Below are 144,179 nucleotides of genomic sequence, written 5' to 3' on the forward strand. Positions count from 1 at the left end.
GCATAAAGCTTTCCCTAGTGATACTAGTTTCTCACTTTCACAAGTATTAAAAGTTACCTCCGTAACAGAAAAAGTCAACAATACTGCTAAGTTCAAGTAATAAGCCGTAGGCTGTATTACCATTTCCACAGAACCCCTCCATGCTAGGAATCCCATTCCCCTTTAAGGGGGATTCCTGAGATAGTGGCAAGTAGGAAAGCCTGTCAATACTTTTCCACTGGAGCTGTGCTGATAGGGGAGTGGGAGAAAGTGAAGGAATACTAGGCCTACATAAGGATGGCTCTGAATCTGTGTCAGATCCACCCATATCCACAGTGATTTCAGAGGATTTCAGATTCTGGGGTCTGCCCATACCATTGGAGGGGTAGGACACCCCCAACCCGTAATGGAATATTTTGATGTGAACTCATGAGAGGAATTTCATGGAGTTTTCGTCCTCCTTCTCATCAGCTGCATTTTCCCCCCATGGGGGTAGTGATCTACCTTGAGTTCTTCCTCAGTCCTCACTAAGGCATTAGTTCCATTAGGAGTCTGCATGGTAAGGAGCTCAAGATTTGACCTGCGAACATAGTTGCTTATTGCTGATCGTAGTTGTGTGTATGCAAATGCAGTAATTTTAGCTTTTCTGATCATTAAATGTCCATCTCCAATTTGATATATTTGACATATATACAATTTTCGTATATTATTTGTATTGTTACATGGTGTGATGGGGTGTATCTATCCCGCACTGGCCCCACAGGGGTTAACTGTGCATTGCAGGAGGAAGAAGCCATGGCCATCCATCCTTGCTGGGCATGCTCAGACTGGAGAGAAGGTATAAAGGGAAGCAGCCCAGCTCAGTTGGGCCAGACCGCTGAGGAGGGTGGATGCATATTGTTAGCGCCCTCCCCACCCCCCGCCCAAGCTGCGGGAGCCCCAGTTCCAAGAGGCCAGTCACGCTGAACTCCATATGGACACCGCCGGCGGAGACCTGGGAAGGGACTGAGCCACGGTGGACTTCGCCTCCAGATGACCCCCGAAACCCCATAGACTGCTGTACTGGGAGACTGGGTAGGAAGTAGCCCAGGGGAAGGGGAAATAGATGCTAGTCTGGTTGTAGGACCAGGAGACTTGTCAGCATGTTTCAGTGGGATTCCTACTGACCCAGTGATGGGACCCACCTGGACTGGGCCCTGGTGGAGCGGGTGGGCCTGGGCCCCTCTTCCCCTGCTGCCAACCCCACACCAGCGTGGCAGGGTCTCCCTACCTTAGGCCTAGAGGCTTGTGGTTATTTACGATTCACCCGAGTCAGAATGCTAGACTATTGAGACTGTGAGTTTGCTGCTCTGCCCTATCTGTGGGCCTGAGCAACCCAGACTGTTTGCTGCTTCTCTGCCCTGTCTGAAGGCCTGAGCACCCCAGACTGTTTGTTTGCTTCTTTGCCCTGCCTGAGGGCTGGGACACCGCAGACTGTTGATTTATTGCTGTACCCTGCTTGAGGGCCTGAGATCCTGAGTGGCAGCCAAACCTACCCTGCGTGCGAGGTCAAACTGCCCTGGGAGCCAAGGTAGCCCAAAGGACTCTGACAAAACCTCTTTTGTGGGTTAGATGTCAGAGGCTACGTCTTCACTACCCGCCGTATCGGCGGGTAGCAATCGATTTCTCAGGGATCGATATATCGCGTCTCATCTAGACGCGATATATCGATCCCTGAATGAGCTCCTGTCGACTCCGGAACTCCACCAACCCGAATGGTGGTAGCGGAGTCGACATGGGGAGCCGCGGACGTCGATCCCGCGCTGTGAGGACGGTAGGTAATTCGATCTAAGATACTTCGACTTCAGCTATGATTTCCCCCCGTAGTGTAGACCGGCCCAGAGAGACTGTAGCAGTTGGGGTGTAAGCTCCCTGCTGACTGTATGTGACTGGACATCTGTTGACAGTTATCTACCCTGCCACAAATTGATCAAAATTTGATTAATCCAATCCTTACAAATATCAAAAGTTTACAGCCTTCATTTTCTATATGACATGATTCTGTCATGAAACTGGAAAATAAGGCATTTTTAGGATGAATGGGTTCCACAAAAGATTTCAGAAGCTAGGCGGAAGTTCTGTGATGAGACTTCAGCATCTTTTGAACTGCTTCAATGGACGACCCCAAGGAAAAAAATCTGAGAGATGTGTAGCTGAGGAATTCAGTATCACAAACTAACATGTCTGACCACTAAAGAAAAAAGCCAAAGCCAACCAATAAAAGCCCACTAGTTTTGTAATATACAACTACATTGTGTCAGGAAAAAAAATGTATAACACCTATAATTTATAATTACTTGCTCAGATACCAGGCCTGGATTTAAAGCTAAGAGTGATTCTGCCAAAATCATAGCAGGGTGTTGGGGTTTAGAGTCAAGCATGATAATTAGGATTTTCTTTTTGTAATAGAAATTTTCAGAAAAAAAATATCATCAGCCATGTTAAATGTTAATAAAATTCCACATAAAAAAAAGTCTCATCTGTGTTGCTCACACCAAATTTTCTATCCCACCTGTGGCATGTACTTCTTCCTGGTCCTCCATTCCTCCTGATCAGGTCCTTATGCACTGACCCAGCTAGGCTAGGCTATGCTAACTGTGAGGAAAGACAGAGGCAAACCAAGACAAAAAGAATAATTTTAATTTTTTTAAACTTTATAAGGGAAAACCTCAATTGTAACAGGTGCATAAATAATATAATATGTTACCAAGTGCTTATTACTTATAATAATAAACTATAGGGTAACCTTTACAAACTTGTACATGCTACTCTTCCCCACTCTGTGCAGTTAATACCAAATGCATTGTTATAAACAAGAACAAAAGAGATTACTCAACAATATATTGTGTCACTTCAGAGAAGAATCAACATTTCCTTTCCTTGGCTGTAAGTCCTGCTCCACTCTTGGTGTCCTGTTCTTTGCTTCTCTTTGGCTTGAAGTGCTCCTTAGCTTCGATGTTCCTGTGGCTCACATCTTTGCACCAAGTTTATCCACAAGTGGGGTTTCTTCTCCTAGTGGGCCCTCACGTGTCTATTAGATACCTTTGAACTGTATTTCTTCAATAGATGTTCAAACAGTCATTCTCTTGGTCCATGTACTTTAGGTCCTTTGTGGGCAGGTATCTAGTTACTGTTTTCAGGATCTGTTTTCATCTAACACAGCTTTTTGATCAATTGCCTTTTTCGCTGATTATATTTCCTTTTATTTTTTTCCCTTGATACTCTCTCTCCAGCACATCTGTAGATTTTATTTCTCACTACTACTTCTCTTCTCTAATAGTGCCTGCTCACATACCCAGGTCTGTTTTTTTCCTGCTTCTCCTGACCTGAAATCTTTCCTATTTTCCTTCTTTCCTCCTCCTCACTTCCCAATCCCCTACTTTCATTCTCCTGTTCTTCTTTTATTTTAACCCCTTGCCTCTTACCCCAGCTTTGGTTCATCCACTAGCTCAACATCCAGCCTCTTCTCTTTCCCTCCTTTTCTCACAGCTTTCTCCAAGTGCCCCCTTTGGGCAGATTCCATGCCCCCCTCCTTAGCTCAAGCTGCCCTTTTATTGGCTGCATCTCTCCCCTGGGCAGCATTCTATGCCGCTGCACCACGTGTTAGTGCCAGGGCCAGGGTTACTGAACTTATTCATCCCTCCTTTCCAAATGAGGCGTGTGGAGACCAGAATAGTGGTAATTCTTCACCCCATTCCTCGCAGGATGCATCCAGGGCTACTGACCAGGGGCAGCCTGGGGCGGCAAGCCGGGGGGGCGGCATGCCAGTCGTCATGAGGGCAGCAGTCCGGGAGCCTTTGGCAGCGTTTCTGCGGGAGGTCCGCCGGTCCTGCGGCTTCAGCGGAACTTTGGCGGCAGAGGCTCCCTGACTGCCGTGCTTGGGGCGGCAAAAAACATAGAGTCGCCCCTGCTACTGACAGTTCTTCACTGTATTCTATCATCTCCTCATAATACTGGTAGTGCAATGGCTGTGTAGACAAACATGGTTAGGCATTGTATGCACAACCATAGTTAAAACACATTCAGCCTTAGACATTAGATTCTGTTTAATCAATGGGCTGCAATGTTGTCTAGTGGAGTACTACTATGTAATTCTAGGGTAACATTTTTATATGTGTCAAAGTGAGTTGGGAGCCTTAGTCCCATTTTCAGAAGTGACTTAGGCACTTAGAAATTTTACTTCATTGACTTTCAATGAGATTTTGGCTCCAAAGTGCTTTTGTCACTTTTGAAAATGGGATTTAGGCTCCAAAATTAGGTGCTCTTGAAAATTTTACCTATCATCTCTTTTTCAAAACACGCATGGGATCTTTAATTTCCACTGGGGTAGCCACTTGAGAAAAGATAAGAGACACTTGGTTTAACATCTCAACTGAATGAGAACCCTGTAACAGTGAAGTTCTCCTTTAAATATTAGATGGGAAATGGGTTTCCCATCATGTGAGAAAGTTTTGAGATTTCAAAAAACATTTCCTTTCCTGAATCAGAACAAGAAAGCCAAAAACTTTTCACACACCAATAATCTGGAAAACCATTCAGATTGGTCAATTGAAACATTTCATGTTGATCATTTCAAAACATTTAATTTAAATTTCAGCCTTTTTTTTAAATTGCCCTTTTTAGTATAAATTAACTAAAATTTCAAATGAAAAAAATGACACTTTTCATTTAGAAAATGTCAAAATGGGACATACTGATTTTTTTAAAATCAGGATTGTTATTGAAACTGACCCTTTCCTGTGAACAGTTTCGGTTTCAACAAATCAGCATTTTCTGACAGAAAAAATGACTTCATTGGAAAATTCCTGACCAACTCTATTTAATATCGTACTAAAGTATGCTTTCCAACCAGATATATATTAAATGACTAGCGTATGGTATGATCTCTTCTACAATTTATAGTCTATGGTCTTATTTCAAGGAGCCCATGTTTTAGCAGAGGGTGTATCATCTGGGACTTAGTGCTGATAGAGGCATTTGGATATTTTAGATTGCTGAGGTGAAACCATGCTATGGCAGGTCAGCTATTGCTCAAAGGTATAAATCTATCAGTTTCCTCATCCCTGATTAAATGACTCATGAAAGCATGCTAGCACACTGTACCCTGCTCAAATTAAGCTAGTTATCTGAAAACAATACAGCTTTGAAACCAAAGTTTTGACTGATCTTGTAAAAAAAAATCCAATTGTTTTCTTAATTTTTCAATTATTATTATTTAAAGGGGCATTGTCAACAGATTTAGGCTCAAAATTTGAGCTGCCTTCCCTAAATGGAAAATACTCAGGCTTCTCAATATCTCTGTTGTCTAAAATCTCTCATTCCATCACTGAGAAATACGTAAATAAAATGAACTAACTTTTGGGAAAACTGCTCAAGCATGTTTTGTGCTCCCTCTGCTGGCTCAACAGAAGCTGTTGCGTGATAACGATTGATGCTGTGTCTGACTGAATATACAAAGATATGTGTGGAACGTGCTGGCCAACGCTTCCCGCAGCTCCTGTTGGCTGGGAACGGTGAACCGCAGCCACTGGAAGCTGTGGGGGGTTGTGCCTGGCGACATCAACGTAAACAAAATGTCTCGAGGCCTACCAGCAGATTACCCTGATGGGCTGCATGTTGAAGGTTGCCAACCCCTGAACAATGGTCTTGGCTTATGGTGCCCACCTGACTTTTTTTAACTCTTACTGTTAAAATGCCATTCTTTTCTTAACTGCTTGAACTTGGCTTACTTGGTAATTTCCCTCTTTAAACAAAACAAAGCATTGATTTGCCTGTTGAATAGAATTTCTAAAGGAGGAATGTACCAGGTTCTCTCTTCTCTTTCCATCTAAGCAGCAAATGTAATATGTCTAGAGAGAGAATGAGAACAAACCACACATGATAGATATTAGTCCTGCCGTTTAATGCACTCCTGGAAGGAGCTCAGATACAATGGTGATGAGCATGGTATAAGAACCCACATAAAGTAGAGTATTAGCTTGCACGAAAATTATCTGAAGGGCTGTGAATGAAACATACTATAAAGGGGATGTGTCAAGATGGGGGAGGTGCTAGGTATGGAGTCACAGGGGATGGTAAGTGGCTCAGCCTTAGTTAACATTGTTGTTAGTATTTTGGAAGAAAAGCTAAACCGCATGTTTATTCCAGTCGCCATTATATTAGGAAGTGAGCCAAATACCAGTGGAGACAGAGAATAATACAGAGGGGCCTATTGTCAAATCTCAGAACAATTATGTCACCCAACTAGTCAGGCTGTTATCTGGGGGTATCCACAATGACTGGCTATGGGGGAAGGAATCCTCCCTCCCAAGCCACAGAGCTAGCCTCTGTGTTTTGTGTGCTCCCCTGTCTAGGAGAGAATGACTGGCAGAGACACATACATCCCACATGTGCTTTCCAAATCCTGACTCCCATTCTGCACTGGCTACAGAGGAGGGGGCAGAATTTGGCACCCACAGTGGTTAGAAATGTCTAACAGAAATAACAGGATTAGCCTGCATCTGAAAAATGGAAGCTAGAACACTTGGGGAATAGTCATATGAAATAGATATTTGATGAAAGGGAGACACTGGGAAATCAGTAGCGCCAAGATAACCCTTGGAATGTAAGTGAACAGCAGGTAACTAGGAGCTTGACATCAGATACAGAGGCAACAATACCCAATAGGTTAACTTGTGCCTCATTAGCCACTGCTCAAGGTAGAGGTTTATGGAGATGCACTGCTCCAGTAGGATCTCTTGAGGCATTATGCCTTACTCAGGCTGAATATCAGAGAACATTTCCTAATAAAGAACTCTATAATCTGTGTAATAACCTTCCAAATTAATGGCAGAAGTGCCAGCAGCTGGGACACTTGAAGAACTGGACAAAGCATGGGAAAATATTATTATTAAATATTTGCATTGTATTAGCACCCACAGGCCCCAGTCAGGAATCACAGCCTCTTTGTGGTTGGGACTCTTCATGAATTAAAAGGGTGGTCCCTGCCCCAAAGAAAATGTAGGAAATAATCCTGCATTACCAAGGTCCTTATCCAAATGCCACTGAAATCTTTCTATTAACTTCAATATGCTTTTGGATTGGACTCTCGGGGTGAAATCAAGGAGAGTTTTTTCATTGATTTTGATGGGGTAAGGATTTCACTAATGTCCTGTTAGGTATTTTCCATCTTTATATTATTCTATAAGGATAAAATCCATCCCTGAGCAGAGAGCCAGCACAAAGCCTACCCACCACTTACACATCACTATAGCCTTCAAACTAGGGAGTAAGCAGGACACAAGTGGTGCTTGGGCCTTTTCTGGCCTTCTGACAAGTGGTGAATTTCACTTTGGCTATGTCAGAGGGAATAAGTGGGGCATCTGTATCATGATTTTCAAGCAAACAAAAATGGACCAAACTTTATCCACTCTATCCACAAATATATTTATTGTAGTGGCTTCTCTTTCACTACATATACATTGTTAAAGATGTAGTATCCCTTTCTCTCCGTGACTTTCATAAATCTGATTATAAAGCAGTAGATTCTTCCAGTAAAAAGGAAGAAGAAAATCCCCACGACTGTGAAAGACACATATTTCCATGGTCTATTTTCTGTTCTTTATTAACTCAGCATTGTCTCCTACAAATATGATTTGTCATTCACTGGAAGATTTGAAACGTAGATTTAAGTTACACATAGTTATAAAAAGCATAGAACAGCACGCACTGTACCACTGTTTAGACCAGAAAACATTGTGTTGTCCCATAGCTAAGAATGCTATACGAGCAAAGCGCCACCACTTCTCCTTTAGGAACTTCGGTCTCTGAAGTTGCAGTTGCTTCCACTTCTTTTCCTTCTTTAACTTTCAACACCCTGCAGATATTCCCCCTGGTATTTCTCACATGAGTCTGGAACAAGTACTGGGGAACCCCAGGGTAATCCAGTTCAGATCCACCACAGGGTGCAAAACCTTAGATTCCTACTGGCTCTTGAAAAATGGTTTCCCTCCTGCCCCTCTCTGAATATTTATGTACGATATATGATGGGATACTTTGTCTCTGATTTAGACATCTCTCTTGTCTCATACTTTGCTTAAACAATAGCTTGACAAATATTTTACAGAGGAAGCAGGTTGTTCATCCAGATGTCATTCATTATATTGCTATATTTTATACCCTATTAATAAGTATATACAAAATTTCTTAATTGCCTTTTACAGATGCATGGCAGCATATAATGTAACAGTTTTAAAGTATCCCTTTTTTAGATTTTTTTTTTTAATTCTTGGCTCATGTCAGTCTCTTTAATAAACTATGATTGCTTGGAGAATATAGGAACTATTTGGAATGTTGTTTAAGGTTTAACAATCACTGATAGCATTGTCCATTTGTGGTTTGAATGGCTTGAGCATCTGTCACGGGGATCTGGTTGAGATAGCAGCATCATAAGTCTAAAACAATCAGGTAAGGCCATTAGTGAACAGTGCTGATGGGTACTGGGTTCTGTTGTTTATCTTGGGCTTTTCTTTTCTTCGGCTGCATTTTGTTTTTGTTTTCCCGCTGTTCTCGGTTTTGTCTTCGGGATTCTCGGCCTTTATTTTCCTGCCTTGTCTCCCTACTTTCTTCTTTGTTTGGCCTTTTCCCTTTCTCATCTCTATTTTTTTTCCCTGAAATAAAAATACATGGCACATTATAAGCAATACTCAGACCATCCCAGTCCTTGAATTCCGTCAGTTTGCCAACAGCCTGAAAAATCACCCTTTATTACAAGCTCATGATGCTGAGGGTTAAAACCAAACATTAACCCAGTTGTCTGGAAAGCAATCATAGGTATCCATCTGTGAATCAAGTCATCGGGTAAAGTCCTGACCTAGGGCCAGATTCTCTATCCCTGAGTCGAGCAAAGTGTCTGGAGTCTGGCCATAACCAGACAGCTGAGAATTCCACTTGTGTGGGGGAAGTTCTTAGCTGGTACAAAGCCGGCATAGTTGGTTTCTATGCCAACTGCCCCCCAACAGAGGTGATTGTGAGCATGGCAGAATGACCTGCACTCCCACAGTTCTCATTTGGTGTGTGCTCCAGCTGATGTAAGTTAAAGCACTCCCTAGGATGCTATAACTTATGCCTGAGCCGGGAACCTGAGCAAATGTGGCTAGTAAATCATGGAGCTGTAACTGGCTCCCTGCTTATTCCCCATCTCTGAGCTCTGCTCAGCACAGGAGAAGATCTGGGATCCACAGTCTTAAAATTCTCCCTCTCCTGCAAAGGATTTCCTTCCCTGCAGGGAGAACTCCCTTGAATAATATTGACTCCAGCACTGGTATGTGACCATAATAAGACAAAATATTAACATCTTAAGTGCTGAACCTTTTACCCATTGATACAAACCGGATGAATTCAATCACTTTGCTTTATTTCCTTAAATATCTCTGAGGGTAGAACTCTGAGGCTTTTGTTACCATCAAGGGTCTCATGAGTAAAGTTTTTGTTCCCTTAAAGAATATTTAAAGATTGCTATTGCTCTGGATTAGATGTGCAATGCATTTATTCTTCTATTTCTTACATTTACTGACAGCTAAAATTGGTTTTACACACTAACTTAAAGCTGAGTGTTTTTTTTGTATGAGAGAATTGATCCATATACTGAGCCCTGTGAGTGAAATTTACCCATATGCAGAAGAATCCCACGTATGCTTCAAAACAGTATTTTAACTGAGGTGTAAGTAGCATACGGGCCTTGTGCTAGCTGCTTACACAAGGGAGAATGTCACTGTTTGTGCAGTATTGAGAAACACCTAGTTAACTCTGTTTTATGGCATCATGGCAAATATTGTATGCTGAAAACAACAATCACTGCTTATTACAGCAAAAAATACTTTAGTCCAGGTCTCATAATTGTATATCATTAGAAATACCCTGGGTTTCCTGACATCTGTATCTGGAAAACAGAGTCAACCAAACCCAGTTACTAGGTAATAGATCTGTGTGTTGTCTGCAGTGGAGAGGGTGACCAATATAGGGAACTAAGTCCAGCCCAGACATGAAAATAAAGGTGAGTCTCTGGTAACTTGTGGGGGATTGAAAGGAGGGAAGGAGTAGTTTCAGTCTAAGGAAAGATGAGAGAACAAAGTCAGCAGTGTCAGACTAAGGGAGAAGGAGACAGAAAAGCATGAAAGGTTTCTTGGCGATTAGGGAGAGAGGCAACGAGTAAGGCTAGAGAATGAAGGAGGAGGGGTATGTTGTAGCCCATGCTTGATACAAAGCCTTAACATAGTTAAGGCTACAATTTAGCCAGGGGCAGTGGCGGATTAACAAATTTGCTGTCCCTAGGCCCTCAAAAAATTGCCGCCCCCCACCCCGTGCCAGCTCACCTCTTCTCCCCCATGGCAAGCCTGGGAGGGAGCGGGGAGAAGGAAAGTTGTGGTGCGCTCGCGGGATGGAGGTGGTGTTGAGGTGAGCTGGGGCAGGAGCACTTCCCTGCCTCCCCCCCAAGAGTTACTCCCCGCGCCTGCCGGTCCCAGCTCACCTCCGCTATCCCCTGAGTGTGCCGCTATCGTTTCTCCTCCCTCCCTCCCAGTGCTTTTGCGCGGCAAGCCTGGGAGGGAGAAGGGGAGTTGCGGCGTGCTCGGGGGATGTCGGCGGTGGAGTGGAGGTGAGCTGGGAGCAGTTCCCACCCCCCCCCACCGGGTTACTCCCCGTGCCCGGGGGGCCCAGCTCACCTCTGCTCCGCCTCCTCCAAGCACGCTGCTACTTGCTTCTCCCTCCCTCCCAGCGCTTTCGCGTGGCAACCCTGGGAGGGAGGTGGAAGGAGAGAAGCGTGGTGCGCCTGGGGGAGGAGGCGGGCCAGGGATTTGGGGAAGGGGCAGAGTTGGGGAGGGGGTGCGAGCAAATTTGCTGCCCCTGCAAATCTGCCGCCCTAGGCCTAGGCCTTGTTGGCCTAGGTGATAATACCCCGCTGGTCAGGGGTATTTTTAGTAAAAGTCATGGAGAGGTCACAGGCAATAAACAAAAATTAATGGCCTGTGACCTGTCCATGATCTTTACTATAAATACCATGACTAAGTCTTATCTGGGTGGCCTTGGGGCGCCAATGCTTGGGGGGCTCCCAGGGGGGTGCTGCTCTAGAAGCCATCTGGGGTGCTGCTGCTCTGAGGATGCCTGGGGCCAGCCCCCACTGGCCACTGCTGAGGTGGTCCCCGGGGATAGCCCCACTGGCCACTGCTCAGGCAGTCCATGGGGCCAGCTGCCTGGGGTCACTCAAGTAGCAGCTGGTACGGCTGGCCACGGGCTGCTCCAGCAGCGGCCGGTCTGGCTGGCTGCGGGGCCACTACAGAAGTCACGGAGGTCATGGAAAGTCGCGCAGCCTTATGCATAGTTTCCTGGCTTGTTTCCCAACCAGTCCATTCGTGACAGGTTCTAGCTGATAAAAGATTCAGCTGAAAGTTAAGATATTTACACTTCCTAACTTAAATATGGATGAATAACTGAGTCTCTCTTCTATTACTTCAGAAACTTGAAATATCCAAAATTACTCCAAATGATTTCAGATAGCCAGACAAAACAAATATACAACCGTTAGCAGCACCGGTGCTCCCTGAATGGCAGATCAGCACACAGTGTGAAGGACAGCAGAAATGAAATGGTGACTTGTGGCTTGTGCGCCTAGTTCTCAGAGAGAGAAGTCTGAAAGCGTTGGGTTACATACCATTTCCATGCTGAGTTCCTTTCTGGAGGTAAACATGCATCAAGCCCAGTTCTAATATTATATATCTATATGTCAGTGACCATTTTGAATTCAGTTCCAAACCTCTGTGAAGACTAGTGACCCCAAATGGTGGAAATCATCCAGACGTTCAATGTTTGACATTGTTCACTTGGTGATGGTCCAATATCATACAGCTGTGACCTCCTAACTGCAATGCTTTGGACGCATTGGAAAGGCACTCCCTCCCCTCCTCCTCAGTCGCTGATTGATTTGGATTTTTTTTAGCTGCTCATGGCAACTCACTGATTTAGCCCTGGGATTTTTTTTTTTTAAAAGTGAACTGATGTAATTATTACTTAAGACAGGCAGAGATATTTTTGGAAAGAGCTTGAAACTCAGTAATATTCCTGTTACCCAAAGAATGAGGATTTGGTCTGAGAAGTGCTCTAAAGTAACAGCATGAGTTTACTGTGCAACATATTAGTCCTGCACAACATAGCATTAAACAAAAATCAAGGGGGTGGGGAGTGTCCCTTGTGACTGGCCCTGTAGGATGCACAAGAGGAGTAAGGGGCACATGGAGCGTCTTCCCTTTTGTACTGCTGTGGAAGGGCTTGGCACAATCCCAGTGGAGAGTATCAGAGGGGTAGCCGTGTTAGTCTGGATCTGTAAAAGCAGCAAAGAGTCTTGTGGCACCTTATAGACTAACAGACGTTTGGGAGCATGAGCTTTCGTGGGTGAATACCCACTTCGTCGGATGCACTTTGTCTCCCAGTGGAGAGTGCTTCACTACCCTACGGGCTGGTCTACACTAGAAAATTAGGTTGATACAGCTATGTTGCTCAGGAGTGTGAAAAAAAATCACATGCCTGGGAGATGTAGTTAAGCTGACCTAAGCCCTAGTATAGACCGTGCTAGGTTAATGGAAGAATTCTTCCCTTGACCTAGCTATCGCCTCTCAAGGGGATGGATTTACTACAGCAGCAGTAGCATTTCTAGTGTAGATAGAGCCTAAAGCTGGCTGGATGTGGAGGGGAATCTACTGAAAGGGTGGTAGAGCTGCTGCATCAACATGCACTCTGCAGGAGCACTAGGAGAAAAATCAGGCTGAGCCAGCCAGTTATACCTGGAGGGTCCTTCTGCAGCCCAGCCACTCCGCTCACCCCTCCAGAGAGGGAAATTGCTTAAAAGCTACAATCCAACGCTTAATGCGTTACACCAAAGCCAGTGTTGGCAATGACTGAGAACAACCTGCATTGGTGCCCCTTAGCACACAGTGGGGCAGATTGCTGGGCCCAGCCACCCTGCACTTGGTGTAGGACCCAGGGTAAGGGCGAAGGTGGATCTAAGATAACTTCCTGTTCCCCAGTCATTGGCCTGACTAGGAGCTGCAGCAATTCCCAGTGTAATGTAAGAGTTGATCTAAATCAAGCTGGCTAGAGCAATCCTTTAGGAACTAAGCCATCATTCCTGGGTAGAGCTTGTCAGAGAAATTTCAATGGAAACATAATACATCAGAATTCACAATTCCATCAAAATCATAACACTTTGTGAAACTGAGTCATTTTCATTGGAATTTCTTTTCAGAAGAAAATTTGAAAAAAAGTTCCACCAATGTCGAACCAGTCTCTTTGAACATATTTGGAACAAAATGTTTTGATTTTTTGCTTTAAAATTATTTTCTTTTGAATGTTTTTTATTTATTTTGCATTCTATTATATATTTTAAAATACAAAATCAAAAGTCAAAATCAAAATGAAATGATTTTGTCAAAACAAAAAACATTGAAATCAACCCAAACCAAATTTTTTTTTGGAATTTTCATTGATGGCAATTTTGAAGTTTTCAGGTTTCACCCCGATTCAGAACAGAGGCAAATTTGGAAATCCTTCACAAAATGAAATTTCTATCCTTCGCACAGCAAGAGATTCCTGGACTCTGTATAGGGTGACCAGACAGCAAGTATAAAAAATCAGGACAGGGAGGGGAGGGTATAAGAAAAAGCCCCCAAAATCGGGACTGTCCCTATAAAATTGGGACATCTGGTCACCCTAACTCTGTAGGACCTTTAAACTTGTTTTGCACTACAAATGGCTTCCTCTGCATAGTTCTTCACGTGAAGCTCTTAACACAGCCTACCACATATGCTCACATATTGCCATCTTTTGTGAAGGAGCCTCTGCACTAGAATGTTGCATTCTGCTGCTCTAGAAAAACAATTCAACCAAAAAGACTAATCTTTGCGGTTTTTGTAAAGCAGGCACTAATCTTTCATCATGAAGTGCTGGTTCATTAGCTCCTTTAACTACTCTTTTTATAAACATGTATATAATTGTGTTACTTTGTTTCCATCCTCTCTGGGGTATAGATTCTTGTGGCAATTAAAGGTTAGGGGGAGAAGGGGAAAGTTACTCCTCCCTTAGTTTTTCACTAGCAATTGGGAGGAGTTTGAGATGAATTCTACTGTGAATGCCTCTTGCTGCTTGTTGCCCTTCTCTTTGCCTCCCTAACCCTTCCACTCCCTCCCTAATCCCCCCCCCCACCTAGTCACATGGGAAACAGCTGGTATTGATATTTGGACACTTATTTAGTAAAACACAAGTTGATGCTTTTTGCTGCATTCTCACACTGACAAGGAACAAGAACAATAGCTTCTCTGTTCTGTGTGAACATCCTGTGACACTTTTGGTGAAAACAAAGCTTTTATGTCCAAGAAAAAAAATTCCTCCCCAGATACTATGTAGTGTACTATGCACTGTCCTCCAGCCCAGAAGTGGTGGCATTGCGTTAGAGCTTTGTATCTATAGCTGCAAAGTGCTTAAGGGTTTCTATGAAATGAAAGGTGCTACATGAAATATATTGTCTTTATAGATGGCATGCACAGCTTTTTGTATTATGGCACCTATTTGCATCTAAAGAAAACCAAAAGGCAGGGGAAAAAAAAAGTTAATGTTGAATAATGATGTACATTAGAATGAATAAGAAAACCCATAAGAAAATGTTCAATTTCTGGTATGCAGATTATTTCATTGTACAGAAACTCCCTTGATGCATTAACAAAGAGTGGTCTAGAGGACAGGACATTACACTAATAATCAGTAGAATTCAGTTCTTTTCCTGGCTCTCCTCTAAACTTACTGTGGGGCCTTAGATGAATCATTTAACCTTTTTGTGCCTTTCTTTTCCTGTTTATAAGATGGGGATAATAATGCCTACCACCTTTGTAAAGCACTTAAGATCCAGGGATAAGTAGTAGTATACATATGCTAAATAATATTATCTCTTTAGGAAGTTACACTGGTTCCCGCAAGGAGCTGGTGTATCATCTGACAGATTGATTGCTCCAGTAAGCAGAAATTTCCTGATGAACGGCATGCCTGTATCTGCCTATTGGCTCATTTTGCATTAGTAACTTAAATAGAAACTCTCCCTCTAAAAAAGTTTTCACAGCTCTTTCAAAATTACATACGCATGTTTGCATATATATACAAATTGTGGAAGGAAGATAGAGTGAAATAAAAGGAGCATCCACCACAAACTGCTAGGGCTCAAATGTGTGTGTGTGTGTGTGTGTGTGTGTGTGTGTGTGTGAGAGAGAGAGAGAGAGAGAGAGAGAGAGAGAGAGAGAATAATATTTTTCAGTTCAATAGAGAACTGCTTTGATTAATCAAGTAGTTGTGTTACACTTTCTTTGGTGAACTACAAGTAAAATTCCACTTGGGGGCACTTTTGAGCTTTCCTAGGTCATTCTTTTGGCTGCTGAAAGGAAGAGTTTTTAGGTTGTAAAAAGAGGAATTTACATTGTAAAAAGGAGAATAATCCTGTTACTCCTAGAGGAGGGTCCCTCCAGGCCAGGGTTGAAAGAAGTAGGCATGGTAGTATAGAGGAAGCTTCTTTGCCTAAGCTATATCTACTCTTGGATTAAATTGAAGACTTCAGTTTCAAATGCTTCCAATCCAGAACCCTTCCCCAGCATTATATTCACTATTATATTTCCTTTTCTATTTAGTACTGTATGTATATTGGGACAGTTTTACAACTCCAGCAGGAGGATATGAGGCGGTGGTGTATTGTGCTGGGACATACTGATATCACCACTTCCCAGCTAGTTGCAGCATGCTGCTGTAGCGAGGCCTTAACACAACATAGCTTAGTATGTCTTATTGGTTAATAAATCCATGTGATGAAAACAAGAAGAATAAATAATTGTAATTAGAGCTGGTTGAAATTTTCTAAAGACATTTTTCCATCTGAAAATGCCAGTTCACCAAAATCTAAAAAAGTTCTGCAGAGTAGCTATTATGGACTAAAAGGAGTTTTAGTCCAGAATAGTTTATTTCAGAATAGCTACTCTGGTCCATTTCCCTGTGTAGATTGTTATTACTAATAATAAATGACTTTGTATAGTGAAGTAAGTAAGTCTACAAATAAGCTACCAATTTGAGAAATACTTCAGATCGAATTCTGATGATGAAATTTAGCGTATACTAGTGTATCTGCTTACACAACAGATCTTACTGCTTGAAGGTGCTATGTTTTTGTAAATCTCATTTGTAATCCATATTTTAAGAAATCCCTAAACATATTTTTATATAATCCACATTTGAAAACATCTTTAAATGTGTAGCCACCTCATAGATTGTTCCAGAGAAGCATTTACATTATTACATCCACTGTTGTGCTTTTGGTTGATAAATATTTTCATTTCCTGAGGGGGAAGTGAGTAGAACTGGTATTTTAAACACTATTTAAGAAAATGCCCCACACCAAAAACATCAAGGCTGACACAAGCAAACTAAGCAATGCAGGTTCCAAAGATGGAAACTTGACTATCCTATCTATTTCAGTCCTGTTGTACTCACCTGTAATTACTGCAGGTGACTCAGAGCACTTGTCTGTTTACATATTCCTAAGTATGGGCTGAAATACCTAAACACAACAGGAAGCATTAGGAATAGAGTTTCATCCTTTGAACTGCCTTGCTTTGGTGATTGCATCACAGATCTAGATCTCCACTATCAGGGTTATTCCTCTGTAAGGTTATGGAAACTCCAGGGGCTGGATCCTCAGCTGGAGGACCTGGACCTATGAATTTCAACTGACTGAGTTTCTATGGAATGTCCTCTGTCTTGGGGATAAAGTTCTATCCTTTAATGATGAGACTTGGATTGTCCATCCTCTATGCCTGTAGATCCCCTGCAACCTGTGCAAACCTGGGGGGATTCATCACAGGCAAGGATATCTGAGCACAGGCATTTACTTCTGCACTGATGCCCCATCCCCCTTTTCCTAGCTTCCTGTAGGTCCTGGTCTGTACAGTTTCTGCAAGAACTGCTGCTAGGAGTTCCCTGACTGTGGCTGCCCTTGAAGACCTCCTCACAGGATATTTCATGTCACAGAGGGGGAATTCATGCAAGATACAGCAAAGCACTGTTCAATGGAGCACTGAAGCACATTGGTAACTTTAAGCAAGTGAATAAATAACCTCATTTACTTCAGTGGGCCTGCTCATGGGCGTAAAGTTACACACATACCTAAGTAATTGGCTGGATCAGAGGTAGAACTGTTTCAAGGTGCTGTTGCTTGATATCTCCAAAGTTACTGGAGTGCAGGATCTCAGTCATTTGAATGACACTTTAATTTGTGGCACATTTGCCAATTAATCACAGCACAAACCATTCTTTTATGTTTGTCCATGAGCACAGTTGTTAAACTTGTAACTCCGTTTTAACTTATGTTGAATCCTTCTACCTTCATAGAAGGAGTTAAAAAAATTAATCATGAAAAACATCATCAGGATAGGAGAAAGAATGTGTGCTGTGAATTCGATCAGGAATTCCCAGTGGAGAAAGTTGAGACTGGAAGAGCCAACCTCTCAAAAATCTTTGCTGCCAATTATTGCTTGTTCCTGGGTCAGTTTCAAGTCACCTACAATCCATTAATGCAATATTATGTAAATTCCTAGGACCCTTCTCATTTCCAAGAAGCATGACCCATTTTCTGTAACAGTGAAACTTTAAAATATACACCCACTGAACTTCACAAATGTCTGCCAAAAAAACAATATTAAGGACTCCTGTCCAAATGATCCTGTGCAATGCAAAAGAGATCATCCTTTCATTCACAACCCATTAGCAAATGACTCATCTATTCAGCGCCTTCAAAGTTTAAACAGCTCAACTTTCTCTTCAGTGATCATTTTATTCCAAGTTATGGGTTATTACTTGTCAAATAATGGGACTGTTAATTCACCACATTCATAACTATTGATTATCACAGGTTCTTCCCAGATTGGCTACACAGAAGTTTCTTGCTCATTGTTGGATTGATGTGATTTGTGACAGAGCTGTATGCTCTCAATAAGGTTGTTACATAAAAACAAAATAAGTCTACTTATTATAATATTCCACCAAAAAAAGTAAAAAACAAAGCAATTGCTCTTGAGATTGTTAGCATAATATACTCACACAAGATTAATGAGAAAACAAAGATAGAAATAACAGTCAATGGAGCACCTCTGAAGGCCATGAATCAGTTGACATCATTTCAGGAGCCCAATGTACCCCAAATTTAGGGAACTAAATCAGATCTTATATATATATATATATATAAATATATATATATATATGTAATTATTCAGAAACATAACCATATGTGCCGATGTTCTGTGACAATAATAAGGTTTGAACCGGCCCATTATCCATAAGTGACATTCCAGGTATCCATAATCATGCTTCTGATCACTAACCTAAGCATTTGCATCCATCAGTTTCTTAATGCATCATATATGAGAACATGGTCTAACTGCCTTGTTACAATATTGCAAAATCCTCTGCCCCCAACTGTCTCCCTATTTCAAGATAACCTTTTGCAAGCTTGTGGTGTACCTGTCCTTCTGCAGTCACTTGCTTGTTACACAGAATGAGAAGGCACACTTCATATACTAGGGATAAGCTCTTGGACCTTGCTTGGTTCACTTAAAATAAATCCTTAGCATGAGCATATCACACTAGGCCTCAGACTAATAAAATAGGCCTTTGTCATAGCAAAGCCTAACAACCCAATGAGTTGTGTTTGCCTGCTTCCTCCCAGCTAGGGTGACCAGATAGCAAGTATGAAAAATCGGGAAACTTTTTTTTTCAGGAGGGGGAGGGGCATAGTTGCGTATATAAAACAAAGCCCATAATATCGAGACAGTCACGATAATATTGTGGTGTCTGGTCACCCTACCCCCAGCATGTTTCAAGCAATTCAAACCTATCAATATTATGTCCCTATAGTGTTATTACCAAAGGTGTGACAGGGTCACAGGTCAACATAACCACTAGAAATGTTGATGGGCAGAGAACGCATGAATGTCACAGTTTACGAATTACCCAAATGTTAAATGGTTCAGCATGTTGTGCGTTTCTCACACTTATTTAAATCGCTCTTAAAGCTGCACTTATTGCTGAAGTGGCTCTTGGGCAAAAATTTAAAAGTGCCTATGTGACTTAGAAGCCTAAGTCACATTGACTTTCAATGAGACTTAGGCTCCTAAATTACTTAGGCATTTGTGAAAATGGGACTTAGGCTTCTAAGTCTCTTATTTGCGTTTGAATATTTTGCCCCTTGTCTTCCTTGTCTAGCTTTTGGGCTAAATCATCCCTCTGACTGCATGGCCATGCAGGGATATTAGGAAGAATAAAGACATTGGGAGTGAGCAGGCAGGAATCATCAGACACTGCACCCCAACTACTCACTACCTCAAGCAGGTTTCAGAGTAGCAGCCGTGTTAGTCTGTATCCGCAAAAAGAACAGGAGTACTTGTGGAAAAGCTTATGCTCAAATAAATGTGTTAGTCTTTAAGGTGCCACAAGTACTCCTGTTCTTTTTACCTCTAGCAGGTGGGTAGAAAGGGGTAGGGAGTGGGGGAAACCTTGGCTTAGCTGAGTCATTGCATGGGGTGTCAATTTGCTGCAGCTATAAGCAAGCAGCAAGTTTCTATAGTGCTCGAGTGACTGGGATGCAGGGAGGGAATTGTGTTTTTCTCAGGCATAATTCCTTCCCTATGCTGTTTGTGGGCTGGCGCAGCTATACACCCTCTTCTTGGACAGGGTTCGCTGCAAAGTCACAATCTAATCCTAATGTAGACTGTCTGGATATTTCTGTCTTGTGAAGTCGCACACACACACACTGTCAGAGTTTAAAAAATAATAAATAGTAACTTCTTGTCAAGTACTCAATTAGTAGTGGCAGATTTCTCTGTCTATTTGTGTTTTCCTCGATCTACATTTTATTGCCATATGTTGATCTGCACACTAGAGCATTTGGGGGCCTATTTTATTATGCTGAGACAAGTGAATGTGTTAGCCCCCCTTTTTTGGCTCATGACCAATGGTATGACGACAATAGCAATTTTATATTTATGTACAAAGTGGCATAAATTAGACATAAGTTCATTTAGGGTTGATCCACTGCATAACCATTTTTAAGACTAATGGAATTATATGAAAACACAACTTTTTTTTAAAATGGAGATATGTGTTATTGGCACAAAACCTCTCACCCTAATGTGGTTTCAAAGTATTAGCAGGAATCCGTAATAGCTTATCCTATTGTTTCAGGCAAGAATAATCCAAGCCTCCCATTAGCCTTGCTTGAGGTCATGGATATTGCCCTTTTCAGAGACTTAGTTCAGCTGGTGCAGGCATTTGAGCAAACCAGAAATGAAAATGTGATGCTGCATTATGTCAGAACTGCATGTTTAGTCTGCCTTTCTAGAAATAATCAGGAAAAGTTATACATGATAAGAGACAGATGCTACTGCCTCAGCAGATATTTGAACTCTTTCTAGTACAATACTAAAAAAGAGAAACGACCAAAGAAACTTTTGTTCATTTAGATTTATCAAATTTGTAATCAAATAATTTTTAAGTGAGGGATGAACAATGGCAGCTTTTAAAAAAAAACTTTGACTTAAAATAATTGCAATAAACCAGTGTGTAAATTCTTGGAATATCCATACAGCCAAAAATTTCCAATGCATCTGTAAACATGGAGTGCTATAGCACCAACTGTATGCTATTTCCCTAATTGACTATGGGTCTGGCGCGGGCATGTGTCAAGTACCCTTAGTTGGTGGAGGACCTGATCTTGAAGGCAGGTCGCTAGTGCAGACCCTTAAGCTTGTTCCAATCCCAGAGAAGTCATCAGATCCTGTTGCACGAGTGGGGGCTTAATTTAGGACTGATGGTATATATGCTTGTGATGATTAAACTTTGATAAAATTTGTATATCAAATTGTCAGGTGTGCCAGAGTTGGTGCAAAGGCAGGAGCGGGGAGGGAAGGTGGCTTTCCACCAACTTTCTGCCCCTAGTGCAAATTTAGAGCAGCTTAAAGTCTGTTCTACGTTGTACCTGTATGAAATGCTCCTTTGAGGCTGCTACACAGGGGAGCAGAAAGACTCTCCAGAATGAAAAACACTCCAGCCACACCCCTTTCTGCTCCCAACATGCCCCCTACACCAAGGAGGCTGGGAATGTGTAGTGTGGAGCTGGCTACACTGACTTTATGACACTTGGAGACTTTGGGCTTGGCTACACTGGGAACTAGCCTCAGCATAACTACATTGCTCAGGATGTGAAAAATCCACACCCCGAGCAACATAGTTAAGCCGACCTAACCCTGGTGTAGACAGCACTAGGTCAACAGAAGAATTCTTCTGTCAACTAGGTACCGCGTCCTGGGGAGGTGGACTACTTACACTGATGGGAGAACCCCTCTTGTCGGCAGAGGTAGTGTCTACACTGAAGTGCTACAGCAGCACAGCTTTTGCCACAGTAGGGTTTCAAGTGTAGACAAGCCCTTTGTGCCATTTTCCTTATCCAAAGGGGAACCTCTGTTGCCCATGTTAGAGTGCCACAGAGCAGATTGATCAGGATAAGTCTCTGGCTGTCTCATTGTGGTTCATTCATTTGGTCTTCTAAGCTAATTTGTTTGCTCTCTCACATCAAATGTAGCACGTGCTGATTGGTGGCTGGCTGACTTCCAGTATACCAATACAATCTGACTGATTTCTCACTAATCACTCAGTCGTCAGTGCCTAATAGATTCTGGGAAAGCTGTCCTCTGATGGACATCTTCATCAAAATAATCAGTTCAGGACTCACCTGGGTTTTGTTAAATAGTAGACTATTTAAAGCCACAAGGAGCCAAATGCTGCCCTCTGTTACACTTGTGCAAACCCAATGAAGTCACTGGTGTAAACACATGAGGAATTTTCCTGGTGGTTCTTTTCAGAAATGGGTTGAAGTGGGACAGTTTCTCTCTCTCTCTCTCCTCCACCAAAATGAGTAAAATATTAGACCTGGCTGGAAACAGGCATTTCTGTTCTGAGGGAGATTCCAAAATAAAACAAAAGCATTCCAAAATGGAATGAAAGTTGAAATTTCCCCTGGAACAGGAATTCTGAGATTTCATTTAGAAAGTCAAAGTGGCATTTCTACATTTTCAAAAATATTTATGAGGCTCTCTTGGCTGTTTGGAGCCCCAGCAGGAAGCCGAGCAGCACAGGGAACCAGGGAGCCTGGCAGCATGGGGAGCCAGGGAGCCAGAGCTCCCAGACTGCTGATCAGGAGCCTGGAAGTGCTGGATCCTTGACAGTCCACCTGGTAGGCTGGGACTTTGGGAGTCCTGGCTGATGAGGAGCTGTGACTGGGGTTCCCAGGCTCTTGGCTCCCCGTCCGCTCACCAGGCCGGTTGCTGAGGAACCAGGAGAGCTGGCAGGAAACCAGGCAGACTTCTGATGGAAACTTACCTGGCAAGGAGGTTTAGAAATTTGCCTGGTTTCTGCTGGAATTTCATCAAAATCAACACGTTCTTGTGGAATGTTTCGATTTTGATTAATTGGCATTTTCCAGTGGAAAACTGCACCATGGGGAAATTTCTAACCAGCTCTATAAAATAGAGAGACTAGCATTTTAACAGTAAGGATCATACGCCATATTTTTTTTCTTGTTTTTGGGCAGATTTTTCTGCCTTCCCTGAAACCTGGATTAGAGTGACCAGCTAACAAGGGTGAAAAATCGGGACAGGGAGTGGGGGAGTAATAGGCATCTATATAAGACAAAGCCCCAAATATTGGGACTGTCCCTATAAAATCGGGACATCTGGTCACCCTGACCTGGACTGACTTTTCTGAAACCAGGGGTTTCTGTCTATGCCCCCAAAAAGGTGATATTTCTTATGTAATAAATAGTTTTTGTCTTTCTTTTCTCAAGTCTCTAGATCTCTAGTTTTCTCTTCCTCTCCTTTTTCGCTCTGCCTTCGTCTTCTCACCCCATTCTACTTTACTTCCCCTTTCTGCTACTATCTCTCCTTTCATACTATCCTCTTTTACACATTTACTCCTCTTTTCTTCTCCCAACTGTTACTTCCTGCATTCAACATTAGTAGATGTCCTAGGGCCAAAATTCTTCATTGACTTATGGGGTAAAATTTTAAAAAACACCTAAAAGACTTACGAGCCTAAGTGTCAGAGTCATTTTACCCACCCCCTCTAATGGAACAGTATTCCATGCTATCCTGAGGGATATTATTCATGAGACTTTGGATCAGGATTTTTTGCACTAGGGTGGAAGTCTGCAACCTAAAATGAACCCAAGATACTAAGTGGATTTCCTAAATGTAGGTTTTATCCAGGATTTTTCAAGTTTATTCTATTTAAATTCCCAAAAGCACAAGCACTGGGTCTAAAGTTGTTTGTAATAACAGCATTTGTACACTGTAATTAACAGCAAGCTTTTATGAATAGACCATAGTGGAATGTAAAGAATGAATACTTTCATTAATCCATATATTAACATAAAAATCCAGTCCAGTTTATTTAATATTGTACTAGACATTTAAAATCATGTCCCTTAGACCTGTTTGGAGCAGGCTGAGCTGAAACACGGCTGGCGGCTGTGTTTCAGCTCACTCGCACTGCCACCAGTGGGTGGTAGAATGGAGGATGGCAGTGCAAAGGTCGGAGGTTCCCTCCAAAGTCTAGTATAGGTCAGGCCTAAGAGTTTGTCCACTACCTAGCAGTAGGGCACCATGATCCTGATTGAGGCTTCAGGGTATTATTGCAATACAAGTGAATTATTGCTATTATTTTATGTCCTTATCCTTAGAAGCACAATGAAGGAGTATATGGGGCAAGAAATGTGAGAATGTTCACAGCAACATAAGAATGGCTATACCGGATCAGACCCTGGTACAGCTTGCCCCATTAAATGGCTCATACCAGAGCTTCAGGGAGAGTGTGCAGAACAGGGTAGTTGGAGTGATCCACCCATCTTCCACTTCTGACTTCTGGTAGTCAGAGGTATAGGGTTACCCCGAGCATAAGGTTGCATCCCTGACTATTAGCCAAGATGGATCTATCCATGAACTTATCCAGTCCTTTTTTGAACCCAGTTATATTTTTGGCCACCACAACATCCCATCACAATCAGTTCCACAGATTAGTTGTGCGCTTTATGTGTTCCTTGTTTGTATTAAGCCTGCTGCCTATTAATTTCATTAGGTCACCCATGTTTTTGTACTGCTGAATTCTTCTTGCAGCCCATGTACACCTGTCCAAAAACTGTTACCTGAACCAGTTTAAAACCAAGCCAAGCTAACTCAATTTTAAGCAAAGTTTGCTCACTGTCCATCTATAAACAAAAGCATTTTCAAACCAGGTTTGAAACTGCTATGTGTAGCCCATAGGGCTAGCTTGGCTTTATTATATTCACTGTTTTGCATTATATTCAGCAGTAGTGCAAGGAACCTACAGGCCTGTATCCTGTAAGACATTAGCTTCAGCAAGTTAACGTAAGGCTGAGGCCTATGAACTTAGAATAGATAAATGGCCCAACGGGAAACCCCAAGTATTGGGGAGCTGAAAACAGAGTGTTTAAGGGGAATTTCTGATCACAAGAACAACCAACCACAAAAGTGTCCAAGAGTCCAGCCATAAAAATGTCATAGCAACAAATTGACGAACAAAACAGCTACATCTGCAGATTTCTAACCACAAGAGGGCCATGGTAACGAATGGATGTCTATGATAATAAGTTGAAATCATTGATATACTAATGGAGAAGGAGAAGGACACTGCAACATTAGTAAGGTGAGGATACACAAATAGGGAAAAGGAAAAATACTCCTACTGAATATGCATCAAACATAGTGGTGTCAACGTATCATGTTATAAAAGTTGCATTCCAGCCTAGGGGCAGTAGGAGAAAGAGATGTAGTCTTTGCAAGGGGCCAGAATGATGGCTACTGGTGATGGGAAGAAGGTGACGGTGATGAGGACGATGCTGGCTAGCATATCAGGTTGTTCTGCAAGGAATGGTGTGGGTATATGGACGTGCAGATGTACATTCTGTAGCATCTCTATCTACCTAATTGAGTTGGGGTGTTTGTGTGCTAAACTTATTAATAAACTGTAAATACAGAGGAGTTCCTATAGTGTGAGTTTTGCAACTGTGCACATCGGTGTTCTTAACTATGTAATAATTTGAATAATACTGGGCCTCGTCTTTGGACAAGAACCTGTTAACCCTGGGAATTCTTAAGTAATCAATATAATATATATGTAATCTATAGACTGGGCTACAGATGGGTAATTTGTTTCCCATCCCACTCTCGAATGTGCCTTAGGCCTAGTAAAAAAGAGAAACCACTAACAATTCCCCCAAATGTGAGTGTATTAGCCTGTTACCTGGTATCTCTGTTACTACCTGGTCAGTTTGTGTGGCCTCAGAGGCACAAATACATACCCCATTGTTACCCTTTCACCACCTGTGCATTTATTCTTTCCTTACAAAGCTTACCACAAAAGGAGGTGTCCCCACAGCCTTCACTACTCAGCCCAAGCTCCCACGCTCCCACTTATATCCTTCCAATACCGACCATTGTATTGTCACTCAAGTGTCAGTAATTCCCAACAACAATTGATTAATTGGCTTCAATAAAGCCTGCACTTTTCCCAGTGCTACAGCACCCTCAGCTACTGCTCAGGAACTCAGGGTGCTACTAATAATGCCCTGTCACACACCTCCTCCTCCCCTTATTTCACCTGTGGTCTTTTCTTGCCTCTAAAAGAGGTCTTCTTTGCTGCCAGAACCTGCCCTCTTTACGGAGTTTGGATTCTAGGGGAGGTTCTCCTGCCCTTTGGGGCTTGCATTCTATTGACCATTGGTGAGGGGCTCCTGGATTCCACCTGAAAAAGGTACACCTAGAGGGTGGAGGTTTCTCCACATCTCCATCTTGGCCCATTGGTCATCACACCAATCATATCCCACAGGTCTTTCCTCTGGCTTATCTCTACTCTTGTGAATAGTCCCTCTAGAGCCACAGTCTAGGGATCCTCTCTTTCCCTGACTTATCTTGCCCCTCGTTCAGGACTGTTGGGGTAGGTTTGCCCACCAAGGCTTCTTTGTCAGGACCCCTCTCTCTCTTTGGCTTGTTTTTGATCCTATGCCTTGTCCAGGGCTTGTTCTTCCTGGCAGTCGGCCAAGCTGCTACCTTCCTTTTCCTCTAGGTGTCCCTGATCTAGCATTCCCTGCTTCACCACCGCCTCCTCCTTGCATTTTTCTCCTCCCCACAAATTTTCCAATGTGTCGCATCTTTCTGAGCTTGTTGCCATATATTTACAGTTATCACACACTTCACCTGGAGGACTACCTGGAGGGTCTACACTCATGAGTTTTTTATGTGGACCCATTGATTGGGGTCCTTCCCCCATCAGCTCTCCTTTTCCCATAAGGGGGATAGGAGTCCAGTCAGTTCCTAGAATTACTGAGGAAGGCAGCAACTTTACTATGCCTACTCTCTGCCCCTTAAATTTTCCTTCTACTTCCAAGAGGATGACAGCCAGGGGGCGTAAGTGCTCTTTCCCCTTGTATACAATAAATCATTATCATCGCTCCCTCCTGTGGCCACTGAAGTTTAACCAGGATGCTTCGTACAAGGGAACATGCTTCCACTGAATACACAATACCCCTTGTCATTCTTCAGGCAACTTTGACAGGAATTGTCCTAATCCCAGGTTGCCTCTTTTACATCTGTCCACTTACAGAACTCTGCAAACCCTCAGTCCATGCAGGGGCAGTATCTCTTTATGTGCCCTTTGTCCTCACACTGGTAGCAATTGGGGCAGCCTTGTTCATCCTATGAATCCCCTTCCCAAGCTTTATTGCATGAGGTTCTTCAACCTTCTTTCCCCCTGTTCTTGAGCATAGGAGTACAGAGCTCTTTCCATGGGAAATCTGCCTCCACATATTCCTCTGTTAATTTTATTGCTGCCCCTAATGGTTCTGATGGATGTCTCCAGACCCAGAGCCATGTAGTCTCAGGGAGGCTCTCTGTAAACTCTAGAATAATGGAGTCCACTAGGGACTCAATGTCCTGGCTATCTGGCTGTAACCATAGAGTAGCCCAGTCTGACGATTTCTGTGCAAAGGGATATATCCTGAAGTTCCTTCTTGCCACCCTGAATTTTTGGTGGTATTTCTCTGCTGACAAGCCCACCCTATGTAAAATAGCAGCCTTCAATTATCATAATCTTTGGCCTGGTGCTCACTCAGGGCCACAAAGGACCCCTGAGCCTCGCTGGCCAGATAAGGGGCTAGCCGAAGTTCCCACACACTTTATCCCATCTGGTGGTAATAGCCACCCACTCAAAAGTTAGTAAAAAGGCATTGGGGTCATCCTCTGGGGCCATTTTACATAATCCTAGGCTCACCACTTGATTTCCAGTCCCTGGGCTGTTGCTGTACCTGGGCTTATTCTTTGGTGAACTCTTGTAATGTTTGCTGCTGTTCCGCCTGTCAACCCAGAAGTGCTTTCCTCTCTACCTGCTTGGTTTTCTGCATCTCTTTTTGTTGTTCCACTAGCCAGCGCAACATCTTGCCCATTGTGTGCAGATCCCTGGCCTTCGCGCAGGTCATCCCTCAAGTCTCCTTCTCTAAGCTGAGAGGGTTAATGCTCCCAGATGAGCTCCTGCATCTCACAGGGTGCCATAGGGACCGACTCTGTGGGTGCTCCAGGGCTGGAGCATCCACGGGGAAAAATTAGTGGGTGCTTTTCACCCACTGGCAGCCAAGCTCCTCCCTCCTCGCCTCCTCCCCCCGACCGAGCTTGCCATATGCCCACTCCTCCCCCTCCCTCACAGCGCTTCTCCCCCCCCCCGCTGCCTAACAGCTGTTTGGTGTAATGTAATGTAATAATTGGAGATAAACCAATCTCCTAGAACTGGAAGGGACCTCGAAAGGTCATCGAGTCCAGCCCCCTGCCTTCACTAGCAGGACCAATTTTTGCCCCAGATCCCTAAGTGGCCTCCCTCAAGGATTGAACTCACAACCTTGGGTTTAGCAGGCCAATGCTCAAACCACTTGGCCTTGTCTACACTAAGCTTTTAACAAAAAAAAAAAAAAATAACCACCATACTGGGGAAGGACAAGTCCTGTCCCTCCCCAGGCCTGCTGAACTAGCAGATTTCAGGGAGATCAGGTTTTACAGGGAAGGTCTTATTTCACTGTCCGTGATACATTTTTCACAGCTGTGAAATTGGTTGGGCCCTAGAGTTAATGACACTTAAGTTCACACTGTATTCTTCTCTTGAGCAGAGAAGAGTGTCTCCCCTTGCTGGAGAGTGAGAGGCATTAAGTATGAACGCTGAATTTAGGTCTCAAACCGTGCCACCTCTTTGTTATTAGGGTATAAAGCCCCTCCCAATACCATTTTTTTTAAAACTGCAGCCATATACTGTACAAATGGCATTTTTAAAAAACCACATACACAGTAACTGGTCTCTCTCCCCATAGACTTGTGTCATGTTCTTAAGCAACTTGCTCACCCTACTGCTTTCTTTAAGCAAACCACCTCTCACTCTACAGCTAAAGCTTGCCTTTAATTTCCCATCCACACCAACAATATAAAGCTTTAAAACTTGTTTAAACAGGATTTAAACTTTGTGATGGCCAAAATGGGTTAATACTGACTTATACTATTTAATACAACAAAACTGTGTTCAAAAATGTGGTGGTGCTTAGAACTTTCCAGGAGGGAGGGGGTGGAGCGGGGACGCAGAGCGCTCAGGGGAGGAGGTGGAGAAGAGGCAGGGCAGGGGCAGGGACTTGGGGGAAGGGAGTGGAATGGGGGTGGGACAGGGGTGTGGGCAGGGCCGGGGAGGGTTCGAGCACCCACCAGGCAGAGGTGAAGTCAGCACCTATGCAGGGTGCCTCTGTCTGCTACCCAGTGTACTGAACCCAAGTGTCAGTATTTCCCCAACAGTAATTGATTAATTGGCTTCAAGTATGCCTGCACTCTACCCAGTGCTGCAGCAACCTTAGTGACCAGAGTGCCACCAATAATGCCCTGTCACACAGCTGCTTTTGCTAGGGGCAGGCACTACACTTACATTATTCCTTTATTCACCAGTCTAACTCTTTTAGTCACCAGTGGCTGATAATAATGAATGATAATATTTTTCATATGTATTTCACTCCATAGTGCTTTGTAAGCTGTATGCATACATCCCTTCTGATATGTAGGCACCCTTGGGTAGGAATACACCAACCATCTAATGCACAGCACACTTCATGATAGTAAGAGGAATGGGACATTTTGGCCAAGAATTCCATACTCTTCAGCAAGTGCTATGGGAGTCTTTAATGTGCAGGCAGAGCAGACAGAGAATAACATTTTCAAAAGCTCCTAAGTCAGTTAGAAACCACAATCAGTGGGAGTTAGGCATCTAAATACCTTCAAAAGTCTAGCCCGAAGTACCTAAGTGACTTTGGAAAATGGAACTTAGGCTCCTATGACACTTATGCACTTTTGAAATTTTACCTAGGACTTTCATTTCCTAGGTGTCTTTCTAGAGAAACCCCCCATAAACACAGTAAATGGACTGTATCTATCTTGAAAAGGTGAAGGGTTCAGTTAAACCTGATGGGATGAGAGTGATTTTCAGTGAGAAAATGTAGGCACCCTAGGGCCATAATCCTGCAAAGTGCTTCATATAGGTAGGCCCCTATACTCATGTGAAGGCCCATTTAAGTCAATGGAAAGCCATATAGGCACAGGGGGACTCCATTGACACACAGTGCACCTTGCAGGGCTGAGCCAACCATCTGAGCCAATGTCAGGTTTTGCTGAGTCTTATGCTTGATGGTTTTAGTTTGGTTTAAGACCATTAAAAAGTAACAAAAATATGTATTGCATTAGGGAGTATGGCCTTGGCCATGTGTGAACCATGTTAAAATACAGTATCCACGTCACATCTCTGCCTTGGTTCCCCATCTCTAACACAGAGACATTAATACTTCCCTACCTTTGTAAAGTGCTTTGAGATCTACAGATGACTGGGTGTGATTCAAAGCCCATTGAAGTCAATGAAAAGACTCTCACTGACTTCAATTAATGTTGTATCAGGCCCCACAAGAAGACAAGTATCATTATTAAGTGGAGTAGGAAACTCATGGTGCTCTTTTCCTGAGGGTCATTGCTTGCTCATGCTTGAAGGTAGCAGTGGCTGGATTACCCATTGGCATACTCCCCATGCATCCACACACCAAACTATTGAAGAAATAAAGTCAGTTCCTCTGTGTTTAAACAAAATCCTTCTGGTTTAGCAATCCACATTTCTACTTAGGCAATAAACATCTGCCATTCATTAATATTAATTATAAATGGTCACTATTGCATGGGATCCAAGTCCAGCAGCTGAGATTTTTCCAAATCTGACCTCATTAGAGTTTGTATAAAAAGTGTTCGGAAGGATCCTTCTAAGCTTGAAGCCAACAATAAGTGCAGTTTGCAGTGCACAGCATTTAGATTATGCACTTAGAACAAGAGCAACCCGAAAGGGTGATGGGAAATGGGGGAAGGGAAAGGGAAAGAAAATGAAGCCTGGGAGGGTATTCCTTCAAATGTTTAAACATTTTAGACCTTTATGTAGGCTAATAACAAGGAGAGGCATTGTCCATAATGACACTATGCCATCCCTTGAACATAACTGTAAATGAAAGGTTGCATGAATTAAAGGTTATGCATCTCATGTTTCAGGAATGTAGCTGTGTTTCATGTCTGAAGCCTGTTTTCCTTTTAAACAGAGTTCTTCAGATGACAAATGGGGGGTGAGAATTTCAGAAAGCAAATGGGTAAAAGTAAATACAAGCTTAAGAACAAAGTAGAGACATGAATGTAGCTGTAAATCTTCCTACTGGGGCTACTGTTTGCCACAGATATTGGCTGAAATGTCACTAATGGCTGATTTCACTCTTTACCCAAAAAACCAATGGGACAAAAAACCTTATATAGTTAATAATTAAAATCTACAGAGAGGGGGAATTAAAATCATGGATGGTATGTTTCACTTGTAGACAACTGTCATTCTCTATTGCAAGGAACTAATGGTATGATTATTAACACTGATTTTTTGGAATATATTATGAATCATGATTTCTGCAGTCACTGAATTTTTAATCAATAATTAGTTCTTAGGGTTGTTTTTTATTAAGTTCCCGCTAGTGCAAAAAATTATGTTAACAAATTAAAAAAAATACTGAGAATTAAACATTAATATTATTTGTTGCAATTAATTTAAAAAGTAATTAAATTCTCCATGGCCTTAACATATATTAATATGCAAACGCAGTGGGTCAGACCCTCAGCTACTGTAAACTGACCATGGAGCTACGCCAATTTATACCATCTGGGGATCTGGCCCACCAGCCTCATTGAAACTTTTTGTGAAATACAGGCACACAGCCAAGTCCTGCATGCATCCTACCATAGCGATCCTGGGTTCTGAAGAGCTGTAGAAAACTGAGCCACACATAACTTGCTTCTCTATTTGCATGGACAAAGTGGAATGAGGGGATGGGATACAGAGAGCTGGTTGTAGGTCCCTGATTCAGGGCTGTCTGGCCCAAGAGCAAGTTTGGCTGCACTGGGAGAACAGGAGTTTTGATATTGACCTTAATGGGCAGAGGATCAGGCTCTACATTTATTTGTGGATCAAGCATGCCCTTACGGAGAAGTTCTATAGAATTTACTAGGGATGAAAACAGTAGAGTTCTATGGAAATTTAATAGAGCTCTGTAGAAATTATTATAATTGCTTATAGTATTTCATAGGAATGTGTGTGTGTATGCATATTATACACACACATCTATTTAACTATACTGATATTGACATATATATATATATATATATATATATATATATATATATATATAATATTTATAGAAATCAATCTATAGCATCTACTGTGCCCCTACTGTTGTATATAATTCCATAGATTGGCTTAACAAATCTGTAGAAATATTTTTCACTCTCTATTAAATTCTAAGGAACTGTAAGGGTGTAATATAAAATTCCTGATTGTCAAATGAACTGTGCTAAACCTCTCTCTCTCTCTCTCACTCACTCACTCACTCACACACACACACACACACACACATACGCCAAATTTAAACTGCTACTCAGCTGTGACTTTCAGTAGGTTAAATACCAAGGTATGTAGTGGATTCTCCATTGTTTGGAATCTTTATATCAAGCGAGGATGGCTTTCTAAAAGGTATTCTCAAACTCAATCACAAGTTGTTTGGCAAGCTTCAGGAATCACTGCATGCAGGGGCGGCTTCAGGCCCCAGCACGCCAAGCGCGTGCTTGGGGTGGCAAGCCACTGGGGGCGCTCTGCCGGTCACCGCGAGGGAAGCAGGCAGGTTGCCTTCGGTGGCTTGCTTGCGTATAGTCTGCTGGTCCCGTGGCTTCGGCAGACCCTCCACAGGCAAGCCGCCGAAGGCAGCCTGCCTGCCGTGCTTGGGGCGGCAAAGTGCTTAGAGCTGCCCCTGACTGCATGACATTGATAGCCTGTGCTATGAAGCAAGACAGACTAAATGACCATAATGTTTCCTTCTGGCTGCAAGACCTATGAATCTATAGTAATATTTTTTGATGTTGACACCTAATGGGGAGCATTCTAAAGCTTCTCTTAGAGCTTTGTAAAAAAATGGTAGCTGAAGGTATTTTCTTTTTAAAAGCTGTGGGGAAGGTTCTTGGAAGTGAGGGATGGGGTGTTGGCTTGAGCAAAGCAGATGGAAGTCCTGGTGATGTAGCTGGGGAAGTTCATTGAGAAGATACAGGACCAGAGATGCAGAGAGCTGAGGGTGAAGGAGTAGGAGGAACTGCCTGGGTGGGGATGAATAGACAATGATTCAGCAGGATGAGTAGGAACAGCAGCTGGAAAGTCTTTCTTTGTTTTCATTTTATAATAAAGGAATTTTGAAAATAACCCTTTAGAGCCTCTTCCAAATCCCACTGACTTCTATGAGCTTTGGATCAGGCCCATCACAAATATGGCAAATTATACAGCAGTGAGTGAGTACTATAGCTTTCCCTGGTTTACAATGCCATAACAGCATTGCTATACATGGAAGTATTCCATGGACCAGGATTTAACTCTGATTAAACAGTGCTGTATGCGTCACCATTAAACTTCAAAACATCCACTGCCTCTTTTACTCTGTGGCCAACATTTTCCAAATGTTTTTCATTCTTTGACCCTGTTTGTTAGATGTCCTAATGAATTTATTTTCTCTCTCTCATGCTTCTTTCCAAGACCCAAAGATCAAAATGGGGAAGGGCCCAGGTCTGGAGAAAGAATGTGCTAGTTAACCTTCCTGCCAGCTTAGCCAGTTCCCTTCATCACCACTATGTGGCAGTACTACCCAGGCACTATTGACCTGTCTGCAGCGCTCTGCTAGTGAGTGGAGAGTGGGTAAATTGGCAAGTTGCCCCTTTCTATTTTTGTGGCAGGGAGGAGGAGTTCAGAAGTGTTGGTGATTATGGGATGGCAGACAAGGTGAAGGGAGCTTATGGTGGGCAGAGGGGTAGGGGCTTGTGGTACAGCAGGTTGTTGTATTTTTCACCCGCTGTTTTCTCTTGCAGAGATGAGGCATCTAGGATAAAGTCCTCCGGGAACATAAGGGGGCACAATAAAGACTCATTAATGGTAAGAAAAGCAGTTTAATTAGTTCATTTATTTAGCTTAGCGATGTGGGGAGGGTGGCTAGAGTGCAGTCAGCATTTCAACATGCAAACACTAACAGCTTTCTCTGAATTGTTCCCTTCACAGGAGCAGCTGACCACACACTTCATGTTTTTAAGTTTCAAAATGGTTTATGTCCTCGTTAACCAAGTATCAAGGTTGTTTACTCGCAGTGAGTCCAGCACAATTTAGAGCATGTTCCAGAAGAGCTAAGGGCAGCCGAGTGACCCCGGCAACTGCTCTCTGTCCTGCCAGAACAGAGAAGAGAGGAAGAAGGCAAAGGAGAGGAGTTGGAAGAGGTGAGTGTCTCCAAAAGAGGCACAGAGGCAGTGGCCAGCCAAGCAGCCATTTTCAGCTTGCCTAGGTGCATAGCATGTGTTATCTTGTGCATACAGAATAGCTCAGCTGCATATGCAAAGGGTCTTTGATAGTGTGGGCCTTTGTATGTAATATAGTTGCCCAACCCTGGCCTGTGTCTCCTTTCCTCTTGGAGTTATTAGGCATAATGCGGAATTAATGCTCACATAAGAAAATAAGAGATAGCATAAAGGTCTAGTTGTTATAAGAAATAGTTTTAATCTTTATTGGGCTCTTAGGGTTAGATTTTTAGGTGCATAAAGATGCAGGTAGCACCTAGTTGCCATTTTGAAAATCCTACTAGGCATCTATCTGCATCTTTGGGTGCCTAAATGCTTTTAAAAACCTGGGGCTGAATGATGAAAAGGAGCTCGGTGTAGTGACATAGCACCTAACTTTTAGGCACCTGGAAAATCACAGGAACTACCCTGCAATCCATAAAGCTTGAGTTTGGTAACTAGGATCCATATACTATGAGACTGTGATTCTCAGACACCAGCATGTTACGTGAGAAGCTGCCTAAGCTAGCCAATGGGAGATACCCACAAGCAGGCTATATACGAAGGCCCTTCTCTCTCTCGGGGATGGGCAACTAACTTCAGACTGCAGGCTGGTGTCTATCTCTTCATAGCAATTCACAGGTTCATGGTGGTAGGCACTTTATAACTTTTAGAGCAGTTGCATAGGATGTTGGGCACTCAGGTTCAGTTACCACTCAGACAGAGGGGGAGAAAGGATTTGAACAGGCGTCTCTTACCTCACAGGTGTGGGCTCTAACTACGGAGCTATGGGATATTCTGCTACAGGGCTTCCTTAATCTCTCTTGCTAAAGCTGTTCTACTGTGGCTAAATAATAAAACTAAACAACAATTAGAGTAGAGGGCCCACCAGGCTACCAAGTCATTCTGTCTTTTGCTTGCTCTCTTTCTCTGGCCCAATGATTATTTAAATATTTAAGCCATAGTGGAACAGCTTCAACAGGACAGATGTCAGAAAATCCCATAGGTCAGTGGCGGGAGACCTGGGTTCAAATCCTTTCTCCCTCTTTGCCTAAGCAGAGGAATTGAACTTGTATTTCCTACTTCCTAGGCAACTCCTGCAACCAGTGGGCTAACACTTATAAGGCACGCTGTTGCTCCTCCTCCTCCAGCTGAGTTCTGAATGGAACCTGATCCTATAGGTGGCTGGTGGGTTGGGCCATGTATGTGTCTTAAATGTCTGAATGCCTGTCTGCCTGAATTGCTCTGGACCTTAGGTGGGACATAGGTGTCCAGACGTTTTGGGTATGTCTACACTGCAATAAAAGACCCCTGGATGGCCCGTGTCAGCTGATTTCGGCTTGCGGGGACCAAGCTACAGGGCTATAAAATTGCAATATAGGCGTTCGGGCTAGGTGACCACCCATCCAGAAATGAGTGGGACAGTCTGAAAATGCAGAATTCAAGTCCTGATCTAGGCTGAATGACTCCAAGACAGCATTTGTCCCTGATTCCCTGTGGCACCACTCTGCACCTGCCTGAGGCTCAAGGGTGGCGCCAGCCTCTTCTTGGTAGAAGGGGCTGGTTGAGGTGGGCCTTAGCCCTCCCCCTTGCCATGTGGCCCAGCCCCCTGACCCTTCTCTTCCCCTGAGGCCCAGTCCCTGCCTCTGCTCTTCTCCCAAGTCCCCAGCCCCCTGCTCCTCCTCCTTCCCCGGGGCCCCACCCCGGCTCTTCCTCTTCCCCCTGAGTATTACTTCCCCAAGCAGTAATAAGAGCTGCCCAGGGAGCCTGGACTGGTGTGGGGAGTCCTGGCCACACCACTTGCCCTGGGTGGCACACCACAAGGAGCAGGGACATGGGCCGGGGGCGGCTCTTGAGCACCCTGGCCACCGTCCAGGGCAGGTGAAGGTTCCAGGGCTCCCCACAGCAGCCCAGGCTCCCTGGCAGCTCTTACCACGGTCCGGCTCTGGCTTCTGGCCTGGCCAGGGGGGTCCTCAGGGGAGAAGGAGGGGCAGGGGGCAGGGCCACAGAGCGGGTGAGGTCCTGCATGTGTCCTGCTTTTGCCTTTTGAAAAGGTGGTCATCTTCTGATTTTGGCTGCTGGGCTCTGGGACCTCATGAGTGGGGAAGATCTTGGGCCAATCATGGGTGTTTTATTACAGTGCAGACACCCTTAGAGTGAAGCAGCAGTGTGCATACCCAGAGGCAGAAATTTAGGTACGGAGGGAACTTTTACCCTGAAATTTTGACCGTTTGGGCACCTACCAGGGTTAGGCAAGAGTTTTGTGCATCTAAGTGGAACCAAAATGGGGACTAAAACCCCTAAATTAGGATTTAGATGTTTAACTCCTTCTGAGCATTCAACCCCTGGCTTTAAGGGGCAGATTCCATACTACACCTTTCAGGTTTGGCAGGTCACAGGTGATTTTGTGCTAGCTTTGCACCTCTGAGATTCTGGGCTGGTCCAGGGACCAGTGCAGCTCTGGTTGTAAGCTACAGCAGTGCAAGCCACTGCTCTAACTTACACCAGCTCCACTTAGCCATCTGTAGGCTGCTCTGCAGTCTAGAAAAGCCAGAATGCAAAGTACTCAGGCCAGTCCTTCCCCGCCTAACTTTGTATGTGCCCGGGGCTATGAGTGGGGAGTGACATAATGCAGTCTACACCAGCTCTCTGCTTGAGAAAACCGCAGGAGGCCTTTTAAACTGGTTTTGCAATCCCTGAGCTGCTGTAAAAGGGACACAGAACTGGACCCTTAGTCTCAGCAATGCTACTAATGAAGGATAGAAATGTGTTAAAGTTAAAGAGTCAAAACCCCAGCCAGGAAAGGAAACAAAGGGCTTTCTTGGCAGAAACAAACAGAAAATAAACAATCAAACTCTTCACAAGACAGATTCCTCAATTATAGTAGCTTGGACTCGCAAGAGGCCAAAGCTATGACCCAGTGGCATATACACAATGTAAACACAAGGATGCAGTAATTAGCTTCACGTTAATTTTGAAGCTTCAGAAGCCTGGTGACTAATCATGCAGCAAGGTCATTAACCATAGCCACACTAGTTTCTTTCACACAGAATGCGCTTCATTACTGTCGCACCAGAGAAATGTATTACCGTGATGTCTCAGCTTTGAGCATTTTGGTCCTTGTTTTAAATGTCACTAGCCTATGTATGTCTGGGGGACAGTGGGAGGGGTTTAACGTTATCTTCGATTGGACTATCACACCTTCCCATGTACCTTTAGGTAAAACGTTGTAAGTAAAAAAGTAACCTTGCTGAGCAGTCAGTACCAAACGTGGCCAGAGTTCCTGGACTGTTCTTTTTTTAGATGAGGAGCAGTTATTTGAGAATTATGGGCCTGACCCGGAACCCACTAACATCAATGAAAAGCCTCCCATTGATTTTAATAGTCTTTGGATCAGGCCTTTCATTTTTAACATGTGGAATGGACGGGGACAGCCAACCTATTTAATTTCCCATTCCTCATGGGTAAGGCTACATTTTAGTCAGGGGTATTTTTAGTAAAAGTCATAGACAGGTCATGGGCAATAAACAAAAATTCGCGGCCCACGACCTATTTATGACTTTTACTAAAAATGCCTGTAATTAAATTGTGGGGGGTGGTCGCTGGAGTGACATGGGGGTGGGGAGGCTGCTGCTGAAGGGGGGCACCTGTGACCAGCAGCACCAGCTGCTCAGGCCGTGGACTGTGGCTGCTCTGGCCGGCTTCCCGGGGACCACTGCCAGGGTCGCCGGGGCAGTGGCTAGTGTGCCTATCCCTGGGGCTACCCAGCAGCGACTGGTGTGGCTGTTCTGGGGGCCACCTGAGCAGCTGGCCCTAGAGCCAGCTGCTTGGGCAGCCCTGGAGTTAGCTACACTGGTGCCTGCAGAAGTCATGGAGGTCCCGGAAAGTCACAGAATCTGTGACTTCCACAACCTTTGTGACAGACACGGAGCCCTACTCATGGGTTGCTTCCACTTTGGACTAAGCAGGTGTTCCTCTACTGCAGGATGTCCATTACAATAACAAATACAATAGCACTAATACATAATACTGTTTTGTCAAGACTTAAGGAGAACAGAATCTACTATTTCTTTCCCTGTCCTGTCAATTTTTGTTGGACTGCCTGTGACTCTCCTGAAAGAAGCTACAGTATTGCCAGGGAGGCCAGCCTGACAGTTTAGGCAATACTGGCCTAGATACTAGCAGAAGGGTTCATTACTAGCCAGGTGCTCTTGCTAAGCCTACAGAAAGACCCAGCCAGAAATTCCAATATACCCATTTTATAGAGCTAACTTCTCAAACAGCAAACCTCCCCTTAAAACGTATTTGCGTGTTTCTTTATTTTGCATTAATAAGAAAGAAGATTATGTGTAATCAATGCAACCTAGGATATTCTGACATTAAGGGCCAAAATTTCAACATCCTGTTCCACAAGTGAGGCCCTCACAATGCAGGCCCAACACTACATTTGTACATGCAAACTGACACTGATAGGATCAAATGACTGGGGGGACTCGTGTTGACCTTAATGGATTTTGCATCGGGCCCCTCATCAGTGCTCCCTTTGGTTACTAAACAATAAGGATGAATTCCTGGCCCCAATGATGTCAGAGAATTTGCCATTAACTCCAAGAGAGCTGTATTTTCAATACACAATATAATTCTTTTTATTTCCTGTTTTGTTTATCTTTTGTTACAAACTTCATGTGATTTTTCTGTCAGTTCTGCTTGGAACAGTTTAATTGAATGCTAATGAAAGCCAGGCTTATAAACAAAAGAAAGTGATCAGAGATCAGCTACACAACTTTTTCTTCAAGAGAAATACTAAATGAGCAGCTTACTTTATTTAGCAGCCCTTTGTGTTCCATTGATGTGTGTGACTCTGTGGCGTGTGAGTGAGTGTAAGGAAGGGGAATTTATCACTTAATATTTTAAGCCTGTTGGTATTATGTTACATTGTCTTCAGCTAAAGTAACAGCTACTCTAACCTTGATGAATGGCTTTGGGAATTTTAGCTGAGTAGTGTTTTTGGAAATCTAATGAAAGCCTGATAGGACTCCAACTATATCTATGGGAGCCAACTGCATATTTATCAGATCCGGTCTGGAAATATGTTGGACACACACTAATTAGGGATGGATGAACTAGTTTAATAAAACAACAGAACTGTCCTGAATCTTGGCCTTCCTGGCTATTCAAACCAAACATGAACCTTTAGATTCAGATATATGAAGTGGAGAATAGGAACATTTTCCATCTATCTAGCTCCATCAACTTATTTCAATACAATCCCATCTTCATTAAAACTACTCCTGTCCAAAGCCTTCTCTTCCCCCCCTTATTCCTTTGTCTCTTCCATTCTTCACCTAGAGATCACTCCCTGCCCAAGGAGATTTCTCCCTCCCCATTTCTGGTGTGTATTGAAGAATCACAAAGCACCCACTTGGTTTTCCATAGCAAAGTGTTACCTATCAAATCCACTGGGCTAACCTGCTTCCAAGGAGCGCTCTCTCTTCCCCCTGGTCAAAAGCAATTCTCAGCACAGTCGTGCCATGCTTCCAGGCTGCCCTGAGTTGATGGTCACTAAACTGCAGTTAGAAATAATTGAACCCATCTGTCTGTGTGTATCTGCTCTTGTCTATTAGTTTATACTTAGATTGTAAGCATGTTGGAGCAAGGACTGTCCTTTTTTTTCCTGTGTTTTTACAGAACCGAGCACAACGGGTTCCTGGTCCATGACTGGGGCTCCTAGCCACTACAGTAATACAAATAAATAATAATAATTAATACATTAATTAATGTTCCACAACAAATACATATATTTGATACATTTAGCCTGCATATTTTCTTGCATAATAAACTCTGTTTCCCATGATATATTCCTTATTCATAATTATTAGACCATTTTTGGTGACTATTTTAATCTTGGCAGATTGATGATGAAATGTTCTTTGACAGCATTCAATACTAGCGAGGCCAAGTGTATTGTTTAGTTGTGATTAGTCAGATAAATCACATGGTATAGTTTTTCCACATTTGGATGAGCTGTTCTGGCAGAAATACAGGTACTCATGTATGAAAACTTAAAATTCATTTTCCACAAATATTTGTGCATGCAACTTTGACGTTTGGTTTCCTGCCAGTAAAAGCCAATCTCATGTACCTTTGCAGAAAGCAACCACTGAAAGGTCACGAGTATGGCCAAAAGCACATTTATGAAAAAACTGTAAGCAAATCTTTCTGGATAATACACAGTATTTGCTCAATTCTTTTTCCATTGTGTCCCATAATGCATTTTGCACCTCTGGAAATCACAGCAGTACTTGGTATCATCATCTGTCTCATGACAGTGATCGCAGCAAACTAGTGCACCAGTTGACTCTCATGCAGTGGGATTTTCATTCAAAGGTCAAAATCAAAGAAGCATCTCAACATGGGTAGGGAAAAGAAGCACCTTATTAAACTGGAGGGTGCTTGTGTTTTGGAGAATGGATTATAAGACAGAAAACACAGATGAGGGAGAGAAAGGAAAGGGATCAGTTGGGAAGCAGGATCAGTTGCTAGGCAAAGGATCAAGTATATTGCAGATTGGATCAATTTGGACATCATGGCTTGGAACGGGTAGAAAATACCAAAATAAACCCTCAGAAGGTTTAACTGAGGATAGAAGTGTTAGAGTGTCCTACCTGGGACACAAGAGCATAGGAATTGCCATGTTGGATTAGACAGTGGTCCATCTAGGCTAATGTGGGCAGCTGTAGCCTGCTAAATCAAGGCTGGAAGAACTATTTATGGTTTGCTTGCATCCTGCCTCAGAACCTAGCACCTTCTCCCATTAAGACCTCTCAGTCTGCTTCAGTGAGGAGAAAGCAGAAACAGAATTACAACCCATCTTGACAGACCAAAGGACACAATAGACAAATGAAACAAAAGAATCTTTCCATGCACTTTATCTGAATCTGCCTACTCACCACAGGCAAATGCCTATGAGAGATACCAGCAATTTAGCTGACTAACACCCTGTCTCTAATCTCACCTTCCTGAGCCAAGTCACAGAGACAATTGTGGCAAACAAACTCATCATCACTTGTCCTTTGCCAATGCTCTAAATCCCTAACAGTCAGAATATAGACTTAGATTCAGCATGGAAACAGCACTTGCTGAACTAGCTAATGATCTGCTTATGACCATGGAGGAATGACCAACATCAGTGCTGATACTACTAGATCTATCAGTGGCCTTTAATATAATAGATGTAACAACATATGCATTGCAAAATAGCTTTCAGTGTTACTTAAGTGTGGTTTTCATTTTTTCTTAACAGTGAACCTTGTTTTCTCTTTTCTTTTCTAGAACTTTCTTTCCCCCTGCTTCCTACTGTGTAGCTTGCTGAATGAATTTAGCCTGTGGAGCTTGTATTGTATATTTCAGGTGTCACTCACGAAGGAACAAAACTTTCTTTTTGTGGAAGAGGGGGAGGTCAGAGTGAGGAGGCAGAAGTGGCCTGGAGATTAACGTGAAAAGCTTCATTTCCCCTTTTCCAGTAGAAAAGTAAGTATAGACTTTTAGCCTTAAGTCTCAGTTTCCTGGCTTGTGTCACCATAATCCAGTCCTTAATGTTATTTTAACCTAGTTGGCTTTTTGTGTGAATTTCCTTGGTTTTATTAAAGATTTTCTTTAAAAAATAATCCATCTCCTTTATGGAGGTATATAAAAGCGGAGATGACAGAGAATCATGGCTACTTTTACAGGGGTTAGGTGTAGCCGTGGATTTAAAAACTTTTAAAAGAGCAAAGGGCTCCATTTTGCCTTCAGACATACACACACACACACAAATCCCACTGGGAAAGATGCTGTTGTAATTTATACTTCATCCAACCACACTAGTTTCAAAGGGGTTGAGCACTGGGTGTAAAACAGGGCAGACTATGGTCCATTACTTGCTCAAAAGAAACAACTTTATGCACTTTGCAAAAATAGATTTATTACCTTAAAGGACTTTTTGTGGCATACAATATTTTGCAAATATGGTTTGGCACAAGTCCCATAAAGCACAAAGTAAGAATTGACAGTAAAATATGTGAGGAGTTTCTTTTAAAGTACTTACTACACATGAACAGCAGACATTTTTCAAAATGAAATGTCTTGACCAATATGAAGATGCTGCCAAAATACCATATGCATGCACAATATCATCATCACCCAGAGAAAAATGTTATTTACAGTTTCAGCATTAATGTTCAGTTCTGTGTTGTTTGCTCAAGCTTTGGCAGCAAAAAACAAAACAAAACAATTCCCCTACCCCTCCTTGCAAAAAAAAAAAAAAAACCCAAACCAAAAAACTGGTTATGACCCTTAGTTACTGAAGGTTAGCTAGATTGTCTCTCGAGCTGTGCAACTGCGTAGCAGCATTCAGAGGAAGTAAGAACCTATTTATGTCTCTGGATGCAAGTCAACTGCATGCTGCAGAACAGCTGTGGAGTGGAGGCGGGTCCGAGGGCTGAGCACCTCTCTTGGAGCTAGCATCAGCACTGCTGTGAGAGGGGCAGGATCGTTCCCCCCCCGAGCCAGCAGGGCTGCATGTAGAATTCACACCGGCCTTCCAGACGCACCCGCCGGTTGGCAGGGGCTGCTTTGCTCTGGCTTTTCCTGTGCTTTCCTCTGCTGCTGATTTTCACGGTTCCAGGCGGTCCGCGAGTCATGGCTGGGGCCACTGGACCCGCTAATCAACTTCACACTGCGGAACAGCTGTGGAGTGTGGGCGGGTCCTGGTGCTGAGTGTGGAGCTGATCAGCAGGACCGGTGGCCCCGGCCATGACTCGTGGACTGCCTGGAGCTGTGAAAATCAGCAGCAGAGGGAAAACACGGGAAGAGCCGGCCAGTGTGTCTGAAAACACAATGTGAATTCTGCATGCAGGCTCGGGTGGGACGATCCTGCTCCTCTTGCAGCAGTGCAGACGCTAGCTCCAAGAGAAGTGCTCAGCCCCAGGACCCGCCCCTACTCCACAGGTATTCCGCGGTATGCAGTTGATTCGCAGATCTCCTGGAGTGCCCTCGCGGACCCCCAGGGGTGCGTGGACCCCAGTTTGCGAATTGCTGGTATATAGGAATAAATGAATGCTGTACTCTTGCTGTTTGCTGTCCCCAGATAAGATGGATAGGGTGTGGATGGGGAATGCATGGAGCCTTGGCTCCACTGCCTTCAGTACACTGCCCAGCAAAGCTAAGCTAGTATGGGGTGGGGGAAAGTACAATCTGCTGCTCCCATAGGCCAGCCCTGATCACTACCTCCCGCAGCAAAGAGGATGCAGGAAGGAAATTGTAGTGCCCTGAGTCATCACTCCTTCCCTGTCATACTCCTGCGTGGGGCAGGAACACCCCATCTTTTATTGTTGCCTGTGGCCTTATGAAACAATCCAGCCCTAAAAATATTAATAGTAGCAAAAAGTTTGTCCATTTCTATGAGTAACTTGCAACAAACCATTGGTAACTGATAACAACCTACACAGGATTCTGAGAATGTCACTCTGTGTGTCACTCTGAAGCCTAGAATGTCTGTAGAGTTAATGTGAGTGATGAAAGCAGCTACAAGCATGGCTGAGAGCTCTCTTTGTTCAGAGTATCACCAGGTTGATTCATCACTGGATTTCACAGTCTATTACCATCCAATTTTTAAGCTCTCAGCCATTTTAATTTTACGAATTACACCCATGTGGTGTACAGCGACAGTAAGCATGTGTCTATGTCATACTAAGAGTCCTAGAGCATTGTGATATCAGAGGTAATTCAGCCAATCACTACCCTTACTCTACAGCTAATTTGCATGCAACAAGTTCATTGGTTATATGAGGGAAACTGCCCAGTTGGTGGAGTACTCATGTGACCAACTGGCACCTGCACAACTCACTGCAAATCTCACAGCACACACAATAACTGGCTCCCCAGACACAAATCAACCACACAACTAGCGCACACAATCACCCCAAACATCATTCTGAAGCTTACAGTGTCTGTTGAGTTAGTGTGAAGCGATGGAAACAGCTACAAGCCTGATGAGGGCTCTTCTTGTTCAGAAAATCACCAGGTTCAATCTTCCATGGACTTTGCAGTCTGTTAATGTCCAATTTTTCATTTCACAGCCATTTTGGGCTTTTTTACACACATGACTACAAATTATACCTGTGGGACAGCACAGGTTTTCAGCTACTAGTTAAATACTAATTAACTAATTTGGACTCAAAGCATGGCCCGTTTTGTGTGTCCAGGCAGGGAGTGAGGGGTGTAAGGCCCTCTCTGAATCCCAGTGCTCTACCCATACGATGAGTAGCAGTGCAGAAGGGGGAGCAGTCTCTATGGGGCTGTGACCCTTTCTTTGCATGTGGTTGCGGAGTGGGCAGGAAGGAGCAGGAACTAGGAGAAGCGTGGGTTCCCATCCCCTCCTGTGTGACAGCCAGAGTAGCTGTGGCAATGCATTGGGGGAAGAATGCTGTGCCAGGTATGGGGTTGGTGCAGTGCACTTCCCCACCAAATTCACAGCTTAGAGTATGGGGCTAACATTTTTGGCCTCAGCTTATTTATCTGTATGGGTTTCCTTTAACTACGCACCCAGGTCTTGCACTAATGCCAATGGCAGTTCTGCCTGCAGAACCTATTGAGAGGAGATACTTCTAGAGTTTGATCAGACAGAAGGCAGATTTCGTAAGGAGTCGGCGCAGTTTTTACTCTGTGCGAGGACACGATTCCACATCTCCTCACTCAGGCCAAACAAACACTAATGCCAGTGGGAGTTTTGGTGGCTTAAGAAATGCAGGCCCAGGAGTTCAGAAGTGAATTATTAAACAAACCCAATGTCAAGCTCATATGATGGTGATAACATGGTACCTTTTCCTTCCTTCTGACATCTCTTTCTTTGTACAATACATTTTCTGTTTTCACTTGTAGCTGGGCACGGATTGCCCTGTGCTGAAGGATGCTGTACAATTTCTCTGACCCTTGTTTCATTTCCTCTCTTGAAGCCACATGTTTTTCCTTTCTTTGTGCAGGAGCTCCATGGACTCCACTCACTAGCTTCACAATGCACTGTAACAAACATACGACATGCTGAGCCAGACCGGAAGCTTTAGGAGCACACAATGCATACAGGATATTCATTTTATTATGCATCAACCAAAATGTAAGAAAAATGAATTCATCTTCAAACTGAAAAGCAGGCTGGCCTTGAGCAAATAAATCTTCTTTCTAAGGCCAGTCTCAGATGAGAAACTGGGCCAAATAGTGCTCTCAATTTCCCTGGTCCAAATTGGGAGTAACTCTGTTTACCTAAATGGAGTTACTCTGGATCTACAGAGGTATAACTGAGAGGAGAATTTGGCCTGTCCAGGATGCTCTCAACTGTAAAATAATGCTAATCAGTTATGTACAAGTAGGATTATTTCACACTAGCTGCACTGCTTTTGCCAATTCCATTCAAGAATTATAGCAAAAAAAAAAAAAAGGTTTTGGCAAAATGAGACATTAGGCCTGATTCTGATCTCACACTGCTTTTTACAGAAGCATAATTCCTCAGACTTCAGTGGAATCAAACTTGATTCACACCTGGGTGAGAGGAGAATCAGGCCCATGCTCTTCACTCTCTTGGTATTGAACAACTTAGTCAAGAGCCATGAAAGGGATGCTATTTGTAACACATACCAGGTAAAGGTGGGGAAAACTGGGAGAGGCGTTGGGTTTGGAGGACTTCATTGGTAGGGTTTTGCTTTTGCAAAGCCCAGACCAGGGACATTTGGATCCAGCTCTCTTATTATTGTAAATTCTTTAGCAAAGAGTGCCTTCCTAGACTTGTACATCACCTAGTGCATTTTGTGTGCTTCTGTAATGCTTATGTAGATAATTCTCAATGTTTAGGAGTGTGCTTTTGAATAATTGTCCTAGTTTGGCCTATCTCCTAATTTTTCTTCTGCAGATTAAATGTAGTGTACGTTTAATACCATATACATCCTCTGTCTAGAGCAGGGGTGGCCAACCTGTGGCTCCGGAGCCACATGCGTCTCTTCAGAAGTTAACATGCGGCTCCTTGTATAGGCACCGACTCCAGGGCTGGAGCTACAGGCGCCAACTTTCCAATGTGCCAGGGGGTGCTCACTGCTCAACCCTTGGCTCTTCTACAGGCCCTGTACCCACTCTACCTCTTCCTGCCCTCTCCCCTGAGCCCGCCATGTCCTCACTCCTCCCCCCGAGAGCCTCCTGCACACCACGAAACAGCTGATCGGGAGGTGCAGGGAGGGAGGGAGAGGCACTGACTGGCAGGGCTGCCAGTGGGTGGGAGGCGCTGGGAGCGGGGTGGGGAGCTGATGAGAGGCGGCTGACATATTACCAGCGGCGGCTCCAGGCACCAGCGCTCCAAGCACATGCCTGGGGCAGCAAGCCACAGGAGGCACCCTGCCGGTCGCTGTGAGGGCAGCAGTCAGGCTGCCTTTGGCGGCATGCCTGCGGAAGGTCCGCTGGTCCCATGGATTTGGCGGCAATTCGGCAGTGGATACGCTGAAGTTGTGGGACCGGTGGACCTCCCGCAGGCATGCCGCCGAATATGTGGGACCGTGGACCTCCCACAGGTGCGCCGCCAAAGGCAGCCTGCCTGCTGTGCTTGGGGCGGCAAAGAAGCTAGAGCCGCCCCTGCATATTACTGTGGCTCTTTGGCAATGTACATTGGTAAATTCTGGCTCCTTCTCAAGCTCAGGTTGGCCACCCGTGGTGTAGAGGAATACACCCTGCAACAATATGAGGATGATGGATTTAATGGCCTAATAGATTTTTCCATCTCTGCAATTTATTTCCAAATTTTACAAACCCTAGAAGACAGCTGATCTCAAAAAATCTCCACTTAATTGTTATGTGGCTCACTTTGCTTTTCATATTACATGTGAGGCTCTCCTGTTAAAATAATAGGTCTTTACATGCACAGCAAAGGTCTGTTTTTTCTCTGCAGCTTTTAATGATTTCTCCTAGTCAAGACTGACTCATTGTTAGAGCAGCTAGGTCCTAGGCAGCTTGAAACACACACCAAAGAAGCAGAAATGATTCTTCAGGTTTCTTAGCTGTGATGAAAGTCCTTGCTTGGAAATCAAACTATGAAAACCATCACCACCACCTGAGGTAAATATATATTTGGGAAGAGAGCTGCAAAACTATTGTATATTATTTTTATTCCTTTCAAATCTGCTCAAGCTTTGCTTCCCTCTCAAAATATGCACACAATTTCCACTGGGACTGTGAGATTTACATCCACATTCATGGAGTGAGCAGATTTCTACCAGTGCCAGGTGGTAGCACAGAGCTCTGTGGCTGCACAACATAGGCAGCACAAGAAGCATAAGGACTGTTCCCCTCTGTGCACTTTCTGAGTGACAGGATCAGTGTTGCCTATTCCCATGAATTTATCTTGATTTGCAACAATATTTGAAGTTTCAATTAAAGCCTCAGCTCCTGGAGTCAAGTGATTACATCAGAATCTCAGCTTCCATTAGTTTTTAAGTGAGTTTCTACTCCTCACGGCTGTGGACAAAAGCTTTAAAAATGTGTCCTAAAGGCACCTTAAAGGCTCATAAACCAGAAGACAAATAAAAAACCCAACATCTGTATAAAAATCTCATGATTGAGGGGGAGTGAAGAGGGGCTGTCTCATGATTTTTTAACATTTGAAGTTGTCAATACTGCAAGACACCTCAACGGGTTGGGGAAGGAGCCATGGCTCTGCCCTCTATCCCCAAGCACCAGTTAGCAGAGCTGGCCCAGTGTGGAAGAGGAAGCATGTTGCATTTCCTGAAGGGATGTAATACAACCGATATTCACCAGCATGCTGAAGATTTTGGGGAGGAATCCCTGAGGTAGAATTCCTGAGGTGTTCCATATCATCCCAAACATTGGCTTAACTGGCACAAGAGAATCCCTAATAATTGGAAGTTGCTCATCAGAGGGCAATGGATTGTTCTGAAGGAGCCAGAGGGTAGATTCAGGAAACACCTTGAGGTTATGGCACCGGAGAACACTTCTTGTGATTGAACCTTTCTTTAAAATAATTCAGATGCAGTGGTGGGTTTCCTGTTCCTAACTCTAAACCTATTCCTGCAAGTCCTCCCCTGCGCTGACTCCATGTGGTCAATATGAGTGCCACACTTGCAGGGCTTGCTGGGTTGGGGCTTAGGCTGGAGACTCTGCTTACCAATACTGGTGCACTCCATCGTGTGATTGTTGGGTTCCAGACCCTCAGGGCAGTTTTCAAGGCACTTTCCGTTGTGTAAGTAAAACCCACTTTTACATTTTGTGCAGAAATTTTTGGTGAAGCAGGTATCACAGTCAGCTTTACATTCTGTAATACAAAATGGGAAGAATTACATCCTGTGTCACTTTCACTCACCCCAGTTAGACACTAAGTCCCTGATTTACATGTATGCCGAGGTTTAGGTTTATATTTTATGCCACTCTGGCAATGTATAAGGGCCTTCCAGTCAGAGTACATTTTATTCATATCCATGTGAAGTCCCCTTTACACTGTGGGAAATGAGAATTCGGTGGCAGCTTCTATGTTTAGCTGTCCGCGGCGGCTTCAGCTAAACATAGAAGCCCCCCTCCCCCCGCCGAATTGCCACTGCCGCGGAAACGGGCCTGCCACCCTAAGGGCACACGGACTGCCCCCGCCGTCCACGGTGGCAATTCGGTGCGCTGCTTGGGGCGGTGAAAACTGTAGAGCCGGCCCTGGCTAAAATGCCAGTCAGTGGAGAATCAGGTCCATCAAGTATATCGCCATTCGTTCCGGAAGAATTAAAAACGTATTTCAGAATTTAGAATTATTATTTTTTCTTTTCATATTGATTGATTGATTTCTGCTCCATTACTATTTGTTGCAGTCTCACAGCATTTTCCATAATTACTATGTTTATATCATTCATACAGGACAGAAGCCAGCTACCAGACATGGATTTTTAACAATATGATAGAACTTGTATATATACTATTGTGCAAGTGATATACAAAGGACATGGTTACATTTACTTTATAGATACTGTTAGAGAAAAGTGCACAGTTAGCTGAAGTTGTTTAGTGGCTCAGAGGTTATATGAATATAGGATTATGCTCCAGCATCCACTCGTCAAGAAGTAAGAATTACTTAGCTATAATTCCTATGTTTTATTTAGTCACGTAGGTGACTAGTAAATAAAGTTGGTCAAAAAAGGGTTTTTCTCCAGGTTTTAGTTTCAGATTTCAAAATGTCAAATTTTGTCAAAATTCAAAAAGTATTGATGGGTCGGAGGAAGGAAGAGATGCAAGTTAGGCATCTAACCCCACTGAAAGTCAATGACAGTTCAGCATTTCCCCACAGATTGACAGTTGACCAGAATATAGTAACACGCCGAAATTGCAAAAGCACCATTGTGGTTATGCCATGCATAGTATATAGTTACAGAGAGGTCATGCAAAGTAGCTCTGGAAACCTCGATGTGGAGCAGTACTCCTCAGTATCAATCTCTATCTCACGGGGGAAACAGAGGTCAGGCTGAGGGATTGACAAGAGCATTGTCAATGAGTTTATAAACGGCATGGATCTCGTGGTCACAGGTTCCACTCTGTGTAGTTGCAGTGGCCCCTGTCTGCTGCTACAGCCATTGAGCTGTAGCTGTGGCATTGGTGGACTATACTGGTATCCTTTACCTTTGAATAAGAATGTAGGAGAGGAGTCCATCCCCAGTGCCTGGATAGGTCATCCATACAAAGATATTTTACTTAAGCTTTGCTACTCTAAAATTCCACTCAGTTGAATATTAATTGTACCAGCATAAAAAGGCTGAACAAACTAAAGAATCTATCTATCTAATACTTAATTTCCTTGATTCATAGGGATACACAATATGAGGTTTAGTCTCATATCAGAAATAGAAAATATATAGGTACAGCATTGCTTTCCCCAGCACTTACTTGTACACTTATTTATTTCTGGATACCGCGTTCCAAAGTATCCACTTGGACATGAAGAAAGACATACTCCGATCTGTTTCATGCCAATCCTCTCCAGAACAAAAAAGAGTCTGGGTTTGCATGACAAGCATCCATTGTAGTCGGAACATGTGGCACACCCTCCTTGGCAACCCTGGCTCACATTGGGATGCACTGAAAAGACAAGTTATTTTAAAAAGGAGAAAAGAAGAGATTAGACAAGCCAGTGGTATGATGATGCTTCTGTACTCTGAGTGCTGTGTTAAAATCTTATGTGACAGCCTTCAAGGGCTGGTTCATTTTTGCTTCCGTCTCTTATGACCTGACATTTTGTTTCAATGATATTCTTAGTTGCCTTCATACACATTAAAATGGGAAGCTCAGATGATATGTTCATATCTTGCAAGAATAACTAACAGTAAATTACATCTGAAATTGATTTTGTGGTACAGCAGCAACTTGGGGAATAATCAGGATTTTCCTTCAGTAATAATGGCTTTACTGATTGTGCTTGTGTAGGCCTTGTATGTGTTTGGACAGCAGAGCAAAAATAAATAGTTTTTGTGCATTAATTTACTTGTGCTTTTTATTTCATAGTTAGATGATAAAAAAAACCCACTCTAGTCTGTAATTTCCTTTATTGTTTAAGTATCTTTTTTAATTTAATTCTGCTGTGCAGGAATGTGGCAGTGTTAGATCTGATGCAAAATTGCCTTGATAAGCAGACACAAAGAACCATCCTGCTCACTTTCATTTTTACATTGGAATGTTCACTCTGGCATGTTTACTCTCTAGCAATTACAACCTGATGTTTGGGCTTAACTGTGACATTTAGACTACCCCCATCCCAGCATGGAACAGAGGTAGGCGTTCTACTCCTCTTTCAATTGTATCATTCTATTTCTTCAGGAAAAAGAGAGAAAAACTGTATTGCCTCACACTATAGAGACATACACGTGTTTACTCTGCTTAAAAATATTTGGTTCTTGTGGTACTTACATGCACCAGTTGTTTTTAAAATAGACAATAGGAAGATATTGTAACATACCTTTTCAGTAGTAGAGAGATGTCAGTGAAATATTTCTCAGTGTGATACAGGGTAACAGTGCTGGGGGTGGGGGTGGGGAGGAGAACACGGCACTGTGCATCCTTCAACAGTTTAGAACAAGGGTTGGCAACCTTCGGCACGCGGCCCATCAGGTAATCCGCTGGCGGGCTGCGAGACATTTTGTTTACATTGACTGTCCGCAGGCATGGCCCCCTGCAGCTTGCCGCAGGGATGTGCTGGCCACCGCTTCTCGCAGCTTCCATTGGCCGGGAACGGCGAACCGTGGCCACTGGGAGCTGCGGGGGGCCGTGCCTGCAGATGGTCAACATAAACAAAATGTCTTGTGGCCCGCCAGCGGATTACCCTGATGGGCCACGTGCCGAAGGTTGCCAACCCCTGCTTTAGAAGTACTTACATGTTTTCAATTTTTTTCTGAGGCACATATTTAAAATGAGATTCTACTCTGAAAAGTGACTATGCATAAAGAGTCCATTTTCAAAGGCAGGAACAGTCAAGTGATTAAGAAACTGAAATTGTTTTAAAAACTATCCATGATTTTCCTTCACTGAACCCAACAAAGAGAAGAAAATGAAGCTGAGATATGAAATATTTGTCATCAAAGCTAATGTCTAAAATACATGAGCACTTCTGACAGGAAATATGTGTGAGCACTACTGACAGGTAGATCTTTATGAATAAGTTCTCTTGACAGAGAAAGCCTTATGTGCAGCTCCACTCTGGGAAACCTATATGTGTGAACCCTTGTGACAGGGAAAAAGTTTTATTATGCAGAGATAATAATTTATCCATAATTAAGATAAGATCCATTAAAAAGCAATTTTTCAGTCCCCCACTAACTCCAAATATGAAAAATATGCATCGCCACTTCCTCATTTTCTTTCTCTTTCTCATATGTATCAGCTACACACGCAGCATGATAAAAGCATGCACAAGTAATCATATTGTTGTTAGCATGAAGAGACCCCAATAGTTTTCCCAAGGGTTGGTCTACACTGAAAAGTTACATCGGCATGGCTACAACCCTCAGGGTTGTGGAAACTCCCCACCCCTCAGAGACATAGTTAAGCCAATCTAATCCCCAGGGTAGACAGTGCTATGTCAAGAAAAGAATTCCATCAACCTAGCTACTGCCTCTCATGGAGGTGGATTACATATAGCGATGGGAGATCCCTTCCTGGTGCTGTAGTAAGGGTCTACAGCAGCTGCAGCTGTGCCTCTGTGGCATTTAAGTGTGGACAGAGCCTAAGGCTGTAACACAGGCTGCTTTATAATGTCGATTTTGAACCGTGATATAACTGTACACAACAGAAAAACAAAGAAACCTCTCCTGCTTTCAAATATACAGTGTTAAATCCATTGAAAAGAAGATGCTTGGAAGTTTTTGAATAAACTAAGTCTTTTTTTTTAGCTTAAACACCTTAAAATGGATCCTTTTTTAATTTTATTGTCTTCCCTATAGCTACCTAATGAAATTGCATTACATCTCAAAATTAGAACCAGAGGTAGATGGTTATAATGGCTTATGTAAGAGGCAGTATTTAAGAGCAGGTTCAGTAAAATGTTTCAGAAATTAATATTACTTGAAAACTCAACACTATGCTCCGCCATGGAACCAGATGGAGAAAAGAAATGTAGGAGGGAGGCTATTTTTGTCATTGATCTCCAAACCAGTCTGGAATACTTTTCAAAACTAAATTGACACTATCAAAGCAACTCTTCATTATGGGTAAGAGCTGAGATTACTCAATTCGGACAGCTGTTCCTGGGTCCTGACTTGAAATCACACCAAGAGATACATAATACCGTAAATAATACAAAGATTGTGTAATTAAAATCCTTATAAGTCAAAAATAGCTGGATACAACATGTCTGTATCTAGATCTTTAACAATATTTGAGGAATTGACACAGGAACAAACTGGAACAAAAGGTTTAATTTCTCGATATACACAATTTTGATTGAAAAAGATGTTGATAAGAACACAACCCAGATGAGAAGCTGGGAGAGGGATTTGAACAAAGAAATTGATCTGCATGAGTGGGTGTCTATATGGGAAAGGAGATTTACATCTTCAATTTGTGTTGCTCATATCGATAATTTGTATAAATTACTGTATAGATGACATCTGACTCCAGTTATATTTTTGCTACTAGGGAGGTGCTCTCTTGGAAGGGTTGTGAGGAAAGAGGCACATACTTGCACATGTGGTGGTTGTGTCCAGGAATTAGACAGTTTTGGGAGGAAATTATTAGAGTCATCTTATGAAAAAATGAGATCCCCTGACCTGCTGACTTAATGCTCCAGTAAAGGATCTATCTTTTAAACAGAATGACAAATTCATGTATTTGTTATTGTTAGGGGCTAAACTTTGTATCGCACGTTATTGGAAAAATGTGACTCCTCTTCCTGTGGAGCTGTGGTAGGGTAAAATATGGACTGTCTTTGTGATGAAAAGCTTTCACGCCAAGTACGTACACAAGAGAAATGCCAAAAAAGAGGCTCGGTATTTAGAAATGTGGTCACCCCGTTTAGCGTACTCAGAGGAGGAGAGTTCCCCAGCCAGCAAGCCAGAATCTTTATCCGGGTTCTTTGAATATTAACTGATCCTGAATGAGTAACAAGTTATGTTGGATGTTAACATTTAATTGTAGCTTTGCCTTAATAAAAAGGTTTTTTTAAAACTAAACTAAACGGACACTCTGAGTCCAGAATGCGGTAAAGCTTGGTCTCCTCCTCTCCATTCACCTTACTCCTCTGCATGTGCTACCCTGGTCAATGGCCTACGTGCAAAGGAGAAGCACACTGGGGTGGGAAGTGAGTAGACAGGAAGCTGTCAAAGCTTAGGCTCTGATATACCCCTTTTCCTCCAAAGCACTGACCAGTATAGCCGAGCTGGCATGGGAGCGGGGAAATAATCTACACTAGGTATAAAACTGGCAGAAATTACTTTTCCCCTGGAGCAACAGGATAATTAGGGACTAGACCCTTTAGTCACACTCTAGTTCCTGGTCTGCTCCTGGGACTGTGAAGCTAAGCGCTGCCCCTTACTCTGCCTCTGTGGTAAAGCTGCAGTTGAATGCTTAGTGAGACCTCACACCATTATTTTTACGGGGACAGGGTATCTCTTGTCCAGACAGGGTATCTGCAGCACAGCAGAGTGACTTGCCACAGCAAAGCTGGGAACAGAATCCTAATGTGGAACAAGCTGATCACAATGCCATTGACACAAACATTGCTTCAAATCTCGTGTCTGTAGTTAGGTCAGCTGTAAAAATGAGCAAATAATGTATATGTGCCTTGGGAAGTGCTTCGAGATCTACAGGTGAAAAAGTGCTAGGTGAGGGCAAAGCATTCTTAGGAGCCACAATGTTGAGCTGTGGTGACTAAGGCACAGAGAGGTCCAGTGTCTTGGCTGAGAGGTGCTGTGGCCTAGTTGGTTAGGCCCTGGCTGCAGAGTTAAGAGATTTGGGTTTTAGCCTTGTGGACCAGTCCAAGAAATGTTCTCTTGTGAAACCACATGGCATCTGGTGCAATCTAATTCATTCCAAAGGCAAAACAGACAACAACAACAAAAAAGAAAGAAAGAAAACCCACACTCCTCAGAGTTATCTTTACGAGCCAGAATAAAAGTAATCCAGGGCAGAGACAGGGGTGTATCCACTAGAGGTAGGAGCACGCTCTCATCTCCCCTTCAGTCTGAACACGGGTTAGTTTGACCCTTTACTAAAATCCTGCACCCTCAAGGAAGGAACACAGGATGAAATATCCACCATAGAGATTCAAATTCTGCCCCAAGCCCACCAGCTTGTGTATTGAGGCAGAATCTGGCCTTCTGTTTTTAATTTTGTGAAACTTCAACCACAACAAACCAGAGAAGAAACTGAACTGCTTGTGAACTATTCAGCTTCTCTTCTTAGTTTAGAGCCTTTTTGCCTTGGAGGGCTTTTTTAGTGCAAGATGTTTGTTCAGATGATCATTTTTGAGTATCATTAGCAAATAAAATCACTAGGATTTCCCTTTTTCATAGTATTTTCCAAAGCTGTACTCTGGAAACAGTGAGTTGAAATCTGCCTATTAAAAATAGAGAGTTAAGAACAAGAAATTATTTAATCCTAATTTTAAATTATATGTGGAGATTTCAACAATATGCAGCAACTAAAACTTGAGAAACAAAAAAGATTTTTAAACTAGACAGACAACATTTGCAAATAAAATTTTACATCTTGCCCATAATTGGATTTGCCATTTTATAGATATATGGAATCTAGCAAAAAACCACAATTAGATAGATAGATAGATAGATAGATAGATAGATAGATAGAATTTGGGTGGGAGTGCGGCCTAGTGATTAGAACAAAAGGCCAGAAGTTAGAATTTCTGTATTCTTTTCCTGTTCTCTGAGTTGATTTGGAATGTAGCCTGGGACAAATCAGTTAGTCTCTCTGCCCTTCAGTTTACTGAGCCTATCACCTTCAACTCCAAGATGTAAACGTAGAGGCCAGCTCCTAAAATGGACATGCTATTGAAGTGAGTCCTAATCCTCACTAGGGAGACATGGTTACTCATGGCTTCCTGGACCAATAATCTCTCATGTGAGGCAAATGTTAAATTTGATCAGCTACAAGTGATCCAAAATGGACCAGATCCCCCATCAAGCTAGAGGATTCTGGAATCTGGAATCCTCTATGTAGCTCTTCTCTGGAGAAGCTATGAGCTCCATATAAACCAAACCTCATACTTGACCACTTCTGGGGAAACCCTAGTAACTCTTACTTGGAAAGGAAATGTAGTCACAAAAATAGAATGTCTGGAGGTCCCCTTGTTCAAGATAAACTCTCTCCTTCCTCTCCACAATCCACAATCAATTGAAGATTTCCTCCAAAGAGGATGGTATAGGAGGGGTCTGTTCCTCAGAGTCAAAGGATTCAGAGTAGTTAGTCTGTATCCGCAAAAAGAACAAGAGTATTTGTAGCACCTTAGAGACTAACAAATTTATTTGAGCATAAGCTTTCTTGGGCTACAGCCCACTTCATCGGATGCATAGAATAGAACATATAGTGAGGAGATATATATACATACAGAGAACATGAAAATGTGGGAGTTGCCCAACCAACTCTAAGAAGCTTTGGTCTTCAGAACACTGCTGCCTTTCATGGTGCAAAGCATAGGGTGAACAGTCTTAAGACTACTAAAATAGTTTCACAAAGAGATCCCAAAAGGATGGAAAAAAATCTACTCAGATACCTGTCTGGCTTGACAGAGCATTTCCTCCCCTGAGAGGTACTCTGCATCTGAAGGCAAAGAAACCAACCGCTTTTGCACATCAAGTGTCAGCCGGCCCAAAGAGCAACAGAAACGTAAGTATGGGATTGGACCGCAGCCTCAGAAAGTATCCATGACCATTTTATAGCGGTATCAACCAACAAGCAGGCCTTCATCACACATGGCCAAGAATTCACCGGGGAATGCCTCAGCATTATTAAACATGTCTGGCACAACGAGCCTGATCATTAGATACTCTAGCTGCCAGAAACATTTCCCCTCAGTTTGGTTAGAAACAGGATCAACAGACTGTAAAACCTCACCAGGGGGGAGCAGAGAGTTTAATTCTATTGACTAGCATCTTCAGCACAGCAGAAATAACCCCCGAATCAGCCACAGGAACCACAAACGGCTCACTCTCATTCCAGGGAGTTTTGTAAATAAACTGAAAAATTCTTTGCATGGAGATGGAATGAAAGTTGTTGTTTTCCCATACACGCTACATATCTTCATCAAAATTCAGGGATATGGGAAATTCAGGCAGTGCAGGGGCTGAAGTAGATCTACAAGGTAAAGCTACATTACTAGATTAAGTAAAAGGTTGTTCTGACAACAGAAAACCCAGGTCAAAAACCATCTTCCCTACATAAAGCAGTAATATTAGAAAAGTCCTTCAAAGCACTCACAGATATCACTGTCATAGGTAGCTGTATTTGTTTCCAAATCCCTATCTGACCTTATCCCTCAAGAGAAGAGGTCCATAAATCTTTCCTGAGCATAACAGACTGCAGCTGGTCTATTACCTCCCCTTATTTCTAGACAAGATGGTCTATAATAGAAAAGACGGTGTGGAATTTATAAGCTATTATAATAAGGAAGACAAATGTCACCACCAGCCAAAATCCAGCCAGTTCATGTCTCTCAGCTACTAGTAGGGAAAGTGTTCATGCTAAGCGAGGTAAAAAAGAGGAAGGGAAAATTTTATGCAATGTGTTTGTAGCCGTGTTGGTCCTAGGATACTAGAGAAACATGGTGGATGAAATAATATCTTTTATTGGACCAATTTTTGTTGGTGAGAGAAACAAGCTTCCGAGCTTACACAGAGCCCTTCATCAGATCGGGGAAAAATGTAAGTCTTGGAAGGTGGTCATTTTGGTGCCTGTCTATCTGATGAAGTGGGCTGTAGCCCACGAAAACTTATGCTCAAATAAATTTGTTAATCTCTAAGGTGCCACAAGTACTCCTGTTCTTTTTGTGGATACAGACTAACACAGCTGCTACTCTGAAACCTGTCTAGTCTGAGGGTTTCCCTTTAATGGCCTAATCCTGCAAGATGAAGATACCCAATCACCTTACACAGTTCAAAGGTGCTAGGGTGACCAGATGTCCCAATTTTATAGGGGCAGTCCCAATTTTGGGGTCTTTTTCTTATATAGGCTCCTATTATCCCCCATCCCTGTCCCGATTTTTCACACTTGCTGTCTGGTCACCCTAAAAGGTGCACATATAAAACTCAAAATGGACCACAGAATGCCATTTGGAGATGTGTCCCCCATCAACCCGCCTTCTTTCCCGGACAAAAGAGAAGGTTTATTTACCTCCTCTATGCCTAAACATACTGTATATATACTCAAGACTGAATGTTTTTCTAAAAAACATGTGCTATTTCAAACTGGAATTCATACAGGGAAATCCTATGGCCTGTGTTATACAGGAGCTGATCACAATGGTTCCTTCTGGCCTTAGAACCTCTGAATCATAAATACACTGTCGGATTCTCTATGTGCCACTAACATTATGCCCGGTATTAAAGACTGCAATTCTGAGAAATATCAGATGGGTAGCCATGTTAGTCTGGATCTGTAAAAGCGGCAAAGAGTTCTGTGGCACCTTATAAACTAACAAACGTATTGGAGCATGAGCATGAGCTTTCGTGGGTGAATACCCACTTCGTCGGGTACCTACTGTTTGTTAGTCTATAAGGTGCCACAGAACTCTTTGCCAATTCTGAGAAAGTACCTTTAAGTCAGTGGGGTTGCACAGGAAGAAATGAAAGCAGAGCCTGGCCCCAGAGCTCTGTTTCCTTGTCTGTGACTTTACCCCACTAGAGACTTTTATTGTTGAGTATTGAAGAGATGCTCATTTACTTGCAAGCTGTACAAGGATCACTCGGCTCAGACTGTCAACATTACACAATTACAGTAGCATTTGAAAGTTTCCCACACGGTCTTTTGAGACCAGAGCTTTTCTCTCTCCGTTTGTTTCAGAAACCACAGAAAGAACAGCAGGAAATAACAGATTTTTCTTGACATGCTGGGGAATAGTGAGAAGGGCATAAACAGCAAGAACTCATAGCCCCATATAAAAATTATGATTTTCTACCACCCTGCTTGCAATGTTAAAAAAATTAATGAGTCATGTAGCCAGCCAGCCTACTGTTTTGGCTTTACTCAACGGATGTGTTTTCTATCAATACCCTCTTCCCAATCCTGTGTGTAAATTCTGATCGGTGGCATGGATCAAATGTTTAAAGTGAATGGAATAGTGTTTTCTTGTGCAATAATATCCTTACAGGAGTAACATCCTTATAGGATATAGGTAAAAACATCTGTCTATTTCCATACATTATCTAATTGTATAATATATTGTATAATAACTATCAGGAGTATGGCTCAGTTAGTAGCACTCTCATCTCTGAAATAGAAGATTATGATTATGGGTTAAATCCATATCTCACTCACATCAATGTAAATCAAAATCTATTGTTTCTTCAATGGAGTTATCCTGGATTTACCACAGTATATATTAAATCAGAATCTACCCCATGAGTACATCAGCCTTTGAACTTCTATGTCACGGGTGCGAGATGGCCAAACTTATTGGCCATCTGAGTCACATACGACAATCTTCAGAAGTTCAGGAGCTGAGGCACATCTGCTGGGGGCAGGGGCTCGGGGCTTCAGCATTGTAGTAGGTGCCTGATGAGGCTTGAAGCTTCAGCCATGCTCCTGCTGAAGCTGCAAGCCCTGAGCCTCACCTCCCCACAGGGCTGAAGCCCTGAGCCTCCCCTCCCCGCTGGGCAGAAGCCCCTACCCCACTACCCTGCTGCAAAGCAGAGATCCCAAGGTCCCCCACACACCCTCCTTTGGTAGATGAAGAAAGGGTGGGGGCATGGAGGTAACGGTAAAAGAGCCACATGTGGCTCACGAGCTATAGTTTGGCCACCCCTGTTCTATGCAATGCTGGTAGTGTAATTCTAAGAGATACTGTATTATTAGAGATACTGTTAAACTGAGTTCCTTTCTGTCTCGGGGGCAATTAAGATCTCATCAAACTTTTCTAAAAGACACGGGGAACATTCTAAATGTTGAGTCAACATTCCATTTTCCAGTGAATAAGTTCTAGTGACCAAGATTCCTCATTTCAACTACAGTACAACCTTGATTTTACAAACACCAATCTTACAAACAACCAGTTATAAAAATCAAGTTTTTTGGGGCTGGGGGAAAAAATCACATAAGAAAAATGATGTTGATGAAGAACAAGTTGAAATCCCTTCACAGTCTAATGTTTTCAATGCACTTCACATTGTTGTGCAGTGCTTTGTAAGGCAAGAAAGCAGTGCAGTGCACCAAACTGCAATTTATGCACTTTATCTACTATAAATTTGAGATGTTCAATTTTATGAACTTTATGATAATATGAATGCCTCATTCCCCAATTAGTTCGTAAAAGGGGTGTTCTACTATGTTGTTGGACATAAGCATTGTAATGGCTGCTTCACTTTTTACACAGTCACATCTCTACCAGTCACTACACATACAATATCTCATATTGGCTCCTCACATTCCACATCTAGATTAAGCTCCAGGCCCTCACCTTCAAGGGTCTGAGCAAATCTATCCCAGCATACAACTCTGATTTCATCTCTTCATACTCTGCCATTTTGCTCTGCCTACTACTCATCTGAAATACCTACTCTCTTTGTATCAAAGACTGGATGTTCTTCCAAAAGAAATATTCTCTAGTTCAGACAGGAAATAATTTAGGGAAATCCTATGCCCAGTATTATACAGGAGGTCAGACTGGATTAATGCAGTGGGTCCCTTCTTGCCTTAGAACCTATGAATCTCATAGTCTCTTCTCTTGGACTTCTATGTTGCCCCTTACAGTACTGTACAAGCAAAATTTTCTTGCTTCCTGTTCCAGCAGGAACCCACCCTTTCCTCCTTCAGATCACTCTTCAACATACATTTTTCCATTAAGCCAATCACAGGGTTTGTCCCCCATCCAGAGGTGTGGGGTTTGTTATTTTTAAAACCACACACACATCCCACTGAAGCTCTATGTAATGTACCTACCTTCTGGTCTTGTGCTTGATTGCTGTTCATTCTGAGCTTGATCCACTGCTCACGGCAGCTAACTGTAAGACTCCCATTGACTTCAGTGGGGCCAGAATTTCACCCTCTTTTTAAAATCAGCCATTTTAAAGTAGCCAGTGGTTTCCAATACAAGTGTTTGACTTTAAATACCAACTCCATTAGCTAATCAATTTTGCTAGGTTTTAGTGATGTGATGAATATGATTTAAATAATTTTCTTACTCATCTTAAATGTACTCAGTTCTGTTTTTCCAAATGTCTTGATCTTTTCGTGAAGCAAATATGTTTGGCATTCACTTTGGGACTTCTTCCATCACTCTTTGTGCACTATCTCTTGCCTTTGAGGTACGTGCCCTTCCCTCTCTCTCTCCCACTCAGACATATACTTCTCTACATGAGAAGAATCAGGGGGTAGCAATGTTAGTCTGTATCCACAAAAACAACAAGGAGTCCGGTGGCACCTTAAAGACTAACAGATTTATTTGGATATAAGCTTTCATGGGTAAAAAACCTCACTTCTTCAGATGCATGGAGTGAAAATTACAGATGCAAGCATTATATAATGACACAGGAAGAGAAGGGAGTTACCTCACAAGTGGAGAACCAGTGTTGACAGGGCCAGTTCAATCAGGGTGGATGTAGTCCACTCCCAATAATAGACGAGGAGGTGTCAATTTCAGGAGAGGCAAAGCTGCTTTTGTAATGAGCCAGCCACTCCCAGTCCCTATTCAAGCCCAAATTAATGGTGTTAAATTTGCAAATGAATTTTAGTTCTGCTGTTTCTCTTTGAAGTCTGTTTCTGAAGTTTTTTTGTTCAAGTATGGCTACTTTTAAATCTGTTATACAATGTCCAGGGAGATTGAAGTGTTCTCCCTACTGGCTTTTGTATGTTACCATTCCTGATGTCTGATTTGTGTCCATTTATTCTTTTACGTAGGGGCTGTCCGGTTTGGCCAATGTACATGGCAGAGGGACATTGCTGGCACATGATGGCATATATAACATTAGTAGACATGCAGGTGAATGAGCCCTTGATGGTGTGGCTGATGTGGTTGGGTCCTCTGATGGTGTCACTAGAGTAGATATGGGGACAGAGTAGGCAACAAGGTTTGCTACAGGGATTGGTTGCTGGGTTAGTGTTTCTGTGGTGTAGTGTGTAGTTGCTGGAGAGTATTTGCTTCAGGTTGGGGAGCTGTCTGTAAGTGAGGACTGGCCTGCCTCCCAAGGTCTGTGAGAGTGAGGGATTGTTTTCTAGGATAGGTTGTAGATCGTTGATAATGTGCTGGAGAGGTTTTAGCTGGGGTCTGTACATGATGGCCAGTGGTGTTCTGTTATTTTCCTTGTTGGGCCTGTCCTGTAGTAGGTGATTTCTGGGTACCCATCTCGCTCTGTCAATCTGTTTCCTCACTTCCCCAGGTGGTATTGTAGTTTTAAGAATGCTTGATAAAGATCTTGTAGGTGTTTGTCTCTGTCTGAGGGATTGGAGCAAATTCGGTTGTATCTTAGAGCTTGGCTGTAGACAATGGATCATGTGATGTGTCCTAGATGGAAGCTGGAGGCATGTAGGTAAGTATAGCGGTCAGTAGGTTTCTGGTATAGGGTGGTGTTTATGTGACCGTCACTTATTTGCATTGTAGTGTCCAGGAAGTGGATCTCTTGCGTGGACTGGTCCAGGCTGAGATTGATGGTGGGGGGGGGGAAATTGTTGAAATCCAGGTGGAATTCTTCAAGGGCCTCCTTTCTGTAGGTCCATATGATGAAGATGTCATCAATGTAGAGCAAGTAGAGGAGGGGCGCTAGGGGACGAGAGCTGAGGAAGCGTTGTTCTAAGTCAGCCATAAAACGTTAGCATACTGTGGGACCATGCGGGTACCCATAGCAGTGCTGCTGACTTGAAAGTATAAGTTGTCTCCAAATCTGAAATGGTTGTGGGTGAGGACAAAGTCACAAAGCTCAGCCACCAGGTGTGCCATGGCCTTATCAGGGATACTGTTCTTCACAGCTTGTAGCCCATCCTCATGTGGAATATTGGTGTAAAGAGCTTCTAAGAAGTGAGATTCTCTACATGAGAGAAATTTAGTACATGAAGTACCATTTATTTCTCCATAAATGATTGTAACACATCTATCACTGCACAAAACCATGCCAGATGGTTTACAATCATGCTAAAACACACCACTTGGAATACATTCATTTTCAACAGAGCTGAATTCTGGAGGCGCTAGTTGCAATTCCATAGTTAAAGCTGAGTTCCATTTTGCACTGAAGGCAAGGATTCAAATCCTTTGTTTTGTATGAAAATTACAGCATGCCCTCCCCAAACTTATGGCATTTACTCTTTGAGCCCAGAATCATCGCTCTGAAAATTCATAATCAATTCTGTTTATTTAGTTTATTAATGAAAATGATTTAAAATGAGTCTTAAGAAATTCAACAGCTGTGTCCTTCTTTCTTTGTTCTGAATGATCTTAATAAAAGAATGATGGTGACATCAAATTTTCAATGTAGTTAACATTAATTGAAATATTATTCATAAGCTATATTAGGAGAAATTAAGTTGCAATTAAACTAAATTATTAATGACTATTATAGCTAATTATTATTATTATTGAGACAACAGAGTCAAGTAAACAGCTCAGGCAACTCTTAAGTGGGGCCATTATAACATCAGAGGTTATTAATTACACCACCACTCTTCCTTTAAAGTTAATTTGCATGCAACAATTCTGTTGGTTGTAGTGAGTCAGTGGACCCAAGTATCAAAAGTTCTCATTAGTAGACTACTGAACCCAACTGTCACTATTCTTCAAAGGTTTTGTGGCAGCATGCCAGCTTGGGTATTGGTACTTGACAGACTCCTTGACTTTTGATGGCTCAGTGGTAGCACTGCCAGGGGAACTGAAGGAGGAGCATACACTCAGATGGGGCTCCTCCCCCTACCCTTTCAGCACAGCTCTCTGAACCAACATCAGCTACAAACTAAGAACCAGATTCTCCAGTATACTTCAAGTTTTTTGTGCTACTCTGGCAATATGAAGCAACTGCAAATACAATTTAATTGGTTAGTGTGCTTTGGTCGCTTTGCACTACTCTGGTATATTGGTTAAGTCTGACCTTAAGAGGGAACAGTAAAGCTGTGCAGAGGATGGACATTTCAGTTCACAAAGGATTCTGAGATTTTGAAATCTTGCTTTATTCTGAATTATAACAAACCAAAATTTTACAAATTCTCTATGAAGGAATTTTTGTTTAAAATGTTTGTTTGAGGCTGATTGAAATATTCTGGTTTTGATTATCTACCTTTTTGAAAATTTGTGTAATAATATATAATGCAAAAGAAAAATGAAACAAAAAGTCTTTTCAAAATGAAAAAAATTCATTTTGATATTGTCAGAATTCTTTCGGTTTTTCTTCCAAAATGAAATTCTGGAAAAATTGACCCTATTCCAACGTATATTCTGATGAAATATGGTTCCATCAAAATTTCTCTGATCAGCTCTAATTAAATTTTTTTATATGATTTAAATTGATAATACATACAGCTCTACCCCAATATAACGTAACCCGATATAACACAAATTCGGATATAACACGGTAAAGCAGTGCTTCGGGGGGGGGGCTGCGCGCTCCGGCGGATCAAAGCAAGTTCGATATAACATGGTTTCACCTATAATGTGGTCAGATTTTTTGGCTCCTGAGGACAGTGTTATATCAGGGTAGAGGTGTATCTTCAAATCATTAGAAGTATCACAAGCTAGAATTCTCCTTGGGGTCCTCGTTTAGAGTTCATGTATAACATTTTCAGTGATTCTTTTTTAAAAAACAAGGAAAGTCAAAGAAGAAAAAAAATTAAAATGGAGTTAAGATTGAGAGTATTCATTGGTAACTCAGAGGTTAAAAAAAAAATTACAAGGATATTGTAATCATACTACAATCAAGCATTACAAACCCAGGAAATTCAGACTTAAGATTATACATGAAGACATCAAAATATTTTAAGGTAAGAAATGCACAGTTAAGGCACCCAAATAACCTTAACTTTGCTTTATAGTAACACCATGAGGAGGAAAAATAGGGGGGAAAAGCTATTGTGTCTTTAAAAATCAGTTTAAGTTAATCAGACCATAAACACTTAACTACCATGATCATTGTTCTATGCATTAAGCTCATGGTTTCCTAAAGGTGGTTGAATTTTATTTGTTAGATACTCTAATGAATATTGCTGTTATACACTGAATAATATATGTGACAAATAATTTTCTTGCCAATTCAACTAGCTGGCTAAAAGCTATTCATTTAATACATTATTTGACCAATAATTACAATATTTGTCAAATAATTTATCCAGAATTACACCAATGTCACTAAGAACAGAGAGTTATAATCTAACAGTGCTCATTTAGGTAAGTGCACATTTCAAAAACATCTCTCCCTGCCCAAAACACGTCTGATGGAATGGTACATTGGATATTTCATAGCATGAGATAACGACTTTTCAGTTGACATAATACTCAGCCAACTTACAAAATATTCTTGGCACTTCAGAAGTATCCTAACTGGGCTCTGTGGAGGAGCATTTTTTCCAGTAGCAATGGTATTGGAAAAATTGGCACATTTGTCGTGCTGCAAATAATTAATTTCAGGGAATGCAGAATGAATGATAGAAGTATACCACACAGAGTATTAGAATCATGTCCAATATAATTTAATTAACAATTAAATAGGACTTTGGTGAAGACCAACCACCCCCCAGATATTAGAAAAACATTAAATCACAGCAGCTATTTTTAAAATGTCCAACATGATTAATGTTTGGCAGCTTGAATGGTGGCCAGTGGCTTGCGGCAGTACATTGGGCTGCCATGAACCAGAGCTTGTATTTGAAATGACCGCAACATCGCCACTCCTAACACTGGGCTGCCGCAGTCGAGTTGTGTTTAGATGACACAGTCAGCTCCAAGAACAAGAAAGAGGAAAGAAACAGAGGAAAAGTTGAATTGTGCCTGGCTATGTGGGCATTCCCTCTTGGTTGCTCTATGAGATTAGGTGCCTAACTTCAGGCACCCAATATTGAAAATTTTGGCTTTATCTTCTCAGTGCTTTGATTTTTTCATCTTCAAAATAGGAATAACACCTGTCTCATACAAATGTTGTGATGCTTAATACACTAATGTTTACAATATGGATTTGGGTGCTTAATTTTAGGCTGCCTCATTTGAAAATGTTGACCCAAATTTTCAAAAAGTGGCCTCTAATTTGGCGCACACTATTTTTCACATGCATGAGGGGGTGGTAAGCGGGCAATTGCCTGGGACCCTATGCCATAGGGGACCCCACAAAGCTGAATTACATGCTTCAGTCCCAGGTGACGTGACTCGGACTTCAGGCTCCTGAAAGGAGTACAGTAGTCTGGAAAGATTGAGAACCACTGGATTAGACTATTGGAAAAGAGGTTGTTATGACTGGGCATACAGACAAAGGAATCTGTTCTGCCCTCTGCAAGGGGTGCTGCATTTCCTGTAAATTAAGCAAAAAGGATGGATGAATTACTCCAACAAGGAATGTACCCTTTGGGAATTGTCTCCAGCAAACTAGAACTGTGGTTGGTGAGCCAAGAGCAGCAGGGAAGAAGAAAAATAACAAAAAGGGTCAGAAATTTCAGGGATAGAGGTAGGAATTTATAATCAAAAGGTCCCTCTCATTCCCTATGTTGAGCACCAACATTAGCCAGCCCAGTATTAATTTATGCTGTAGTTACTGGGTTATCATGAAAAACTTCCTTATGTCTACTCTCCCTTTTACATTTACCAGTACTCACTCTGGCCCCAATTCAGACATGTTTAAACCCATCCCTATTCAGAAAAGTACTTCAGTATATGGTTAGCTTCATGCATGTGTTCTAGTCCCTTGATTTCCATGAGACTTAAATATTTGCTTACAATTAACCACATGCCTAGGTGCTTTCCTGAATAAGGGCCCCTGTCCTTAAAACCAACACATTTTCTTAAACTGTAAAACAAACAAACAAAAATCCTTACATTGAATTTGCCTGCATATAAATGTAAAAACAATCTCCAAGCCCTGCAACTAGTTCAGAGACCAATGACAATGTATTTTTTAAAAGGGCTTTGTGCAGAATGACCATCTTTTTAAAATGCTAAAAGGGGACACATGAAGGAGCCCTGACCCCTCCGTGGCCCCGCCCCTGCTCCTCTTCTTCCCCTGGAGGCCCTGCCCCCTGTTCAGGCCAAAGGCTGGAACCCAGCAGTGGTAAGAGCCAACCATGTGATTCCCATGTGGAAATCTCAGCTTTCTTTCTTTTTTATAAAAATAGGTTTCTAGTCTTACTCGTTGCAGAGGGTCAGGGCTTGACTCTTAATTTTTTTAATGCTTCGGTTTGGTGATACTGATGCCTAGGCCTCATTGCTGAACAGACAGCACAGGTGATTATTTATATCATAAAAACACACCAAAATTCTTTCCTACTTGAAACAACTAATTAATTTCACTAGAGGGTTACTGAACAACCTTCAGAGGGGTAAAGAATTTGATTACTCACAATTTCAGCGAGAATCAAACTGGTGACCTAGAACCATCCCTGAACTATCTCTTCTACCTTATAACTGGTGTTTACTGTTTATTAATATTTTCAGAGGCAATCATCTTGCTTTTTCCCCATGATAACAACAAGGTGGCTGAAAATTAACAACACAGATTAAATGAAAATCAAACAGATTTGAGGCTAAATAATCAGGAAAATTTACGTGAAGATATTTTAAATTCTCAGTTGAAGAAAAAGAGTCTAATAATCATAATCCATATTGTGACCTAAAGTCTGCTTAAAAATTTACAGTACAGTATAACCCAGGGGTAGGCAACCTATGGCACGGGTGCTGAAGGCAGCACGTGAGCTGATTTTCAGCGGCACTCACAGGCCCGGGTCCTGGCCACCCGTCCGAGAGTTCTGCATTTTAATTTAATTTTAAATAAAGCTTCTTAAAAATTTTAAAAACCTTATTTACTTTACATACAACAATAGTGTAGTTATATATTATAGACTTATAGAAAGAGACCTAAAAACATTCAAATGTATTAACGGCACGCAAAACCTTAAATTAGAGTGAATAAATGAAGACTTGGCACACCACTTCTAAAAGGTTGCCAACCCCTGGTATAACCCAATAATAGTAATAATACTCCAGATAAAATGTGCAAATCTATAGGACCCTTTAGCGGAGGTTTTCAAAGCACTTTATAACGATCAATTAAGTTTAGAGTTGGGATGCATAATTCATCATTGCAAAGTGCTTCCTCTCCCAAATTTGTGTACTGTTAAAGACCTATTGCATTCACCCAAGAGGTAGGTGAAGTATCTCTTACTTCTTGGGTGAATGCATGAGCTCTTTAACAATACACTAGATTGTGAGAGGAAGTAAACTCTGAATGCAGCTGAAACTGCAGGTGGAATTTTAGGGAGAACGAGTGCAACCAGATTGAATTGAACTTTGCACAGCCCACTGTGGCCAATACTCAGGGCCGGTGCAACCACTAGGCGAACTAGGCGGTCACCTAGGGTTAGGGTGACCAGATGTCCCGATTTTATAGGAACAGTCCTGATTTTTTAATCTTTTTCTTATATAGGCTCCTATTACCCCCCACCCCCTGTCCCGATTTTTCACATTTGCTGTCTGGTCATCCTACCTAGGGTGCCAAGTGGTTGGGGGCATCCAGGATTTTTCCTCCCTCCCCTTCCTTCCCCTCATGCAGAGTGTGGCATGGCTGATTGGGCACCTGGGCCTGATTTAGCTGCTCCCATTGGCCTCCAGCAGGCAGAGTCCCTCCCCTGCTCCCCCTGCCTCAGCATCTCATCACCAGCACTCTGCGGGGGAGGGGCTGTGTGCTCTGCAGCCTGTTTAGTTTGGCTCCATGTGGAGCCAGCGGCTGGAGCAGCATGGTGGTAAGGGGAGTCCTGGGAGGTGAGCAAGGGGATGGTTGGATGGGTTGGGGGGGCCTATCAGGGGGAGGGGGTGTGGTGAGGGATCATAGCAGTCATGGGACAGGGAGCAGGGGGAGGGTTGGATGGGGAGTAGGAATCCTGGGGGTCTGTCTGGGGCGAAAGTGTGGATGGGGCAGGGAGGGGTAGGGCCCTAGTGGGGCAGTTAGGGTGGAGGGGTCTCAGGAGGGGACAGTCAGGGGACAAGGAACAGGGAGGCTTAGGTGGGGGATAGGGACCTGGGGGGCAGTTAGAGGCAGGGGTCCCAGGAGGGGCAGTTGGGGACAAGGAGTGGGGGGTTGGGGGTTTTGAGGGGGGCAGGAAGTGGAGGGATGGGGGCAGGGCTTGGGTGGGGCTCTCTCCCCACGCTCTTTTTTGATTGTTGAAATATGGTAACCCTAAAAAAGCAGTGCCCTGGCTCGGCAGGGAGGAACCGCTTTCCGGAGGCACCAGAGAGCCAGAGTGTCAGCTTGCGGGGGCGGCAAGCCCCACCCATGGAGGAGCCAGCATGGTACAGGGGGGCAGCAGCCCTGCAAAGGTGGTGGCATGGCTAGCAGAGACCACCCGCGCCCCCTGCCCCTCCTGCCCAGGCTGCGGTCTGGCACCTCCACCCCGGGGGCTCCTGCAGGCTGCAGCAGATGCATGTGCCCCCCAGCTCCTGTGTGCCTCCGGCTCCCCCCTCACCACGCTCAGGCTCTACGGCTCCCGGGCATGTGAGCTGCTGGGGCATGGGGCCCTGAGCCTGCTTCGGGAGGGGCAGTGGTGGTGGCTCACACTCCCGGGAGCTGCAGAGCCTGAGCATGGTGAGGGGGCAGCTGGGGGGTGCATGGGAGGTCAGCGCCTGCATGCATCCGCTGCAGCCTGCAGGAGCCCCAGGAGGTGGCGCCAGGCAGGAAGGGTAGGGGGCGCTGCTGCTCCCCGCTAGCCACGTTGCCGCCTTTGCAGGGCTGCTGCCCCCCTGCACCACGCCGGCTCCTCCATGGATGGGGCTCACTGCTGCCGCAAGCAGGACACTCTGGCTCTCTGGTACCTCCTGAAGATGGCTCCTCCCTGCTGAGCTGCTGCAACGGCCCAAGCCTGGCAAACCCAGTGAGTGGACTCAGGACAGGGGCTGCCGGGGTGGGGTGGGGAGGGCTAATGGGGGGGGCCTGTGCACCCTCCAGGGGAGTTCAGGGGGCGGGGAGGGGGGAATCTGGTCTGGGGAGCAGCCCCTGGGCACGACTAGCCCCTGGGCACGACTGGCCCCTGGGCAGGCTGGCCCCTGGGGTCTATAAAGGCTCATTGGGATTTGCCCCTCAATGAACCGATGTGCAGAGGTGTGGGGAGGGAGGGCGCAAAATATCCTTGCACCAGCCCTGCCAATACTCCTACTCTTATTTAAAAAATGATGGGATTGTTAACATCCACATGTGATCAGGCTTTGATCACTCAGTGATCACTCACTTTTACAGCTCAACTGAGGGTACGTCTTCACTACCCGCCGGATCGGCGGGTAGCAATCGATTTCTCGGAGTTCGATATATCGTGTCTCATCTAGAATGCGCTCCCGTCGACTCCGGAACGCCACCGAAGCGAGTGGCGGTAGTGGAGTCGACGGGGGAGCCGCGGACGTCAATCCCGCACCGTGAGGACGGGTAAGTAATTCGAGCTAAGGTACTTCGACTTCAGCTACGCTATTCACGTAGCTGAAGTTGCGTACCTTAGATCGCCCCCCCCTCCCCCCCCCCAGTGTAGACCAGGCCTGAAAGACAGACCTCCAGCAGGACAATGCCCCATGCAGAGACATTACATCAGTATTAAGGCCCGGTGTACACTAAAAAGTTAAGTCGACCCACTTACGTTGTTGGGGGGGGAGCTGTGAAAAATTTTGTGCTCTGAGTGCTGTAGTCAGGTCGACCCATCCCCCCTGTGTAGATGCAGCTAAGTTGATAGAAGAATTCTTCAATTGATGTAGCCACAGCCTCTCAGGAAGGGGGATTAACTATAGCTATGGGAGAACCCCTCTCGTTGCTTTTGTGAATGGTGATAGTGAACTGTTACAGCAGTGTTTCTAGTTAAAGACCTGTCTCAGAAGAGTAATTGCCACCTATGGAATCACCAGCATCACTGTTTTCAGCACATTGACATTCACTGAAGATCTTCCATCTGAGTATTGACACAGTATGGTCCTGCTTAACATGTGAGAACCTAACAGCAGGTGGCATAGCCATTAGGATGATAGAAGTGTGCTGGAAAGTTAGAATAGGCTGTTTTTTTCTACGTTTCCAAAGCAGGGAGCCATGCACGTTCCATTTATATCAGATGTAACTGTTTGGCTGATAGGCCTCACAATACTTTGAAAATGTTGGGATTAGTTTCTTCTATGTGTAAACAATATAAGCCTAATTATTTTCTAAATTATACCAGTATCAGAAACAACTCCATTAAAGTCAATTGTCTTCATACCCCATGTGTACCAAAAAAGTAGATCACATTAAAATGTGGACCCAGTTTAATATTCTGTGTTTTCTCCAAAATCAATTCCAGTATGAAATGAACCCTTGCACACATCCTTTCCTTTGCCATTAAACCTATTATACTCTAGGCAGTGTAAAACTCAAGGTCTATAAGTACCTACACAAGAAGAAAACATAGGTTACTAGAAGGCTATTCAATCAAGCAAAAAAATGCATAACAAAATCTAATGTTCAGAAGTTGGAGTGAGCAAAGTTCAAAATGTATATAAGATACAAATTTTGAATAATGAGGGTTATTAATCATTGAAACAGATTACCAAGGGAAGCAGTAACTTTTCAACCACCTGGAGTCTCTAACTCAAGACTGGATGTCTTTCTAAAAGTATGCTGTAGTTTAACCATAAATTATTGAGCTAGATGCAAGAATCATTGGGCGAAGTCCTATGGCCTGTGTTATGCAGGAGTTCAGACCAGATGATCACAGTGATCTCTTTGGGCCTTAAAATGTATGAAAGATATAGAACAACTATGAGCTCTTTGACACTATGCAGAATAACTTGGAGACATTGAAAACAATGGGGTTATTTCTGTTTTCAGTAACATAATCCTTATGGTCCCTTCAGACATAGTTAGATGTTGTTCCCCAACATAATTCATTTGGCTGGAGCTAGTATACACTGTTGAGTCAGTGGATGGCATTAGCACTTTTCATGGGATAGCATCAGCAGTATTATGGTCTCGTCACTAACAGTGAGTTTTATGATGCTCATCAGTCTCACTCTGAAGATCAATAGAAAAGAGAGAAAGAAATAATTGTGGATAAAAGCAAATACAAAAAAATTAATGCTTTTACTATGGCATAATGATTCACTATTTTCTCTGCAATTTGAGAACTGCTTGCTTCACAGGAGTTTTCTGTCATAAATAAACTCCAGTTTCTTTAAAACCAACTCCACGTTTGTTACCTTATGAACAAAATTGGATCTTCATGTCTCAAAGGGTTTTAATGTAGCATACCCACTGATTGAAACTCAGTATAGGCAAACTGATGGTAAGGTGCTTGTTGATTTTATCACAATACATTAGTGTAGAACCAGGGGGGAATCTCAAAAATTAGATTAGAAACCATCCTTTTGATTTCATGTAATTTTTCTCGTTGTGTCTAACCAACTGCTCTGAAGCAATTCAACAGATTTTCCTTCCTGTTGCATGAAATTATTGGCACAATGAAAGAAAAATGAAAACTACATATTTTTTCCAGATACCGAACATCTGTCCAGACAGTTGTTCAGTATCACACATCTGCGCTGCCGTTTGCTCCTTTTTCAAACCATGTAAGTTTGCTGCATTAATTAATGAGTGTCTTATCTGAGGGAATGTAAAGCTGCTTTGTATAGGTGGAATGGAAACAGCGAAAGTCCTCCTGTCCTTTCAAAAGGCAGAAGGAACAACTTTTTCTAGTTAAGAGCCTAAAAGCCATAGCATACATCTTTCACATATATCCCTTCTTTGAGTCACATGTATGTTGTTCCTTTTCACCTTGGCACTAGAAATCTTTTTCTTCTAAGTAGTGTCTGCGTAGGGAAAAGGTTTAGTGAATTTGATGCACAGCTGACTTGTCCAAACAAGAAATCAGCATATCCCTTCAGTGGGTCTAACTTCAATTTTCTGGACTTTCTTTTAATAGAGTTTTTTGCATTTCTTTCAGGCTATTGCTAGTGTAATGGAAATGCAGGGCTGGATTCTTCGCTACCCTGTTCCTTGTGTAGTCATTTGCACCTGTGCAAAGTCATTTACACCTGTGCAAAGGGCTACCATTCTGACCTATTGTAAATAAAAGCACAAGATAAAAGGCAGAGATAGAGAAAATCACTGAAAAAAATCCCTTCAGTTTTCACTGCAGAATCATGACTGGTAGGGGTACTGGTCCACCAGATAATCTCTACTAAGATGTGGTCCACATGATCAGAAGGTTTAAGATCTAAAGGAATGAACGCAGGAATGAGTATTACAGACCTCCCAACAGTCTTGCATTTCATGGGACTATCCTACTCTGACCCCCCCCCAAGCCCCCTATCTTTGTTGCAGCAGAACATTTCTCGCATTAAGGGCTGCCCAGGGGGTGGGAGGGAAAGGCAGTTTGCCCCAGGCTTCCTCATTTGAGAGGGTGCCCAAGTCAATTGTGGGTGCAGTGCCACTCAAGTGTGGCTCATCTGTCCCTCTGTTTCAATTTACAGAGGGGGAGATGGGCCAAACTTGAGTGGCAAGCATCCGGGAATTAGGTGCTCCAGAATTCAAACCCCCTCTCTGCCTCTTCCTTACTTTGGGACCTTTAGCAAGTTGCTTAGGCCCATATTTTCAACTTTAGGGCCCTAAATCCATATTTAGGGCCAAATTAGTCAATGGTGTAAACTGGAACAATTCCATTGAAGTCAGTGGAGTCGCACCAAATTACAGCAATAGTGAATTTGTTCCTAGGAGCACGTCTTCACTAACAATGTTAAAGCATTGCCACGGCAGCACTTTAATGTGGCTTGTGTAGTCATGGCACAGCGCTGGGAGAGAGCTCTCCCAGCGTTCTAAAAAACCCACCTACACTGGCACTTTACAGTGCTGAAACTTGCAGCACTCAGGGGGCTGTTTTTTCAAACCCCTGAGCGAGAAAGTTGCAGCACTGTAAAGTGCCAGTGTAGACAGGCCCTTAGTCACATCTGTAAACCATTGATTCTCAGAGGCACTGAGCACTACAGCTCTTCTTAACTTCAGCAAGGATTGTAGGTACTCAGCATCTCTGAAAATTAGGCCACTCTCATTGGTAAATGTTGGTCTTAGATGTTAACTTCCCTGCCTCAGTTTCCCCATCTGTCAAACGGCAATAATATCTTCTTACCAATCTGCCATGAGTATAATTAGAGAAATAATTAATTGATATTTGGACAGGATATTTTGAAAAGATAAAATGCTTCATATGTACCAATTATTGTTATAAATTATTTTTATAAATTATAAAACTACCGGTAACACTGAGGATGTTTGTGTTACCAAATTCAACCTTAATCATAGAATCATAGAATCTCAGGGTTGGAAGGGACCTCAGGAGGTCATCTAGTCCAACCCCCTGCTCAAAGCAGGACCAAACCCAACTAAATCATCCCAGCCAGGGCTTTGTCAAGCCTGACCTTAAAAACCTCTAAGGAAGGAGATTCCACTACCTCCCTAGGTAACCCATTCCAGTTCTTCACCACCCTACTAGTGAAAAAGTTTTTCCTAATGTCCAACCTAAACCTCCCCCTCTGCAACTTGAGACCATTACTCCTTGTTCTGTCATCTTCTACCACTGAGAACAGTCTAGATCCATCCTCTTTGGAACCCCCTTTCAGATAGTTGAAAGCAGCTATCAAATCCCCCCTCATTCGTCTCTTCTGCAGACTAAACAATCCCAGTTCCCTCAGCCTCTCCTCATAAGTCATGTGCTTCAGCCCCCTAATCATTTTTGTTGCCCTCTGCTGGACTCTCTCCAGTTTGTCCACATCCTTCTTGTAGTGTGGGGCCCCAAACTGGACACAGTACTCCAAATGAGGCCTCACCAGTGCTGAGTAGAGGGGAATGATCACATCCCTCGATCTGCTGGCAATGCCCCTACTTATACAACCCAAAATGCCATTAGCCTTCTTGGCAACAAGTGCACACTGTTGACTCATATTCAGCTTTTCGTCCACCGTAACCCCTAGGTCATTTTCTGCAGAACTGCTGCCCAGCCATTCGGTCCCTAGTCTGTAGCAGTGCATGGGATTCTTCCGTCCTAAGTGCAGGACTCTGCACTTGTCCTTGTTGAACCTCATCAGATTTCTTTTGGCCCAATCCTCTAATTTGTCTAGGTCCCTCTGTATCCTATCCCTACCCTCCAGCGTATCAACCACTCCTCCCAGTTTAGTGTCATCTGCAAACTTGCTAAGGGTGCAGTCCACACCATCCTCCAGATCGTTAATGAAGATATTGAATAAAACCAGCCCCAGCACCGACCCTTGGGGCACTCCACTTGTTACCGGCTGCCAACTAGACATGGAACCATTGATCACTACCTGCTGAGCCCGACCGTCTAGCCAGTTTTCTATACAACTTACCGTCCATTCATCCAGCCCATACTTCTTTTAAATAATACATTAATTTGACTATGCTACAAAAAATAATATATTAAAAAAAATACATCTCTCTAGAATGATGTAGTCTTTGCCTAACTTGCTGCTGGAAGATCACCTTAGTTTGATAGATTCCCAGGTCAGAAGGGACCATTCTGATCATCCAGTCTGACCTCCTGGATAACACAGACCATAGAACTTCCCCAAATCATTCGTAGAGCAGATCTTTTAGAAAAACATCCAATCTTGATTTTAAAATAGTCACTGAGGGAGAATCCACCATGACCCCTCATAAATTGTTCCAACGGATAATTACTCTTACTGTTAAAGACATACGCCTTATTTCCATTGGATCACTAGTTCAGACAGGAAACTATTTCCACTGACAACAATCCAAAATTTTAGCCAAAAATTGCACCAACATTTTTAATGTTGACATTTTTTGACTAGCTATCTGCGACCCTAATTCCCCTTAGCATTTTTCAACCCAATCCCCACCAATGTATCTATTCCCCAGATTGAGAACCCATCCTCTTCCCATGTACCTTCTTCACATCCAGAACCACTACCTGGGCTCTGTACCCATCCTGCCTGACACTCACAGACCCCAAATACACCACCCACCCACATACAGGCCACCCAGCTTAGAAAACCTATCTCCAAGCTCAAAACTGTTCCCCTCCTACCTGATACCCACCACTGCCATGAGGCTCAGAAATCTCCCTTACTTGTTGCTGGGTATGATAATACAGGAGCAGAGGCAGCAGGAAACATATCAAACAACCCTATGCTCTTCCTATGTGGAGCTGGCCCTACAGAAACCCTTGCTACTGTAGACCTCTTCCTTCTGCCACCTAAAGTCTGGGAATGGCTGGGCCAGAAATCCCACCAGAAGTAGCTCCAATCCCACCAGGCATTCCCTCAATAGCAGCAGGTGGTATTGCACCCTGCAATACCTCAGCCACATTTCATAGTTGTGACATCAGCCCTGATTCAACAAGATACTTACAGCACATGCCTATCTTTAAACATGTGAATGGTTTCAATAAAGTCAGATTACTCACATGCTTAAAGTCAAGCACATGCTTAAGCAACTTGCTGCGGGTCCTTCACTGGTGGGTTTTTTTGCCCCATTAGCCCCATTTACTAAGTGCCCAGCATAGACAAAACTGAAGTAACCGTTGTATTCCTCTTCACCCCCACTGCCTGACACCCTCTTGACATCCTTCTTCCATCAGAGAGGAGGGCAAGGGACTTCTTTTGAAAGCCCACCTTTGAGTTTTGACCTGCTAAGGATATTTAAGAACATTTCCTTAAGAAAGAGAGGAGTCTCATGAAAAGAGAGAGCAGTCTGCCTCTTTGACACCTACAAACTATGATGATATGAGCACTAGAAATACCTTACATGGATGATTCCTGCATACCTGACCTCGAAAAGCAGATAGCCTAGATCAGCTGCAGGCCTTCCAGCCTTGGGGACCTGAGACTCTGTACACAGCACTTGCACCTTCTGCAAGCTTTACTACACACGTCTCCTCTGACTGGAGCACTACCGAGAAAATTATGACCCAATAGTGAATGGCAGTGTCACACAGTGCAAGGAACTGAGAAAGGGGAGGTTCCCAATGAAAACTAAAACCACCTAGTGAGGAGTGCAATACTGTAAACCTGGGGCCCAATCCTACCGTCCTTCTTTATGCAGTGTTTTACTTAGTCTTTACTTAGGCAATCTCTCATTGTTTTCAAACTGAGGTAAGAAACTGAGTAAAGACCACAGAATCAAGATCAAAACCTTTCACTGTTTGGGGTAACTAAATTCTGCAATGATAGAAATATAATATGCATGATGTTGATCCTCTTCACAGAGCCCTGTGTATATTTTCACCTACGAAATTCCCCAGTGTAATGGGCCTATGGATCTTCACAAATGCCAAATCACTCACTGTAAATAAGTCTCTCCCCTCACCTCTGAATTGGCTCCAGTGTGGTGAAGACCCTGTAAATGTTACTACTACAGTGCCTCACTTGCATCTTGAGGCCACTTATGCCATTTACCACTTCACCGTCTATGATATTAGAGCACACCTTAAACACTTCAAACACTGTTCAAACAGGAAAGCATGGAATATGATACACGTAGTGAATTCCACCAGATTAGTGCTCCTAAGGCACAGACCTTGCTGATAGAGTAATTGTTTTATGGTTTAATGTGTGACATTAAGATATGGTATTTTTGTTCATGCAAAGACTTTTTTTGCCCTTTATTTTTCACAGATGCTGACCATATAAAGAAAAAATTCAACCCGGGACTGTGAGATCTTTGTACAGGAGTATATTTTCAGCTTGATATATATCATTTTAGAATGTACTGGTTGGTGTACTTCCTTAGCATGATCTGCCAGTTACTATCTAGGAAGATCTCCAAACATTGTGTGCACACATTACAGAATGCTGTCTCTGCACTGATTATTTATAATGATAACAGAGTGAAGCTCAAATTACACTTCGTTCTGGCTCCTGCCTTCTATCTTGTCTTTTTCTGTGTGGAGTGTTGAGGTACACCACATATAAGTTTGTACAGTGCCTACGGCTACAAACATTAATAAGAGCTATCACTTAGGAACAGTTACTTACACTTTGTTTAATCTCTAATGGAAAGGATTCTTCTAAATATTTACAGCAGAACAGTTGTCAGAATGAGTGCTGGAAATTGCTGGCATTTTCCCAGAGGGAAAAAAAAGGAAGGGGAAAAATACGGCTTTGTTGCTACACTGTTATGTTGATCTTAATATTTCAGGGTCTGCCTTCTGTAACACGATGGGATTGCATAACAAAAAGGTACTTCTAGAATAAGAGTCATTCACGTACAGTGGTTGAGAATCACTTTTGTATCTTACCCTTGTAAAAACTTTGCTCTCACTGCTAATCTTAAGGGAAGTGATTGTTTGTTTTGCAGACCCTGGAGTAAATAAACTGTATGTAAGGAAGGCAGCTGCTGCAAGAGATGGGAGAACTCCAGACAATTGTGGATGTTTACTTAGGGCCCAGGCCTGCAAGGTGCTTAGTGCCCTGAATTTACCATGGTGCTCGCTACTTTGCAGGATTGGGCCCTTGGGTCTTTGGCCTAGATCCTGCACACAGTTATGCACATGCTTCACTTTATTCCCAGGAACAGTCTCAGAGAGTCATTGGGACTACTCGCCTGAGTAAAGATACACACAAAGCCCACTGAAGTCAAAACAAAGTCTTCAGTGGATTTTGGATCAGTCCCTTGCAAAAGTATTTGCGGGGTCAGGGCCTTGTTTGGGTAAAATTTTCATTAATTTCAAACTGGGAGTTTTGCTTGAATAAGGATCTGGGGATTTGTCCTGTTAACTCAAAGCAGAGGAGAGCCCTGCTCAAATATCCATTATTTGTAGGATTTGCCCTTGTTATAAGAAGTGTATGCAAATGTGTGTGTGTGTGTGTGTGTGTGTATGCATGCGTGTGCATGTGTGAGAGAGAGAAATCTCACTGCCTGAAACTGTGCTGCCAAGATAAATGTTGGAGCATTTTATAAATTAACTCTGTTCTGCATGTTTATTTTTCTTTTGGAGGTTCTAAAAGGAGACTGTTCAACTCGTCTTATTAGTAGCAGCACATTTTTTAGAGGAAAAAAAGTTAGTGCTCTGTACTGGAAAGTATTTGCTATTTTCAGCTGAAAGTATTCTTCCTTTCTGACCTGGCATATTAGATAAGATTTATATTTCTGACCTGACATTAGGTAGTTGAGATTTATTCTTCTATATTAACTTTACTGTGCTTGCAGGCAATTCATTTACATCATGGGGAATATATTTATTGAAGAAGCAAAGAAAGTGCACAAGAGGTAGTAAAATATGTACAAGAGATTCCCATGAACTGGTGAAAATGGTGGTTCACCTGGCAGCTGGCTCCCTTCTCTCTCTCCCCCCCCCCTTCTTTTTCTTTGTTATTTCAACTTTAGAATTTGAAATTTTGAAGTCTGTTTCAATGGTTAATAACTTAAAAGCATCCAGACAACTCCAATATATCCATATGTATGCTGGGATGGCATGAATGCTCTCAGGGTTCTGCAGCAATGACACAGGCATAAGTAATATTGGACCTGGTTCTGCTCTTGCTCTGGCCAGTGTAAATCAGGAGTAACTCCACTGAAGCCATAAAGACTGGTGTAAGCGAGAGCAGAATCAGAATTGCAGTTTTTTATATCCAAAGGTGTGGGCCCAGACAATTTGTTAATGTCCAACTTACTTTAAAAGGAGAACCACAGACACTCATGGAAACCTGGATGCACATGGACAGAAAGTTGGAAAGCTAAAGGCCTTCCCCAGCTCCCACTGTAGCCAGCAACAAAACGCCAATAGGAACAAAAATACTCCCTATAATTGTTGGAAGCCAAAGGACCAGATGACTCAGTGAACAGGTAATGGGAGCTGATGACTTTTGCCAATAAATCACCAATTGAAATCCAGCCCTGGTTGGTTTTGACTTAAGATTTCTGTCATCTGATATTTGTTTGGATGTGTCCACACTATAAAAACTGCTCTGAGAACTGGCAATCTTGCCGGCTACCTCAGCAAGAGGACAAAGACTGAATGGGTTGGAGTCTCAACTACCCCCTCATCAGTACAGGCTACCTAGAAGAAAGTGGAGAAACACTGGCCAGAATATACTGAATACAGTACTTCCTGCTGAGAACTAGTGAGCCACTATTTCAGTGGCTTCAAACTAACACATTTTTCCAGTAAATTCACATGCACTGACTATGTTATATTTTACTGCTCCATAGCAGGCCAAGAAGTGGAGGTAGCTTTATCCTTTAGAGAAATAGAGAATAGAGATGTGCACAAAGTGTGGAAAAAAGATGGCTACCTACATTGAGGTCAGCAGTTCTGGGCACTGAGGTGTTCTGTGGCACTTGCGGGGGAAGGTGCAGGAATTTGGAGTGGTTATGGAGCGGGCAGGCCTAGAGACAATTTTCAGAGCTCTGAGTTACAGTGCATGTGCTCCATAATTAATCAACGGATGTTCCATCCTGCTCCTGGACAGCAACAGAGACAGTAGTCTCTGTCTCAGTGGTACCTTCTGGGCTCAGTGGTATGGCGCTCCATGATGGGACAATACCTCAGAGGGAAGGGCACTAATGGATATTAGTTAATAGAAACTAATCAGCAGCGAACTCAGGATCACTTGTTCTGGGAGGATGGCGGTAATGGGTATTTAAGAAAGAATGGTGGTTTGATAGGGAATTTTTTTAATAATTTAAAATGTTTAAAGGAACAAAAACTCTCAAGCTGAGCACATTATTATTTAGCCTAAGTATCAGCGTGATGCTATTATTGCTGCCCCCACCCTGCCACCCTCCCCACTTCTCCTGTTTGATACATTCACTCATTGCACCTTGTCCTTTAGTCAGCCTCATCCATCAAACATGCACATGAGCAACTTTACACACTTGGCTGCTTGGAGATCCCAGGGCAAGAGGTCAAAAGATTTTTCTTGCTCTGGGAACATCAGCACTCTCTGACACAGTCACCAAATTCAACACGTGAATTCCTGGGGGCAGCGGAAAGGCTGGATGCTAATTAGGACTGGGAAGGTGGCACAGTGAGAAGGTGTGAGAGATCAGAGAGCGTGCTGTAGTCATTGACACTGTGCTGTGTGGGGAAGGTGAGAAACTATAGCAGGAGGAAAGCAAAACAAGTGTTGCTCCCACCCTGTTTAATGACAATTTGCAGATGTCTTATTTACAAACAATTGTTGTGAGTGGATACCCTTCCTCCCTTTACTGGCACCTTTCTCAAAGGAAATACAGATTGAATACATTGCTGGTCTTCCCACCGCTGACTGTGAACAAAAATCCCCCAGCAACGACCATGCTTTTTAATTTATGAGGGTGCATGTCATTGGTAATGTATGAACACTTGGGCAGGACACTGATCTCACACAGGTTTTTTTTTACTGGTAAAGCTCCATGGATTTCAGTGGAGCTAGTTGCTTCTGGACTCAAGTGTATCTGAGAGCAGCATCAGGCTCTTCAGCTTTGTGAAGTAATTCACCCTGATCCAGTCCCTTTGAAAGTCAATGGAGTGGTCCTAGGGGTTGAAAGAGACAGATAGCCCAGAGAATTAGGAGTTATTTGGTATGGGCTGACAGAGTTCATTCTGCATAAGCTCTCCTCCCTGGGGGCAGTTCTGCAATTTCTATGACCGACCTCTTCTGGAGAGGACTACTCCCTGGAAAAGGCAGACCTCAATGTCTCCTGGATAAACAATATAATACTTACTGGCAAATGGTACTAAAACAGGCAGTCATAAATTGTTCAACTTAGAAAGCACCGGTTTGGCAGGAATGGCATGCAGCAGCAACTACAGACAACTGTAGGATTAGCTTGGAAGACTCATCAAGGAAGGCTTGCAGCCTCCTTTTCAATAACTTACTGATGGTTTGTGAAATGACTCTGGACATTCATGATCTGCTGTGGTCTTTGGTGGTGGTTCTCTCTTTGGTTAGCTGCCTCTTTTATGTAACAAATGAACCACAGAAATGAAGAAAACAAAAAGGAACCTTAATCTACTTAATTTGGGCTCTGTTGTGGCTTACATTGAGGCTGGAGTGAGTAGTCCTGCTCCAGTGGGAGCCAGGGTAAGAACTGTGCTTCAGGAAGAGATGTGTTGGTCTTTGCACCACATCTTGACAGATGGCCGGCTAACACTGCCGACACAAATGGGAACAGGACTATCTTTTCCCTGCCACACCTTGCCCTCTTGTGCAGGCCTTCAACTCTAGTTACTTTTGTGCTCATCTGTGTGACCAATCCTTGCCTAGGGAGGAGATACAGGAAGGGAGAATCGCTGAGACCTCCTTCCTGCCTTTTGCATCCATGAAGGGATCAGACACAATCTGGCCCTTGAAGAGATCACACAACTGTGAAATACTCAAATATATTTTGGGTCTCTGTTGCATTATTGGCTGAGATCCCAGCTCATCCATTTTGTTATGTTAAAATGTATGTTGTTTTGAGATATTCAATATTTAAGAAAAAATGTAAAGGGACACTTCTCTATGATAAACTGAAATGAAGGGGTCAAATACTCTCAAATCCCATTAATTTTACTGGGAAATGAGGTCACTCAGCATTTAGCAGTGTTGGACCCTTAGTGTTTTCTCTAGAAGAATAATGTAATTGAAAGTGTAATTGTAGTGACTCCTACAGAGAGAGCAACATTATATAATACGTTGAATGTATGATTACAGTTGGGTGAATGATTCAGAATGGACAATTTATCCTGTGACATTTTCTGTTGAGGAATAGTTAGCAATTTGCTTAATTTATTCTTTAGCCAAAATTGTTTGTCACTTTCTTTAGCAAATCATTCGTGGCCTGCAAATCCTTCATGAATGGTTTGCTGCAAATATTTTAAAAGTGCATCATATTGGTTAATTACTTACACCATGTGGTATTGTTTTAGTTCCCTATATGGATGACTTAAGTAACATATCTAACCAGGGCCCCAGGTCTCACACACACTCGGCTGTAACACAGCATGAATTACAAATTTTACAACATAGAATTCTATATTCACTTCTGATTGTATTGGAGCATCTGAGCTTAAAATTCACTTTTCACAAGTATTAACACTAGCAAAGCTAGCTTGCTAGAACATTAATGGAACACAAACACAAAGCCGGCATGACTAAAGACAAAGCCAATTCATTTCAAATTGCAAGCAAATGTTTGCAGAAACAGTCTTTGTTTCCCTTCCCATCCTTTGTCAGTCTTGTTTATTTAGATCTTAAGTTTTTCAGGATGGGGACAGTCTCTTAATATGTGCATGTACAGCACTTAGCACAAAGAGGGATGATCTCAGTTGAGGCCTCTAGGTGCTACTCTAATATTAATATTTATTGCAATAGTTGCGCTGATCTAGTAATGCTGCTGTTTAGCAAATGCATATACAAATATTTCCCTCCAACTCTCATATGAAATGAATATCTTGTGGTCTCATTTAGTTCTATATTGAGTATGTAGATTAATATTCTATTCAGCAATGTAAGATGAAAAAAAAATAAGTAAACCTCCTTTCTTCACTAGCCTAGAAAAAGTTAAGGAACTACATGCCAGTACTGATCTTTGTAACCGCAGTGAACAAGCAATGCAATAATGCAGTGAAGTGTGTGTGGGAGACACACTGTGCAGACACTGGCTGATTTTCCTCCCTCTGTTTGGCTGAACTGGTATGAATCAAAAATGTTATTATTAAAGTAAGCTATCATCAATCTGGTTGGGATTACTGGGTGTGCCGATAACAGACATAAACTTTATAAAAGTATTAATGTGTCATGTTTTACCAGTTTTGTTTTGTGTTGATATTTTATGTGAGCGTCAAGAGATGTACTACAAGTATTGCTATACCAGCTGGTTACTCCTACATCTCTGGTTTGCATTTTCATCCAGTTACAGCTATACACTTAAAACAGGGCCTGATCTTGCAGGGTTGGCTTAGATGACACTGTTGTAAAAATGTTTCAGTCCTACCAATATTGCAGCTTCCCATCATTGCTACCACCAGTAGAGCTGCACCACTGGTGAATTATGATAATGAAGCTTGCAAGGCCTTGTGTGGGTGACAGACAGGGCCGGCTCCAGGCACCAGCATTCCAAGCTAGTGCTTGGGGCGGCAATCTGCAAGGGGCGGCAGTCCCTGTTTTGCCCCCAAGCAGCGCCGAATTGCCGCCATGGGCGGGGAAGGGGGGCAGTCCGTGTGCCCTTAGGGCGGCAGGCGCATTTCCGCGGCGGCAGCAATTCGGCAGCAGCAGCTTCTATGTTTAGCTGTCCGCGGGGGCTTCAGCTAAATATAGAAGCTGCTGCGGAATTGCCACCGCCGCGGAAATGCGACTGCCGCCCTAAGCGCACGCGGACTGCCCCACCCGCGGGGGCAATTCGGTGCGCTGCTTGGGGTGGCGAAAACTGTAGAGCCGGCCCTGGTGACAGAGGGGCAAATGAAAGAAAGACTTTTAGGGTATGTCTGCACTGCAACCATGGCTGGCCCATGCTAGCCGACTTGGACTCTGTGGGCCTATTTAATTGAGGTGTAGATGTTCCAGTTCAGGCTGCAGCCCAAGCTCTGGGATACTCCCACTCGCAGGATCCTAGGGGCCAGACTGTAGTACAAGCCCAAACAACTACACTGGAACTAAACAGCCCCTTAGCCTGAGCCATGCAAGCTAGAGTCAGCTAGCATGAGCCAGCCACAGGTTTTTAATTGCAGTGTAGACATGCCCTATGTCTTGACAAAGGATTTGTGCTGTTCTCAAAGTTCCTACCTTGTGTTTGTCACATCCTCATCCAGCATTTTCCTGTCCTCAGCAGCTGCCTCAGTGGAAGATTACTACAGTTTTCCTTAGTCACTAGTCCCCACACCCTAGAGAGATCGATTCTCTAGGTGTTTCTAACCTGGCATATGCTGGGAAGCCACGGAAATCATGAGTCTGTATTCATGAGATTTCCAGCCCAATTTGTAGACCGAAGGGATTTACCCATCACTAGTCTAGACCAAACCTATAAGCTATTTTATTTTACAGTGCCCAAGAATCTTCCATGCACGCATAGAATATGTCAAGAGTCATGGCCCCTGTCTAAGAGATCTTTCAAGTCTAAATATAAATCATTACAAGGGGTGACGGTGACAAACAACAGGGTGAGGCTGGGTGGTGGGAGGGTGAAGTTTATAGCTATATGTTAACATTATTTAGTTTAGACACATCTTTCAGGGTTTTATTTTCATTTTTTAAATATAAATATATACTTTTTTCTGTTGTCACCAATCATTATTTTGTTCAGTGAGTCTGTAACATACCAAGGTAACATAATGCTACTGTGGAGACCAGGATGGGTTCATTCAGCCAAAGTCAAAAGCAAAATTCTGATTAACTTCATTGGTGCTGCAGTCTCAGTCTTCTTAGTAGTGATATTGTTCTGCATGACTGGAGGGGCTTAAATGATGAGGCTCCTTAGTTCGATGTGTGTTATTTTTAATCACAAAAATTAGTAATGAAATGCACCAGCTAAAAATATATATATTAACCAGTTTGTCATAGAATACAATTAAGTTTCTCTCTCTATTTATTTATTTATTTATTTTTGAGCAACAGCACTATATATGACTCTGATTACTATTTGCTACAAAAATGTTGTTGTTAAGGGAATCTTAAATAAATCCTGTTGGAATTTTCTACTTTGACAAAGTGTCTAATAATTAATTAATTATTTTCAATGCCCAGGATTAAATGTTTTCCCATTGCCAAAAGTCCAACTTTTTAAATTATCTACAAAGCATTTCTTGGAAAAGTGGACTGTTTTTGCATGGTGGAATTTCTTCAGAATAATTTTTTTCTGAGGCATTCCTTGTGGTAACAGCAGGCAGACAGACTTTAATATAACTGTGTATGGTTTCAGCTGCCTCCTGTTATCTGATAAGAGCATTTTGTTATGAATAATATGGGTACAAAGATGGCAAAATGATGCTGTTTCATTCTCATTCCAAAATTGCAAATGAGATAAATTTTTCTTTTATCAGCTATTTGATATCTTTAACCAGCCTATTACATTTTTATAATTTATTTCAAGGCCAAGATAAGGCAATTTACTCAAATATTGGGCAGGGGAAAAAGTTCTTATGAGATCCCTGGATATTAGCAGATGAGATTTCCCAGTGGCCATTGGTCCTAACATGATAAAAACTAAAATTTGGACACCCCAATAATCTCAGTGAATGGTTGGGTGATAGTTATGGTGAAATGAAAAGAGTGTTTGTATTATTCACAGATAAAAGGATCCAAACAGGCTAAGCAATGGATAATGAATAGCCAGATCTTGAAGTTCTTACTTTTATTTTATTAGGCAAAACTTCCATTGCCTTCAGTGAGAATGTTGCTAAAGTAAGAAGTCAGTCAGTAAAAACTGACTGAGGACTTCAGGATTTGTCACACTAATATCAATTCTTAAAGGGACAAATTCATCACTGAGCTAAATCAATTGACATCAGTGGAAATTTCAGTGGATGAGTTGGTACAATGAGCTAGAGTGGTAAAATCGTTATTCTTTTTTATGTGTGAGAAAGTTCAGCTTACCAGATGTACTACAAGCATAGATACAAAAAGGACAGAGCCTTAGGTCCTCCTACATGGGTAACTCCCACATAAGGGTTGGGAAACTCTGCAAGTACCCAAATACAGGATTTCTCCTAACCCCCAAATCCTTTCTTGAGATCTTGAAGACTAAGGTCTCAGTCCTGCTCCACTGAAGTCAATTTGAGTTTTTCCATTGCCTTCAGTGGAAGCAGGTTCAAACTCTAAAACCATTGTAAAAAGAGTATTTAATACATTTCAGATGCAAGATGGAGGCTTTTTAAAAATCTTGTTACACAATCTTGTTTCAGGGGCATCAAGAACTTGTAAGTATATAAATATTTTTTCAGTTCAATTGTAATTTTAACTATAGACAGTGATTGCCTCAGTAGCTTAAATTTCAAACTACACACTATTATGTTGACACTATGATTGCTTCATACTGATCCTCTGTTCTTGGGATAGATGATGGTATTTAAAAAGCAGCAGTATTATAATGCATATAATTTCATGATGTGTAACTATATTAAAAACTTATTTATATATGTATATACATAAAACAGGAAACTAATCAAGCCAAAGAAATCATGCTTAGAATGTTGGGGAAGAAATACTTCTATTGACTTCAGCAATATATTCTATTGTTTTAAATGCGGCTGTTGCTGAAGATGGCTGTGATTCATGAAAGTATGATGAAACATTGCTATGGGTCTTTCACAGAGGGTTGGCTTTTGCTTCTAATGAACACAATGGGTATTCTGTTGTCTGCCTCAAGAGGAACAGGATCTGACCCCCCAAAATGTGGAATGTACTTTCACAAAAAAAAATGGACTTGTCATCAGCAAATCATTTACTCTGCCAATATAATGGTACAATCCTCAGGGAGAAAACATCATCAGGTGAGCACACAAAGTATATTTTGAAAGAAAATGCACAATGGATAATTTAATCCCACTCAAGGACAGATTCAGCTTGCCTGATGGCTGTTTGCTCATCAAATGGCTGTTTAAAAATGATGGTGTAACAACCTTTATTTTCTTTCTTTAATAAGCATAAAGCGTCTACGATGACAGCACCTATGGCATAGTGAACCTGTGGCATATTACAGCTGTGAAGGCCATGTCAAATTTCCATGTCAACTGCAATACGTTCTGGCTTTTTAAAAAAAATATATGTATTTCAATATTTGGTGGGTGGAAATAGCTATTCAAATAAATTAATCTTCCAATGTGCAATTGCACATTTTTTATCACTGTGCTTTGTAGAAGCTGTGTCTTTTCTTGTCAAAAACATAAAATGTACATTTTACTTCCACATGAATGGTGTCCTCTAGTAAGGGAGTTAAAAATGCAGATACACAACAAAATGCTGGAGTGTTTTAAATGGCAATTCCTTTATGTGTCACCATTTTGTTATTGGTGTAGAAATGCAGCTGTGCTCTGCTCCTGCCAACCCTTAATGCATGTGCTTTGCACCATTAATTTCAGTGGGACTACTCATGTACTTAAAGTTAAGCGTTTGAATACATGTTTGCAGGACTGAGGCCTCAATTAACAATGGTTACTATGGTCCGCTGAAGGGAGATCTATAATTCTACATGATCACTAGCTGTTGTGAACATACAATCACACCAGTGAAGAAAAAAGGGAAGCAGGAGGGATGTCCCACTAATCCACACCTGCATGTCAGTTGTGCATCATTATCTGCCTCTTATACACAGAACAAATATCCCTGGTCCCATATGTAGGGACCGTGGAACAATCATTGAATTTATAACTCACTTTGCCTAATCCTATTCTTTTTTGTGCAAATTCTGTATCTACTGCCATGTTTATAATGTTATTTTATTATCTATGTCAGTCTACACTCTGATCAAGTTAATGTCTCTTGCAGAGCCTGAATAAACAACTTAATTTGTTAACCGTTAGTGTTCTTATCAGAATAAAAACAACTGATCCCTTTGCTAACTGTGTCTTCGGGTTTGAACTGTTATCCATTGTGTGCCATATGTCTGAATTAGGACCCGGCCCCTTGTCCACACTCTGTTGCTGACTTCAATGGGAGTTTTGTCTTTCTACAGCCTGCAGGACGGGACATTTAACTTGATCATGAAATAGACTGAACACTCTCAATTTCCATTAACTTCAGTGGGAGTTTTACTTGTGCAAGGAATGCAGGATCAAGCTTTTGTGTTGGTAAAAACACTTTACAGAGCTTTGTATTACTAAATAAAATAAGTTAGAGTTTCAGGGCCAGATCTTGCTGTTTATAAAGCAGCATAGCTCAGTTGCCACCAGTGGTGCTACACCAATTTATACCAACTGAGGAGCTGGCCGAACATATTTTGAATTATCTGTTTTTCAAAAAGTGCAAATCTAAAATGTAATTAATAAAGTGGTCTGGATATTTAATAAAAGGAGAAAATACTGATTGTTTGATTGATAGTTTGTAAGTATTCTGTCCTTTGTTAAAAAAAAATAAAGTGAATTTTGAAAGTGCTTTCCTAATAACAGGTTTAAAGATCAGGCTTCCCTGAAGTGTAAAGCAGATGACAAGTCTAGAGCAAATCTTATGTGGACTAAAAAGATTGGTTTTTCAGCAGCAACACTTCAATGGGAGCAGAATCGGGCCCTTGAACTGGGGCCGCTCTGTGGACACTACCGCCTCCCCCCGTTCGGTAGCTCTTGAGCCAGCAGCCTGCGGGGCGATAGCCGAGACCTGTTTTCCTTATCCACACTTATCATTTTAGAGTTCAAAGATTCACTGGTGTCAAACCATAGGTCTTAAGGCTAGTAACTATTGTGATCATCCTGTCTGACCTCCTGCATAATACATACATTATAAATTCACCCAGTAGCTCCTCCTTTATACCCAATAATTGGTCGTGAAACTAGACCAGATTTTTCAGAGAGATGCTCAGTCTTGATTTAGAGACTTCAAGGGAATGAGAATCCCTTAGGTAAGCTCTTCCAATGGGTAATTATCTTCACTATCAAAAATGTATGCCTTTTTTCTGGCATTAATTTTTCTAGCTTCAACTTCCACCAATCTGATCTTTTTATGCTATGTTAAAGAGCTCTCTAGCATGTCTCTAGTTTAACTATGGTATTTTAGACCGATGAAAAATTACAGAAATGAATCTATTCTTTAAAAAAAATAATTTGCGTTTTACTGTCAGTTAAACATCTGAACCAACATTTTCAAACCTGGCTACCTAGTTAGGCAGCTGAATCTGTCATAGACTCCTAATAAAAATGGCCCAATTTTCAACAGTGTTGAGCACCCACAAATCCCTTTGGAGTTACAGGTGCTTGATAAAGAAGCCCACTCCAACTTAGGTGCCTAAGCAGAGATTTAGTAGCCTAGTTTAGGCACCTGATTTTGAAAATTATGGCTTTGGGTCTTGGTGAATATTGGGCCCTTACTGAAACACAAAGACCCAGTGGGCTTGGCCACCTTTGATGTAAATCCTTTGCCCAATTTGCTTTCCCTGATTAGTTTGTCCAAAGGATAAGAAATGAATCTCCACCATGTCGTGTAAACAGCTGTTCTGCGTCACCTGATCGCTTTACTCCCCTTTATTCTTTCCAGAGACAAGCACTTAGGGACCCATCCTGCCCGCATTGCAATCAGCAGCAACACTTCAATGGGAGCAGAATCGGGCCCTTGAACTGGGGCCGCTCTGTGGACACTACCGCCTCCCCCCGTTCGGTAGCTCTTGAGCCAGCAGCCTGCGGGGCGATAGCCGAGACCTGGCCCCACGCCCCATGCTCAAAACTGCACCTGCAGAGGGTCTGTCTCTGCAGAGGACACAAGGGGTCGCACCTCCCCCGACATTGGAGCTTAGCAGGAGTGCCTGAAAACGCAGACAAGGTGCACAGAGAGGGAGAAAGGCAAAGACACTTGGGACTGGCCCGGTGGTTACTGCCCCCACCTTCAACCTTCTCCTCCCCCCCCACCCCAAAAGGAGAAAGAAACTATGAGCCCGGATCCTCAGTTCTGTGGGACAGCCCCCTAAGCACCCCCATTCCTCACAAAGGGGGACACGGTGTAGCGAGTGCATGCAAAGAGAACCGGCTGTGGTGCCCTGTGCTCATCAGCCGACCCCTCCCCTGCCAGGCCAGGCCTCCCCTCGGAGAGTTTAAGGACTCAGCTCCAGCCTAAGCCTCAGGGAGGTTCCCACCTGCACACAGCCTCCCACCCACTTGCCAGCTGCCGGCACAGAGCGAGTGACCCACAGGAGGCTCAAATGCACGGAGCCGAGGAGACAGTGCTAAGGACCAAGTGTTGGGTGTTCATAGGCCAAATCCCGAGGGCTTCCCTGAGTTAGTGCTTGTTTCCGCGGGAGCTTGCCAGGGTGAGATCCCGGGGTTTGAGCCCGTCGGGGCAGTTTGAGTTCTGCTTCCCCCTTCCACCCCAGCCGAAACCGATCGCTCCTGCCCCCTTCTCGTCTGGCGGGGCAGAGGGAGGCTGCTTCGGGCCTGAAGCTGGTTGATTTGTGGAGGGCAGCCTCTCCTTTCGGGACTGCGCCCGCTAGGAGCTCCAGGAGCGGGTGGGGAGTTATCAGAACACGAGCCGTTCCCTCGCCAAGGATAATAAATCGGGCGTCCCGATGTGTTTTATTTTGCCCGCCCTGCTCCCTCGCTGGGCGGCCTTGGGGACTGGGCAGACTTCAGCCCCCGGGGCTGTCACTCCGGAGCTACGTTTCAAGGGCACTTTAGGTGAATCAAAGCTCGCATTCAAGAGGCCAGTGATACAATGGAAGCTTTCAAGGACCAGTTATGCCAAGGTGGAGAGGGGAAAGCGGAGCAAAAGCGAGGAAATAACCCCGTGTACTGATTGATGAAATACAGGCGGCCGTTGTGTTCGGACACTTCCCCCCTGGTATCAGGAGCTGTCGGGGCAGACAGAAATAAACAGCCCCTTTTCAAGCAGCGTGGCTAGAAAGTGTCAAAGGAAGCCGGGTTCGCTCTAGATCAGGGGGCTTGGGCAGAAATGAGCGAGAAGAACGGTCCTTACTACGCTAATTGACTCTCTTCTGCGCGCATCGTCCTTTCCAGACTTGTCAGTCACACCCTCCTTCCCCCTCTCGTGGGAGTTTATTCTGAGGGGAATCAGACACTTGATCCAAAGCCCACAGAAGTCAGTCGAAAGGCTCCCCTTGATTCTGGATCAGATCCTAACGCCCCTGCGGTGTAGACGGGGAGAAGCCTGGCCCAGATGACTATCCAAGAAAACTATAAAACTCCCCACCACTGCCCAAGATTTGGGCAGGCCCCTCTTTGCAAGCTGCTTTCTAAGGGGTTTTCTGGTTGATTGGGTGGTTGATTTTTTCTGCCTTGAGTCTGGATTCTGACCCCGAATTGCTCTGCTCCTTACTGGCCAAACCAAATGAAGAGAACAGTTTAACCTGGACGGGCGAACAATGCGGCGCTCAAAATCCGCCTGCTTGCGCCCAGCATTGCAAACCCATCCTCTCTCGGCGCAGTGCGCACTCACTCTCGTCAGCTGCATTTCTTCCATGACTTTCCCTGTAGATCTACCTCACCCCACCCCAAGACCATGTGGCTCCTGTTTGATTTGTTACGGGTCGGGATAAGAAGGCAGAAATTAACTTTCTTCATTCCAGGGGTTTTCACAATAGCGATCTTATAACATTAGAACCAGGGGTCTCCTCAGTACTCTAGGAAAAAATCGTGGTGCAAAAACCCCTAGGGCCTTTCTCGGCAGGACTCGCAAGAACTCAGGTGAAAAATCTCGATGACTAAGGACAAGTATCAGCAGCCCAGCACCAGTGACTCACCGCTGGACCGGTGGTGTTAAAGATGCCTGAGAAGGCAACAGGGTTAGTCCATATCGGGAGTGAAAAATGTCCTTTTCCTCATCCCTGAGTGATGGCAGGGGGTGGGGTAATGCGATCGCTCCAGAAAGGTAACTGCAATTTAATTCTGAGCTAAACTGATCCACTTGTAATAAGGGAGGATATTCGGGGGATTTTTTTCCCTTTAGAAAGAAAACATTCCAACGTGTTACATCACCTCCCCGACCAGCCTTAATTAATAATAATTAATAATTAATAATAATAATGATAATGAGCTACAGGAAAGGACTACAGTCTCAGTAAATCTAACGGTTGAAATACCTGAGGGTTAGTTTAATTCCTGTTCCTGTCTATATCTTTTGCCAGGGCAGCAGGATCTGGGGAGACAGGAGGCTACCGAACAGGTGACTAGCAGAGGAAGGGACTAGAAGTTAGCAGGTATAAATCTCTGCGCACTTACTTCTTCCCTGTCGCCGTACCCTGGAGGCGTGCTGGGTTCCAATGTATTCCATCAAGTTCAAAGTGATAAAAAACCAAGAAATTAGTCGCAATTGCATAGTAACCCCGGGATAGTTCGCCTTCTCTTCTTTTTTGGGGGGTGGGGAATAACACCGCAGTAGAGATACCTGCACTGATGTCTCCCACTGACATCCAGGTCCTTCCTCCTCTATTGCACTTTCAAATTGTCCGAACAATTGTCTTCTGCAAATTTCAGAGGGATGTCACCGAGGAGAAGGAGCCCTGAAGCAGCGGCGAGGGTCCATGCTGTTGCAAAGGCAGGCAGCATGTTGCAGAGTTCTAGGGGGTGCGGCGTCGACGGGGGGGAAAGGGGGGGGACTCAAACTCCGCTACAGCCAAGGATTGCTTAGCTCACATTCAGTACCTCGGCTACAGCCTCCATGGACAGGTGGGGTGGGGACCCGCCGTTTCTCCTGGCTGCCACTGAACCCCCCACGCCTCATGCAGGAGCTGCTGGTTGAGTCTGCTGAAGTTCTCCCGGGGGGAGTGGCACAGGCTGCGGGGGTTCCCTGCAGGACAACTGTCGGGGGGCGGGAGTGAATAAGCCACGCAGATCGGAGGATGGAGTCAAGGATTCCCCTATGGCTCTCACAGAGGAGTCTGCACCAGAAGCATCTTCCAGGGGCAGGCGAGGGCGAGCGCAATAGGGAACTGAAGCAGCCGCAGGCTGGGGTGCGAGGATGAGGAGCGCTCCGGGACTGCCCGCCCAGAGCACAGTGGGGTTGAAGGATCTGGACAACCTGGGTCGTTTCAGCGGCTCTGGGTTCAAAAGGCAACAGCTGCAGCTCGCCTCAGCAATTCCTCCCTCTGCTGCACCGTGAGGGGAACTCGCCCTGCTTGCAGCCTCCTTCCTGGCAGCACTGCTGGGCTGGCTGACTGCAATCTCTCTGCCTCCCTCTCTCGCCCCCCCCTTCCGCGGTGGGATTTTTCAAGCCCACATGGAGCGTGGAAAGCGGACTCCAATAGGCCGTGGGGCAGTCCTAAGCGGAGCCTCCAATCGCCGCCTGGCTGCTCTGCCTGAGATTAGAGAGGGAGGGAGAGATGCGCGCGGGTGTGGGTGTGCGCCCAGCACCCTCTCGTTGGAAATGCCATTGTGTCTTGCCTCCTTCCCCAGAGCGACCAGCCCTCACCACAGCCTGCCTCAGAAGATGCCCCAAAACGAAGATAATTGGGGCGGGGGAAGGGGGGCAATAGAGATGCCACTTTTCCCTCTCTGGAAATACTGAGCGTCTGGCTTTGTCAGTTCCAGGAGGACACTGGCAGAGCGACAAAACAGAGCACCCCATTGGCAGGATTTCAGTAGCAGAGAAATGTCCTTCAAGATTTAAGTGTTATTTTCTGCCTCTTCCCATCGGACTGAGTTTACATTGGATTAGACTTTTTTCCCCCAGAGGGCCCTTTAAAGAAGGGACTTGATTCACACACTCAGTTTTCTCCGCCTGGAAAACAGAGGTCTTTTAGGATTAGGAAAGGTAACTTGGTTGCTTGGTTGGGTTTTTTTTAGGAATAGTTTTTTTTTTAGCTCTCGCCCCTTTAAGAGCCTTTCTTATTAATGATGTTGAGGTTTAGTCCAATAAACAATCATCATTAAAAACCTCATGTGCCCATTTAACCGATTGGTATAACCTGGCACTCAACGTCTGAACCCAGTGGGAACGCGCTGGGACTGACTGCTAGCTTGGGGGGGAAACAGAACACATGGAATATGTAGGGTTTGATGCAAGCTTTCTCAACGGGAAAACATGTTACTCTCTGCTTATTTTTTGTATACCTATGACCATTTCCCACTAAACATGCATGTTTGTATCCTGTTTGCCTTTCAATCAGATATGCTGAGACCTTTACTAGATGGCTAAAAGTCCAACCATAACCAAGATTATACAGATCCTTTAAAAACCTCATTTTATTATTTAGCAGAATAATATCTACTTTCTACTGCAGGGAATTATTTTTTCTGTGAGGTCAGGGCTGTGAAAGGCTGAAACATACCACTCCCTTGCTCGCTTTGCAGATTATCTATTTGTAGGTCTCTGAAAAGGAGAACCAGTTAGTTACAACAACTTGATTCAATCAGGGATCTTTATAAAAGTCCCATTTTTAACTGGTTTTTCTCCGTCTGCCTTTGCCCCGCTCACAGAGTTGTTAAATATCTGTCCCATAAAATGTGGGGGATTTCAAGCTCTGTGGGAGGCTCCCTTTGAAAAGGACTCCAGGGAAAGTCTTTCTAATCCAGGATACTTGAGCCGGATAGGATGAGATTGCCAGAGAGACATAAAATTAAAAAAAAAAAGCAATTCAATGGACAGCCTCGGGGATACATACGCTCACATGAAGAAAGGGGCCTTCGCTTTTTGTTCGGCTGTGGTTTGTTTGTGATACAAGCTTTCGTGTGCGTGTAACTCTCCGGACGAGCCAGACGGGTGGGATGTGCGATGTAAGTAAACACGCCTGGGAAGAATTGAGGGGATGCGCGTTCGAGCCAACCTGCAGCCAGAGGAACAGCTCCACTCCCGAAGCGTTAGTGCCACCGGGCAGAGAAAGCATGTCAAGAAATAAACGATCCTCAAGGAAACATAAGGAAAACATTAAACAACCAGGGAGTACATTCCCGCTCTCCTCTGACAGTCAGAGTAACTTCTTTCACCAGAGCTCGTCTGCCTCAAGCCGATTCCCTCATCTGCCCCTCTTATACGGTGGAAGAAGCATTACACAGATTTACCAGACTATTCACCCTTCCCCTTTATTTCCCAGATACTGTACGTGTCACGCCAAAGCATCCCACAGTCCTACCCAGCAGACCACACTCCGTAGGTGCAAATGGACGCAGAGCAAGACTCAACATCCTCATGTGTAGTCATAGGGCCAAAGAGAAGGGAGGTTCAGTGGTTAGTTTCGGGGAGAACGGGTGATCAGAGGTAAACCAGGAGTCGCAGGGAGCAAGGTCTGATGATTGGCCGTGGGAAAAGAGGCTCGGAGTCACAGAGCAGCGAGAAAAAGCTGGGTCTTAACTTGAAAAGAAATGGGATTTGCAAAGACCGCCCGGAGTCCAGGCGACAGGGAAGCTGAACTAGTGGGCGATGTGCAGAGAGCCAGGTTACCACTTCAAACCAACTCCTCTGATGGACTATTTTTACCAGTTGCTGCAGTTATGTGCTAAAATGAGAAGATGTATATTGCTAGTGTCAGGCTGTCGCGTGTGGAAGGAGTTTGTGCCAGAGGGAAAGTCTGGCATGAGATTTTACCTTAATGTCACTCATCATGATAAGCTATCAATGGCAAAGTTCATGTGGACATCAATTCTATCACAAATCCAACATGCACGGCCTGGGTGCTCAGCTATGCAGCCGTACAGGGTGCCTACAGGAATCAGAGCCGGTGGGGTGCAGGCATGGAGGCAATCATTTTTAAAAGGCTGCTATTGCCAGGGTCCTATGAAATGAAGAGCCAGAAGAATACACAGCAAAGAGAGTTGAATGTAATATTTCTTTGCAACTGAAACCAACTGATGCAGTTCCTGGGGGGGGGGTGTACATTTGACTTTATTAAAGAAAAAAAATGACTGAGGACCTCTATTGCTTCAGGAAAGTGAAAGATTTCTTAGCTTGCTGTGTTATTGATCTATCATTAAAACCAGCAGCAGTGGATTCCAACATCAGCTGTGCATTGTAGGTTTTTTTGTTTTTGTTTTTTTTAATGAAAATAAATCTTGTAATCAAAAGAGGAATAGCATCCTGGTTTCCAAATTGCAAATATTACTGTACATTTATTTAAGAATTTTCTATTGATATAAAACAAATTTAAAATTTAGACTTAAAAACAGTTAACTGCTCCATTTTATGTAATATTGGCATGATTAGATTTTCAAATTATCTTGGAATAAAAAGGAGCCAGTATCAAGAATTTTAGATTACATCCAAAATAAGAATTTAAAATCATGATATTCTTTTAAAAATCCATTACTAATTGATATTTTGCATTTTAAAAATAATTTGGTCAAAAACTACCCACTTGAACAAGGGTTGCTGAATTCGGACTCTCTGTCATTCCTTGCCACACTGGAAATAGACAGTTTGCCTAAAAGTGAACAAAAGGATCATCAACTTATCTTTTCTTTTAGAAGAAGAGAGCACAAGAAATGAAGGAGTTAGAGTAATTTTGATGCTTAGTCCCAAGGGGAATAAAACCTATTGTATGAATCATCATCTTCTTTCCTTTTCAGGTGTGCTCACTGCACTAAGACTGTGCAACCCACACTCACATTGGTGAGCATTTACTCCCAGAATTACCACATCTACTTTAGTGAGCAATGCTCACCAAAGAGAGGAAGGGCTGCAGGACACCTTGGGTAAGTTCCCAGTCACAACCCAGCACATCTACTATTACTATTTGTTAAGCACTGACAATATGCTTGGTGACACAAGACCCAAAATAACAACAGTCCTTGTCCCAGAGTTTTTACAAACTGAACAAGACAGACACAGAGCAGCCTCCGCGGACATGCTGCTGGGAAGCACACAGAAGGGAATAACTAGGATTGTGTGTGTGTGTGTGTGTGCTTCCTAAAATAACCCATTTGTTCCTGAGTCATGTTCAATTTAGGAGTTTAATCTACTGTAACATTGCAAGCATTCTCAATAGCGGTTAATATCACAAATAGGGAATTATGATCTCATAGTTTAAATAAACTGGAAGAAATGAGTGATGAGAAATGATGTACTTGAAGTAAGTTCGAGCTACAATGGTTGGTTTGCTGCACTTTTTAAAATTAACTGGTTCCTTAAACTCCAGTGCTGCAGTCTTTGAGAAGCAACTTATACTTTAGACATTTTAACAGATGTAATGACAGGGTATTAGTAAAAATGTACAATAGGGAACAATCCTACATTGGCAGGAGACAGACTAGATGACCTAATTGGTTTTTCCCATCTCTAATGTCTGCAATTCTGTCATTGTAATAAAAGCCCATTGAAGCCAAAGGCAGTTTTGTCTGTGTAAAATCTGGAGCCCTGGGCCCTAAATTAGCAAGTTAGCTCAGAGTGTCCCTCACTTTGGGCCCGATCCAAAGCCCATTAAAGTTAGTGCAAGTCTTTCCATCAGTGTCAGTGGGTTTGGGGTCAGGCCATCTAGATGCTATTGGAAATTAGCTGACTTTTCTATTTTATGGTATGTAAGAATAAAAGAGTATTTGTAGGAAACGTGGGCAGATTCTGTAGTACGAATGCTTAGTAAGCAGCCCAGTTAAGAAAGTGCAAGCAGGTGAGCTCTCATTATCAGTACCTAAATAAAACTGAGGGCTTGTCTGCATGGGAAAGTTTTACTAGTTATATCTGTATAATTACCCTGATTAAACCATTGCTAAGTCATTGTTTCCTTATATTCCCCCATCTGTCTGTATCTCATCTGCCTCCTCTTATGCTTAGATGCAAACTCTTTTGGGGCAGGGACTTTGTTTGTTTGTTTCTGTGTTTATTATTTGTGTTATTGTAGCAACTGGGGGCCCCAGTCATGGACCAGACTGGGGCCCCCAGTTGCTACAATAACACAAATAATAAATAATAAATAAACTGATGTAATGATACTACTATAATTCCCTGCGTGGACACATCCCAGAACAAGAGTCAGGTTTTTTGTGAGTGTGCGGCTTTTCTTAAATCCCTTCCAAAGCTATATAAGCTAGACCAAAAAAAGGCATTCTTATACCAGAATAAGTGTGACCATGCAGGGAGACACACCAGTATACTTTGACTGCATTAAATTCACACCTTGCTATATACCAGTATAACTTTCCCATGTTGGCAAGCCCCCAAGGTAGTGGGAGTTTTGAAGGAGTAAGACTGCAGGATATGGTTAACATAGAGCAAAGGTTTTCATGGGGACCCCAGGCTTTGACTCTGTTTGCTTATTTATTTGCTTTTCTATAGCACTCATAGTATTTGAGTGCCTGTAGACAAAATGCTTTAGCATTTAGCAGAAAGTTGGCATCTCTGTTTTTTGGCTCATCTAAATGTATGGGTCACACTTGGAATTGTGTCCCTAAATGCACTCAACTGCACACAGAGGGCAAGACTGTGGCTTTTCAGCAATGTCCCATGCTAGAGCAGCTGTGCTGCAATGGGAGCCCTCAACAAGAATTCTGGCTGAGTCAGCCAGAATTCCTGCTGGGTTTCTTATAAGCACATACTGCAAAAGCAACTCCACCGCTCTTTAAACAAGTGTAGCATGCATTCCCACCCTCTGCTCGGCAAGCTGTGCTCACTGATGCATGGGTGTTGATGCCATAATCCCACCATCACCCCATTCTTTTTTACTGCCAACAGTAGAATGTAAGAGAGGCTCCTTTCTGTAGACACACTGGCTGGTCCCTACTTAAAGGGACACCGGAAGGTGTCTGCCACAATCTGGCCCTTAATTAGGATTTTGTAAAATAGTGTTGATTGCTAAATGAAGATGACTATTATAATGTCATGAGGGATGATGCTTTGTTAAATTTAGATAAATCATAGAATCATAGAATATTAGGGTTGGAAGAGACCTCAGGAGGTTATCTAGTCCAACCCCCTGCTCAAAGCAGGATCAACACCAACTAAATCATCCCAGCCAGGGCTTTGTCTTTAAGCTGGGCCTTAAAAACCTATAAGGATGGAGATTCCACCACCTCCCTAGGTAACCCATTCCAGTGCTTTGCCACCCTCCTAGTGAAATAGTGTTTCCTAATATCCAACCTAGACCTCCCCCACTGCAACTTGAGACCATTGCTCCTTGTTCTGTCATCTGCCACCACTAAGAACAGCCAAGCTTCATCCTCTTTGGAACCCCCCTTCAAGGTAGCTGAAGGCTGATATCAAATCCCCCCTCACTCTTCTCTTCTGCAGACTAAATAACCCCAGTTCCCTCAGCCTCTCCTCATAAGTCATGTGCCCCAGCCCCGTAATCATTTTCAACAAAGAATCCTATGGCACCTTATAGACTAACAGACGTTTTGCAGCATGAGCTTTTGTGGGTGAATACCCACTTCTTCGGATGCAAGAAGTGGGAGGACTTGCATCCGAAGAAGTGGGTATTCACCCACGAAAGCTCATGCTACAAAACGTCTGTTAGTCTATAAGGTGCCACAGGATTCTTTGTTGCTTTTACAGATCCAGACTAACACGGCTACCCTTCTGATACTTGTAATCATTTTCGTTGCTCTTGGCTGGTCTCTCTCCAATTTGTCCACATCCCTTTTGTAGTGGGGGAACCAAAACCAGACACAGTACTCCAGGTGTGACCTCACCAGTGCCAAATAGAGGGGAATAATCACTCCCCTCAATCTGCTGGCAATGCTCCTATTAATACAGCCTAATATGCCATTGGCCTTCTTGGCAACAAGGGCACAGTGATGACTCATATCCAGCTTCTCATCCACTATAATCCACAGGTCTTTTTCTGCAGAACTGCTGCTTAGCCAGTCTGTCCCCAGTCTGTAGCAGTGCATGGGATTCTTCCTTCCTAAATGCAGGACTCTGCACTTGTCCTTGTTGAACCTCATCAGATTTCTTTTGGCCCAATCCTCCAATTTGTCTAGATCACTCTAATCCCTATCCCTACCCTCCAGCATATCTACCTCTCCCCCCAGCTTAGTGTCATCTGCAAACTTGCTGAGGGTGCAATTCATCCCATCATCCAGATCATTAATAAAGATGTTGAACAAAACCAAACCCAGGACTGACCCCAGGGGCACTCCGGTTGATACCGACTGCCAACTAGACATCGAGCCATTGATCACTACCCATAGAGTCATTAGTAATTATACAATGGATATGGCATACCTCAGTGAATACCTTTAATAATCAATTAACACTTATTTTACTAAACTGGCCCTTTTCATTATTTTAGAGGTGTAAATTGAAGGTCCTGAAAGACTCTGGAATAGCAGATCTGAAGAGTGGCTCTGATGCTTAGTCCTGATCCAGCAAAGCCCTTTGGTCTTATTGAAGAAAGCACCCCTTGCTTAAGTCCATCCTTATGCTGGATAGCATTTAAGCACATTGAGGTCAATGGGATTTAAGTATGTGCTTTGTGGTGTCCTAGACAGGGATGCTTTCCTGAATCAGGGCCTTAAAGATGTTATAAATTTCACTGCATGTCTACCCTATGGGTGCTATGTGGCACAGCTGCAGTGCTGTAGCTGTTATGCCGCTGTGGTGTAGAAATCTCTTACATCAACACAAGGGTTTTTTTCCATTGATGTAGTTACTCCACTTCCCCAAGCAGCAGTAGCTAGGTTAATAGAAGAATTCTTCCATTGACTTGGCTGCATCTACAACAGGAGTTAGGTTGGTTTAACAACAGTACTCAAGGGTGTAAATTTTTCACACCCCTCAGGGACATAGCTAGGTTAAGCTAAATGTTAAGTGTAGACGAGGGCTCAGCATGTCCTATTGAAGTTTTATGACACTACTCCCTACTCATGATCCTTAATTTATGACTTGGTGGGAACCCCTCTAATGTGGAGAGGAGTTACTCATATTCCACATTCATTCAGTCCTTGGCCTTTCCTCTCAGCCTGCCAATGGTGATGAAGCATTTTGTGAGTTGGATACCTACCTACTGGGATGGAAGATGGTTCTGTCAGCGCCCGTGAGAAACTGGCCCTCTGACACAGTCCAGCCACACGATACTGGGGCTGCATTGACATCAGTAAACTAATTTCACAAATGCCACAACAGTCATCAGACAGTTACAACGTTTAGTTACTACCAACCTAACATACTCATGGAGCAAAACAAAATAGATACAAAAATACTACTACTACCCGAGACATAGAGCTGAAGGGCCTCTCAGTTTCTTAGGTCATATTATCGTCTAAAACTGCTTTTGAAACTGAAATTATGTCTCCAGCTATTTAATCTGTAAATAATTCACTAAATGGGAGGGTCTCGATGGTCACAGATTCATGACAAGGCAACAAGAGTGTGTTTTATAATGGAACTGCAGGATAGTCGTCAAGAAATTATATCCTTATGATACAACATTATTCATAATGTCTGGAATCAAAGTATTGAATCTTGTTTTCGCCTCATGCTCTTGGCAAGCTATTTAACCCAAGTAGAATATACTAAATTACTATATAGTGTAGATGTATGCACATTTACAGGAACTAGAGGTCTACTTTGGTATATGGAGTCACACAGGGTATATGGCAGTTAACAGTCTCCTTTCACATTTTAACACAGGACTGTGATTTCTTAACAAGGGCACTAGAGTTGCAAAACAGCATGACTTTGTTGTAGTTAGTAATTAATGAGGTGCTAAAAGTGCCTAAACAGAGGATCCCAGACAAAGAATGCATGACTCAAGAGGATAAGAAGCCCCCACCCTTTCAAACAACAGTGTCATTTAAATAAACAAAAAGGCAAGTAACTCCAGTTTGTGGGATAGGAAGGGTCCATTAGCAGACATCACACGGACCCATCCACTGCAATAGCATTCAGATTAGCTGTCACATTTTGCAATTTGTGGGAAACAAGAGTTGTATTTTCTCAATAAACCTGCAAAAGATATAATCTGCTCTAAATCTCCAACTGACGTCAGAGCTGTTTAAATGTGAAACTTTTGTTTTATTCATGATTTTAAAAAAATAATCTCACACACCATTATCATCTTCATGCATTTCTGCAGTGGTACTGTGGGATGCTACTCAGTCAGGTTAATAATTAAATAACAGTGATCTGAAGGGCTGCTACCCATCAGGTACAGATAGACTAGATGAATTAAACACCTAAGGCACATCTGAGAGGCACATGACTGCTCATCAAATCATAATATTTTAATGCTATTATAAAACAAGTAAGTTTATTTATTTATTTATTATTTATTGATTAGGTTTAAATGCTTGGTTTATATTTCTATTGAATTTGTTTTACATTTTAACAAGCATAACAGTTCTGTGTCAGCATACACCAAGATGTGAAGTTTTTTAACAAAATCAGTTTCATTTCAAGTATTATATGAAAATAGATACAGTTTATAAAGGGTTTATCTCGTAGAGCTTGTCTTCTATTCAACAAAACATTCATACATAGATTTCACAAAACATGGCAAACCTGCCAAAATCACCCACTGAAATATTTCATAAGAAACTATAACATGAAAGGGGAACAAAGGAGCACTTAAATACTTCATTAAGGATTTTTTTTTAAATGTAGGGAGATATGCAATATGTCATGTTGACCTTTTGGATACTGAGGCATAATGGCCCAAATTTATTCCTGGAGTGACTACCGTGAAGTCAATGCAGTTGCAGCAGAAATTAATCTATCTACACATCCCTGTAAGTAATCATTTGTCTGGCAGTCTAGAAATTCCCAGTGTTTCCTTAAAAGGAGCTTTAGTGCTCAAAGACTGGGTGTTAACCACTCTCAAGGAAGTAGTAGCTGAGGATCCATCCTATGATGGGGAGTAATCAGTGAATCATGCACCAATTGTGCTTATGTTCCATCATTCAAATCCTATTTCTTATTTCAGTACCCAGACAGCTATAGCATGTTTGCATTTTTTCTCGGGGTACCTTCTTAACTGCATTTCAAAGTGACCTGCAAAGGAGTAGGGGTGTGAATAAATTGTGCCCTCTTTAGCTTCTGTATGAAGTTTGACAAGAGTGTCGCATGTTATTCTGCTTGTTTTTACATTACAAATTAAGATATAATCTGCCTTGAAAGACCCTACACCTTGTTTACGCTAGTCTTTTTTTGCTACCCAGAAAAACAAAAAGAGGAATTCTACAGAAAACTCAACTTGCTAAACACCACTTCCCAGCATCAATGGCTTTTTCTACACTAGCCTTTTTCTGATAAATGTGTTACCATTGCTCATATCCATGGCAGCTCCACCAATGGTACCAACAGTAGCAGCATTAAAAAGACAACGTGCCACTAGCCAACAACATTTTTATCACTGTGTCATGTAAACATGTCCTGAACAGATGGTCCTTGGAAAGTGAGAGGATACCTGTTAGTATTTACATGAAGAGCTAGTGGCCTTTTTGGTGGTTTAACAAGTTGGGCACCATTGCCTGACAATTGACAAGTCAGGCACCATGAATGGAAACCACTGGGAACATTTTATTGTCCAAGATTAGGTAAAGGTTGCTTCAGGAGCTAATTCTACCAGGGCACTCTCATTTAAGTCAGTGAGGGTTTTGCACATAAAGAACTGATAAGAACTCGTCCTTTATATTCTAATGCAGTCATTATCAGCCAAATGCTACTCCTCTTCCTCATGGAAGCAGCCTGCTGACTTCAGTAGGACCACTTACATGATTGAGACAAGCAGGCTTAGGCCTACCTGGCTGGTAAATATGGGTACATATACCATTGCTGTTATTCCACATTTTTATTAAAAATGAACATTGTTTTATTTTTCATTTTTTGCTCCCGTGTTGTTGTTTGCTCTGAGTCCTGCAGGAGGCTGACTTTGAATTGTGCTGAGAAGAACGTTCTGTGTAAGAGAATCTATTCATCATAAAAAAGATTGCATTTAGAAAGAACTGCATTGTTGTGGACTAATGTGCAAGGGTTTCTGTAATAGAAAAGAAATCTCTGTTATCAAGTCTTTTCCTTAAAAATACTCTAGAGGGAGTCAAATCTAAGAAAGCTTATTTATGTTTAATACATTTCAATCATTGTTTCTTCTTTGGAAACATTCTATTTGCTTCCTGTTTATCTATTTTAGGCATGCCTATTAATATAGAGCTTTTGTTTGTATATATTTGTACATTTTCAGATCAGATGTGTGCTAATGGCACTTAGAAAGCATTATTTAACATATGTCACTGTCTTAAGAATAAATATTCTTTGAAACCAGCAAGTATCAGTTTTAACTTTTAACTAAACAGAACCCTGGCGACTAAAAAAGAAATGAAAGTAAATTTAAAGTTTTATAAACTAAACAGACCGAGAAAGAGCTTGTTTCTGAGTCAGATCATTTCCTTGAGTGCTTTGTACGTCTCTAGTATCTGAGAAGCATTGAGCCATAGACTTTTCAGGTGCTTTTGAGGAGACTTTGGGTAAGTTTTACAGAGCCTAAAAAATAATAAAAGTTAAAAAAAATATTTCCCCCTAAACTGATTCATGTGCATCTAATCCTGAGGTAGAAACAGTCACTATATTGTCCCCTGATGACACTCAGGCTATGCCTTACACCAGGGATTAGCAACTCTTGGCATGCGGCCCACCAGGGTAAGCACCCTGGTGGGCGGGCTGGTTTGTTTACCTGGCACATCTGCAGGTTCGGCTGATCACGGCTCCCACTGGCCGTGGTTCGCCGCTCCAGGCCAATAGGGGCTGCAGGAAGCGGCGGCCAACACATCCTGCGGCCTGCGCCGCTTCCTGCAGCCTCCATTGGTCTGGAGCAGTGAACCGTGGCCAGTGGGAGCCGCGATCAGCCGAACCTGCGGACGCGGCAGGTAAACAAACTGGCCCAGCCCGCCAGGGTGCTTACCCTGGCGAGCCGCATGCCAGAGGTTGCCGATCCCTGTCTTACATTATGGACCTTACAGCAGCTCAGATGTACCACTACAGCTGTGCTGCGGTAAGGTCTCCAGTGTAGCTGCTGTTTGCTGTCAGGAGAGAGCTCTTCCACTGGAATGATGAAACCAACCCCAATGAGCAGCACTAGCTATGTTAGCAAGGGAGCCTCTCTTGCCGACATAGCGATGTCCACACGAGCACTTTTGTCGGTGAAATCTATGTCGGTCGGGGAAGGAGGGTTCACACCCCTGACTGACAAAAGTTTTACTGACAAAAGTTTTACTGACAAAAGTGTAGACAAAGCCTAAATTAATCTCTGGCATCATGTAACCATGTAGGGCCATGTTACGATTTACTCACGCTATTACATGCCAAATCATTTGTAATACTAATTTACCATTGGATAGAAACTGGCAACATTATCATGTCAGTAAACACACTTGTCTCTTGAACAGAAGCTATGGATTCAAGTCCTGTATTAGAACATGGCTTGGAAACTAATGCTGATCATACTAGAGTGGCTCAGCACCATTAGATGTTCCTGCTTCTGGATGAGACATTGATCACCTTACTGTGCTTTTAAGACCCACGCCCATGCGGGAGTTGATGAAGAAGTGCACCATCTTCGATGGAGCTTTAGGAAGGAATGTGACTCAGAGAGGGCAGAGCCATGGCTCCTTGTGCTTTCCCCACTTTGCACACCCACACCATCTGGCACTAGACTGGAATCTTTTCTGCTTCTGTTTAGTAGCTGTGCAGGTGGAAGTTAAAGATCTCTTGACACTTCAACAACAGTAGGAAATAACCGTCTCTAACAATAATTACGGGCTCAATTTTTCATCCAGCAGAAAAGCTCATTAGCAGGGAACTAAAGGCAGGCAATGCTCATAAGTTCCCCTTATGGAGATTTCTCCCAAGTCACTGAGGAAATAGGGCTTGGCAGCCTGTGGAACAGGCTGCATGATCAACCCACAGAAACTCTATAGATTTCCTTAGCTCCATGGTTCTAACAGAGCTCCAAGCACAGGGCTTCTGCAGCCGGTGGATATCTGTGGACTCCTCCCAGAAAGGATCTTCTCCACAGAGGGAGAGCCAGAGAACAATAATACAGCCCTAGTCTGTGTTACATTTTCTCTCTGATCTCTTTAGAGCTGCAGGGGAATAATGAATGTCCCTCACAGCCTCTTTTTCATCCTGCCCCATTGCCAGACACATGGATCCTCTGACACACTCTGAGTCTAAGGCGGGTGAGGAGGAGGCCACAGAAGTGTCTGAGCCCTCATTCTGTGTAGGTGACAGGTATCTCTACAGGGAGGAGAAACTCCTTGCGTGGATTTCAGGGATATGATCAGGCCCCATGTTTGCGCCACAGTCACTGCATTAGCATCTACCTATTTCTTTTGTAAAGCAAAATATGATGAGTATGAAATGTTATATAAAAAAAAACAAATCCTCAAAAATTATCTTACCAAGACAATTATACAAGTGCCATTGGGAAGAGACTAGTAATCTAAAGTAGATGCACTAAAGCAGTGGTTCTCAAACTTTAGCAACCCGAGGGCCCTCATTTTGATTTAATTTTTTTTGAAGACCCCCCAATCCTCATGCTCAGCCCCAGACCCCACCCCTTTCCCTGAGGCCCCACCCCTACTTTTCCCCACTTCTTTCCTCCCCCTCCCCCGAGTGCGCCCCATCCCCATTCCTGCCTGTCCCTCCCAGCACTTCTTGCATGCTGCTGAACAGCTGTTCCCTGGCATGCAGGAGGCACTGAGAGGGAGGGGAAGGAGTTGAGGGAGGGATGCAGAGGAGTTGAACAGTGGGGCCCGCAGACCCCCTGGAGTAGGACCTCAGTTTGAGAAATGTTGCACTAAAGTATAAGAAATATAAAAGTTATTAAAATAATTAAATGAGACATTTATATCCCAGTGATTATGGGCTGGACATTTTTATTACTAGTGGTGTATATTGGGTAAGGAGGTCACCAAACTGTTTGCACTCTTGGAGAAATTAATCCTAATGTGATTCTGGAAACAGAGCCTGTTTATGCTGACCATTTAATCAGGTTTGGTCTAGCCTTTGGATGAGGGTGGTGGGAATGGAAGACGACCAGCTCTTGTCCCCCCACCTCTTATACCTAGAGATTTAGGGAACTAGTTACAGTCTTAAGTGAACTTGGCTTCTTAACTCCTTCTAGTCACGATACTGAGTTTTACTGAGGAACAAGACAGGCCTTATGACTGCTGGAAAGACCATATATGTGCCTTGCAAAATAATCAGCATTGATAGTGGTGGAGAGCAGGTTTGGGCTAATATGAAGCATTTCCCTAAATCCAACAGCAAATATGATCAGCAAGTATTTTTTTAAAGACCTTTTTTATTAAAAATGATAAATTAGGTTTCTGAAAGTCCAAGAACAACTAATGCTTTGAAGTCTGTGTGTGTTATCATGTGTAAATTATGGACTGCATGTGCCCTCTTCTACAGCCAAGAAATAGCATCTTTAGAACACTGTGACAAGGCACTTAATTTGATTTAGATGGCTGGCTGCTCCCCTAGATGTAACTACCCTCAGGTCTTAACTCTTAGCACTTTTAATCTTCGAACAACTTTTACAAACAACTAATTACTTCTCACAGAACCCCACACAAACATTATCTCTATTTAGGCCTCGTCCTTCGTCGTTGACAAAAGTGATGTTGCCACTCAAAAAGCGCTATAATAAAAATTGGTATTCCATGTTCACAGTCGCTCCCTCTGATGGCAGAGCATGTCTACAGGTGGGGCACTATCATCGACAGTATGAGCAATGCACTGTGGGTACCTATGCCACAGTCCAGCTTGACACCTTCTGCCGCTAGGTCTTGTGGGAAGGCAGAGCAGATCACAGTGCATCTTGGGATGTGGCTCAATGTCCCAGAATGCATTGTTTTCTGTCCCAGCATTCCATGGGCTTCCAGCTTTCTTTCACAGCATTTTTCAATGGGCCTTTTTTGCTGTTCACCCCACCATCTCTGTGTGAAGGGATGGATCCCGCACTGCTCTCCTATGCTCTGATAACTGGCATGAAGACATCTCAGATGGCAGTGCAGTTAATCATGAAGTTCCTAACCGAAGAAGACTCCCAGTCACCTGACATACTGTGTGATATGGATAGAAGCAACTTTAGATTGCTTTTGGCGTTCATGGAACAGCTGCAGACAGTGGACCATCACTTTTGGGCTCGGGAAACAAGCACAGACTGGTGGGATTGTATCAGCATGCAGGTCTGGGTTGATGAGCAGTGGCTACAGAACTTTCGGATGCAGAAAACCACCTTCCTGGAACTGTGTGCAGAGCTCACCCCAGCACTGTGGCATGAGGACACTAGAATGAGAGCAGCCCTATCAGTGGAGAAGAACTTAGCAATCATTGTGTGGAAGCTGGCAACTCCACACTGCTACGGGTTGGTTGCAAATCAATTTGGAGTTGGGAAGTTGACCGTTGGGGCTGCGTTAATGCAAGTGTCCAGGGCAATTACTCACATTCTGCTATGAAGGACCTTGACGCTGGGAAATGTGCATGAAATAGTGGACGGCTTTGCAGAAATGGGTTTCCCTAACTGTGGAGGGCAATAGATGGCACACATGCTCTAGTTTTGGCACCAGACTACCTTGGGACGGAGTACATCAATAGGAAGGGGTACTTTGCCATGGTGTTGCAGGAGCTTGTGGATCACCATGGGCGTTTCACTGACATCAATGTGGGGTGGACTGGGAAGGTGTATGACACATGCATCTTCAGCGATATCGGCCTGTATAGAAAGCTACAAGCAGGGACTTTCTTTCCAGACCAGAAGATTACAGTGGGGGATGTTGAAATCCCCATAGTGTTACTGGGAGACTTGGTGTACTCCTTACAGCCATGGCTGATGAAACCTTACATGGGAAACCTGGACAGCAGTAAACAGCAATTCAACGACAGGCTGAGTAGGTGCTGGATGACAGTGGAATGTGCCTTTGGCAGATTAAAGCCACGCTGGTGATGCCTTTATGGCAGGCTAGACCTCAGTAAAGATAATATTCCCATGGTCATAGCCGCATGTTGTACATTGCATAATCTTTGTGAAGCAAAAGGTTTGCTATGGGGTGGAGTGCTGAGGCAGACTGCTTGGTGCTGATTTTGAGCATCCAGATACCAAAGCCATCAGAGGGGCCCAGAAGGAGGTAAGTCAAATCAGGGAGGCTTTGAGGCAACGCTTTGAAAATGAGAACCAGTAATGAATATCTGTCTGTGATTAGTGCTGCAATGTTACATTACATGTAGTTTTCCTAAGAAGCAATGGTGAAATCTGGGGCCTGACATTCCAGCAAGCACATGAATAAACTGCCTGTGTATGTATTGGTGGTGCCTGCTATCTCAATTTGTAGGAAACAAATAAAGATGAGTTATGGTTCAAAAACTTTGCTTTTATTGCACAAGAAACAACACACACGAAGACGCTTGGTGGGAAAGAAGGTACCAGGGAAGGGCAGACTTTCAGAGCTATGTGCAGGTCCATTTATCGTTTTGAAAGTTGTCCGAGGGGGTGGAGTGAAGGGGAAATGGAGAAGTCCTGGAAAGCGGAAAGGACTGTGCGGGTGGAGTTTGAGGTGGAGCATGGAAAAAAGTTCTGAATGTGCTGCAGGGGAGGGCAGGCATGCATCTGCTCAGGCTGCAGCATTATTAAGGACTTCAGCAGCTGCGTTTGCTCCTTCATGACTTTAACCATTGTTCGGTAGTGTCCTTAACAAACTCTTTGTTTTCTTTTCTGTCCTGCCTTTCAGCTTCCCACCACTCCTTGCTTTCCTTTTTCTCTGCACTGGAGGAGTGCAGTACCTCCAATGTCTTCCTTGCTCCATCTTGGGCGCTTTCTTATCTGGTGGAGACGCTCAGCCGGTGTATGTGGGGTGTTCCTCGAGGCCACATCTGCTGAAGCACAAGGAACAATGCACAGAAGCATGATTGTTAAATTCACATGAAGCACTGAAACATTTCAGTAAAATACATCTCTGGTAACTTAATCACTTTCTCACTGACCCATAGCAACCACACATCTCTGTGAACACCCAAAGCATAGTGAGCGTTTGCGGAGGGTGGCGGGGGACGTTCCACTTGGGGAAAAGATCACTCACAAGGGTTGCATTGCAACCGACTAGGGGAAAAAAAATTAAAATTCTCCAACACTTTTCCACAGGCGGGGGTCATTCTAGCAGATATGTCACTGCTGAAAATAAGCAGAGAAGCAAGGGCAAACCTACTACACACTTGTGGCTTCCGCCCGGGTCCCTATGCTTTTGTCCCTGCACAAGTGATTGCCTAATGGCATGGGAAAGTTTCCTACAATGGAAGAAGAAACAAAGCTGCTCTGCCAAGGAACCTTCGGCAGAAGATTGCCAAGTACCTCCAGGAAACTTTCCTGGAGATCTCTCTGGAGGATTCTCATGAGATCTCAGCATGCATCAAGACCCTGGTCCGCTGTACTGATTAGCTGCATTGGGGAATGTCCAGCACACAGAAACACAGCCAGCCTTCTATATTTCTATACCCAGAACCCAACTCTGCACTACACAAACCACAGCCATTTACCAGGCGTCTCCTCTCCTGCTTCTTGCTCATCGGAGAGCAACTGCTGAGACTGGCTAGACACCTCTGGAGTGGTGAACAGTTTATGACTGCCTGCCCCACCGGGCGACCCTTTTGGGAGCTCCACATTGTCATCTGACTCCACCTCTTCATCCAGGTGGACTTTGTCCCTGGGTTAGGTCCTTCATCCTCCACCTCCAGGCCCACCGAAGTATCCACTGGGCTCTTGGTGATGGATGTGGGGTCACCACTGAGGAGAGCGTCCAGCTCCTTGTAGAACCAGCAGATCTTAGATGCCGCACCAGAGCAATGGTTTGCCTCCCTCGCCTTATTGCACGCCTGCCTCAGCTCCTTTATCTTCGCTCTGCACTGCAGCGTGTCCTGATCATACTCCTTTTCGCACAAGCCTCAAGAAATCTGCCCAGAGATATCAAAATTCCTTCTGCTCAAGTGCAGCTGGGACTGCACAGCCTCCTCTCCTCATATGTTGAGCAGCTCCAGCAGCTCCACAGTGGTCCAAGCAGGAGAGTGTTTGCTGCAATAACCTGCCATGGTCACCTTGAAAGATGAAATGAGACCTTGCCACGCCAAGCCAACAGGAAATAGAATTTCAAAAATTGCATGGGCTTCTCTGGGTGAAGGGATTGTTCAGTGGTTTGAGCATTGGCCTGCTAAACCCAGGATTGTGAGCTCGATCCTTGAGGGGCCTATTTAGGGAGCTGGGGCAAAATCAGTACTTGGTCCTGCTAGTGAAGGCAGGGGACTAGATTCAATGACCCTTCCAGTTCTATGAGATAGGTCTATCTCCATTTATTATTCTATGGGAGGAGTGGATGGTTTAACTGGCTGCAGGGCAGTGGAGTTCAAACTGCTGACCAGAGTGGTCAGGATGGGCATTGTGGGACACCTCCTGGAGACCAAGTAAAGAGATAAAATCAAGTGTGGTGTCCATGGGTGGTGGGTATTAAAGGCTGGGGGAGGCATGGCTCTGCCCCTAGATCCCCCCTCCTGCTTCTCACTCCACATGGCTCCAATCTCCTTGTGGGGTGGCCCTGGCTGCTTGGATCACATCACCCACCCTCCCGGTGCTCCAGGGCTGGGGGCTCTAGCCTGGGGCAGGGCCTGGCAGCTGCGATGCGGGGGGGCTCTGGGCTCCAATTGGGGCATGGAATGGGCAGGGCTGGGGGCTAGCCTCCCCCAGCTGATGGTTCACACACCTCCCATGGTGGTGTCTGCACTGGCACTTTGTAGACAAAAACTTTGTACAAAAAGCCTTATGTCTCTCATTGGGGTGGTTTTATTTTGTCCCCAAAACAGGGAATTTTTGCGCCAAAAGTCACATCACAGTGTGTATGCATTCACTGTTTTGTTGACAAAAGCTGCCTTTTGTTGACAAAACTCTGTAAACTAAAGGCTTTAACCTATTTATGCATGTGTGTACACTCACAATTGTCTCCCGCTGAGATAATCCCCCATTCTAGCAACATAGTAATATTACCTCCCCAAATGGCATTGAGCCATGGTCTTACTAGTCACTGGAAATACTTAGACTTCCACTACAAAATGTCATACAAGTAACACCTCACCTGTCATTGCTAGGTGGTTTATTCTAGTTATCTCCTCTTTCAATTCTTATATTGCAGCAAACTCTATATCATGTGTATAGTTGCTGAAAAATAGTCAATCCTTATGAACAAAATAGAAACGCAAGGACAATGAACTAAACTAGCCCACTGCAAAGCCTACTCAGAAGAGGAATGAGTGTGTGTCCAACCTGAGTTATCTTACCAGAGCGAGTCTGATTGAAGCTATTGAGAGTTTTACTGTTGACTTTAATGGGAGGAGGTCCTAAATCATTGTGGGCCTGATTCTGCCACACTGACTCATGTTGAGTACCATTTACATCAGTAATAGTGCCACTGAAGTAAATAAGCCAAACTCAGTGGGCCGCCTTGTATGAGAAATGGGTTGCAGAATTGGGCCCTAAGAAAGTTAGGTACTAATATAACAGGAGGGGGTAGATTAAAAAAAAAAAAGAAGACTAGACCAGTAACCCTACAATAAAACTGAAAAAAAGGATGTAGAAAGCAAGACGAAGTGTGTAGTGAAGCGCACTTTAAAAGTGCTCAAGACTGTATAAGTAGAATCCTGCTGGAGCAAGCATCGTGGGTTAATGTACTGACCTCTAACCTCTGGAAACTAGTTTAAATCTTGCCTTAGGGTAATAAAGGGAAATTGAGTTTGATGGTGCCAAATTAGTCCCTCGTGGACTTTTTTTCTGCGTCACAAATCCATCACAAATTTTGCACAATTTATGATGATTGGCAGAATCTGTTCAGGAGAAGTTCAGGATAGGGTGTTGTGGGCTAGAAATGAGACGCACTGACAGAGCTGTTTGGAAATGGCCTTAATATTATCAGTCCTTCATTGTCAGAACAAAGCTCCAAATTCAACCCCGCTCAGCAAAAAAATATAAAGCAAACAAAAGGAGAACCTGTCATCCTCATGACAAAATTAAATTCTGGCACCTCTACCCAGAGAGCATGGTCAGAGTCTGATCTGACTTACTCCAGATTTATACCAGTGTAACTTCATTCGTATCAGTTGAGTTACTCTGGATTTACAGCAGTGTAACTCAGAGCAGGATCTGGTACCTTGTATTTATTGCAGATGTTTTTTAAATAAAAAGATATTTTACAAGAAGAAAAACTTGTAATAAATGAAACTGGTGAAATCAAGTTATTTCATTTGGACACTATTATGTGTGAAATTTATATTTAAGATGACTATCCCAAGGCCTTTATATTTGAGAGTAAGTGAGGTAAGGAAAACATTTGCTGTGCATCATATCTTTGAATGCAGGTGGGTTTTTTTAGAAAAATGGAAAGAAAGTTTTAAAAGACATAGAAGTAAAATTTCAAGGATAATAAAACAAATAGAACAAGGATGTAGAAAGAAACAGCATGGATTTGAATCTGCATCCATATTCAAACTTGCTCAGATTTGGAGGAACTTCAGATCCTTGGTTTTGGCCTGGAAACATCTGTAACTATGAGAGAGCCTCCTGGTATGAAAGGTCCTCTTTTGTGAAAAAATAAAAAAAATACACAAGGGCAAGGAATGGAAAAGGTGAAATAAGACAAAGAAAAGGCAATACAAATATTAAAATACCAAATTCTTTAATTTGTGTACGTAAGCAAAACTCTCATTAATGTCAATGGGCATTTTGCTTGAGTAACAACTGTAGAATCTGGGCCAAAGTCATTTTGTTTTACAATGAAGTTTAAAAACAAACACCTCTGCTTTGTATAAAGAGAGACAGCCCTGGGGTTAGACCAGTTTGATCCTAGCCCAGTTATACCTTTGAGTAATAGCCCAGTTTACTTTTATAGGGTGGCGTTATTTCTTATTGTTTTGGAAGGCATCTCAACAGCTCTTTGTGTTATTATAGTCTGTTCAGCTGACATGTCTTCACTTCGAGTAGAAGGAATTGTCAGCCCACAAACTTCCAGATTTATTGACATTTTTTCATATCCTGTTGAAAATTCTGAATAATGCTTCTGATCTGAACATAAACATGTGTGATGTGTTTGAATCGAAAGCTTAAATAGTTTGCAAAGATTAGCTGGAGTAACTGGTGATGATTTGTGTAGACAATGTGACAATTGCTTTAAACAACTCGCAGAAACTCTCTGTGCACATTTTTTCCTAATATAATCTCTTGACAAAACACACTTTATGTAGACACTTAGAGCTAAATACTGTCCTTGGTTATGCATATAAGTCTCCCACCAAAGCTCTCCCTTTGTTGTCCACAGAGCTAGGAGATATTGTGCCTACTTTAGGCACAGTGCTTCCTTGTGTTTCTACAGGGGTCGGGCACTTCTGCTCTGCCCCAATCACTAGGTTGTAATCATATGCTGCAATCAGGCCCTCAGTATCATTCTCGTTTTTATACATTTATTTATTGCAATAAAACTCGGTATGTCACTTTCCTTAATACCAATCTTTGTTTAGATATGAGCCAGCACTAAAATCTCAAATGAAAATACCTCTGAATGTGGGAGCGCTTGAACCCAGAGCTGTGAATCTAGCTGTGAACTTTGTAATGTGGGCCTATCTTTATTTCTGTTATATATTGAAAATTCAGTGTAAACATAGCAGACTGGTTTTCATTCACTAGCATTTGTCTCCCCTTCTGTCAACATCATTGCTCTTCAACAAGATGGTAGTTATCAAACAGGGCTTTTACGGAAAGCAGTGTGACCTGCTGTGTGACTAGGCTAAGTCACCTCCCCAGTCTCTGCCTCCATTTCCCCTCCTACACTCCACTCGATTTTCCTATTTAGACTGTAGACACTTTGTGGCAGGGACTGGCTCTAGCTATGTATTTGCACAGCCCCCGGGGCAATGGCTAGTTGGGCCCGGGGCAGTGGGGAGGGGACCTCTATGGGTTACTGCAATACAGATAAATAACAACAAGAGCTTCAGAAATGGCAATATAAGTAAAACAAATCTACATTTTCAAACCCAGATTTGGCTACATTCACAAAGGTGATGGAGGTGCCTGACTGCTACTTAAGGGGCAAAGTCCAACAATTAGGCACCACTGGCATTTACAAACACCCCCCACCCCCACTCAGCTGTTTCCTAGCCCTGGAGGTGCCCAAAGTCCATAGGTACCAAAGTTTCCACCAATAATGTCCCCATTTTAGTGGCTGGGCACATTCCCAGCTATCTCAGAGTCATGACACCACTGAGCAGCTGTGCCCCTCATTCACACCTAACTCCAGTGAGGTTCACAAAGTAGGCATTCCCCCTCCCCCTCAATCTCACCTGCAGGGCATGAGCCAGGTGACATGCTCAGAGCATGCCTCACCCTTCACATAAAACAAGGGTGGCTATACCATCCCTCTTTTACCTAATAGCAGAGTCATGACAGTATTTACCTACGATGTGGGAGACCAGGGCCCAATCCCTCCTCTGTATGATGGGGAGTAGGGATTTGAACCCAGCTCTTCTTGATGGGTGCCCTAACCACTAGGCTACATAGTCATTACCAGTCACTTGCCAGCCCAATGAATATTTAAGTATTTATACACAGCCACCTTTGTGAATCTAGCCCCCTTGTGTTTCATACATTGCAAGAAATGTTTTTCACCAGGGGAATTTTTAGAATACTGAACAAAATGGACAAGGTTGCAAAATAATTTTTCATTTTTACAGCTCTGTTCTCATTCCTAACAGTTTCCTTTGAATAGCTGCTATACTAAAAAATGTTAAATGAAGTGTTTGTTCAGTGAACTCCAGTGTTTTGGAGATTTCCATCCAGCTCTCCAATATGAAGAGGTGCTACTCATTTAAAAAAATTAATACATCTTCTGTAGATGCAGGGTGTTATGATAATGAGCAATGTAGTTGATCAAGCTTAAAATCAGGTGGCTTTTCTATGCTGTTTCAAATGCAACAGCTGTAAAGATGAATTACAAAGCTAAATTGAAAATTACATTAAGCCCAAAAATATATGCTGAAAACCCTGCTAACTAGGCTGTGGGAGAAACTTGGAACTGAAAGTGTGGGCCCCTTACTGAATGGGGGAGGCAACCTAGTGACAGAGGATGTGGAAAAAGCTAATGTACTCTATGCTTTTTTTACCTCTGTCTTCATGAACAAGGTCAGCTCCCAGACTACTGCACTGGACAGCACAGCATGGGGAGAAGGTGACCAACACTCTGTGGAGAAAGAAGTGGTTCGGGACTATTTAGAAAAGCTGGATGAGCACAAGTCCATGGGGCCAGATGCGCTGCATCCGAGAGTGCTAAAGGAGTTTGCGGATGTGTCTGCAGAGCCATTGGCCATTATCTTTGAAAACTCATGGCGATTGGGGGAGGACCCGGATGACTGAAAAAAGGCTAATGAAGTGCCCATCTTTTAAAAAGGGAAGAAGGAGGATCTGGGGAACTACAGGCCAGTCAGCCTCACCTGAGTCCCTGGAAAAATCATGGAGCAGGTCCTCAAGGAATCAATTTTGAAGCACTTAGAGGAGAGGAAAGTTATTAGGAACAGTCAGCATGGATTCACCAAAGGCAAGTCATGTCTGACTAACCTAATTCCCTTCTATGATGCGATAACTGGCTCTGTGTATGAGGAGATATTTTTTCTTGACTTTAGCAAAGCTTTTGATATGGTCTCCCACAGTATTCTTGCCAGTAAGTTAAAGAAATATGGGCCGGATGAATGGACTATAAGGTGGATAGAAAGCTGGCTAGATCACCAGGCTCAACGGGTAGTGATCAATGACTCCATGTCTAGTTGGTAGCCAGTATCAAGCAGAGTGCCCCAAGGGTCGGTCCTGTGGCTGGTTTTGTTCAATATCTTCATTAGTGATCTGGAGGGTGGTGTGGATGGCACCCTCAGCAAGTTTGCAGGTGACACGAAACTGGGAGGAGTGGTAGATACGCTGGAGGGTAGGGATAGGATACAGAGGGACCTAGACAAATTAGAGGATTGGGCCACAAGAAATCTGATGAGTTTCAACAAGGACTAGTGCAGAGTCCTGCACTTAGGACAGAAGAATCCCATGCACTGCTATAGACTAGGGACCGAGTGGCTAGGCAGCAGTTCTCCAGAAAAGTATCTAGGGGTTACAGTGGACGACAAGCTGGATATGAGTCAACAGTGTGCCCTTGTTGCCAAGAAGACTAACAGCATTTTGGGCTGTATAAGTAGGATCATTGCCAGCAGATTGAGGGACGTGATCATTCCCTTTATTTGGTGTTGGTGAGGCCTCATCTGGAGTACTGTGTCCAGTTTGGGCCCCACACTACAAGAAGGATGTGGAAAAATTGGAAAGAGTCCAGCAGAGGGCAACAAAAATGATTAGGGGACTGGAGCACATGATTTACGAGGAGATGCTGAGGGAACTGGGATTATTTAGTCTGCAGAAGAGAAGAATGACGGGGGGGAGGGGCGGATTTGATAGTTGCTTTCAACTACCTGAAAGAGGGTTCCAAAGAGGATGGATCTAGACTGTTCTCAGTGGTACCAGATGACAGAACAAGGAGCAATGGTCTCAAGTTGCAGTGGGGAGGGTTAGGTTGGATATTAGGAAACACTATTTCACTAGGAGGGTGGTGAAGCACTGGAATGGGTTACCTAGGGAGGTGGAATAATCTCCTTCCTTAGAGGTTTTTAAGGTCAGGCTTGGCAAAGCCCTGACTGGGATGATTTAGTTGGGAATGGTCCTGCTTTGAGCAGGGGGTTAGACTAGATGACCTTCTGAGGTGCCTTCCAACCCTGATATTCTATGATTCTATGAAATAAGTTTAGGCTGCTTTTTAAAAAAATCACATTCCTCTCTAAAAATCTTCTCACAATTCCTGGTTTGGTAAAAGATATCCCAGAATGCTAAGGTTACCAAATTTCTGTCTGCAGAAAACTGAACACCCTTGCCCTGCTCCCTGCTCCGCGCCTTCCCCAAGGCCCCGCCCCTTCCCCAGGCCCTATCCCCACTCACTCCACCCCCCCCATTGCTCGCTCTCCCTTACCCTTGCTCACTCGCTCAATTTCACTGGGCTGGGGCAGGGGTTGGGGTGTGGGAGGGGGTGAGATCTCTGGCTGGCTATGCGGGCTCTGGGTGGGGCCAGGGATGAGGGGTTTGCAATGCAGGAGGGGACTCCGGGCTGGGGGTGGGGCTGAGGGCAGGCAGGGAGCTCGCCTTAGCCCCGCTGCACCACCAACTGGGAGCCATCTGAGGTAAGCACCACCTGGCTGGAGCCCGCACCCAACCCCCCGTCATGTACCTCAACCCCTGGCCCCAGCTCAGAACCCCCTCCCACAACCTAACTCCCTCCCTGAGCCCCCTCCCACACCCTAACTCCCTTCCAGAGCCCGCACCCCATCCCACCACCCCAGTCCTGAGCCCCCTCCCACAGCCCGCACCCCCTCCCACATCCCAACCCCTTACCCCAGCCCTAAACCCACTCCTGCACCGCAAGGACCCTGCACCCCCTCCCACACCCTCAGCCCCAGCCCAGTGAATGTGAGTGAGGATGGGGGAGAGCGAGCGACGGAGGGAGAGGTGACGGAGTGAGTGGGGGTGGGGCCTCAGAGAAGGGCGGGCAAAGGTGTTCAGTTTTGTGCGATTAGAAAGTTGGCAACCCTGCAAAGGTCCTGCATGAGACTTGACTTAAATGGGGCTCTACATGGGTAAAAGGGTGTGTTTTCACAGTTCTCAGTACAGGATTGGGCATTGTATATATTTATAACAGACATAATCACTATATAAATCACACAGTGTTGGGGAGCTAGGACTGCAACTTTCGTCCTTCAGCACCACAAACACATTCATCTGCCACTGGAAGCTAAAGAAGTACTCTTTTAGCTGGTTGCAGGAGGGCTTTTGGGGGTGGGGGTGGGGGAAGAGGGGGACAGCCACTAACAGCATAAATTAGATTTTGAAAATGTTTTCTGTTTTAGTGTTCTAATGCAGAAATACCACCATAGGTAAGACAATGATTTTTAAAAGTATCATTTTTACCTTGAGAATGATTGACTCTTAAATTTAGAAATCATGTATGTAACCACTAGTACAAGTAATATCAAGCAATTTCATAGAATCATAGAATGCCAGGGACCTCAGGAGGTTATCTAGTCCAACCCCCTGCTCAAAGCAGGACCAATCCCCAGACAGATTTTTGCCCCAGATCTCTAAATGGCCCCCTCAAGGATTGAACTCAACCCTGGGTTTAGCAGGCCAATGCTCAAACCACTGAGCCATCCCTCCCCCTTAGTTTAAGAAAAATACTGTATTTCTTTTGTCCTGCCCTTAAAATGTACAATGTACTGCTGTCCAATATATTTTAGAGGGGAAAAGTCTCTATTATTGAGTCCAAGAAAAAGCAAACGGCACAGTGCCCAAGTGTACTGGTTAAAAAAACTAAATGTCATCAAGAATGACCATCAGAAAGAACAATTTGTTTCCTAAGAACATATGGAATCCACTGACTTCAGGAAATATTTGAAGAGTGCACACATATTTCTTCAAGATTTTTAAAATCCCAGGGGGGAGAGGAGGAATAAAAACATGACCGAGAGTAATTTAATATGGCAGGTACAGCACTCTTCTTTTTCTACACTGAAAACCTGATATTTGTAGATTATTTTATATATGAAAGTTGCTAACATCAGACTTGTTCCAGCTTTCTTATTAATTTTTTTTCCCTTTTTTATTTTTGGTAATGGCAGCTATAGTACTCAGACTGTGGCAGGCACCATTAATTAAAGCATTGCATACATTTTTAGTCTCATTAGAATAATGCTTATGAGATGTTTTGTTGAGAATGGAGAGGGCTTGAATTCCCCGCTGTTGGTGTTGCAGACTGCAGCCCCTGAATGGGGGGGGGCTGATTTCAACAGAAGATTCACCCCCATGGGAGGCAGACAGCATTTGCCCTGTTCCCCTTCTCCCATGGGGGGTCTGTCAAGGGAAGGCAGCTGTAACATGCAGTTGGGATTCTTATGTAGGGTGACCAAATGTCCCATTTTTAAAGGGACAGTCACGGTTTTGGGGACTTTTTCTGATATGGGTGCTGATTATCCCCCACCCCTGTCCCGTTATTTCACAGTGGCTATCTGGTGACCTTATTCTTATAGAGCCCTGTTGGTGGAAGGTAGCTGGCACGTTGAGGCAGACCTTATCCTAAGTGCCTTGGCCAGTGCAGTCATGGCATCGACTCTGTGGGTGCTCCGGGGCTGGAGCACCCACGGGGAAAAATTGGTGGGTGCTCTGCACCCACCAGCAGCTCCCTGCCCTGCCTCCCCACGCTAACTCACCTCCACCTTCACCTCCTCCCCTGAGTGCGCCTTCCCTGCTTCTCCTCCCAGCTGTTTCGCAGCGTAACAAGCTGTGGGAGGGAGGAGGGAGGAGCGGGAATGCAGCGCGCTCAGGGAAGAAGGTGGGGAAGAGGTGGGACTAGGGCGGGGATTTGGGGAAGGAGTCCAATAGGGGCAGGGATGGGGCAGAGTACCTTAGGGAAGGGGTTGGAATGGGGGTGGGACAGTGGCGGAGCAGGGGTGGAATTGGGCCGGGGCCAGGGGTGGGGGGGTGCGGGCACCCATTGGCGCCAGGAGAAGTTGGTGCCTATGAGTGCAGTCAGTACAGCACCAGCATTTCTCCCCTCTCTCCAAAGGCAAGAGGAAGGGAACTGCAGGTGGGGAACTCCTCGCTTGCCTGGGAAGAGTACTACTGTACAATTCTTCTTCCTCCCTTCTCCACAAAGGGAAAAGGAGCTGGGCAGCAAAGATCCGCTCTTCCTCTCCTTAGAGGAGAATCAAGAACATCTCTCCTTTCCCTTTCTCATGGAGAGGCACTCAGTCTGTGGGCTTACACCTCTGGAGTCTAGCAGAGAGAGCTGAGTAACACAAGAGAAGTATTAATACTCAGTTCATTCTGACTTCATAGATCAAGCAGGACACAATGGGTTGGCATGCCTGCTTGGAAACAACTCTGATGCTAGGGGAGCAAGTCCATTTGAGGGACTAGCCCATTGGGGCTGGCCTGATCTGGGCCTGAGGATTGTCTCCAGAGTGTATATATACACAGAAATCTAAGGACAGGGAGAATAGTTGGTTCATCTGCTGTGTTCTCACATCAGGAAAGCCCTAGTAGAATAGCAGCATGGCCCAGTATCTAGGTCCTACATTAGGGCTCAGGATACCTAGATTCTAATCTGAGCTCTGTCACTGACTCGCTGTGTGACCTTGGGCTAATCATGTTTCCCCTCCCATTCTTTGTCTGTCTTGGCTTTTTAGATGGCAATTATTTTGGTGTGGGGAGGGAGCAAAGACATCTTGTAGTATGTATTTGTATAGTGACTAGCACAATGGGGTTCTGATCTTGGCTGGGGCCTTTGGTCACTTCCATAATACATGTAGCACAATTGCACTAAGTACAAGTCTGTCTATTTTTGAACACAACTGTACTGCCTGCTCCAGTCACTGAAGACTGTTGGAGAAGAAACTCGTCTGATATTAGTTTTAAACTTGTCCTTTACCAACTTCAGAGCTTGACCTCTTGTTTTGAGCTTGACCCTTTGTAATTTGAACAGGACTTTCCCAAGGTCCTGGAATAACACTTTTAAACACACCCTGCAATCAAGTGTCCTTCCCCCAACCCTCTTTTCCAAAGCTGAAAATAATCAGCTTATTCTTGTAAAACAGACTTTCTAAGCACCAGAGAAGCCTTGCAGCCCTCTTGGAACAATATTCCAAATATGATTTTATGAGAGTTTTATATAAGAAACTAACTCTATACTGGGTAATTGGTCTATGTTAGTTGCTGTAACTGCTACTAGCCCTCCATGTAGACACAGGTAGCCAGCCTGTGATAGCAGCAAGGTTCATTCTGCCAGCACTTAGGATTTTAAGAAGAGGGTGAGTTTTGCACCCATCTAACTAGAGTATCCCCCTAAAATCAAGTGCAGCAATCTAGTTTTGCCTTTTTAACAAAAGGCAGCCTGCACAGATGCTGGACAACGTTAACTTGCAATATTGGAAAGTCTTCAAGAGACAAGTTTGCTGAGTGGCCATTTGATGCCACTAAATGCTGCTTTTATTACTCAATTTCAATTTCTTTGATTTTTCACAACAGAAATACCCACATGCCCCCAGGTTCAAGTATACATGAATCATATTACCACCTACAGGAGAAGGAAATCTCCAGGAACACAGTCAACTTTAATGTTACTATTTTTTCTTCTGTGCTTGTGCTTTGATCACTGGGTTTCCCAGAGAGAGGCAGCAAGCAGAAGAGGCTCTCAGGGAATGTCACAAGTACATTTCCTCTACTTGCAAGCCTGTAGAGCTGCCAAAACCACCTAAAAAGACCAGTTTCCTGACATAATGGTGCTGAACATTCCACTGGGCCCATGGGACTATCTATATGCTTCTAATGGGTGTCCTGGGAAGCATGACCTAGAGCTATTTAAGTGGATGTTTTCTGCTAAAACCACAGCGATCTGAAGGGGGGCTGTCTCTTACCAGGGAGACCAGACCTGGCATGGGTTTTCAGCAAACCCTCTGGTGGTTCCAGAGGCCCGTTAAACAATCAGTGTGGCCAACTCTCATGAATAACACAGTTTTGGCGGCTGTTGCAGGCAGTCTTGCAAAGATGTGAAAAGCTCTGGCCATCACACACTTTTGTGGAAGAAAAGGCAAGTAAGAGACTCTCCCAGACCAAAGCCCTGTAGCTTAGCAGACCCAGGGCCAGTTCTAGGTACCAGTGCTCCAAGCATGTGCTTAGGGTGCCTCTTTCCAAGGGGTGGTATTCTGGTTCCTTTTTTTTTTTTTTTTTTTTGCTTGGGGCGCAAAAAGCCAGGAGCCAGCCCTGAGCGGAGGTGAGCTGCAGTGGTGGTGGGCGCAGGGAGAGCCACAGGAAGTAACCCTGTGGGGGGCAGAGGAGCTGCTCCCACCCCAGCTCACCTCCGCTCCACTGCTGCCTGCTCCCCTGAGCGCACTGCCGCTCTGCTTCTACCCCCTCCCTCCCAGGCTTGCCACGCAAATCAGCTGTTTTGCGGCAAGCCTGGGAGGGAGGTGGGAGAAGCGGAGTGGCGGCGGCACGCTCAGGGAAGCAGGCGGAGCGGAGGTGAGCTGCGGAGGTGAGGAGCATGGGGAGGGCTGCAGGAAGAACCCTGGAGGGGCAGAGGAACCGCTCCCCCCCGCAGCTCACCTACACCTCCTCCCCCCGAGCACGCCGCTGCTCCGCTTCTCCCCCTCCCTCCCAGGTAAACCTGGGAGGGAGGGGTAAGAGGGGAAATGTGGCGTGCCTGGGAGAGGAGGAGGGCCGGGGATTTGGGGAAGGAGTTGGAATGGGGCAGGGAAGGGATGGAGTTGGGGCGGAGCTGGGGTGGGGTGCGGAAACATTTTTTTTCTTGGAGTGGCAAAAAACTTGGAGCCGGCCCTGAGCAGACCACATGAAGTAAACTGCAAATGCAGCCATCATGAGTTTTAGTCCAGCTCTTACATTGGCACTTGTTCTGTTTCTGTGCCCTTCAGCACCCTTTTTATAAACCAAAGTCTCATAACTTGGGGGGAATGAGGGAAGATATCATTTGCCAGTTTCACAGAGAACTTACACTAGGTCACTCCAGGCAGAGCCAGAAACAGAACCCAGGTCTCTGCTAAAACAAAGACCCAGGGCTCTGCAGTCCCTCCAACCAGTGCATATTTTTTCTCCTAGGAGGTAGAGATGAGATGGAAAAGATTCCATAGGGTCACACAGCACTAACTGCTTTCTGCCTCATAGTGAGATCCACCACTCCAATCCACAGACATTCGGTCTGGCAGTGAGAGGCAAGGACTCCTTGCTCAGAGACTAAGGACTGGCTTGAGTTCTGTGGGGAAGTGAACTGCTTACTGTGGTGGTCTGACTAACGGGCTCCTGTTCCTCAAACACCCATTTCTGAGACACCAAATTGATCCCTATCTGCACTAGAGATGCTTTTGCAGCTACCCCAGAGAATGTCCCTGCAATCGCCGGCGGTTAGCCAGACACTTAAAACCCTCAAGGGAAAGTTAGCCTGTGACTTTATTTTACAGAGACTCAGCCCCCCTGAAACATCAGCATAAGGTCTGTATGCTGGCCTGACTGGCCTTATCTACCCAAGGATACTTCTTAAAAATCCCCCACTGGTTTTGCTCCAGCAGTGGTAACAATGCTGGGAGCACCAGTGTAGACTGGCTAATGATGGTGAGCAGAGCATATTTAGATTACATGATATTTGAAACACCAGAGGCCTGTCTACTCTAGTGTAACTCAGGTGTGAACAACAGCAAAAAAAGGGCTGGGTTCACTATAACAGGATGCTTAGGTTAGGTTACAACTGGCAGTCTCTTTCAAAACAAGCATTGGACTTGAGCCCCCACCTAGAACCTTATTCACACAAGTTCTAGGAACTTAAAACAAACAATAGTCACCTTTAATAGCATTCCTTCTTCTCTCAGCAAGCATACGGGAGACATGAGGAAACTGGTAACACAACTGCTTCATTTTCTTCGGGAATAGGACTCACATGATGTAATGAAATGAGATTAAGTGGAAACCAAAAAGCATGGGAGGTAAGGCAGGCTCCCTAGGCTCTGTTATTACTCACTGGCAGCTTGTTGGGGGGGCTTCAAAGCTCTTCTTCAAAGGAAACTGCCTACCTGACCTATGGCCTGGTCTACACTTAAAAGTGTTGTCAGCATAGCTATGTCAGTCAGGAGTGTGAAAAAATCAACCTCCCCCCACAGCCCAACCGACACAGCTGTGCAGGCTAAAACCCCACTGTAGATGCAGTTATGCCAACAACAAAAAGTCTTTTTGCTAGTATAGATTATTGAATTCAGGAAACTGGTAAACTACATCAGCAAAATAATGCTTCTGCTGGTATAAGCTGCATCTCCACTAGGAGGATTTGCCAGTATAGCTATATTGGCCATCTTTCTCTAGCGTAGACCAGGCTTAATTGTGAATATGGGGTGGGAAGTGGTGGCTCCATCTCTCTACCCTCCCTAATGCCAGCACAACAGTGCTGGCATTCCCATCCTGAGGTGGCGAGGAGATTTTTGAGTGCTTCATCTGCTCTACAGGGCCACAGCTCCTCATAGAGGACATGCAAAGCAGCTTCAACAAAGGTTTGAGAGCCCCTCCCCCCCCTCACTGGAGCCAGTCATTTTTCTAATCCAGGAACCCCAGTTTGCGTTCCCTGACCTAGCCATGGTTTAAAGTCATAAACTGTCTTCTTCATAGTTTTCTAACCATATAGCATAGGGGACAGCTTTCCCTAAGGCAGCCCATGGCTTCAGCCCCACTGGAACCAAAAGAACCAAAAGATGGCCCCTCACTTGGTAAGCCTTTTGCAGTTCAGCTGAATCACACTGGCTCTCACTTTAAGAAGAGTGGAATAGTCAATCCATATCAAATACCCTGTAACCTAACCTGGAGCTGAAAGCAGACCATGAGTTCAAATCTCATCTTTTGCCTTCCTTAGTTGTTTATGTTTTTGTGCACTTATTATTGAGCGACAGCTCAAAATGTTAATCATCAGGAGGTAGTCAGTGATGAACCACACAACTTTACATGTAAATGAACTAAAGTTACAAAGGCACTTCTAGGAGAGATGGAAATACATCACACATTTCTAATATGGTAATCTCAATTTTATATACTGAGTCACTCTGCCTCTCACTCAGAACCTGCCAAAGCTACATGCTTTTAACTATGGTTTCTGTAACCACTGCTCTAACCCCTAAACTATATGCCCCATGCAGAACTAAAAAACAGAAATTCTGATTCCCAGCATTCTACGGCTGTCTAGGAAATAAGGGGGTAACCCATTGCCAAAACTGTGTGTCATGTTCCCCTCTAATAGCTAATCCATAGATTACACATGAGTTACTCCTTGGTAGAGCCAAGTAGGTGGTAAAGTTAAGAGCTGTGCAGGAGGTCTGAATGTCTTGAGTTCAAATCTCATTGAATGATAACACACATTCAGGTCCTTACAGTTGCCCATGACAGAATTTCTATTTTTCAAGTTTTTGTTTTTGTATGTTTTACTTCCCGCCCCCAGGCAGTGAGAAAACATCTTTTTAAAACAGATTTTATAGTTAAAAAAAAAAAACCTTAACACCATAATCTATGACATTATTGTGTAACAAAAAGTGAGCATTCTGCATTTCCCTCATTTGTCAGACATTTCACTGGCTTGTCTCGCACTGGCAGGTTGAGAGTTATGGTGCCAAAGGCTTTAGTGAAAAAGCAGCCATCTTCTCTGAGCACAGTCTGTGGCTTCAGTCCCACTGGAAACAATAGGAAACAGCTGTTTCTTTACTAGCTGCACCTTCCCAAATACTACTGAGGCTGTGCCTAATATCTTTATTGAGGGTCTGAGTAGCTGCAAACCCATTGCAAATGATGAAAAATGGCAGTCATTTTGAGTTAGGGAAAATTGTGAATATAATGGAGGAAATTGTTTTTTTCTATCATTAATAATTTTGCTTAATTACAGCTTAATTTCTTCAAAAGTACATTTGAGGAAAATCCACTCTTTACTCAGATTATGGGTTGTAAAATGTGTGTGTGTGTGTGGGGGGGGGAACATATTGTACAAAGAGTTTGCTGTAAAACCAAACCCTGCCTTAATGCAGAGACATTATCACGCCTTTATAATCATCAGTTGTAATCCAGCCCAGATAGCAGAGGAATGGTTACCTAGTAGGTGGAACCAGACTGGCCACAAGATGTGCTGAAATTCCTGGTGGGTCTTCAGTAGCATGCTCCTACGAATTTAAAGCTGCTTTGACCAAAACCAACACCTTCTCTTCCCCGTGGGTGAATGCTTCCACCAGCCTAGCTGCACGCTCAAGGTTGAATCTAGTCCTAATACTTCAAAGGTCTCTGCTTTATTTTTGTCTCCCCATTTATTACAAATGGAGGACCAGGGTGGTTGTACTTTCTCAGTGCTTCTAATAATATGCAGCTTTGCAAAGTTCTGCTTTATGATATCCTACAAGGTGGGTAAAATCATAAAAATGCAGGACTGGAAAGGATCCCAGGAGGTCATTTATTCCAGCCTCCTGTGCTGAGGCAGGATGAAGTATGTGCATACATGTTTGCAGGTGCTTGGGATGGGCCTCAAACAGATGGATATTGTATTTCCACGCAGTTGACTGAGAGAGTCATGGTGATGACAGCAGTGGACTTCTTTATTGCTAACTTATAATTTATTGCACATGTGTTTTACCTCCTACTTTGACATGATGATGATGATGATTTCACTGTTTTGACTGTGTATCTCATGAGTCCTGCATTATCTTCTATTCCTGCTGTCTCCTGCCATTGAAACATCTCTCCCATGCAGAACGGGAAATTCCAGGTCAAATTTTATAGACCCTGGAGATAGACAACTGAAAAATTATTAGACAAAGAGGAATAGGCTAAGAAAAGAATGAGTGAGATATGTCCCATCAAGATGAGTGGTACTTTAATCGGGACTGAACAACCATTTTCAGGAGTGCTGTAGCCTGTCCTATCTATATAATTTTGTCCGATAAGACTTTACAAGCTAGACAAGTATTGCCAAAGTGTAACAGAAGCAGGTCCCTCGGGTGCCTGTTAGCAGTCTATTGTATTCATGGTGTATTTGGATTCATGCTGTATTTGGGGTTTGATGCCCTGTGTTTGAAACAATAACTCTTTGTTTTGCATATTGAGAATTATCATTATTTATTATTTCTATTACTGGAGTGCCTAGAACTAGGACCCCAGAACAAAAAGACAATCCTCAAGTTTACAGCCTAAGCACGCTGTGGATGTTTCACTGTGTGAGTATGCCTGGAGCTCATGCGCTTGTTTTTACCAGCTCATTTCAGGCTCTATAAAAGTGAGTGAGGGCCATCTTTTCTAGGTTAGCTAGCTATAATTATTGAAACACATAATTAATTCTCACTCCAATGGACGAGCTAAGCTGCAGCCCAGACATACCAGAAATAAAAACCATCCATTCTCATCACTATGGGTAGTGTTGCCATGTGTTCTTTGGGGAGATATGTATGCAAATCACATACTGCCCTTGTTTCTGGAGCACTCTTTGTAATTCTACAGACCCTGAACTCCTGATGAGTTTCCCATCTTACTGTAAGTTACATTTCAAGAGGGCAGGTATGTTTTTTCTCTTTTACAGCCAATTAGTGTTAACATCTGTAGCAAAACTTGGATGACTACAGTTAGCCCCCAGGATAACAGATACCTTCACAATTGGATAAGGTGATACAGCACAGTCCTCTTAATTGGCATACTCTAGCTGAAAAGAAACATGCCAGCTAAATGATCATCCTAATTGCCAGAGGCTCATAGGGATTTATTATGCTGGGAGATACCGTAGGCATTGGAATGTCAAGATTGCATCAAAAATAAGAGTTGTACAAATTAAAATATTTAGGGCCAAATTCTGCCCTCTGATTAGTACCCTGCTTCTAAACTCCTTTATCTGTCTTAAGAGGTCAAGGACTAATGTGAAGTGAACAAAGGGCTTCAGAGAACAAAAAGCTGTTCACGCCTGTTAAGTACAATAAACAGCTTGCAGATAACAACAATCGTGCCATTGAAATAGACTAGGTGTGCCATTTTACCATTGTTTAGAGTCCTTGAAGAGTATTGTGTGGAACATTATTCCCTGAGGATTGCCCCATTTAAACAGGAATGCTGTGTAGCAGAGGAATCTCATTGATGTTGTGGTGGTATTTAGGTGGTGTAAAGCACAAGGTGATGCTTGATGTGTACAGTTATAATTTTACTTTATTATACTTTAACGCCACCTCCACGAGAGGCGTAGCACCCAGAGCTGGTGCCCTGTCTACACTGGCGCGTTACAGTGCTGAAACTTCCTGTGCTTGGGGAGGGGGGTGTTTTTTCACACCCCGAGCGAGAAAGTTGCCACTGTAGACAAGCCCAAAGCTTGTCATTTGTGGGGGGAGATGGTGTACTATGGTGCCATGGAGTGTAGTTGTAGCCATGTCACTCCCAGGATATTACAGAGACAAACTGGGTGAGGTCCAGAAGTTGGTTTAATAAAAGATATTACCTCATCCACCTTGTCTCTCTATTATGGTGACATGACATTTTTAAATCCCATCCCCAGGATTTGCCCAGCAGCAATTTGGCTCATATCTCAATTGGCACCAACATATTGCCACCTCCTCTCTCCCTTAACAGAACTGTGGGGAGTTTTCCAGAGAATACTGTGAAATGAAGAAAGCAGTATTTAAATTCATATATGTGCAGTAGGTCAAGTCACAGAATTGCATCCAGTGATTCCTGGAGGGAGGGGAATTATTCTTCCCTGTTACATAAGTGAATGTCATTGAGCCAAATAAACTGTGGTTGAGCTGTAGCACGTATCTTTTAGAAAGACATTCCATCTCAGCACAAAAAATTCAAGTGATGATGTATTTACCACTTTCCTTGCTAATCTGTTTTGATGGTTAATTACCTTCATTGTTAAGAATTTACATTTCATTTCCAATTTGACTTTTTTTTTGGCTTTGGCTTCCAGCCAGAGGATCTTGTTATGCCTTAGGCTACAGCTACATGAGAGCGTTTACGGCGCTGGAGCTGCAGTGATGCAGCGGCGCTGCTGTAAGGTCTCTAATGTAACCACCAATGGGAGAGAGCCAATGGGAGAGAGCTCTCCTATCGGTTTAACTATGTGGTAGCTACGTAACTTAGGTATTTTTCACACCCTGAGCGACAGCAGTAAGTGCTATTGTAGACATAGCCTTATGCCTAGTCTACACTACAGTGTTAGGTCAATGTAAGCTGCCTTATGTTGACCTAATTATATCACTGTACATACTACAACCTTGCTCCTGCCAATGTAAGTGCCATACTACACCCACATAATAACTCCACCTCCACGAGAGGCATAGGGCTTATTATGTTGGTGTAGTTAGGACGATGCAGTACCTGTGTAGACTCTGCGGGTAACTTACATTGGCTGTCAGTGCCGCGCCGGGGCAGTGAAATTGACACGAAAGCCGGGCTGTCACCCTGGGGTGGGTGAGGGCTCAAGCTAGAGTCCAGCTGCCCCTCAGACTCCCTGCTTCCCGCTTGGAGTCAGGCTGCCCCCCAGGTCCTGACTCCCCTCTCCCTTCCCAGCTGCTGCCCAGGCTCCCTGCTCCGCACTCTGAGACAATCTAAATTTAGCTCTGAGCCTGCTAAATTAAAGGGCCTCTTAAGGTCTAATATCTTCTCCCTGTGTAGGTACTTACAGATCATCAACTCACCTCTCACCTTTCGCTCTGATGAATTAAATAGATGTGACTCCCTAAGTCTGACAGGCATGTTTCTCTTTCTTTTTTTTTAGCTCTTCTTAGAACCCTTAAAACAGTGGTGGGCAACCTGTGACTGGTCAGGGTAATCCACTGGTGGGCCACCAGACAGTTTGTTTACATTTGCATGGTCGCCTGCAGCTCCCAGTGGCTGCAGTTCGCCGTTCCCAGCCAATGGGAGCCGAATTAGATACACTAGGCAGGTACTTGGCTAAAAAAGTAACTATCCTAATTTTGAACACTAAGCTTATTCCTATTGGTGTAGGTGGTGCAGAAATATTCCGTTTGCTTCAGGTCAGTGAAAATCAAGAATTTGTGAGCCAAATTCAGCAGCTGTGCAAGTTACATGTTGGGAATTGGGAGTATCTTGCACCAATTTCATGTTCAGTGGATGTGAAAAATGAGTGTGTATAAGTTCCTGGTATAAGGAAATGAAAACTACACTGAGGTCAAAAGGAGTTCTATCAGCTTATAGTAGGGCTGATTTTGTCTCCGGAAGGGTTGGGTATACACTGTAGGTGGAAATTAAAGGGCTTTATCTTATACCAACTATTAATTGCTTTTCAGACTTCATGGGCATTTATATTGTACTTGCTTTGGACACTTGCTGATTGCCAAAATGGGGCAAACCAGAGTAATCTACCACTCCCACCCATTTTATACCAATCTTAAATCCAACATGTAATAACCTATGTCACTGTTTGCAAAGCTTCTGAATTTGGCCCGTACAGTTCATTATGAGTTGCAGCTGTTTAGTCCACGCAGTGCTATTTAGCTGAATTTAGCCCTTAAATATTCCATGGTGTTCAAGACAGCTATATTTAAAGTGCCAGGAAAATTAATTGAAAAAGATGTTCATTAAACTCCCCAGCGCCATTTGTGAAAGAGACAGCGCAGTCAGAGTAGCATCACACATGTTTAAAATTGCAACAGTGACTTTGAAACCATGTGTTATACGGTGCTAAATCATGCGTCAAAGCTGAAGGATCTGGTTTCTCTGAAAAGTGCTAATGTTTTTGATGCTGAGTAGAAGCTGTGTTAGAAAGAAATGATCAGATAGCACAAACCACTTTATGAGAGCATTAGTGCTTTAGATGTAGTCTATCTACTAGCAGCAAACCCAGCCTAAAGCAAACACATTTTGGACATACACAACGAGTCATCCTATCTGCACACAAACCTCACATAGCAGTTTACTTTGGTAGTAAAAGTAACCAGAGATTAAACTGCCACAACAATAAAGTTGATAAAAAGCTACACATCTGATCATGTGTCAGACAGAACATGTTACTTAATACTATGGTCACTTTCAACTGAAAGGTACATTTTGAAGTTGCTCCTGATCCTAATCTGACATTCATTAGTTGTTTGAATAATTTGAACTTTACCCAAGCCTGTCCTCAAAAATGTTTTTATTAACCTGGCCACACTCTCTTGGGTTTGGAGTTGCCCCAGTAAAGCACTGCAAAAGTTCTGCACCTGCCATTCCCCTCAACAGCAATAAACTCGATTATGGTTTCTGCCTGGCACAATGAATTGTGACAACAAACTGGGGGACAAGTTTCAGAGCTCATTATATGTTGTATTAGGGCTAGTCTACTTGGTGGGATAATGCACTCTATGGAGATGTGATTTTTAAAGTGTACCAATGTGTTGCATATTAATTGGCCCCTGTAGACCCCGCTAGTGCATATTAAAGGTTCCCTTGTGCGCCTTAACATAGTTTTATTTAAACCGGCACTCGGCTAAAGCGCACCAGCAAGATCTACACGGACCAATTAATGCAAAACATATTTGTGCCATTTAGAAATCACACCCTGTAGAACACCTTTCCCCACTGTGTAAACAAGCCTTATATATAGGTCCTATTTCTAAACTCATTTACGTCAATGTTAATCTGGAGTAACTCCAGTGAGGTCAATAGAGTATTGTCAGCACAAAAAGGGTGAGACAGCAGAATCAGGCCAGTATGATTAGAGCTGGATGATTGCTTTAAAAAGTTAATGCTAGCTTTCACTCAAGTCCTTAAATCGGGGATTGGCAACCTTTGGCATGCAGCCTGCCGGGGTAAGTTCCCTGGCAGGCTGGGCCAGTTTGTTTACCTGCCGCGTCTGTAGGTTCGGCCGATCGCAGCTCCCACTGGCCATGGTTTGCCGTCCCCAGCCAATGAGGGCTGCGGAAAGCAGTGCAGGCCGAGGGATGTGCTGGCCGCCGCTTCCCGCAGCCCCATTGGCCCGGAGCGGCAAACCACGGCCAGTGGGAACTGCGATCGGCCAAACCTGTGGATGCGGCAGGTAAACAAACCATCCCGTCCCGTCAGGGGGCTTAGCCTGGTGGGCCGTGGGCCAAAGGTTGCCGATTCCTGCCTTAAATGAATATACTTGGACTAGGCTTGTGTCCTTGTGTGTTTGCTTTCCATTAAAATTCTATCAAATATGTTTACTGGCAGGACTGTTCACCGAAACAGCCAATTTTAAAGTGAATTATGGATTTGTAATTGAGGGTATATCTTCACTGCAGAGTCATCCTGGGCTCTTCATTTGGGTATTGTCTCTAATCTGGCCTCTATCCACACACACAAACCTTTCACTCAAGAGTAGTGCTGCTTTACATCTGGGCTGGCTGGCCCATCTGGGACTACAAACTGGTCACCCAAAGAAGGAAGTGGTGTTCATTGGAATCCTAGTGCCTCACACGGGTGAGTGCAGCTCTAGAGTGGACACATAACTTAGATTTGGCTTTGCAGAGTGGCTGCTCACAGCTGGGCCAGACTAAGTCAGGTGCTAACACCCAGGTGTAAATCTCTAGATTGAAGATATACCCTGGGGCATTAACAACAGACCCACAAATTTAATATTTATGCTCATCTAATCAGAGAACAGAGACACACCAATGTGAACCTTGGAGCCAAGAAAAGCTGCTTGAATTTCAAATTATGACAATTGAATGCACACAGCAATACATATGTGAACAGTTCGCAAGCAACCCAAAGACTGAAATATGTCCAAATAAAACATTTCCTGAACAAATCTGAACAATGAACAAATGTGTGCCACTTGTGATCTGTTTCAAGACAATTCACAAACAAAAAGGCTAAATCTGACTGTAGCGGGGTTATCACCCCACTCCAGCCCTGGAAGGGTAAAAGCAGCCCTGGAGAGGGCTGCAGCAGGGTAAGAGGGATTAAGAACTGCTGGGGAAGCTGAGTGAGTAGCTGACCACAGCTGTGGCCAGCTTAATCAGGTCCCAGCTGGCCCTTATAAGAGGGCTGGGGCCAAAAGACAGTCTCTCTCTAGTTGTGGAGAGGGATGGGCCTGGCTGCTGGGAGCTGAGCAGGGTACCTAAAGTGGAGCAGGGCTGGGGAAAGGCCAGAGGAGCTGGGGAGCTCTGGCTTGGAAAACCCTCAGGCTGCAGGCCTTGTTAAAGGCCAAGAAGGGTACTGGGGTTGCAGAGGGGCAGCCCAAGGGTAGACAGAGGCAGCAGGTCCAAACCCTCCTTGCCAATGATGAGTGGCAATTATACTGCAGTCTGCCCCAGCCCCAGATGGTGACTGGTAGTAGCCAAAGACTGAGGCGAGGTGGGGATGGGGGTTGGGGGTTCCCCTGGGAAGGGAGACCCAGAGACGGAGGGGTTAGTGCAGGGACAGAACCCAGAGAGAAGGGGCATCAGGGTCTGGGAGGGCCAGTAGCAAGCAAGACACAGGCCTGCAGAAGGCGCTCTGGAGTCTGGCAAGCTAATTCCCTGGATGACCAGCAGGAGGCGCTGCAGTGGTGAGTCATCGCCCCGTTACACTGACAAACAGAATTTTCACTTTAAATTCTTTGCCCAGCTCTAAGAGCTGCAGGGTAGAATTTTCAAATGCGCTCAACTTTGGCCTAACTCCTCTCCCACTGAAATAAAAGGTACCACCACCATTGGTTTCAATGGGAGTTGAGTTAGGTGGACAGTGCGTTCTTTTGAAAATCCCACCCTTATAACTCCATAGATTAGAGAGACACTAGGAAGAGATCAGTAGCCAGTAAAACAAATACAAGGAAACCTTTTTTTATTCAATTTAGTCAACTTGTGAAATCCGCCCCTGTAGGTGGTAGTCCTGCCGAATACCATGGCTGGATTTTTAAAAAGGACTGGAAAACTTTATGGCCATTAATAACGTTTGCAGCTATGCAAAGTATGGCAGTGATATAAGCCATGACATCTCATAAGAACATAAGAACGGCCGTACAGGGTCAGACCAAAGGTTCATCTAGCCCAGTATCTGTCTACCAACAGTGGCCAATGCCAGGTGCCCCAGAGGGAGTGAACCTAACAGGCAATGATCAAGTGATCTCTCTCCTGCCATCCATCTCCATCCTCTGACGAACAGAGGTTAGGGACACCATTCTTACCCATCCTGGCTAATAGCCATTTATGGACTTAGCCACCATGAATTTATCCAGTTCCCTTTAAACATTGTTATAGTCCTAGCCTTCACAACCTCCTCAGGTAAGGAGTTCCACAAGTCGACTGTGCGCTGCGTGAAGAAGAACTTCCTTTTATTTGTTTTAAACCTGCTGCCTATTAATTTCATTTGGTGACCCCTAGTTCTTGTATTATGGGAATAAGTAAATAACTTTTCCTTATCCACTTTCTCAACTCCACTCATGATTTTATATACCTCTATCATATCCCCCCTTAGTCTCCTCTTTTCCAAGCTGAAGAGTCCTAGCCTCTTTAATCTTTCCTCGTATACTTCAGGGGTAAACTAATCACATGCAAGTACCAGAAAGATATTTTCCTCTTGTGTACAGCATTGTACAGTTGGCTAGGTAGATTATTGGCCTTCTCTGAAGCATCAGATACTGGTCACTGCCAAATGCAGGATAACCAGAGTGATCAAGTATGACCACTTGTGTTTTTTTGTAAGAGATTTATAAATTATGGGCAAAATTTTGCTGTCCTACAGTAGTGTCAATTGGAGTAATGCCATTGCCTTCATTCTAGAGTAACTCCTTTGTAAAAACAAAGTAACGGCTAGTTTACACTATATATACTCTGCCAATACAGATACACTGGCAGACCCTCCCTGGTGTAGATGCAGCAGATGCCAACAGGAGGAGTTTTTCTGTTGGCACAGTAAACCATATCCCCTAACAACATTAGCTGTGCTGACAGAATCATTCTTTTGTTGGCAAAGCATAGCTGTGTCTGTACTGGCGATTTGCTGGTACAGCTATGTTGGCTAAGCGTGTTTTTTGTTGTTGTTGTTTGTTTGTTTGTTTGTTTTTTTCCATATACTACTGACTGATGTAGGTATGCTGAAAAAACTTTGTAAAGTAGACCTGGCTTGGATGGCGTTACTGGAACTGCTCCAGATTTGTGCTAATGTAGCTGAGGGCAGAATCTGGAGTCTGATCTTGCAACTTTTATAATGCAAGCAGTTCTCACTTATCTGAGTAGTCTCCCTGAAGTCAATGAAGCAGCTATTTGCTACATATGAGACAATTGAATTTGCTATGTTTACATGAGTTACAATTACCATAGCGTCAAATGAACAACTACTGTGACACACATGACATTTAGAGGTCTTAGAAACTGTCTCATATTGCAGTAAGTAAAACCCACATTTGACTTTTTTTAACAAAAGCTCTACTTTAGAATGTGACAATGTGCAAACTTGTTCCAAACAATTAAAGAACAGATGAATGAGTTCTAGTAAAAACAAGTCAATGCTGTTCCTTTTTTTAAAAAAAGGAGATAAACAAAGGATACTAGCCAATAGAATTATCTCAGCCAGTGGAGGAAATATAAAGCATAGCCTTATTTGAAAACATACTTTTGGAAAAAGGCATAAACTAATTGCCTGTCTATCCTAAATTGGTGCTCTGATCTGTGTGATAAATTACAGAACCATGAGATAAACTGAGTTTATCACAAACCCTGACTGCCTTCTACTCTCACTTCTCATCCACCTTCCCAGGACTCAATCTATCATCCCAAACCTCTGAGCAGTGCTAAACAGCCTTGATCTTTAACATAATTTTTAAAAAGTAGATACATGTTTCTTTTATTTTTTACCTACAAATCCCTCCAAAAATTACACTGGCATGACCACCAAACCAATATTTAGTTTTGCACAAGTGACAAGTTTAAGGTCCAATATCTAGTTACATACCAAGGTAAGAAATCAGAGCCATAAGCCGGGGAGATTCACAGCTTTCCAATGGCTTATACAGAACTTGTTTCCAGCCCTGAAAAGGCCCCAAGAAAATGGAACTTAAACTCATGACATTGTTACATGGAGAACGTCTTCTTTAGATAATCTGAACGATTTCTAAGATGATTTTCTAAAATTTCCCTCCCTCAGAGACCTGTACAGTTGGAAGCATGGAATAATTAATGTGCCAAAAGTGTGTTCAAGGATGTACAAGACACAAAAGATGATGTGGTGCCTACCTCCAGGAGCTAATAGTTTAAGAAGATAGACAACACATTGAGAAACCCAGAAGGAGTTTCTTTTCCTTTTCCACCACTTCTCCTTTTATTTTCTTCCCTTTTTTGCTAAAACAGATTGGAAGGTAAAGATCTGTAGGCTTCTCAGAAGCAAGATTTGATTACTTGCTTTGTTATGCAAAAGGAAGCACAACCATCTCAATCCCATACCACTAAAACCTTTACAGCACACCGTACCACCATATATAATTATTTCTCTGTCCATAAAAATAGCTGGAGCTGGTAGAAACATTTACAGTTAAGTTGGCTGACACTTTCTATTATAAGACACTGTTTTCACTACTTTATAACTTTGCCAAACTTCAACCTTTCATTGCAAGGTGGTCGAGGGCCAAAATTGGGATATGCGTTCCATCTATCACCCTACCACAGTTAGAGAATCCCATTGCCTCAAAGCCATCAATGATTTCCCGCACATTATTGAGAGTCAAAGTCCTTTGCAGCAGCAGGTGATTAATGGCCCTGCACACTTGCATCACCGCAGTCCACATGGTGAACTTTCCAACTCCAAACTGATTCATGACTGACCAGTAGCAGTCTGGAGTTGCCAGCTTCCACACAGTGATCACCATTTGCTTTTCCACAGTGAGTGCAGCTCTCATTCTGGTGTCCTTGTGCTGCAATGCTGAGATGAGCTCCACATATAGATCCAGGAAGGTGGCTTTCCATATCTGGAGTCTGAAAGTTCTGCAGCCACAGGTCGTCATCCCATACATGCATCACAATGCAATCCCACCACTCAGTTCTTGTTTCCCAAGCGTCATACTGATGGTCCACCATGGCAAGCTGTTAGATGAATGCCAGCAGCAATCCTGAATTATTTGTTTTCATGGAAGACAGCAGGGCAGGCATCATTGGTTCACTCTCTGTTTCGCAGTTCATGAAATACCGCAGGACCATCCGTGCTGTGTTCATAATGCTCATCACCAGAATGGTGAGCATCTCAGGATCCATACTGTCAGGCAGAGATGATGGGCACACAGTTTACAAGGGCTGTTGGAAAATGGCACAAAACAAAGGAGGAAGCCCATGGAGTGATGGGATGGAAAAAACTGAATCATGGGACAGTGAGCACATCCCCATGATGCACCGTAATCCATTCCCAGAGCTCCCAGTGGCAGAGGGTGGCGAGTTGCACTGTGGGATAGCCACCCATGATGCAACACTCTCTGTCAATGCAAGAGCAATGACTGTGGATGCACTCAGCTGACACAAGGAGCGTTGTGTGGATGTACTCCGCCAATGTTATTAAAGTGACTTATGATCGTCGACATAATTTAAATTGACTTAACTCTGTAGTGTAGATATGGCCTTGGTAGGCTGAGGGGGTGGATAGGTGCAGAGGAAGAGGTAAAATGGAGCCCTGGTGTGGCAGAGAAGAATAGTGAGAGATAAACAGGATGGAGGAATGGGGCAGAAAGGTCTATAACCGCTGCAGCACACACTCCTACAGAACCTGGAATTTAACTCAGGGGTCCTGACTCTCCACATTCTTCTGCTGTCAGCAAATAGCTGCAACCCACTCAAAGTGTGTGTGTCATCTTCCTCTAGTGCTGGTCCACATAGAGGATACCAAACTACTACTACTACCAGTTACTCCCTTACCCGAAAAGGTATATTATATGCTATGGAGCTAAAGGTTCAAACCTTGCTGACAACCCAATTTGGGGGTCAATATGGGTCCACCTGATAGAAATTCTGTTTTTTCCAGGCTTTTTTTTTTAACTAGGAAATTATAGTAAAATATGTTAAATAAAACTAAACCATTCAACATTTAGGAAATGCCAGAATTAAAGTTGCCTGTGCATCTCTAAAAGTCTGTGTGCATATGCATTATGATACTTTCTTGAATTAGATGAACACACACTATTTTTTCAACAAGACGCCTTCCTCATCAGTGCACAGGCTGAGCCTGCTCTGGGGATGGATCAGGGTTGTGTGGTGAAGGATGTTGTTGTATGTAGGACCCCTGCCTTGTGTGTTACAGAAGTTGGAAGGTGTGTAGTGAAGAAGGTAGGGATTGCAGGGAGAGGAAGAATGGTCACATCGTTAAGGAAGTTGAATAACACCTGGGGGAACTGGGTTCTCTCATATGCACCTCCTATTAACTTAAAACTGTTATTTTACACATACACACACATGAAAAAATTGTACATTGGAATAATCCATTACATAAGAAGATGGCAGATTAGTTAGTAAGTTATACGCTCCTTGGGCTTCTGATTGGTCCAGGAGTCTAAACACACATTTTAGGAAGGGGGAAGTCTGAGTTTGTCATAAATGTTTCCATATTTTGTCTGAATTTAGGAAATACAACAAATCTTATTTCCTTGAAGCTTCTTTTCATGTCTACAGTTTGAAAAGAGTCCTGTGGCACCTTATAGACTAACAGATGTACTGGAGCATGAGCTTTCGTGGGTGAATACCCACTTCGTCGGATACATGTCATGCATCCGACAAAGTGGGTATTCACCCACGAAAGCTCATGCTCCAATACGTCTGTTAGTCTATAAGTTGCCACAGGACTCTTTGCTGCTTTTACAGATCCAGACTAACACGGCTACCCCTCTGATACTCTACAGTCTGAAAGTATTCAGAAAGCCACAGGCTTGCCCAGGGTTCTCAAACTGAGGGTAGCGAGGCCTTATGCTGTTGCAAGCTTATTGTGTGTCATGAGTTGTCAGCCTTCACCCCAAAACCCCGCTTTGCCTCCAGCATTTATAATAGTGTTAAATATAATTTATAAGGGGGCTCACACTCAGATGCTTGCTGCATGAAAGGGGTCACTAATACAAAAGTTTGCGAACCACTGATAAATAATGTGTATCTTTCCAGTATGTCCTCTGTTGTCTAACTTCTGAGGTGACCGGGTTACCCATACCATTAAACAGAACTAAAACTTGTATGCCTTTAATTATGTTCAGTAAACAGTTTCAGCGCACCGGAATGCTCTGGTTTTGTTTTTGATTTGTGTATAATTTTTTATGATCTTTCATATAGTCAGGATATTGTGACAATGATAATGCTTTAAATATATCCAATTTCTTTGTTGCAGTACCAATACTTTTTGGTATTTCAATACGTGGCCCTAATATGGGGGTTAGATATACCCAGTTTATAATGCAGTTTTAATTTTTTAGTCCCTACTTTCTTGAGTCATTACTTATGCTATAACTTACACAACTCCTTTTGCTGTTCTCTCTAGCTGGAAATCAGCCTGCTATAAAACTTTCTTAACCTCCTGGTGCTTCTGTCTTGTATTACATATAAGCAAGCCATTATCTTGGTCTTTTTCGCTCTGATTTCCCCAGTTAGAATATTCTTTCATCTGTCTCATGTTATTTCATATTTATGCATCTCAGAGACACTCCTTCAGAGTATCTCATCTATAAATACCTAGGGGGAAAGCGGTTGTTGTTGTTGTTGTTAAATTTTTGCTCTGATGTCTTGTATATACAAATAGATTGTTGCTTATTCTCAGAACATGGATAATATTGATACCTAATTCTTTTCCCATAATGAGAGGGTCTGTTTGTTGGGCTGGATTCTCAGCTCATGTAAATTGGCATAACTTCACTGAAGTCAATGGACTGACACCAGTTTACACAAGATGAGAATCTAGCTTGCTATATCTCAGTTGGCCCACAATAACTTGGAAGGTTGCCGTGCATGTAGCACTCCGACTAATTTATATACTTCATACAGCGCTCCTAGAAAAGAGTAATCCAGGGATAAATTTGGGCATTTGATAATTATCAGTGTTATATTTGTCTTGTGGTTTGAAGACTGGATTCTAGACAATTTTTTTTCCACAATAACATCCCTCCCATCACAGGTTAACAGGTATAGGACACGCTTTATGTTTGCTAAGTTCAGACCTTACTTCATTCGTGCTTTAGAAGGCCTTGATTTGTTATCTTGACGTCTGAAGACAGCAGATGATAGTGGTAATTCATATAAAATGAAAAGCTCCAGGCTCTTTGATAGGAATATTATTGATGGCATTCATGCAGCAGATCTAAATGATCACTCATATTGCTGTGCACATGGTTACGATCAAATCCGACTTTCGCCATTTCACATACAAATTGGCACTGGCAGGATGATGTAATTTTTAACATGACTTTGAGATAATTGTTTTTCTTCAATTTTGCCAATTAAGAAAGAAAACTCTAAACACTAGAAATGTGTTTGAGTTCTAATTATTGTGAGCTACTTTGGCATGTTGACTTGTGTATTCTTTTTAAGGAGTGTGGATTTGTTAAAGCAATTGTAACCACATGTCAAATTGCAAAGCAGTCAATGAAGAGCCAATTAAAAAAAATAAACAATACAGAAATGTACTTTGCAAAGAAACAACGTCATCAACAATGCCACAAATATTTTATGCGAATTAAATTGTGGCACTGCTGCAAGGATTTTTCCGTACTGCAATGATGAGAGAGAACACTAAACAGCATTGACTTTGCCATACATTAATGATGTGTTTAGAAGTAGCACTAGATAGCGGTTCTTAGACAAAACCCGGAGTAGGGAGTTGTGTGGAGCTGAACTGACCTAGGGGGAGCCCCAGGAAGACTTGTGCCTCAGGGATTAACTCCATTATTCATTTGAAGGAAAAACTGTCATGAGTATTTTTGGCTCCCTCCACTTACAAAATGGGAAGCTTTATATTCTTAAAACAGCTGTACACTCATGCATACAGTAATTTCCTTAAAAAAATCCACAAATTAATCATAATCATAGTCATCATCACGTTTCTATTCCCATTCATAGGAGCCAGCATGGGAAGTTTTCAGCTCAACCCATCTGGCATTGAAAACTTTGAGCCCGAGAACTCTGAGAGGGCCAAATCCTCAGCTGATGTAAATCAGAGGAAGGATAGTCCAGTGGTTAAGGATGCTTGTTTGCCTTCAATCTCCTGCTCCAGCACAGATTGGCATCAGAAAATGTATGAACTAGAATGGCATTTCAGTCTTTGGCCTTGTCTACATTAGGATTTTTTAATCATGTTTTAACATGTGCTAAGTATCATAATTCTAAATTAGACAGAAACATAACTAGGAACAAATGTCTTTTTCTGTCTCTACTATACTGTATAATTGGGTTGGTTAACATTTTGTTAAAACATAATTAAAAACCCAGTATACTCCAAATACTTTGCTCTGTAGTGACGCACCAAAATGATGCAAAGCAGCTGGAGTTAACCAGTGCATTTACTCAGGTATACTTTTTAATGGTTAGCTTTTTAAAAATTTCTTTCCACCTGTGATATTCTTGATATTTACTTTCTCTAACTATGTTAGTGTAACCACCTGAACTTTAAGTGAATACAGGTTTTTGTCTGGGAATTTATATTTGTGTAGACCAATGTTCAATATGTAATTACTTAGTATAGTACTAAAATGACAACAACTACTTTTATAACAGCCGATAATTCCTCAGATAGGAGTTAGAAGTTTTACAATTAGTAAAGATTCCCCTTACTAAGTAAGGCTCTGTGGGTGAAAACCTGGCCCATTAAAGTCAATGGGAGTTTTGCTATTGATTCTAACGGAGTTAGGATTTCACCGTATAAATATGGAATCACAGAAACTGGAGGTGGAAAAAGAGGCGCTCAGTCATCTAGTCCATTCCTGTGACAGTGCAGTATTGCTCCCTACAGCAGTGGTTCTCAAAGCCGGTCAGACGCTTGTTCAGGGAAAGCCCCTGGCAGGCTGGGCCGGTTTGTTTACCTGCCACGTCTGCAGATTTGGCCGATCGCAGCTCCCACTGGCTGTGGTTCGCCCCTCCAGGCCAATGGGGGCTGCGGGAAGGGCGGCCAGCACATCCCTCGGCCCAAGATGCTTCCTGCAGCCCCGCGCTCTTCCCGCAGCCCCCATTGGCCTGGAGTGGCCAGTGGGAGCCGTGATCGGCTGAACCTGCAGATGCGGCAAGTAAACAAACCGGCCTGGCCTGCCAGGGGCTTTCCCTGAACAAGCAGCGGACCAGCTTTGGGAACCACTGCCCTACAGAGTATTATCCCCCACTTGTATTATCAGCTTTAAATGTCCCATTTATTATGTGGTTTAACAGATCTCTGAGAATATTCCACCTCATTAGCAATAAGGGCAGAAAAGCTGTGGGGAAAATATAACAGGTACTTATCAGCTGGAAGAGGAAAAGGTGTAGCAAGCAGCAACTAGCTGCAAAATATCTGCTGTAGGCCTGCAGCTGCTTTGCTCTGCTCAGTTTAAAGGGCCAGCATGCTGGGAAATAGTTCCTATAAAGGGGCAACCCTTCTCTGCGGAGAGCTAGGTCCTGATGTTGCATCTATATTTGGTTAATTTATGGAGACGAGTAATCTAATCGAGCTCAGTGGAACTACTCTTGTGTGTAGAGTTGAGTAGGTATGTGTGTTTGCAAGATTGGATTCTTAGTAAGAAAACCCAGGAAGGGCCAGATTTTCAAAGGAGTTTAGGGACCTCAGGGTGCTGATAGGTGCTAGATTTATAAAAATGCCTAGGCACTGAGCTCCCATTAATTTCTATGGAAGTTTGGTGCATAGGTGCTTTTGAAAATCTCACTAGGTGCCTATCTGCTTCTTAAGGAAACTAAATACCTTTAAAAATTTGGCCCAAAGCTACCACAGAAGGTGGTCTCAGCTAAAGAGTGGCTTCTTTTTTGTGCATATCAGCACTACATTGGAAGTATACTCTCAGGAAGCTTTTCCTGCTAGTTACGCTACGTTTTCCTATTTCTATTTCATACCATTACTTCTCGTACATCACTGGACATCTCTTTCCATTTTGGGTATTTGTAACGTTGAAAAATATCAA

The 144,179-nt window shown here is 43.4% G+C and overlaps 1 protein-coding gene across 2 annotated transcripts; it reads right to left on the bottom strand.

Annotated features, from left to right (window-relative positions):
• Window positions 1-7,476: 7,476 nt before the first annotated feature.
• RSPO3 (R-spondin 3) lies at window positions 7,477-93,753 on the bottom strand. 2 transcript variants are annotated; one of them, XM_039528613.1, is made up of 5 exons: window positions 93,001-93,753; window positions 50,085-50,276; window positions 48,334-48,480; window positions 44,997-45,194; window positions 7,477-8,666 (listed from the first exon to the last, which is right to left on the bottom strand). In XM_039528613.1, the coding sequence occupies exons 1-5, from the start codon at window positions 93,023-93,025 to the stop codon at window positions 8,473-8,475; spliced, it is 756 nt and encodes a 251-aa protein (XP_039384547.1). In that variant the 5' UTR covers window positions 93,026-93,753; the 3' UTR covers window positions 7,477-8,472. The 2 variants fall into 2 exon arrangements, with proteins under 2 accessions (XP_039384547.1, XP_039384546.1); XM_039528612.1 differs by having other exon boundaries at window positions 92,835-93,753.
• Between the last annotated feature and the right edge of the window lie 50,426 nt (window positions 93,754-144,179).

Source organism: Mauremys reevesii, linkage group 3 (assembly GCF_016161935.1).
Source record: "Mauremys reevesii isolate NIE-2019 linkage group 3, ASM1616193v1, whole genome shotgun sequence".
Taxonomy (NCBI): Eukaryota; Metazoa; Chordata; order Testudines; family Geoemydidae; genus Mauremys; species Mauremys reevesii.

What these genes read in the sequence shown, in the direction of transcription:
- RSPO3 (XM_039528612.1), bottom strand. Translation starts at nt 92,931, where the DNA reads ATGCAATTGCGACTAATTTCTTGGTTTTTTATCACTTTGAACTTGATG. An exon ending in GATGGAGTGCACCAGTATTG is followed by an intron (nt 45,195 to 48,333) that starts GTAAGCAGAGTC and finishes TGTTTGTTACAG; the next exon opens with TGCATTGTGAAGCTAGTGAG. An exon ending in ATGTCAGAAGGAAGGAAAAG is followed by an intron (nt 8,667 to 44,996) that starts GTACCATGTTAT and finishes TTTTTATTTCAG; the next exon opens with GGAAAAAAAATAGAGATGAG.